At 49.9% G+C, this 127,993-nt stretch overlaps 3 protein-coding genes across 10 annotated transcripts; 2 read left to right on the top strand and 1 right to left on the bottom strand.

Annotated features, from left to right (window-relative positions):
* The first annotated feature begins 16,261 nt into the window (after positions 1 to 16,261).
* MORC2 (MORC family CW-type zinc finger 2) lies at positions 16,262 to 77,715 on the top strand. 7 transcript variants are annotated; one of them, XM_054844568.1, is made up of 26 exons: positions 16,262 to 16,470; positions 22,656 to 22,709; positions 24,213 to 24,247; positions 25,766 to 25,834; positions 35,053 to 35,143; positions 40,057 to 40,165; positions 41,446 to 41,605; positions 41,682 to 41,793; positions 44,103 to 44,228; positions 50,173 to 50,252; positions 57,646 to 57,728; positions 58,614 to 58,699; positions 61,917 to 62,057; positions 62,599 to 62,753; positions 62,899 to 63,027; positions 64,823 to 64,928; positions 70,966 to 71,098; positions 71,452 to 71,526; positions 71,631 to 72,020; positions 72,429 to 72,572; positions 72,664 to 72,718; positions 73,519 to 73,660; positions 74,003 to 74,194; positions 74,290 to 74,383; positions 75,648 to 75,836; positions 76,762 to 77,715. In XM_054844568.1, the coding sequence occupies exons 1-26, from the start codon at positions 16,403 to 16,405 to the stop codon at positions 76,828 to 76,830; spliced, it is 3,087 nt and encodes a 1,028-aa protein (XP_054700543.1). In that variant the 5' UTR covers positions 16,262 to 16,402; the 3' UTR covers positions 76,831 to 77,715. The 7 variants fall into 7 exon arrangements, with proteins under 7 accessions (XP_054700543.1, XP_054700544.1, XP_054700549.1 ...); XM_054844569.1 differs by lacking the exon at positions 62,899 to 63,027; XM_054844574.1 differs by lacking the exons at positions 74,003 to 74,194; positions 74,290 to 74,383; positions 76,762 to 77,715 and having other exon boundaries at positions 75,648 to 75,784.
* Positions 77,716 to 85,623: 7,908 nt separating this feature from the next.
* On the bottom strand, positions 85,624 to 86,752 carry LOC129213804 (apelin receptor A-like). The gene has a single exon (XM_054844515.1). The coding sequence runs from the start codon at positions 86,724 to 86,726 to the stop codon at positions 85,659 to 85,661; it is 1,068 nt and encodes a 355-aa protein (XP_054700490.1). The 5' UTR covers positions 86,727 to 86,752; the 3' UTR covers positions 85,624 to 85,658.
* A 9,031-nt stretch (positions 86,753 to 95,783) lies between these two features.
* LOC129213995 (membrane-anchored junction protein-like) lies at positions 95,784 to 107,412 on the top strand. 2 transcript variants are annotated; one of them, XM_054844965.1, is made up of 10 exons: positions 95,784 to 95,884; positions 97,029 to 97,074; positions 98,065 to 98,140; positions 99,910 to 100,035; positions 101,362 to 101,393; positions 102,207 to 102,313; positions 103,002 to 103,059; positions 105,825 to 105,897; positions 106,315 to 106,459; positions 106,650 to 106,773. In XM_054844965.1, the coding sequence occupies exons 1-10, from the start codon at positions 95,784 to 95,786 to the stop codon at positions 106,771 to 106,773; spliced, it is 888 nt and encodes a 295-aa protein (XP_054700940.1). The 2 variants fall into 2 exon arrangements, 1 of the variants encoding a protein (XP_054700940.1); XR_008579595.1 differs by lacking the exons at positions 95,784 to 95,884; positions 97,029 to 97,074; positions 98,065 to 98,140; ... (3 more) ...; positions 103,002 to 103,059; positions 106,650 to 106,773 and adding an exon at positions 107,307 to 107,412 and having other exon boundaries at positions 105,717 to 105,897.
* Positions 107,413 to 127,993: the final 20,581 nt, after the last annotated feature.

The following is a 127,993-nucleotide window of genomic DNA, read 5'->3' as shown; positions in this document are numbered from 1 at the left end:
CTCAGGGAGCACAGGGGCTCCAACTCCAGGCCTGGCTCTGGGGAGAGCAGAGAGGGCTGCAGGCTGCTGCTCAGCGTGTTGGCACTGGGCAGGTGAGGGTGTGATCTCACCCGCTTGCAGGAATCACAGGGCTGCTGTCACGTGCTGGTGCCAGTGGGCAGCTTGCCCAGCGGATGGGATGAACCTGCACCAGGGAGCAGGGGCCTGGGTGGGCGCAGAGGGGCTGGTCCCTGGGGGCTCCCCCAGCCAGGGGACAAATGCAGCCAGGGAGGAAGGTTAGGGGTCCTTTGGGTTCCCTCTGTAGATGATAAATGCAATGTTAAATACCAGCAATGGAATTTTATTGTGCCATCATGTGTCTGGGACCGGTCTGGCCCAGGGGCTGGGGACAGCTGCCTGACTCAGGGGTGGGACAATGCTGGCCAGGGTAAGTTCCTGGCTGCAGCACCAGGCAAGGAGAATTCAGCCTCTTTCGAGCCTGTGGCCTTTCCCCTGGGCATGGCAGTGGAGAGTACAGGGGCAGGCATTACCCTGCTGTCCTGGCAGTGCCACCCTGGCAGCACAGACCCGCAGGGCTGCACAGGCTGCCCGAGCCCTGGCAGTTAGGAGAGGAGGGTCTCGGGACCCCTCTCTCCTCCTTCCTTCCCACTGCTTCAGCAGCATGAGGGAGCTTTCCAGGCCTCGTCCCTCCTCGGCTGGGAACGCCTAACACCTACAGACCTGTGTTGCTCCCACTCTCCCCACACCCAACACTTTTTGACCACTCCCAAGGTCACAAATTGGCTGGACCTGGCTGGCCCCATCTTCTCCCAGAGGAAGCTATGGAGGGGGAACCTACCACGCCAGGGGGATCCTTGGGCCAGGCACCCACCCCTGGCTGACAAAAGCAGCTGTATGTGCTCATGGAGGAAGGGGAGGAGGAGGATAGCTCTTGGCTTCAGTGCACCACGCTGTTTGCCCATGGCAAGCACACATGTAGCCTGACGCTGCCACACCTCTGTGTGCCAACACCAGGGCAGGTCCCACAGAGCACTGTGCTATTATAAACAGTGACATCATGTTGGCTGTGTTTCAGGGCTCTCAGACCCACTTCCCAAGGCACCCCATGGCAGAGGGTCCTGGCGGTGCCCAGCTCCTGGGCAGAGGAGAAGGTCCTCCAACTCCCTGGGGCTGTGGGAGCAGTAGGGCTCTCTGTGCCTCCTCCTCTCCCTGCTGGGATTGCACCCTCAGGTGTGAGGATGTGCCAAGATCTTCCCAGACAGCAGGTCCCTGGGCACCACGTAGCTTGGTTAGTGCTGAGACTGGCATGAAGAGAGGCCAAAGCAGCAAGACCTGGGGGTGGATGTAGGGCTGTCCTGGAGAGGTGGGAGGACCTGGGGGTGGGTGGACCCCACAGAGATGTGGCGGGACAAGGGATGGGTGAAGGACTGCCCCCCAGTTCTCCCCCTGGGGTGTGGATGGAGGCTGGGCAGGGCAGGGCAGGGTGGGTGGCCAGGGGGAACGCACAGGAGGATGTCCATGGAGCGGTGGGACAAGCAATGCAGAGGGAGGTGCACTGCAGCTCTGCTGTGGCCAGACCAGCCATAGGGACTATCCGCCTGCAAAGGACTAGTGAACTGGTGCCCTTTGCTTAGGACAGGGCACTCGTGCTTGAGCACACATCCCCATTTCTCAGGCGTGACTCATGTCCTGCTGGAAGCCAGGGCAGGATAAGGTGTGATGGATCCCTCACATCCTGCTGCTGGCACGGCACCGGGCAGCCTCCTGCCTGCCCCAGGGCTGCTGCATCACCTGGGATGGGAAGGAGCCATGTGATAAGGAAGATCCCACTGCTGGGGCACCACATTGCCCGAGGAGGAGCAATGCTGTTGTGGACAATGAGGACTCGGGTTGTCATGCCTGGCTGGCACGTATGGGAACCGGCGTACAGAACGCACACACCACTTCTCTATGAGCTAGAAGCAATTTGCCCCAAGTGTGGATTTCCAGGGCTGGATCTCTGTTGTGTCCCTCTACCTGCACACAAGGAAGAGAATGGGCAGGTTTGTCCATCTGTCTCTGGGCTCTGGTCTGCCTACTCATGCTGCCCAGAGAGGTGCAGGTGGCCTGGCCTAAGGCAGGTGGATGCAGTGTGCTGCAGAGTGAGGGCATGCTGAGCATTGGTGCACGTTTCACACTTCGCTCTCCCAGGGGCCACGCTGCAAACAAGAGCAATTGCTGGTAAGTGCCTGGGGGGGCTCAGCCTGCATGGCACATGCACTCGCATTCCTTGGTGGGAGCCTATTGCAGAGGGAGGATCCTGTGCCGCACACACATGTGCTGGGTCAGCCAGCATGCCCTCTCTGCCTGCACACTGCCCACCCTGGTCCAGCTCATGTGCTGCTGTGGGGGTGGCAGAGCTGGGGCACTGAGCTTCTGCCCTGCCACGGCCTTGGCTAGCAGGAGTTAAACCCCAGATGAGTGAATCCATTGCCTGGATTTTTCCCTCTGCTCACCTTTGGCCCTTGTCCTGCACTGAGTCCCCTGGGGATCCTGTGAAGCAAGCACAGCCTGTCCCGCTCCCTGCCCTGCCAAAGGAGCTAGCTAACAGCCCAGAAGGACCATGCAGGCCCCTCTGCCAGGGTCTGTCCTGCGGCACCCCATCCACCATGGCAGCCTGGACCTGCTACTGCTGCAGTGCCTCGGACACTGCCTGCTCCTCCCTGGGGACTTTCTGGCCATGAACCTAACTTGCCTATGCCCCCAGGAAGAAGAAGAGAGGAAAACACCATCAGCCCCCAGCCTGCAGGAGCCCAGCTGCCCAGGGATGGACCATGGCACTGCACAGCACCCTGCAGCGCAGGACGTGGCCACAGGCAGGACACCATGTCCACCAGAAGCAGAGTGAATTTGCAGGGAGAGGCTGGAGTGGAACTGGCATCTGCTCAGGACACAGCTCTTGAGGTTGCAGCCTACTCCCTGGCAGTGGGCCCAGGGGACTGGAGTGCTTGAGAATGGTCAGGGGTTTGGTGTCAGCATCTCCAGTGCCGACTGGGCTGTCACCTTGTGAGGAAGAGTGGGCACCTCCTCTCCCTGATGTACGTTGGCATTTCCAGATGGATCTGCCCATGGCAACACGCATGCCCAGGCGGAGCACGTGGTCCTGTCCTGGCTGCACAGCTGCCGCTGCTGGGTGCTGCAGAGGCACGCTGTGCCCTTGTTCCCTGCAGCACTGGTGTCTGAGCTTGCTGCAGAGCTGTGACCCTCCACAGCCAGCGCTGTTGGGCTGCAGAGCTTCCCCCCTCCAGCCTGCCCAGACCCCAAATGTCACTTGTCTGCCTTTCCTCCTTCCTCCAAGGGACTGTAACACCCAAAGTACGGGGGCACTAACCCACAGGGTCTCACCCTGCTGTCCTTCGCACCTAGAGCAGCTGTGGGAACCAGGGCCCAGGGAGACCATAGCTCCTGACCATCGCAAAAGCCCCACTTGGAGCTGGAGAGAAAGACCTTGGTGCTTTTGGACCAGAGGGAAGCTTCAGCTTGGCCTCAGCTCTGGGAGCCTGCAAGAGGCCCTGGCTGTGTGTGACGGGGAGGGAGGCTGCTTCAGTATTTCCACAGGCAGGACATTCCTAAGAGGTGACCCGGCCCTCCCCAGCACACAGACCCCTCCCCCACCCCCCGCCTTTCCAACTTCTTTGTCACACTGAGTGAACACAGCTATTTTTTCCCTTTTTGGGACACCTCTAGAGCCCATAAATCACAATACTGAGATCTACTGTGGCCAAGAAAGGAAGGGTTTGGAAAAAGGACAGGGGTTCAGGAAAGATGCCACTCCTGGTAACCTACCCCTAAAACCCAGGCTCCAGACACCCCCAAACATGCCAGCCCTTCCAGAAGACCTCACAGCAGCCACCTGTGTCTCTGAGTACCTTGCCTGTCAGTTAGGGGTTTTGGCCACCAGGATGCTGCAGGGGAACCAAGGAATCAGTTTTTCAGACTGTCCTAAAACCTGGTTTCATTCACAAGCTGCGTGTGGAGAACCGGATAACTCTTCTTGCAGGGATGGGTTTGGGGAAGGTCCTTAGGGTCACTGGGACTAGATGGGAGACACAAAAGTGGCACCACTGTGCCACAAGCAAGGCCAAACAGTCCTGGGCAGAGGTGGCCAAACCCCCTGGACTCCCCAAGTGCTCTGTGCAGCCTCGTGCCAAGGTAAACAGACCACTTGTCCCAGAGCAGCAAAACTGCCTGTGCAGACGAAGATGCAGCACCAAGCCCAGCGCTACCCCGGGGGGTCATGCACAGCCTGCTCTCACAGGCAGGCCACAGGCAGCCCCAGTGAGGGCCACAGCTTCCCCTCCAGGACTGGGGAGCTGGGGACAAACCTGCTCCTGTGAACAGCCCCAGAGGGGCTGCGGGCAGGTGCGAAGCTGAGGCAGGGCCCCTTGTGCCTCATCGCTCAGTGGCTGCTCTCTCGTGGGCCCCTGGCAATGTGGAAACAGTGTCACAGGCACCAGTGCCCCATTGCTCCAAGAAATCTGGAAGCTGTAACGCTACAGAAAACCTGTAAAAGACCGGTCCTGGTATCCGCTAATGAGCCAAATCACACAGTGACAAAGGGCTGCCGGATGTGCTGCACCCAGTGGGTCATGTCCTGCCACTCAGTGCAAGGCTTGGCTGTGTGTCACATCCCTGGGCTTCCCTCAGCCTGCCGGTCAGTGATGGCTGACCCATGCTCCAGGACTATCATGTCCTTATGGGCCAAGAGGATGAGCCTTGCTCTACTGCTCTCTGGTGACAGACCTGGTTGCTACAGTACCTGTCTCAGCCACAGGCCTTTCTGTCTCATTCACCATGTGACTACTTCAAGACCAGGCTCTTTTCTGATCATATTTTCTCCTTATATTCACTTGATTCTCCATTGGGACAGTCACAAGGAATTAAGAAAACTTGGCAAAATGTTTCTGAGTGTGCACATGCTCTTCAGGGCTGCTCCTCCCCAGGACCATCCTTCCCCTCTCCCACAGCTCGGTGCTGTGTCCTCTTGCACTACTTGAGTCTCATGGGCTCACTGTGAGGAGACGTTTCTTGGCAATGCTATACCTTCTGTGTGCAAAACATCAAATGTTTTCCTAGTTGTAATAAATCTTACTAGTTACTGTTCTTTCCCAATATTTTTACAGTTGTTCATAGACTTTTCTCTGATGCCTAGCTGGCTTGACTACTAACATCCTTCTTCTGTTCCCCTCCTTGCTTTGCACAAGCTCAAATATGAAAGCCGTAGGTTGGAGACCATCTGTGCAGGGAGCGATAGTCTTATGCCAAGGTTGGCTTCGTTTCTTCTTGTCTCGTCTAGACGGCTTATATAAGAAAGAACCAAACAGCTGCCTGGTCAGGAGTCTTCCCTGCCCAGCTGTGACTCTGCCAAGTCTTGCACTGGACTCTTAATCCTTGTCGGTATGTCTAGTCTGCTGCAGGCAGGCTGAGCTATGTCGCATTAAAATGCCCTGCTCACACACAAAAAGATTGCTAGCACACCATTCAGCATTTCATATGTGGTCTCAAATTCACTTTGGACATAGTAGATGAATTTATCCACTGCAAAGTCAGTATGAACAGGTCCTTATCCCACAGCAAATGCTCCCATCAGCACCCCATGTTGCTCTGCTGGCTCCGCGGCTCCCTGTGATGTGCTTTCCTACTCTTTCCTTTTCTGGAGGTCATTCTTGTAAGTCCCAACTTCAGTCGCTAAACTGGGGTCATCTGCAGCTCCAAGCCTGCGTGGAGGTCACAAACCAGTGCTGTATTCCTTGTAACTCAGTTACAGCTGACCATTGCACCCCAATCCAACAGGAGATCCTGCGCTTCTGTGATTGCCGAGCTCCTGCTCCAGTTACTCGAGCTGCAGACGAGCACCCAAGTTCTTCACTGCCACTACACCAGGTGCGGCTGCGCCCAGTTGCCAGTGCCCCCACGGCATCGCAGCCAGCTGTGTGCCCTCTGGCTGAGCCACTGACATGGACACAGGCTGCAGAGTGCATCCAGCAGCCCTGAGCCCAGTCATGCTGCGGGGTCTTGGACCCTGTCTTGGCCAGACCCCCAGGCCTTCTTGCTCTTGAGCTATTATTTTCTGTGTCTCAGGGGCTCCTCACTCTCTTTTGGAATAAAGGCTTTGCCCAGAAGGGTACCATTTCTTTGTCCTTTTTCATCATACCATGGGGAGGGAAGAGCAGCTGTCTCGTGTTCGTGGTGCTCTGTGGTCTCTCTGGCTTCCCACCTTTGCCACCATCACCTTCCAAAAATCCAGTACTGAGCGCCTTAGTGAGGGGAGAGACTGTTAACCTGTAACAAAGACTACAATAGACCTAGAAGCCTAGAATGGTTTGGGTTGGAAGGGTCCTCAAAGTCCATCTAGTTCCAACCCCCTGCCATGGGCAGGGACACCTGCCATTAGACCAGGTTGCCCAAAGCCCCATCCAACCTGGCCTTAAAATCTTCCATTCAAAGCAAAGGAGCGAGAAGGGTTTCTCTGGCACTGGGCAGAGGAGTAATGAACCTCACTGCAGGAATGCCAGTCTTCCCAGCATCAGATGCCTCACAGCACCCTCCACGGCCAATGGACTTTTCCTAGGTGTATTTCCAGTTGTGCTTGTAAAAGCCACTGGGGATTCTATGTTCATAGTTTTGAAGTCTACAGTTTGGTCTCTCTTGAGGACTTTTGCTATCTTGACATCCCCACAGACACCGCTTGAACATCAGCCCCGTTTCACAGCAAAACACACTGTATAACCCAGCTAGAAACATGTGACTGACAGCTATCGCATGCCAGTACACAACTTCTTCTCTATGCTCATTGGTATGATGGCACATGCAGAAATCTTACAGTAACCTTTCACAAAAACTCTGACATTGCTCACAAGTTGTGCCCACATTTGGAGGCCCCTCATGCTGTGTCTGGTCCCTCAGGGAAGCTGCTCTGCCAGCCACCCAAAATGCGCCTCATTCCTGTCCCCACTCCAGCGGCTGCGATGCAAGACACAGCAAACAGCTGTCACAAAGCGAAGCTTCTCCCGATCCAGAGTGTTTACCTTTCATTCTTACACACGTACATGCCTGTGCTATCCCGCAAATCAGCTGGTTACAAGCTTCTTTCTCTTCTCACAGTACCTGTTAAGAAGTTTCCTGGCCCCAAGTACACGTGGTAAAGGGAACTTAGCAGAATGATGAAGGATATGAACAACATTCACTGAGACCATACAATGGATCAAAGTCTCCAGATGATGTTACAAAAAACTCCTCACAATTCTTAAGATGCTCATGCTATGGACTTTCCTACCCAGCCCATGTAAATAAAGTGGGTACTCCCAGATTGGTCACTTAGGAGGCACCACAGAACAAATACTACCCTATACTTTGGGTCCTGCTGGAAGCAAAAAAAAGTAGGCAGCTAGTCCCACCAACTACCACATGTGATTAAAGACACCATGACTCCAGCTCCCCTTAACCACCACACACCCAGATGCATCTTTCTCCTTGTTTCAGGGAAGCACTTGCTCAAAAGATCACAGAATCACAGAACGGTTTGGGTTGGAAGGGACCTCACAGCCCATCCAGTCCCAACCCCCTGCCATGGGCACGGACACCCTCCACCAGACCAGGTTGCCCAAAGCCCCATCCAACCTGGCCTTCAACACTTCCAGGGAGCCAGGGGCAGCCACAGCTTCTCTGGGCAACCTCTGCCAGGGCCTCACCACTCTCACAGGGAAGGATTTCTGCCTCAGATCTCATCCCCATCTCCCCTCCTGCAGCTTCAGGCCATTCCCCCTTGTCCTGTCACTCCCTGCCCTCGTCAACAGTCCCCCTCCAGGTTTCCTGTAGCCCCTGTAGGGACTGGAACATGCTGTAAGGTCTCCCCAGAGCCTTCTCTTCTCCAGGCTGAACAATCCCAACTTTCTCAGCCTGTTTTCATAGCAGAGGTGCTCCAGCTCCTATTGGTTAATGGCACTCCTAAAAGCAAGCTGCCCTTCACTTGTCTGCATGCCTGGGAGCTGGTGCCAGCTTGTTCCAACAGCCACAGTCTGGCAACCTGACCTCAGCTCTGCCATGGGTTTGGGAGAGGGGAGAGCAGGGCCAGCCCCTTGTGTGCTCCGATGGGAGTCCTGCAAAGGTGGGGCCCTCAGCATCCTCAGTGCAGGCTTGCACCCCTCTCTGCCTGGTGGATCTCCAAACCATGAAACCAGCATACAACAGAGCCCTGTACACGGGGAGGACATTTCTTCACAGCAGGAACCACGCAGTGTGCCTGAAACCCTTCCAGCACTTCAAAACCGGTGACACCTTTGCCAAACCAGAGGGAAGGCAAGCCCCTCCACAGGCTGCTGAGCTTTGGAAAGCCTTGTGGAGGAGCTCGCAGGGGAAAGCCCCAAGCATGGCACAGAGTCCACACTGCCCGCTCCCCACCACTCTGTGGGCTCCTCGTGTTGTGAGCTCCGAGATCATGTGGCCTCTCTTGCAAGGCCACCTCGTTCCTGGCAAGTGCCCAGCCAGTGCAGGTGGGACAGGGAGGCTCTGCTTTTGCCCCCCAATAGTCCCATCCTCCTCCCATGTGCACTCTTGCAATATTCCTCATTCTCAGTGGAAAAGTCCATCAGATGAATAGCTATTTTTCAGGATTAACCAAAGATAAATTGTCTTTTCTCCCCCTTGCTAGGACAGTGGTTTGATTAAGGCCTTAGTCACATGTAAACAGATGGCAGAGCGGGGGGAAGCCCTTGTCATGCCCAGAGCTTGAACTGCATAACCAGCAAAGAATCAAATCTCCTGTGAGTGGGGGAAGGAAGTACTGTCTTAGAGCAAAATATTTAGATTCTGTGGAATATTGGCCAATTACAATATTTTTCCTCAAATAAAACATTTATAAGAACACCGAAATAAATATTTGAGAACACAATATACCAAAGCCCTGAGTCATTCCTGATGCAAGTCTTCCCTCATTTTTCAGGCAGCTTCCCCATGTAGGGTTTGGAGTGGGGATAGTTTCTGGTGGCACTGAGGTGTGCTGACAGGTCCAGTGGCACATGTCCCTGCTGCCTGGAAATTGCAGAGCGCCTCCTGGCAAGGGTTACCTCCCGGTCTGAGCCAAATGCCTGGGTGTGCTGCTGAGCCTGTGATGGGGTCTGCGAGGAGATGTACTGCCTTGAATTCAAAAAGACACTGCCAGCAGCAGCTTGGGGAAGGGATTGCAGGTGGGAGGAGGGGGCACTTCATTACATTCCTTACTCCAGTCCCTTTGTATGGAGGGCTCTGCAGATGGATGTGGACACAAATGTGATTCCTTAGGCGGCCTTTTCGGAGATCCAGATGAATTCAGATGCTACTTTGAGCCACAGTTACCATGGCCATAGTCAGGGAACTTGTTCAGTGGCACTGAGGGCCACATCCCATCCCCCGGGCTGCAGGCTGCAGAAGTGAGGCCAACCCACCCAATTGGCCACAGCAGATTTACTGTCCTGCTCCTGACTGCATCTGATCCGATGCCCGTCCTGGCCCTGAACAGCCCCAACCACATGCTTTGCCCTCTATTTTGCCCCCATTTTCCCCTGCCACATGAACAACCCCGGTTCTTTCCCCATCCCACCTGCTCAAGTTTTGCTTATTTTGCACCATTGTTCAGTAATTACAGCCTTGGTGAGTTATCTCAGTCAGGCAGCACTGCCCTTAGGCACTCTCCATCAGGGCAGGTCTGACACTACCTCTCACCCCTTTGTCTGGTTGTTTCTTGCTCTGTTTGCTTAGCCCGGGGTGAGGGCTGGCCCTCCTTTAGCCTCTACAGGCCTGGCAGTCACCCCTCCATTTGACCTCAGGCCAGAGCCAGCCATCTGCCTGCAACTTTGCACTACTGTCATTAGTGCTGGTATTTTTCTACGTTTCAACTGCTGCCACAGCTGTGGCACCATCTAAGCTGACTTTCAGCACAGGTTGGAGACAGTCTCTTCTCACTGGCTTTTGTGTACCCACTGTCCCCCATGCCTGTAGGAAACATGCCACTACCACACTCCTTGTGAGCCTACGGATACTTTGCTCTTCCTTGTCAGGTCAGGTTAGGTGGGGAAGGGGGAGAGAAATAGTTTGGGACAGGCACACAGGCAAAGCCACCTTTACAGAGCAAAGGTCTTAATCTTTTTAAAATATTTAGGTTCATGGGAGAAAAGAACATGTACTATCCAGATGATTAGCACAGGACACAGCCAGACCCCATGAAGAAGGGAAGCTCAGAATGTATTGAACAAGTATTGTGACATCTCCATACATACTCCAAATTGGAGGCTGATGCAGTTACAGGATTGCTGAGGACTGGTCAAACCATCATGTGAGATGATCCAACTGTGCTGATAAAACCTTTCCCGAGTTGCTTTCTCTTAATGAAAATAACCATGTCTGGATGAAAGATCTGAGTGACAGGAACAAGTTACTTCAGGGTGAAGTTGCTGAAAAAAATGCCATTGCCCCACAGTTTGTGGTTTTTTGGTTGTCTTTTTTTTTTTTTTTGCCTCCCAAGAACCTCCAGGCTTCCTGACAGTCCCTGCTCAGGCTACAAACAGTCTCTGGAGCTGTGTACTGACACAATGCTGACTGACAGCTTTTCACTATGGTCTCCTGCTATGGTACTTTTGTTTCTCACACTACCTCTTGCCTTCATGTTTGTTATTGTCAGATTGACCAGCTTCCTGCAAACCATCACATGCCAGAGAAGATGCTATGCATCTGTAAATTTCTCCACATTCTCTCCCACCAAGGCAGCCAAGCCTGTCTTCTTTGATGTCAACTTCACATAACGCAGCAGGGGAGACCAAGGTTCTGGTGTAGCTTGTACCTGTCTACATCTAAAGGTAGGGGAGATGAATCCCTTTGGAGATGACAAAAGACGTTTAACACTTGGTAGCGTTCACAGCACACACTAGAGGAGCAGTTATCTATTCTCAGTCATCACTGAGAGATGTTTTAACGGGAAGAACCTATAGAGCCTCGTTCCCTCTCTAGCAGTCCCCAAGGGTGTTCTGTACCAGATGTGGCCATGCAGCTGTTCATCTCTTCATTTATATCACAGCTCAATCTACTCGGATGCCACTTCTAAGAGGCACCCACACATGAGATGTCCATAAACTTTTCACAAGATGATGTTGTCGGTTGCTTGCAAGTTTGGGAAACTGGAATGACTTGAGCTGCCCATGTTAGGCACATCCGTCAGGCTGGTGTAAAAAGACACTCTGAACTGAACAAAAACCCATAGGTAACATAGTCCACTCATTTCAAATAATGAGACAGGGAAAACTGTTTACTCATGAAAAAAAAAATCTGCTAATTAGTCATCTTGTTAAGAAGCCTGCACACCTTCTCACACTGGTAGAGGCTGCTAAAAATATCACGCAGTCACAGCTTAGGAAGAAGGAAGCCTCCAGGCTTGGGTCTTTTTCAGCATCCCTGTGGAAAACCATCCAACCTACGCCAAACTGTAAATCTCTCACAAATGATCGGTTCATGCCATTTGTAACTCTTCCAAGTTTGTCAGCTAAATTCTTTTAAGACGCCACCATCAATCCTCTTCTACTAGCTTCTCGTGGGCTCTTCTGGACATCATTCTCACAAAGACACAGAGTATTTTCTGTCTTAGGCATGAGATGGTGAAGTAATGCTGTACTGACATTTTACATTTTTTTCATGTCTGTTAATTCCATTCTTTGCTTAGTTTGTTAATCAAAACTGGACTCAGGACAGAGGAAGCCTGACTGGTAGTGGAGGATCCTCACCATCCACCATTCTGCTGACAATTTCCCGGTTCTCACTTCAAGATGCCTCCCTGCTCTCATCTATTCCCACCCTTTCCATTCTCCTGCAAACTCATTTACAAAGCCACATCTGACAGCCAGTGTCTCACTGAGAATGGTACTGAGATTGAAATAATGAATTTATATCCATGCTGTGACTTTCCATGAAGAGAGGTCTCACTTCATGACTTCCTCGCATTTAGTCAGTAAATTGCTCTGCTACTTGACACGAATGATGGAGAGGCTGGACAGATGTGACTATGAACACAAGAAACAGGTCTACCCCAGGTCACATAAGGCAGAACTCCTTACTAGGAAAAGCTATGGGGAAAACACTTCCTTTTCCTAAATTCTTGACTTCATGGATTGTATTCTTGTATTGAGTCGACCCTGAGATTCAACTCATGCCCAAAGCAGAATGTTTTGATGAATAATGCAGCTCTTCTCTGTGAGTGAGACAGGTATGCTCCATTTAAAGAAAAATACCTTATGCTGTTTTGAAGGAGTAGTGTATTCCATGGCAGGAAGTTTCCATTCTGTGCAGGGAGATAATCAGAGCAAATCACACAGCAGAGCCAGCATGTGCCACAACACGAAGGAATGAACCAAAAAGCTGTGAGCCAACATGATGATTTCACAGCCCATTAAGGGAAGGTACTTTGAAATTCCTTCTATAAATTCAGGGCAATGGAAAACAGATCCATACCACACAGGTTACTGGGGCCTGTAACTGCACCCAAACTTCTTAAGAGAAGTATCTTGAAACTGGTCAGTAAAAAAACCAGCATGGACCTAGAACTTCAGCAACTTCTGCCATAACGTATACAGAGGACCTTCTATCCAGAGACAGTGTTGCATGATATCTTTTCCATCCAGAAAAAAAGAAAGAAAAGGAAGGACCAGTGTGATGGGTGATGTTCTCAGATTTATTTTCCACTGCCTGCAGTGATTATTTCACTCTGAGAGTGAAAACCTCATTTATACAATGCAAAGGTTCAGATTTCTTTGTGTGCATAAACACAGAATAAAGCCACTAACGGTTAACTCAGGAAACCTCATAGGAATGAGGAAAAGACACTTTGCTACACTCATGGCACTTGTCTGGTACAGAACATAGTACTTAGCACGATGGTGACTCACCCATAAAGTACTGGCTTGGAAGTCTAGTTTCTTGAAAATTATGGGATACAAAGAATAATTATTGATTCAAGGCCCACACAGGTGTTAGAAGCAGTTATCTCCAATTTTCAGAACAAGGGCCACATAAATAAACTGTTCAACGACCTCAGGCTATGGCCCAGACTCCAGTGAAAAGAGGCTTAGTAAAATACTATGTCAGACTAAGGATCCAGCGAACACTGTTCAGGACTGCATGGGAACTCACTCCCCAACATAGAAACACAAAATTTGACCAGTGTAGAATCAAACGACTAGTTTTACAATGGGATATGGAGACTATTTCAGAGTAAGAAACTCAGAAACGGGTTAAAGAAGAGCAGTACGGTTTGCCTCAAGCTCCACATGTACAGGGCCGGACAAACCACCGATCCACAGGTCATTTATCAGTAAAGTTATGTGCACCAAACTGCTGCTTTCTACTGCAAGAAGAGCCCCTCAAGGGTGGGAGGGTATTGCCTGTGACACTTAAGAAGCCAGACTTGTTCTGCCTATTCATGTAAGATGGCTGCAGAGACCCTGGTGCTGAACAGCACCTCAGGGAAATGGTGCTGGTAGCAAATGGAAAAAAAAGGGAAGTTGCCTGTCATAATCAGTGTAACAGAAAGATCTAGAACTACTTAAAGTATGGAGAGAGAGTTTCCAAGATAAAACAGTTGTCCCAAAAGAGGATAAATGTGAATTTGCAGTGGGAAGACTTCCATCTCAAAAGCGATGAGGAACTCATCAGTTTGCAGCAGCAGCAGCAGCACACGGGCAAAAAGAGCGTATCATCTCTCCATCCACTGACAACAGGTTCCCACCAAAGAACAGCTCCACTGTGGCCAAGGTAGAGCTGTGATGTGATCCAAATGCTGTTTTGCAAAACGTAAATTCATTTCATTACTCCTTGGGATAATGTCTGGCAGCTCAGAGGGCCAGTGAGCAATGATACAATCCTTTCAAGACTTGGGCAAGAGAGACCGAAGAGCAGAAATCAGAAACACATCTGAAACCTACTTCAGAACAGCTACGGGAAGTGCAAGAATTAAATTTCCATTTCACTTTTGTCAGTGGAGTTCAACACCACCAAATGGTGGGATGGAAAAGAGTAATTTCGTGCCGGGAACTGGCCATATAAAGTAGGACTGCAATGTTCTGGTCTTCTGCCAGGGGCCAGGTGGAAAGGACTGGTACCCGTCCAGCCAGCCCTAGGAGCAGGTCAGATCCCACAGGAGCAGCAGGAAGGTATCTAACTGCTCTGTTCCAGAGCACTGCAGTGCTCTGTTGATGGTGTCAACCTCTCCAATGTCAGGAAAGGAACATCAGTTCTTCCCTGAAGGCAAGATGATGGGACAAAGTTCCTGTTCGGAAAAGAGGATACCCAGAGTACAAAAGAGGGCAAGGCTGACGAGATGCATGAGTTCAGGTTCATGTTCCTTAAGAACACGTAACCAGGTAGTTACTTTACCCTTACACTGATGGGATTTGTATTGCTTTTGAGCATCTGCTTCTGATACTGACTGCAATATGATGAAATAAAAGCTGAGCACAATAGATGATGCTACAATCTTAAAGACTCAAGTAGATATGTTATATTGTCATAAACTTGTCATAAACTTAATGACACCTAAACACAGTTGTTGCCAGCAATTTTCCTAATTCTTTCATGCAGCTTTGATGTTCTGTTGTGCCGAGCTTCTCAGAGACAAGGCCTAAAAGAGTCACTGCACACACATACGCAGTGACTTTCTGATGACTACACATGTACGCACAGAGCAACCCCCATCAGCAGGAATGACACGACTTGCTAGGTGGAAGGAATCTTTAGACCTGAATGGGTTGAACTGAGGATGAACAGAACTAAATGCTGTGCTGGGAAGTGAAGTTCTTAGGTCAAAGCTGCAGACTCGTCAGCTCTGCCTTGCATACCACTGGGGACCCATTTCACACAAACACGCAGACCAGAAGGTACTGCAAACAAAACGGGAGCCAAGCAACTCAAATATGAAGCTTGGATTTTAGCCATTCACCAATCACGATTAACAGATAATTAAATTTGTCACTGCATAGCTCAGATATACTACATCAGTTTCAGCATAGACTAAATTCCTTCAGAGTTTGGATCTTTAGTTCAGATTCCTATTATCCGAGACACAGGAGATGCAGCCATCCTGTTTTAAAGTCCATTTCAGAAGAATCTGGTATGTTTTTCCACTGGGCAACTGAAGTATTCAACAAAGTATTTCTGGCCTTCAGGATTCCTGGGTTCGGCCTGTGGTTTAGAGGGGGACAAGGTGTGCACAGGATACAAGGAAGACAGCTCCACTTTGCTCAATCCCTTCCGATTTCAAGACGAATCAAAGGCATAGGACTGAAGCAAGGATATTTATGGTTTTGTATACCCTCTCTATTAATATACTTTAGTAAGTATGAGCCGCTTCTCCTTAATGACTTCCCAGAGCCTTCACCGCCTGTATGCGCTGCCAGCGGCCGGGACCAGGCAGCCATTGGCGTCCACGCTCTCTTGCAGGCAGAGGCCGACAGTCTCCGGACGATTTCAGTGGCGGGGTCTCTCCATCCGGCCGCGTCCCTCCGGCGGAGCCGCTGCCACCGCGACTCCGGGAGACAGGGAGGTAACTTCTCCCGCTCTGCTCCAGCGCCCGAGATTTACCGTCAGCTGGGCCCACCGAGCCCCGCTCGCCGCAGCCGCCTCCCCCGAGAGGTGCCAGGCCGGGCGGAGCAGGGCCAGGCGCCAGTGCGCGCCGCCCCCCTCCCCCCCCCCGCCGGCCCCTGCGGCGGTCGGGCCCCACCGTTCCGGCGGGCTGGACGCTGCTCCCGCTACCGGGCGGCCTACCCGGCGCGGCCCGGCCCGGCGCGGCCCTGCGCTCCCTCCCGCCCGCCCTTGGGGAGGTGGCGGCAGCTGCGGCTGCCGCCATGGCGCCGAGCGCGCGGCCTCCAGCGGGGCGGAAGCGCAGGAAGGGGGGGGGTCTCGTGGGCGGTCGCGGGGCCTCCGCGCGCTGCGGCGTTGTTGGCGCAGTGCCTGCGCGCGCCGCACTCACCCGCTCCCACCCGCCTCTCGCCCGCCGAGCACGCCAGTCACGCGGCCGCAGAGAAGCCGCAGCAGCCCGCACCACGGCGCTCCTGTCACGTGCCGTGGCCCGCCCAATGGGCGGTGAGCGCTTCGGCCCCGCCCCGCCGGGCGGGGGCGGCTGCGGGCGGCGGTGGGGCGCGATCGCAATTGCAGCGGAGACAAAGGGGCCCTGGTGGGCGGGTGGGGTGCCTGGCGGTAGCGGCTGACGCCCACGTCCCGGGGAGGGGGGGGGGCTCCGCGCGTGGCGCCGGCCTCCCGGCGGGGCCAGTGACCGGTGGCGGACGGGGAGGCCTCGAGGCGCGCGGGGCCGCCGGCGCACGCGGAGCGCGGTCCGGGCCCGGCCGCCGCCATGGCCTTAGCCAATTACAGCAGCCTGAACCGGGCCCAGCTCACCTTCGAGTACCTGCACACGAACTCGTGAGTACCAGGCCGCGCAGCGGCGGGCCGCCGGGCAGGGCTGCGGCGGGGTGGTGCCGCGGCTGGCGGCCCCCTGTGTGCCCGCAGCAGAGGCCGCGCCGCACGCCCCACACCCCCCTTCCCCCCGCCCCCGGCCGGCGGTGCTGGGGGCGGCAGGTGAGTATGGGTGCGCCCGGCTGAGGCCGTGCCGGCATGGCGGGGCAGAGCTGCCCCCCCCCCCCCTCCGCCAACCCCAGCGCCACTGGCCTGCACGTCCTGGGTGCCTCGTGGGCTGCCCCCGGCGTCGGCCGCCAGGCGCACGCGGGCAGGGTGTTGCTGCACTGCGGGTGGGCCTGCGGTTTGTAGCGAATAATGGTGCGTGGAGAGGGCTGGCCTCCGTGGGGGTCCCGGGAGGAGGCAGGCACAGCCTTTAGGTCAGCCGTACTCTTACGGCCTGTTGTGGTTTGGCCCCGGCCGACAGCTGAGCACTGCGCTCACCCCTCCCCCCTCGGTGGGATGGGGAGGAGAATCGGAAGAAGGTAAAACTCGTGGGTTGGGATAAGGACAGATTACCGGGACAGCAAAGGAAGAGAGAAATAAAAACAACGATACTGATAAAAGAGTATATGATTTGTCATCGCCTGGAACCTGATGCCCAGCCTTTCCCTGAGCAGCTTCCCCTCTTCCACAGCTGGCTTTCCCCCTTATATACTGAGCATGTCGTCATATGGTATGGAATATCTCTTTGGCTAGTTTGGGCTAGCTGTCCTGTCTCTGTCCTCTCCCAGCTTCTTGTGAAGATTATCTTCTCTGAGCTAAAAACCAGGATACGGCCACACCTCTCTGGAGAAGCGTGTGTGCTGGCTGTCATCCTCCCACTGCATCTCGTTTCATTTGTACACAAATATTTTGTATGGGTATATTTCAAGCAGGAATATGACATTCTTCTTTTGATCAGCTTCTTGAAGCTGCTGTGGCTTTTGCATGTCACTGATGCAAAATAAAATCCGAGAAGAGATGAAGTTCTTTAATGTGTGTTACTTGTGAGTGCATGTCTAGAAAACGGGAAGCGCCGACAGGAAATGGTGTTTAGCAGGGTTAAGCACCCATCTGAGATCTGCCTATTACACATAAGCCTTGTAGTGCCACGTACAGAAGAGTTTAAAGAAAGAGCTTGTTCTGGCCAAACTGCCCTGGAAGAGCAATGTGAACCACATTTGGCATTTCTTCATTTTGGTCAGCTGATCACCGGCATAAGATTGTCTTCTAACATTTTGTGGAAGAGTTCATTCTTATGGTTACCATCAATAGAAGAAAAAATAAAGTGAAGGCTTATTTTCTTGCTTTTCCTTTTCAATGTGTGAAGGCAGGCTTAGAGTTGAAGGACCACAGTGGTCTGCAGCAATCTAAAGACTTCTGATGCACGGAAATACGGGCGACTTGATTTTGAAGTAGATCTGACTGGTTTTGTTGGTAATGCAAGATAACATCTGCAAGAGCAGCTAAGACAAGTCTCACTAACATCTTAAGGGTATTATGATCCATTTCTTTGGATCAGGAAAGTAATGGGTTTTACACAGGAAGAGAAAGTAACAGCCCTGTTGTCACCCTTGGGTCTGTGTTGCGTGGCTTATCTCGTGCATGGCTGGTAGCAGTTGCACATGGAGTGAACAGTCTGCTGCCTGAAGACAATGGACAATACTGAGTCACATTCCTGGTACTGTCGCCGATTTGTGAAATTCTCCTGTCCAGCTGCAGAAAACAAATGTTTTTATGGATTAGAAGGCCGTATGGCAGAGCTCTGTCAGCAGCTGGTGTTTGCCTGCAGAACACCAGACCTATGACCATCTTCATAAGATGATAATGTCTGTGCTGCAGAAAAGGCTGATGTGTTGTTGCTACCCTGAAGTATTAAGTATTAATGCTACTTCGTGTTGCTGCCATACTTTCTGTTCCGCTTATGCTACTGGTCTACTTGCAGTGTGCTACATGTCTGCAATACATAACTGCATTACAAAATTGTTAGGAGGAGCTGGTGTATGAATAAGCCAAAGCCAGGGCTTTTCATCCATCGTGAGTGAAGAGCCTTTTTGAGATTATGGGGATTAGTGCATAAGCCAGACGTTTTCCTAAGAACGGGAATGGTGACAATAGAAGTCATTTTTAAAAGAAAAGAAAAAACCCAAAACAACCAAAAAACCCAAACCACAAAACAAACCAAAAACCAACCTGAAAGCAACCTGTGACAAATAATACCTTCCTTACTCCCCCAAGAAAAAAAATGAGAAAAAAAAACAGGCCGAAACCAACCCAAGAACAGCATATGGCTCTTGATAATGGAGACTCTTGTCTTTTGGACTCTTCTCTCTTGCTGAGGAAAACTGTACCATCTCAGACAAATTTCATTTCAGTGCTACAGATGTTCTCATAGTAGTGGAGGTAGAAGTAACTGCAGTTAAAAATCAGCCATCTAGCTGTTGAAGTGGAGAAGGAAACCATGAGGTTTTTTTCTCTTTTTCTTTTTTTAAGACTTTCTTTAGGAAAAGTTTTAGTATGCCTAATGCAGATTACTTGATCTAAAGTGCTTTACAGAAGCCAGTTTGTTTGGTCCCTGAACCTGAGGACTTGCAGTAGATCTTTTCAATAGCTTCTTAATGTTTCCATGTCTGATGGCAAATTGCACAGCATGTACCTGAATCACTTCAGTTGCCATGGTTTTTTAATAAAAATACCACTGTGCTTTTCCAAGTTTTCCAAGTGCTTTTCCTGATGAAGAGTTGAGTGGGGTCAGACATTTTATTAGGGCCTATGGTGATAGGATGGGGGTAATAGTTTTAAACTAAAAGAGGACAGATTCAGACTAGATACAAGGAAGAACATTTTTTTACGCTGGGAATGATGAGGCACTGGCACAAGCTGCCCAGAGAGGTGGTAGATGCCCCATCCTTGGAAACGTTCAAGGTGAGGCCAGATGGGGCTCTGAGCAACCTGATCTAGTTGAAGATGTCCCAGCTTATTGCAGGGGGTTGGACTAGATGGCCTTTAAAGGTTCCTTCCAAGCCAAACCATCCTGTGATTCCACATGAAAGTTCTTTTAGATCCTAGAATGAAAATTACCTGTACATTGTTTTTATGACTTCCCAGAGCCACCTGCCTGCCTTCACATTGGTTTTCCTTAAAAATTAAATGCTGCTACTTTAAGATACTTCCAAAGCCATTCATTGAGGTGATCACAAAAACACATCTGACCCCAACCAACTTGTTTTTGCGTATTTTGAATATTTTTAATGCAAAACTGAAGGAGTTTGTTAAAAGTTGAACAGCTGAAATTGTCTTCTAGCAGTAGGTAGGGTTTAGCTTGTGATTGGACTTGAGGTTTTTTTCTACAACTGTCCTGTTGAATACAGCTGGAGTGGAAGAAGGTCACTCAAATAGACTTCAAAATAACTTGAGGAATACTAGTAATAACAGACCAACAGCATCTCCCCACCCCCAAATTTTCTCATTTCTTCTTGTGCGTGTTTTCTGTTCTGGCCTGAAACGGAGTGCAGTACTGAGGGTAGCTCTTCTTCCTGATGCAGATGTCAAACTTAATTTTTCCAGATGTGGCGTCCTTCAGAACAAAAATAGTCTTATGTCTTTCATTAGTAATTAGGTACTTGCCTGACTATGCAGAATCAGGAGTCCAGCTGGGTTCAAACAGGGGTGATATACTCTAAGAACTGATCACAAAATAAGCTTTTCTTCCTTTGGGATGTTACTCAAAACAGTTGTTTGTAGAGGTGTTTGAAATCGGTCATGTTCTACGGAGTCGTCTGACTTCACCTTTTGTAACCCAACTTTCAATAAATTGGCAGCATTAGACTTTCCTGTTCATTCCGTGTCAAGCCTGCACTCCTGTGTAGAGCTGTCTTGAATGAAAGTTGGAAGTTGTAGGAAAGTCAGAAGCAGTCTACTTCCACTAAGCTAAGTTGTTGCTGAGACTGCAGGTTTTGATAACGCTACTCCGCCTTCCATGTGTCATTTCATCAGTTCTATGATCAGTAATAGTTGTATTTCAAGTGCTCTGATGGAGGTTACTGTTGCTTCTGATGATGCCCATCTAGCTCATGCTCAAGTGTTTCCAGGTTATGTGGAAGCTCTGATAGACTCCATTTTGCCAGCAGCTTGCTTCAAGTTTTTTAAACTTACATTGCAAGTAAAATAATCCCATTTTTTGGGGGGAGGTGGGAGAAAATTGTCACCACTTGATAATGGTGGATGTTAAGTATTTCAGGCACTTCTGACTGTAAGGCAAGACCATGGCTTTTGTTAAAGCTGAGTTGATTGAATCAGGCCAAAGCACTTTAATTAGATATTGACAAGATAAGTCTAAGTGTTGAGATTAATATACTGAATAGAAGATATTTATAGTGTATATAAATTTTTGTTAGTGACAAATAGGTGGAGTGGATTTCACTTGCTTGTAGCAAGGTTTCACTTTGTGTCAGCACAAGAGGTTCCAGTTTTGGTAGATGTTCAAGTTGAGTATGGTGTCAGGCAACGTGGAAATCATGTTTCCTCTTGCCTCTCCTCTTATCATCTACAGCTATTTCTTCAGGTATTTTGTTCCCGTTTCTTTCTTTGGAAATCCCTATTTGTATCTTGTTTGCCTCTTTTCCTTACTTTTTAAATTGTAGAGTAAAAGCTTCACACAAAGCATAGTTACTAGTGCTAAAGCATCCATTTGCTTATGGGTTTTTCCTGACATGAGTTACTTCCAAATAAACTTCTGGGATGTTGATTTGTGGAGCTGAATAGGTGCTTGTAAACTTGAGGGAGCACTTGAAATCTGTGCATAAGAAATCCTGCTCAGAGGAAAGAATATCAGGTTTGAGCTTCTGTGGAGGCTTTCTGATTGGGAATATAGTCTTCCAAACACTGTTCCCTTCTGTCTCTTACCTCTGCGTGGACAAGCGGGAGCTTGCAGAGATGGATATCTCCATTCTCGTGGTTCTAGTGATAGCTTTGAAAGCTGATGTGTTTTACCTCTGATTGGAGCTGTGTTGATGGGTTAGGGCTCATGACATTGATGGATATGAAAGTTCATTTTGTGTTTATTAGCATCATGGACAGCTATATATTTTATGTATGGGAAGTACCTATGTATTTGTTCTTTAACAGCTGAAAATATGAATAGGTATCACTTTCTGTTTGGTCACCTGTTGGCCTTTTTGTGTAGTAGTGAAAGCAGATTGTATGTGAAGAGGTTTCATGCAAACTGAAACATGTAGATAAAGAGTTTGTGAGGACTAAGCCTCTTCATTGAGCATCCTAGAGGAGCAACGAATTCCAGCAACTCTTTCTCCAGATCTTGTAGCTGCTGTTAATATTTGAGTCAATGTGGCTCATCTACATTTGAAATAATTGTTAGATTTTGAAGATAGGTCACCAAGTTGGGCGTTCAGTGGAGATATTACACTAATGTTCACAGACAATGTATTGTAATGATTTTTATTAGCTCTTTAAGGTTTTCTCACCATGTATCTTCTTTCAAGGTTAAGGCACATAACTGATGGTTTTCAAACGGGTGCTGCTTATAAAAGGTGGCAGTTAAGAGGCTGGAAACTAAACATGGCTTTTGAGATTGTGCTTAAGTGGCCCCCGGCTAGACGATTTTAGCATTGAGTTTGGAAAGTAGTTTGGTACATTGGTGGCAGAAGATTGTCTTTCTCTGGATTAGGAGCAGTTGCAGCTGCTGGAAGTCTTCCAGGATCTGGAAACTTCTTCATGTCAGAAATAACTTCTGCAAAGTGAATGTGCATGGAGGAGACAGACCTTATGCATAATCCTGATCTGTATGTGTTTTACATATAGGCAGTGTTAGGTTACCATGAACAGACCTGGCAACATGGTGAATAATTAAGTATTCCTATGAACTGTTGACTGGTTCATATGCTGGTTCATTAGGTCAATAATTTTCTCTGTTTACCATGTGATGTTTTTAGACCTTGGTGAGCAGTAGTTTGTTGAATCAGATTCTCCATAGGGCAGCCTGTCTGCTGTGTGTCAGCGTCTAGTAGACAGTAAAATGCTCATTTCTAGTCTGCTGTCAGTGGTATTGTAGACTACGGTTGGATTTGTTTAAAATGTGGTTGAAATTCTTATTTAAAGGTCTCTCTTTTTAAGTGTCAGCGTAACCCTGCTGATTCTGTGTTTTGTTGCAGAACTACCCATGAGTTCTTGTTTGGTGCCCTTGCTGAACTTGTAGATAATGCCAGGTATGTACCTGAGACTGCCTAATTCCCAAGGTAAATTCAGTGAAGATTTAATTAGCCTGTCTATTTGTTGATCTCAAGCAATTTTCACATCTAGTAGACTTTACAAAAAATACAAAATAGAAGACTTTGCTGTAGTTTAGTGTGAATATTTCCCTTGGTCCTCTTATACTGCCATATCTACTCCCTAAAAAACCATAATATTATTCCTGAAAAGGTAAGTTTGAATGAACCATGGAACAACTCAGATTGGAGGGAAAATGGTTAGAAGACATAAGATAGATTTAAGGAAAAAATAAGTTTTTTTGTTTAAAGAAATTGGTAAAATAATAATTACTAGAGCTGGGACTCTACTTAGATAATCCTTGAGTCTTAGTATCAAACATGGTGGTAGGATGAAAATGAAATCAGAAGTGGGACGTTGAAAAACAGAGCAAGAACGGTTAGAGCAATTGTGACACTTGAGAGGAGACTTGGTACTTGGAAATTGCAGGGTTTAGGCCACATTTCTCATATTTGCATTCGGGAATCCAGGCTATAGCTGTGTTGCAAGCCTGGCATGCTTATCTCTGGAGCTTCACAAAATATTCTGATATGGCATTATGGATATATTTTGAGATAGTTTTCTATCAAGCGTGAATTGTCACGCAATGCAGTTCGTAATGTAAGGAGCTGAAACTGGAAGATTCTGTGTAGGAAAAATGCTGTGTAGGGCATCAGCCACGTGTCTCTGCGCACTGCTGCTGTTTTCACTTTTTCTACAACATAGTTAAATGTGGTGTCTTTGAAATTAATGTCTGGCTTTCTTTTCAACCTCTTGGTTCCTCCTCTGGCAAATTAGAAGTTGGCCTTCTGGGAGGAAGGTAGCTGTGCTTGACTGGAGATGCAGAAACAAGACGAAGTGGCTTTGGTGTTTGGGAAGTGGGGTTTTATTACAGCACTACAACAGCATTCTTCTGATCAGCAAACCAAGGGTCTACATGGAAGAAAATAGGTTTTGAGAAGAGGGCAGTAGTGCTGTATGTGCTGCTTTTTCAAATACAGTGGGATGCGTGGTGTATGAAGGGTTTACTTAAATGGTCTTGTAATGACACAGTTTCCTATGACAACCTTGAATGTATTTGGACGGAGTTTTATTAAACTTTTTATAGGCAGCTTGACAGAAGAAATATAGGTATTTGTTTCATGCAGGAGGGAGCACAGAAGCATGTGCTTATTTAATTCCCAACCCTCCACCCTTAATATGACTTTTGTTAAATAGCCGGTGACATTCCGAGTAACTAGGTTTAGTCATGTGGCAGCAGTGTCTTGTGCTAGAGTTTGGGTTCAAGTAGGCAAAAAGTAGAACAATGTGTCTTTTAACTTGTCTGTTAGCGCTGACTGTGGGGCCTTTGTGGACTTTGATCTGTGCAGCCAGTTCATTCTGGAAATTATTGTATGTGCATGAGTTCTAGCTTCATTTCTATTTGATATTTGAATACTGATTGTGATTTTATTGCTTTGTAGAGATGCAGATGCCACAAGAATAGACATTTATACTGGTAAGTCATTCCTGCTGCTTCCTTGCACGTCAGCAGTTAAGTCAGTTCTTAACTTGGATTTAGGCTGCAAAATGTGTGTTGGACCTGGTAGAATAAAAGTGAGGGTGTTTATGCCCATTACTGTGTTCAGTTTTGGGCCCCTCCCTACCAGAAGGACATTGAGGTGCTGGAGCGTGTCCAGAGAAGGTTAATGAAGTGGGGAATGGTCGGGAGCACAAGTCTGATGAGGAGTGGCTGAGGGAACTGGGGGTGTTTAGCCTGGAGAAAAGGAGGCTGAGGGGAGACCCTATCATTCTCTACAACTACCTGAAAGGAGGTTGTAGCCAGGTGGGGGTCGGTCTCCCAAGTAACAAGCGATAGGACAAGAGGAAATGGCCTCAAGTTGTGCCAGAGGAGGTTTAGATTGGATGTTAGGAAAAGTTTCTTCACTGAAAGGGTTGTCAATCACTGGAACAGGCTGCCCAGGGAAGTGGTGGAGTCACCATCCCTGGAAGGATTTAAAAGATGTGTGGATGTGGTGCTTAGGACATGGTTTAGTGGTTGGACTTGGCAGTGCTGGGTTAACAGTTGATCTTGATGATCTTAGGGATCTTTGCCAACCTAAATAGTTCTGTGATTCTGCTGTTTGTCCTGTGCCCCAGTGCCTGTTGTCTTTCAAAAAGAACAAATAACTTGGGCAAGCACTTAGATCAGCCTTCAGCTGAGGTCAGGTAAAGTGAGTGTTTACTTATATGAGATGCTTAAGAAGCCAGCTTTTACACTGTGCTCTTGCAGTTGTTTAACCCCAGCCAGTAACTGAGCACCACGCAGCCACTCACTTCCCAACAGTGGGATGGGGAGGAGAATGGAAGAAAAAAACAAACTCGTGGGTTGAGATAAAGACTGTTTAATAGGATAACAAAGGAAGAGAATAACCAACAACAATAATAATAATAATATAATAATATATATAGACAAGTGATGCACAAATCCAGTTGCTCACCACCTGCAAAAACAACCCAATGCCCACTCTGTTTCTGAGCAGCCATCCCACCTCCCAGCTGCTCCTCAGTTCTATCTGGAGCATGATGTTCTGTGGCAGGGAACATCCCTTTGCCAGCCTGGGTCAGATGTCCTGGCTGTGCTCTCCAGCTTCTTGTGCACCTGGCAGGGCCTGAGAAGCTGAGACGTCCTTGACTTAGTGTAGGCACTGCAACCATCCAGCAACAACTAAAACCATCAGTGTTACCAACATTATTCTCATACTAAATGCAAAACACAGCACGATACCAGCTACTAGACAGAAAATTAACTCTATCCCATCCAAAACCTGGACAGTAGCATATCTTTACATACAGTTATAAGTGCAAAAGAAGTTCTTAGTCGTTCTGTAACAAAAATCTGGTGTTTCTTCTAACAGCTTAGCCGTATTGGGGTTGTGAAAGTCCAGTTTATTGTGTTACTTCTGTCGTGAACAGTGATTCCATTTTATGGAACTTCTTTTGCTTTTGGGAGTACTGAATAACTCTTCTCTTGTAGAACGACAGGAAGACCTACGAGGTGGATTCATGCTGTGTTTTTTGGATGATGGAATGGGAATGGATTCAAGTAAGTGACAGGAAGTTATGCCTGCATTTTCAAGCTGAGATTTTATTACATGGCTTAAGCTGAATTAACAGCTTGGTTCTGTTGAAAGGGGCATGTTCCATGCCTGGATACATGTACCTGCCTGTGCACTGGCTCTTTCGCACTGTATCTTACATCAAACTGTTCACCTCTTCAGTTGCAGAAAACTAATCTGGCCAAAAGAAAATTGTTTTGCTGCATTATAGAGTTGAGTCAGCCTGGCCTGTGGTTTTTCAGCACACCGAAGTTGGCCTTGGGGCTGGAGGGAGAGTAGTGTAGCCAGAAAAGGAAATAAGCACAAGCTTTGATGGCCATAACCCTTTTCCCCATTAGAGGCTGCCAAGCAGGTAGTGTATCTCAGCTCTAATAAGAAAGCGTGCCATGGCAGAAACTGAAAGCTTAGCTTTGAAAGCATTTTGCCATTGTTTCATCATTGGCATTGCGATTGAGATCAATACTTGACAATATAAAATCTTAGGAGTATGAGAAGAATGTAGCGGTTCTGCTGTGTCATAAGAATTGATGTAAATATGTGCTGTATCTAGCCTGAGAAAAGCCTTGCTTTGCTTTAGCACTGTCGAATCGCACCACCTTCTTTATGTCTTGAAGATGGTAAATCCTCCTGTGAGGAGCTTTCTACTGGGCAGAAACGGGCTAAATTGGAAGGTTTTGGAGAAGGTGTAGGAGATGGGTCAATAAGCATTGACTAACATTTTTGTTATGATCCCGCAGTGCTTTAAGATCCTCTTGTGATATGAGGCATTTAGTTCTGTTTATTAATGCTTACGAAAATACATTAAAGTCTCTGATACACAGATTTGTGACCTGCATGAAGGAATTCAGTTTGAACTCTAGATACCTTCTGTGTATTCTCTGTAATACAATTAAGGACGCTAAACGGGTCTTCTGAGAGTGCTCTTTGGTCACCAATGGAATTGAAGGCAGCAATTGAGCCCCATCCATAATACAAGTTCAGAGACTTAACTGTGGCCTTCTCACAAGCCTTTGGATCAGGGAGAAATACAACCTTTCCTGCGTGTGTTGAAAACTGCGTTTGTCTCTGGATCAAGAGTAGAAGGTGGAAAACGTCTGTTCTAATACCACAGAGTCTAACAGCAGCTTTTACACTGTTGTTGCTCCTGTATTGATGATTTTGTGACAAAGTGGGATTTAAGTATTGGCTAAGTATTCAGTTGCTTCTTTTGACTGATCTTTCTGCTATATCTTGAAGGATTTTGTCCTGACTTCGGTAGTCTGAGATACCCTGTAAAGAAGATTGCGAGATACTGTGGATTGTAGTGATATTTCACAGCCCTATACATCTTATACAGCAAATACCCTATAATTTATGTCCTTTGACTATCTTGATGCTTGCATCAAAGTGTGGTTCATTCTGTGTCTGAAAGAAAATCTTTTGTTAAAGTTTTATTTTAAATAGACTGTGAAGATATCTTTGGCCCTTTCCAGGCTTTTCAGAATGTAAAATTGGTATGCAACTTTGTTTAGTGCTTTCAAAAAAGCCTTTCTTAATTTTCAGTAGTCTGAGACATATTCTTTTGATGCAGAGTCTAGCCCTAGTGATCACATCTTCATGGCTTCAACGCTGGGTGGTAGTTATAAGTTTGTTATGCATTTGAAAGTCACTTGACCAAGGGCAGCCAGGTAGAAACTCTATTCGCTGCACTGTTTGCCTGTCAACATAGACAAAAGTGGCTGGGGAGAGTCTGTTATTGTAACTCTCTACATGGGCCCCTCGCTGTTTCTTTCCCTGGCTTATAGGGATCTGAGTTTAATTTCTGATGATGCAGGAACTACTACTTTTAAAGGCATCTTGAAGATCTCTGAAAGCTGATTTTTAGGAGGTGTCAGCAGGAGACCTTTTATTGGACTTTTCTCCCTTCTCTTCTCATTTTGAAAATAGCGTCAACGTCCATACATTGAAAGGACAGCTTAGAAGGCTGGATGAGGCATCATCTCAGGGGATGAGTAAATGAACCCAGGTGTATCTGGGCACTTCCACACAGAGGGAAGAGCTGAACTGCTTAAGTGAACTGTTCCATTAACACGTTCTCTCTGTCACTCTGTCCTGTTGCTGTTCAGTCTCATTGGTGGTGTTCTGTTGGACACTGCTAGATTTGTCTGGCAAGCTGTGGAAACAGAGAAGAGTATAGCAAAGTGGTAGGCCCAATTTGAGTGCTCTGTCTGATAGCTCCTGATTGTCAAGCCAGATGGCAGCTCCTCAACTAAAATTAGTGGAAGGTGTAAGTGATTAGCATTTCTAAAAACTAGTTGTGTTTGGCAAGTGACTCCTACTGCAGTTGCATTCAGAACTTGCTGCCTTGGCTCTCTTAATGATCACACTGGATTGCGTGGTCTGAAGATCAAAAGCACGTTGAGCACGTTTGTACTCAAGCTGCAGACATCTCTGTTGAGTCATAAGTTATCAAAAGATCTGAGGATTCAGTGGTGCCACAATACAGATCTTTTCTAAAAAAGCATTGTGTCCCACAGGGAGATACTAGGACGATAGTACTGCTCCAGAAGTTTGGCTTTTTTATAAGGGACTAAATAGGGATATTTTTTTATAAGGGACTAATTACAAACCCAAACAATAGATCTCATGCAGCACATCTTAGATCAGGATTTCCCATGTTGTCAGTGGCATCACCGCAGAGGATACTTAGGCTTGAGAATTTTACCTACTGCTTGGGCTCTGAAGGCGCTGCATGAATTTTAACATCTTTGTCAGTGACATGGACAGTGGGATCGAGTGCACCCTCAGCAAGTTTGCTCACGACACCAAGCTGTGTGGTGCGATCAACTTGCTGGAAGGAAGGGATGCCATCCAGAGGGACCTTGACAGGCTGGAGAGGTGGGTCTGTGCAAACTGCATGAAGTTCAACAAGGCTAAGTGCAAGGTCCTGCATGTGGGTCAGGGCAATCCCAAGCACTACAGGCTGGGTGGAGAATGGATTGAGAGCAGCCCTGAGGAGAACGACTTGAGGATGTTGGAGGATGAGAAGCTCAACATGAGCCAGCAATGTGTGCTCACAGAAAAGCCCAGAAATCCAACTGTGTCCTGGGCTGCATCCCCAGCAGCGTGACCAGCAGGACGAGGGAGGGGATTCTGCCCCTCTACTCCACTCTGGTGAGACCCCCCTGCAGTACTGCATCCAGCTCGGGGGTCCCCAGGACAAGAAGGACATGGAGCTGTTGGAGTGAGTCCAGAGGAGGCCACGGAGATGATCCCAGGGCTGGAGCACCTGTGCTATGGAGACAGGCTGAGAGAGTTGGGGTTGTTCAGCCTGCAGAAGAGAAGGCTCCGGGGAGCCCTTAGAGCCCCTTCCAGTCCCTACAGGGGCTACAGGAAAGCTGGAGAGGGACTGTTGACAAGGGGGAATGGCCTTACGCTTAAGAGGGTAGATTTAGATGAGATATTGGGAAGAAATAGGGAAGAAAGGGTGGTGAGGCCCTGGCAGAGGTTGCCCAGAGAAGCTGTGGCTGCCCCTGGCTCCCTGGCAGTGTTGAAGGCCAGGTTGGATGGGGCTTTGGGCAACCTGGTCTCGTGGAGGGTGTCCCTGCCAATGGCAGGGGGTGGAACTAGATGGGCTTTGAGGTCCCTTCCAACCCAAACCATTCTATGATTCCATGATGAATTTAATGAATCAAAATGTAGGTTGATTCAGTGAATCAACCTGTAGGTTGAAAAAGTATAACACCTAATTTAGGAAGTGATCTGTAATTGTATTCTTAAAGGATTGAAGAAAATAAGTCTTTAACTTGCATTTTAGAATCATAGAACAGCCCAGGTTGGAAGGGACCTCAAAATTCATCTGGTCCAACCTTTTGTGGGAAGGGGAGCCTAGATGAGATGATTTAGCACACTGTCCTGTCACATCTTGAAAAACCCCAGTGATGGGGACTCCACTGCATCCCTGGGAGGTTGTTCCAGCAATTGGTTATGAAACGTCTCCCAGTGCAACTTGTACTCATTGCCCCTCGTCTTTTCCATGTGGCTCCTTGTGAAGAGGGAGCCTTCATACTTTTTGTAGCTGCCCTTTAAGTACTGGAATACTGCGATGAGATTCCTCCTCAGCCCTCTCTTCTCTAGGAAGAAGAGACCTAGCACCTTCAGTCTTTTCTCATAGGGCAGGTTCTCCAGCTCTTTGATCATCTTCTTTGGACCCTGTCCAGTCTGTCTGCATCTTTCTGGAATTGAGGAGACCAGAACTGGACACAGGTGCAGCCTGACAGGCGCTGAGCAGGGTGGGATGAACGCATCTCTATGCCCCTGTGGATGCAGCCCAGGATCCTGTTTGCCTTCATTGCTGCAGCGGTGCACTGCTGACTCATGTTCAGCTTGTTGTCCACCAGGACCTCCAGGTCCCTTTCAGCACAGCTGCTCCCCAGCCTGTACTGGACCCTTTGGTAATTTCATCCCAGGTGCAGGACCTTGCCCTTCCCTTGAAGTCATACAGTTCTTGCTTGCCCACTCTACCAGCCTATCCGGGTCTCTGTCTGAGGTGACTCTCTCTTCTGATGTGTTGAGCTCACCACCATCAGCAAACCTGGTGAGGCGCTTTCGATCCCGGCATTACGAAGATGTTGAACAGCATGGGGCACAGCATTGATCCCTGGGGTACCCCACTTGCGTCAGGCTGTCAGCCGGTGTAAAAACCATTGGCAATCACCCTTTGAGCGTGGCCTGTGAGCCAGTTTCCTACCCATCTTGCAGACCACCCATCCAGTCTGTCTTGCCAGTGTGTCCAGCAGAATGCTGTGGGAAAGTGTCCAATGCTTTGCTGAAGCCCAGCTAAACATCACTGCTCTCCCCATGTGGACAGAAAGTGCTGCCTTGTTGGACGTCGTGGTTTAGGCCCAGCCGGTAGCTGGGTGCCACACGGCCGCTTACTCACCCCTCCCCCAGCGGGACGGGGAGGAGAAATATAACAAAAGGCTTGGGTCGAGATAAGGACAGGGAGAGATCACTCACTAATTGTTGTCATGAGCAAAACAGACTGAACGTAGAGAGGAGATTCATCTAATTTATTACCAAGCAAAACAGAGTAGAGCAATGAGAAAATACAATCAAATCTTAAAACACCTCCCCCCACCCCTCCCATCTTCCCAGGCTCAACTTCGCTCCCGGCTTCAACCTCCTCCCCCCTCAGCGGCACAAGGGGGCAGGGAATGGGGGTTGCGGTCAGTTCATCACACGTTGTTTCTGCCGCTTCTTCATCCTCAGGGGGAGGACTCCTCTCAACATTCCCCTGCTCCAGCATGGAGTCCCTCTCACGGGAGAGAGTCCTTCACGAACTGCTCCAGCGTGGTCTCTCCCATGGGGTGCAGACCTTCAGGAGCGAACTGCTCCAGCGTGGTCTCTCCCATGGGGTGCAGACCTTCAGGAGCAAACTGCTCCAGCATGGGTCCCCCACGAGGTCACAAGTCCTGCCAGCAAACCTGCCCTGGCGTGGGCTCTCCTCTTCACGGGTCCACCACTCCGGCCAGGAACTTGCTCCAATGTGGGCTTCCCATGGGCCACAGCCTCCTTCAGGTGCCTCCACCTGCTCCAGTGTGGGGTCTTCCACGGGCTGCAGGTGGAATCTCTACACCCCCTCATCCTTCCTCCATGGGCTGCAGGGGACAGCCTGCCTCACCATGGTCTTCGCCATGGGCTGCAGGGGACAGCCTGCCTCACCATGGTCTTCGCCACGGGCTGCAGGGGGATCTCTGCTCCAGTGTCTGGAGCACCTCCTCCCCCTCCTTCCTCACTGACCTTGGTGTCTGCAGAGTTTCTTACATCTTCTCACTCCTCTCTCTGGCTGCAAAAGCTCTTTTTTCAACTCTTTTGTTTTCCTTAAATATGTTATCACAGAGGCGCTGATTGGCTTGGCCTTGGCCAGGGGCGGGTCCGTCTTGGAGCCGGCTGGCATTGGCTCTATCAGACGCAGGGGAAGCTTCTAGCAGCTTCTCACAGAAGCCACCCCTGTAGCCCCCCCCTGCTACCAAAACCTTGCCACACAAAACCCAACATATTGTAGAAGGTGACCAGGTCAGTCATATGTGACTTGCCTTCGGTAAATCCATGCTGGCTTATCCCAGTCATCTGCTTCATTTGGCTTGTAATAGTTTTTAAGAGGAGTCATTCCATTTCTTTCCCAAGGATTGAAGTAAATATATCAGTTCTTGCTCCTTTAAACTATATTTTTGAAGTTTGGAAGCTCCAAAGTGCTTTTGTTTTACTGGATGCAGTTAACTAAGTACTAATGCATTGGTTATTTTATTAGATCTTGTATTTTTAAAATACTGTTTATCCAAGGCTCACAACAGTGAGGAATAATGTTTAAATGTAACTGGAATTCTAGCACTTATTTTAAAGTGTGTATACATGTGTTTGTGTGTAGGCAGTGACACTCGGGATCACTCTCAGGGGAGTGACCTATGAATTTCTCAGGAAAGATATCTCTTTAACCTTGTAGCACATTGACGTTTCATCTCAAGTTAACAGATTTTTGAAATAAATCACAGGAATGTGTATCAAACTGATTTGTCAGTTACTAGCTGTGTTCAGTCATTTCCCTCAGGTGCATGGCTGTCAGTGTTTGTTACAGTGGTGAAAGACCTCAGAGCTTCTCCTCTGTTCCTCTGTCCCAGGGAAAGCTTGACTGGAAGTAATCTTGGTTTGGGCTGATTTCCCTCAGGTACTAAGTCAGATACTTTGGCTGTGGGATATTTTTTGAGGATGCTGTCCAGTCCACTTCAAGTACTCTACCTAATGCAAATACAGCAGATGAGTTTATGCAGAACGCAAGAAGGGTAATTTTCTGTGCTCAGATCAGGACCTTCTTTAGTGTATTCTCAACTGGAGAATTTGGAAATATGAGAGGACTCTCCTCAAAGGGTGAGGCCAGGTCTGACTTCAGTGGCTGCTTTCTGACCTGTAGCGGGGAAGCGGGGAGGTATGGCTGGTGACCTGTTAGCGGGGGAGCAGGCAACTGCCTGCAGGGATGTTGGTGGTGTGCTGTAACAGCCTGTCTGTCATCCAGAAGGGTGTTTTGTTGCTGTCCTGGAGGACCAGCAGTCAGGAACTAAACAGCTCCGTTCCTCAGTTCTTCATCCCAGGCATCTGATGTTTCTTATTAGGAAACTTTTTATCTGTGCCCTTGATTCCTTTTCTTGGGCTCAGAAGATCAATTTGCCATCTTGAGCAAATTCCTTTGGATTGTTTTTTCTCTTGTCTGTTTGGCAAGATCACATCACCCCCCTTTTTGTTGCCAGGGAGTGAGTTTGGTTTGTTGTTGTTTTTTTTTTAAATCCAGTAACTCTGAGACACGACAAAATGAAGACAGTGTGACTAAAATAGCCTTAAGTGAAACTCCCTCCAGAGACTTAACTCAAAAATGCTGGGACAAAAATCATTTGTACCTTAATTCTTGGGAGGAGGTAAGGATTAAATTTCTGCCAAAGACAGCAAGCCTGGAGCAGAGAGATGCTCCCTCGCAGTCCCCTTTGCTCGGCATCATCTTTGCCCCTCTGCCCAGAAAGAAAAATCTTTATAGGCTGGTTTTGGACATCCAGCATTGAGTGATAAACCATATGGTCACCTTTTCTGAGAGAGGAAATGCTTCAGACAATTACTCTCTTCCCTTTTTAGGCTTCTCAAAGTTTTCTTTAAAATAGTTGTTGATACAACTTTTTGTATGGCAAAAGGGTTCCAGTAGCTTTCTCTTCTTAGAATATCCCCTGTCCTCTTTTCTGACTAGGCTTTAAAACTAACACAGTAATAGTAATAATAGTAATAATAATCATATCATCATCAATGTCCTTACCCACACCTCCAAATACGAGATAATCTAAAATTTTTTTGTTTGGCTAGAAAATACTATAGTAGACTGAAGGAAAGGAAGAGGTACTCTCATCCAGTCAAAAGTTGGTTTTGAAATAGTTGCAGACCTCCGTTATGAACATACTGAATTGAGGCAACGTGATGCTTGCACAGTTGTTCTCCTGTATTTTTGCCTTGTAGTTTGTGGCTTTAAACCTGAATGTCACTTCAGTGGAAAATGGCATTCTGACACCCAGCTTGGTGATTTTGTGTTAGACCAATGGTATTAGTACTAAACCTCTTACTGTACAAACTCACTGTCAGTACTGGTGGACTTGGGTAAGTCTCCTGTGTGCTTAAATCCAGCTTGTCCACAGGCTCAGCCTCTGCATAGCTGGCTGGTGGGGTGAGATGTCCTGTGCTCCCTCACAGCTTGTATACACATTTGAGGGCTGTAATTGTTGTTAGCCTTCCTGTTAAGGCACTTCATGTTCCTTGTCTCTGGAATTGCATTTCATTTCTCCCAGTAAACTCTATGGTGAAATGATTGCTATCTCTTCGAGGAAGGGAGAGGAATTGTTTTGCCCTATGGATGATGTTAAAATGCTTTATCCCTTGAACAATAGAAAGACTTGAACTAAAAATGACAAACCCTCTCAGCTGCGAAGCCATCACATCCTTTCATTTTGTCTGTGCTAATAAAATACTCTGTTAATTGCTGTGGTACTTGCTAGTACTGCCTTTTCACCCACAGCTGTCCTGCTGTCAGTACTCCAGCAATCTGCTGCAAAAAATAGCTTTTGTCTTACTAGTGCATTAATTAATCATGAGTGTTCAGTTCAACACTGTGAAGAAAAAGTAATGTTTATCCTAAATTCAAGACCTTTTTTATAGTACTGACTTATGCTCTAATGCCAGTGGTTTTGAGTCTGTGGTGTCAGCAGTACCCACAGTACAGCAGAGCTGCAGTGTCCCAGGGTATGTTTTGGTTTGTGAGCGTGTCGATAACCTTGGTGGACACAACAGATCATCTTCTGGACATTCTTTTGTGTAAAAAAAAAAAAAAAAAAAAAAAGAAAACAAATGTCTTTGTGCAGTTCAGATGGGGCACTGGGCTAGCTTGAAACTTAAAATTATTTTTGTCAGCATAATGGCATCTGTACAAAGCTTTTGATAATGTAAATGCCATCAAGCAATGTATATCGTACAGGGCTGTATGGTCGAGCTTCAGGATGAGTCTTTGGCTTGGGCTTCTGGACTCTTCCATGCTATAGTCTTTCCATGTTAGTTAGTGGTGAATAAGTTTATTTAAGATGTGAGTGTGTGTGTCTGTATATTAAAATAAACATTTTTTGTTCCTTGTCTCTTGTTCTAGATGAAGCTGCCAGTGTTATTCAATTTGGTAAATCAGCCAAGCGATCACCTGAGTCAACTCAAATTGGGCAGTATGGGAACGGCTTGAAATCGTAGGTATAACAAAAGCCAACCTCCTGAGATTATGGAGGTTAGAGTTGAGATAGTAAATGTGTTTTTGCTTGGGGGTGTACATCTTTTTCCAGGGAAAAAAAAAAAAGCAGATGAAATCTAAATAAAGATACTGTGGTTGGGTAAACAGCTCAATAAACATCTGCTGTGGTTCTTCAGTGGACAAGAAGCCTGTCCAAAGCTGATGAGAGTGTTTTGCCTCTACATTTGCATGGTGCAGAGGGTGCAGATCAGAGCTGGGGAAAAAATGATAGAGCAGGAAACAAAACCTTAATACTTCTGTGGCAGACAGATCGTAAAATTGGAACAAAAAAGTGCTGCAGCCTCTCACTAGGAAAGTTGTCTGGTGCAGGTCAGGTGGACTTACAACTTTTTTTCTTAAATCAAACAAATGCATGGAGAAGGGGAATTATGGAAAGAATGAGAGGAGGAGTTGGGATCAGTGGCAGAGGAACAGAGGTGGGCAGGAAATCTTAATGGTTGGAGGGGATTTGCTAGGAAAGAGAAGTGTTTGCTGTGGTGAACTGGTGTCTTTGGGAAAGTTAGAGGGCTTTTATGGCTTACTCTGATCAGCTGTTCAGCTTTATGCTGTTCCATGTGGCTTGATTATTTATACGCATCCTACTGGGGAAATCTGTAGGACTCTAAATCTCTGAAAATATGTATATTTTAATATAAATATTTATATTAATATATTGATAAAATTTTATATATTAAAAATATAAAAATATTTATATTTTAATATAAATAAATAGAGGATGTAAGGGATCTTGAGATAACTGTTGATCCAGCTGCAGTGCAGGACAGATCCCAGATCCTGCCTGTGCACTTCAGGTCAGATCTCTGTCCTGTTCTTAACCTTGACCAAGAGACATACTATGTTATGGCTGAGAAATGCAGTCTGAAGCCTAAACATGAGAAAGGTGAGCTTTGATATCGTATTAAGCCAATCTACAAAGAACTGAACTGAGAGAACACTAATCCTTCTTTTGAGGTAATGTTAATTTTCCTGTTCAGACTTTTTGGATGAGCTGGATAATAGGGTAAAAGAGAAGGCACTGTTGGGCACAGGAGAGTGGGGAGGGAGGTGGGATGGTGCCTTTTTGTGACAGCTAGCTATGAAGTTGCATTAGCTGAAGTGTCAGTGAGTCTTTTGAGTTAGATATTAGGAAATAAATTATCTGTCTTCCAGAAACTTGTCTGCTGCTATTCATTCTGCATACAGTGAAATGAAGTGTGCGTACACTTTCTCACTTACATTTCTGCTCATATATTTGAAGGTTATTGTCATACCATACCTTAGTCATCTTTTTTAGATTTTGGGGAAAAAAAAATAAAAAAATTTTTTTGAACTTTCTGCATAGTGTAAGCCTGGAAGACCATGCTGTACTAATGCATCTTTTAATTGTGAGTAGTGTTAAATGTTTTGAAATGTTATGAAAACGTCCAGATTGAGATGTCTTTTGAAAGGAATGAGATGTTGCTGCTTTCTTCTGCCTTACCTGGTTTTGGCATCTCATAATTGAATGTAATGGCAATCACAGAATCCCAGACTGGTAGGGCTTGGAAGGGACCTCTGGAGATCATCTAGTCCAATCCCAGCAGGATCACCTAGATCACCTCGAGCATGTTGCCAGGATCGTGTCCAAGTGGGTTTTGAATCTCTCCAGAGAAGGAGACTCCACAACCTCTCTGGGCAGCCTGTCCCAGTGCTCAGTCACCCTCAGAGTAAAGAAGTTTTTCCTCGTATTGAGATGGAACTTACTGTGTTCCAGTTTGTGCCTGTTGCCCCTTGTCCTGTCACTGGGCACCTCTGAGAAGAATCTAGCCCCATCGTCTAGACACCCACCCTTTAGATATTTATAAGCGTTGATGAGATCCCCTCTTGGTCTTCTCTTCTCCAGGCTAAACAGACCCAGCTCTCTCAGCCTTTCCTCATACAAGAGATGTTCAAGTCTCCTAATCAACTTTGTAGTCCTCTGCTGGACTCTCTCCAGTAGTTCCCTCTCTGTCTTGAACTCGGGAGCCCAGAACTGGACACAGAACTCTGGATGTGGCCTCACCAGGGCAGAGTAGAGGGGGAGGAGAACCTCCCTTGACCTGCTGGCCACGCTCTTCTCAATGCACCCCAGGACACCATTGGCCTTTGTGGCCATGCGGGCACACTGCTGGTCATGGAGAGTTTGTTGTCCACCAGGACTCCCATGTCCTTCTCCACAGCACTGCTTCCCACCAGGTCAACCCCAACCTGTACTGGTGCCTGGGGTTATTCCTCCCTGAGTGCAGGACCCTGCACTTGCCCTTGTTGAATTTCATTTGGTTCCTCTTTGTCCAATTCTCTAGCCTGTCCAGATCTCGCTTAATGGGAGCACAGCTTTCTGGTGTGTTGGCCACTCCTCCCAGTCATTGATGAATATGTTAAATAAGACTGGACCCAACACTGACCCTTGCGGCACACCGCTAGCTACAGGCCTCCAACTAGGCTCTGTGCTGCTTATCACAACCCTCTGGGCCCTGCCATTCAGCCAGTTCTCAAACCACTTCACTGTCTGCTCATGCAACCCACGCTTCCTAAGCTTGCTTATGAGGATATTATGAAAGACGGTGTCAAAAGCCTTGCTGAACTCAATGTAGACAACATCCACTCTTCTCCCTTCATCCACTCAGCCAGTCATGCCAACACAGAAAGTTATCACGTTTGTCAGGCAGGATTTCCCCTTGGTGAATCCATGTTGACCACTCCTGATAACCTTCTTTTCCTCCACCCCAGAATGAGGTGTTCCATCACCTTTCCAGGGATGGAGGTGAGGCTGACTCACCTGTAGTTCCCTGGGTCCTCCTTCTTTCCCTTTTTGAAGACCAGAGTGACATTGGCTTTCCTCCAGTCCTCAGGCACCTCTCCTGTTTTCCATGACCTTTCAAAGATGATTGAGAGCAGCCTAGCAATAACATCTGCTAGCTGCCTGAGCACTCATGGGTGCATCCCATCAGGGCCCATGGATTGGTGGATGTTGAATTTGCCTAGATGTTCTCTAACCCGATCCTCCTTGACCAAGGGAAGGTCTTCCTTTTGCAAGACTTTCTCTCCTACCTCCAGGGTCTGGGATTCCTGAGGGCTGGCCTTAGCAGTAAAGACTGAGGCAAAGAAGGCATTCAGTAACTCTGCCTTTTCTGTATCCTCTGTCACCAGGGCACCCACCTCATTCAGCAGCGGGCCCACATTTTTCCTAGTCTTCCTTTTTCTGCTGATGTATTTGAAAAAGCCCTTCTTGTTGTCCTTGACATGGCTTGCCAGTTTTAATTCCAAGTGGGCCTTAGCCTGCCTTCTTGCATGCCTGTGTTCTATGACTACATGTCTATATTCCTCCCAAGTGGCCAGTCCCTTTTTGCACATTCTGTAAAGTTCTTTCTTCCCTTTAAGTTTTTCCAGGAGCTCCTTGCTCATCCATGCAGGTCTCCTTCCTCCTTTGCTTGATGTCCTGCTCTTTAGGATGCATCGATCTTGAGCTAGGAGGAAGTGGTGCTTGAATATTGACCAGCCCTCTCGGGCCCCCTTACTTTCCAGAGCCCTAACCCATGGGATTCTCCCAAGCAGGTCTTTGAAGAGGCCAAAGTGAGCTCTCCTGAAGTCCAGGGTTGTAATCCTATTGATTGCCCTGCTCCTTCCATGCAGGATCCTGAACTCCACCATCTTGTAGTCACTGCAGCCAACACTGCCTGCAGCCTTCACATCCCCAACCAATCCTTCTTTGTTTGTTAGTACAAGGTCCAGCAGCACCCCTCTCCTCGCAGGGCTCCTCCACCACCTGTGTTGTCATCAGTGCTCTGCTGGAACCTCTTGGACTGTGTGTGCCTGGCTGTGTTGCCTTTCCAGAAAATATCAGGGTGGTTGAAGTCCACAGTGAGGACCAGGGCCTGTGATTGTGAGGCTACTTCCAGCTGTCTGTAGAAGGCCTCATCAACTTCCTCTTGCTGATCAGGTGGCCTGTAGTAAACACTCACAACAGTGTCACCTGTATTAGCCTGCCCCTTAATCCTTACCCATTAGCTCTTGACTCATTCTTCATCTGCCCCTGTGCGGAGCTCAGTACATTCCAGTTGCTCATAAAGAGCAACTCCACCACCTTGCTGGCCTGTCTTTCCTAAAAAGTACATAGTCATCCATGACATTCTAGTCATGCGAGCTATCCCACCATGTCTCTGTGGTTGCAATGAGATCATGGCCCTGCAACCGCACACAAATCTCTAGTTCTTCCCCATGCTGTGTGCATTGGTGTACAGGCATTTCAGAGAGGTAATCAAGCGTGCAGGTTTCCCTGGAGGGTTGCAAGAGGGTCCACCATAGCCATACTCACCCTTGAGGTGGTTGGCTTTCTGGTTCTCACCTTGGGAGGCAGTTACGGGACATTTGTTGCTGCTATGGCTGGCCTGGCTTATTCCCCTGTTGGATGCGATGGCATGAGCATTGCCACTTTGGACCCCACCCCCCAAGTCCTTCAGTTTAAATCCCTCTTCACCAAGTTGGCCAGCCTGCTGCCAGAACGTCCCGTTGTCATATAAGCCAAAACTCTTGTGATGGCACCAGCCACGTAGCCAGGAGTTGATATGCGTTATACCTCTATTTCTGGCTGCCCCCTTTCCTCCCAGAGGTAGAATGGAGGAAAAGATAACTTGGGCACCAATGTTTTTCACTTTCGCCCCCAGGGCTTTGTAGTCCTCCTTGACTTCTAGTTGAACCCCCAGGTTCCGGCTCGCAGTGTCATTCATGCCCACGTGAAAGAGTAGCAGTAGAGCACAAGTCTGTGCTCTTGAAGAATTAAAATCAGTAATGGGGTCTGCTTTCTAGAAAGTGTTGTGCATCAGATGTAACATGCAGACTGAAATCTGTCTCCAGGGGTTCCATGCGGATTGGGAAGGACTTTATCCTGTTCACAAAGAAAGACAATACCATGACTTGCCTCCTCTTGTCACGGACGTTCCATGAGGAAGAAGGCATCGATGAGGTTTGCATGTACTTTGTTGTAATGAACTGATATGGTGAATGCTGTCTCATCTGAACTTTCCCAGCTCTCCCAGGAGAAGAGTCTGTGTCAGTGTTGCTACCACTCTGGTTGGATCCATGTATGGTTTTCCCTTGGTGATACACTTGTTTGGGTTCTGCAAAGTCATCACAGATTTTTTCCTTTTGGTTTTAATTCTGTTTCAGAGGTCTGTCTAAACTACAGCAAGTTCGAAGGGCTCGTTTCAATCACTTAAAGTTGCTTATGCTGAGATCAGGACATGCCCAGACTTCTTGCATTTTCCTTTTCCCACAAAATTTGAGTTGGAGTTGCATTTAAAATTATTGCTCTGATTTGATTTTCTGTAGAGACCTAAGGTGTGATTGAAGTTGCTACCCAGGGGTCACAAACTCCAGATATGTCTCTTCTTTCGGATTTTTTTTTTTTTTTAAATAAAAAAATCAGTGTGGTTCTACCATTGAAAACTTGTGTATCTTAATAGATAATTCAGGCATTGTTGTTCTGTATCCAGACTCTTAACAGGGAAGTATTTTTCTGCTCAAGCACAAGTATTTTCCAGGCAAGGCGGATAATGAAAAGTTTTAAATTTCCACTGGGATAGTATCTAAGAAAGCATTCTCCATTGTGATAGTAGAGCTAGTGGCCAGCTGATGGCTGAAGCAGGTTGGGAACAGTGGTGTAGTTCCCACAGTGGCTCTGGAGCCAGAAATTTTGGCTTGACCTCAATTCTAAAGTGATGATGGGATTCGCTGTCCTTGATAGGCAGCTGCAGTCTGTAATTCTATATGTGTTTTTGTTCTAAACAACAGAAAATACCAATAACCGTGCTAGAATCCTGTAAAAATAATAAAGAGTAAGATAAGGATAAATATGAGTGAAGGATATTTGAGTTCAAGGGAGAAGTTAAGCACAGAGGTTGACATTTTTAAAGCAACAGAGTTTGGGTGGTTTTTTTAGTGTTATGAAAGTTGTTACAAGAGGAGGAGAAAAAAAAGCCATTGAGTGTGTGAGTAGCCAGTACCGTATCGGTTACTTGGGAATGGTTCATTCTAAGACTAGATTTTGTAGGAAGGCAACTCAGAGGCTGGCAAAGAGGGGTCCTCGAGCATTTGACAGATGTACAAACCACTGAAAAGTTAGGAGGGACTCTTGCAGTGACTTGGAGGGCTGTTGGAAGGGGTAAGTCACTCAGCCATGATCTGCAGACGGGGCTGACTGGAGTGGGTGAGCCTGAGTTGCTCTTGGTATGATGCAATTTGCAGGTCATCGTTCCCCTGCCCACCTGGAATGCATGGAGCCGGGAGCCTGTGACTGACAACATGGAGAAGTTTGCAATTGAGACGGAGCTAATTTACAAGTATTCCCCTTTCAAATCAGAACAGGAAGTGATGGAGCAATTTAATAAGATCCATGGTGAGAAAGGTACGTATGGATGGTGCTGGTCATGGGCATTTGTGGTTTGGCTGGGATTCACCTGATCAACTTGTTACTTTCTCAGGCACCCTGGTGATCATCTTTAACCTCAAACTAATGGATAATGGAGAGCCAGAGCTGGATGTGACTTCTGACCCTCGAGACATTCAGATGGCAGAAACACCCCCAGAGGGAACGTAAGTGTGACGAGTGTTACAAGCCCTTGGGCTCCTCTCAAATTATGTGTAGGGTTTGGCTATATGCTGCGTGCATGTGTTTTTGAAAAGCTTCTCTTTCTGTGGCAAATAGGAGAATTTAGAAGGTCTTTAGTTGGTTCTTTAGCAGCCTGGAGTTCATGTATGTGTCATGGTTTAACCTGGCAGGCAGCTAAAACAACCACACAGCCGTTTGCTCACTGCCCCCTGCAGTGGGACGCGGGAGAGAATCAAAAAGAAAAAGGTAAAACTTGTGGGTTGGGATAAAGACAGTTTAATAGGACAGAAAAGGAAGAGAATAACAACAACTACAACAATAATAATATAATACAAAACAAGTGATGCACAGCACAATTGCTCACCACCTGGAACTGATGCTCAGCTAGTTCCTGAGCTGTGCCCCTCCTGGCCCACCCCCCAGTTATATAGGGAGCGTGACGTCCTATGGTATGGAATATCCCTTTGGCCAGTTGGGGTCAGCTGTCCTGGCCATGTCCCCTCCCAGCTTCTTGGGCACCACCAGCCTTCTCATTGGCAGGGCCACGTGAGAAGCTGAAAAGTCCTTGACTGCTTGGCAACAACTAAAACATCAGTGTGTTACGTACATTATCCTCATCCTAAATCCCAAACACAGCACTACTCCAGCTGCTAGTAAGAAAGTTAACTATCTCAGCCAAAACCAGGACAGTGTATAAATGGCATGCAGGCATTATGGTTGTGTGTTTGGTGTGCATGCCTGCATTGCTGTGTCTCAGTTTAGTCAAAGCAGCAAACTCAATGCCCTTCTTTAGGCACCTTAAAACAAAGGAGCCTTAAGCTGTAGGTTTAATTTTCTACACTCGTCAAAGATGTTTTTGTCAGAATGACAGCTGGTCATGAGTCTGTGCTGCTCTCAAACTGATGTTCAGTTTTGTGATTAAATGAACCCTGACAAAATGCAAGGTGCTGCGCAGGTCAGCCTCCATGAGCAGATGGTATGGTTGGGTGCAAGTGAGGTGTATCAGCAGGTCTTTCTGGGAGAGGGGCAGCTCCTGGACTTGCTGCAGAGGAGGATGAAGGATGTGCTCAGAGGGCAGCTGGAGGAGCAAAGGGCCCTGTTCAGGGAGAGCTGAGTGTTTGCTTAGCTTATTGGGGAGGGATTCTGACGTGAGCCTTCTGGAAGCTTTGTTCACTTGTAGCCTGAAAAGGAAAAACTGAGCTGAGCTGAGCCAAATGCTTGGTTGAATGTGAGAGCTCCATGGGCACGCCTAGCAAGCTTTACCTTTTTTATGAGATTACATGCTTCTTCCCTGAAGTGCTTGAATTTCCCATAGAAATACAGTTTCAAACACTGTAAACCTAGGTATTTCTGTATCTATTAGCTTGATGTTATTGAGTACACAGGTGCAGCAAACTCCTTGGGTACGTCCAGGGATCTAATATGCTTCTCAGTTTCTTTAATGCCTGCTGGTGAGCTTTCATGATTACCACTGAATCACTGGAAGGAGCTTCTTTCTTCTGACCTTGTGACAGCATTTCTGTGTGTGGTCAGTGCCGTTTCTCAGTCAGAGCATACTCCTGACTAACCAAAGGGTAAGAGAATGCTCTGGCGAGCGGGGCACGCGCTTAGTTTTAGATGGTCCAGTTTATTATCCATCTGTATTCAAAACATCCTTTTCAAGCTACAGCAATATGTACATCAGTGTTTTGTAACAGTATTTAAAATGTACAGCTCAATAGAAAATCTCTGTAGAAGACATAGGTAGAAAAATGTAAAAAAAAGCCTCACTTAATGTAGCTGCATGGTAATTAAAATAGAAAGGCCTTTTCTTTTACCTAGTTTTCTTGCTGAAGGTTGTCTCTGGCTTTTTTTGAAGTAGATGGCTATGAGCTGAGACTGTAACAGTTACAGGTGGGTGAGGTGTGAATCCTGCCACAGGTGCTTAAAATACATCAGGCATAGTGCAGAAGTGGGGAGGTGCTTCTGTTGGTCACTTGGCTCCTGTGTAGCAGTTTCTTGGGCAATTAGAGTCTTGTTCATTTATTTGGATAGAGGAGGAGGCTCTGTGACATGCCTCTTCTTAATTGGAGGGGAACAAAGGGGGAAAAATGAAGGAAAGAGAAAGCGGTATGCGGACTGAAAGAGACTTCAAGATGAGCACTCTGACTAAAGAAACACTGGTTACTCAGAAGGTGGATTGATGGAGTCATCTTTGGGCTACATGGCCCAGACTGGGAGAACGTCTGCTGGTAGTCCTACAAGGAAATGCTAAGCAAACCGCTCAGTCTCTGTAAGCATCCCTCTCTTGCAGAAAGCCTGAGCGCCGCTCCTTCCGTGCCTATGCTGCTGTGCTTTATATCGACCCCAGAATGAGGATCTTCATAAATGGACACAAAGTACGAACCAAGCGGCTTTCCTGCTGCCTGTACAAGCCAAGGTGAGTGTTGGACCCAAAGTCTGCAGATGTGTGGGACCTTTTGGAGTTTCCTTATAGAAAAGGTTTAGCATTTTCCTCTCTGGGTGTATCCTGCATAATTTCATGTTAAAGCCACAGAAACAGATCGTAAGAGAATGGGATGTCATAGTGACATCATGGAAAAAGAGGTAGATAGCGGAAAATCTAATGCCTTTGAAAATCACATGAGTAATTTGTGCAATTTGGCTCCCTGTCAGAGCAAACAAATGAAGATACTGATTGTTCAAAATGCCATATCCATACAAAACTGTTGGGTAACTGGTTTTGTTTTTTTTAAGTAGGACAAGGAAATTAGAATTATTACTGAAAAGAAACTAGACTGAGCACTTTGAAATAGTTGCTTTGAAAATTAACTTTCATATGTAGCTGATCTAGGTATGAATAGAAATTGGGAAATACCTTTCCCTATCTTTCATTTAAATTCCCTTAAACAAAAAATTTGGAAGTGAGCTGAGGTGTGCTGCCAGTTGGCTTAACAGGGACTGGAAAAGTTTGTAAGGATGGAAGGGGAAAGGAAAACATGTATTTAAGTCTACTTGAGGCAATAATGTTCTTCTGTCCCTGAGAGCACACAGGCTGCATTCTGGATACCTTAACATGATTTGTCTTACTAAAATTGTAGTAATTTTATAGAGTATTGTTGTAGTTTAACCCCAGCCAGCAACTGAGCCCCACGCAGCCGCTCACTTGCTCCCCCCCCAGTGGGATGAGGGAGAGAATCGGAAGGGTAAAAGTGAGAAGACTTGCGGGTTGAGATAAAAACAGTTTAATACGTAAAGCAAAAGCCACGCACGCAAGCAAAGCAAAACAAGGAATTGATTCACCACTTCCCGTTGGCAGGCAGGTGTTTAATCTCCAGGAAAGCAGGGCTCCATCATGCCTAACGGTGATGTGGGAAGACAAACGCCATCACTTCAAATGTCCCCCCTCTTCCTTCCTCTTCCCCCAGCCCCTTACATGCTGAGCATGATGTCCTCTGGTCTGGAGTATCCCTTTGGTCACCTGGGGTCAGCCGTCCCAGCCCCGTCCCCTCCCAACCCCTTGTGCACCCCCAGCCTACTTGCTGGTGGGGGGTGTGAGGAGCAGAGAAGGCCTCGAGGCTGTGTCAGCACTGCTGAGCAGGAACAAAAAAATCCTTGTATTATCAAAGCTGTTTTCAACCCAAATCTGAACCATAGCCCCGTACTAGCTACTATGAAGAACATTAACTCTATCCCAGCCAAAACCAGCACAAGTATTTGTGGATTGTTTTAATACAACATTTCACATTGCAGTCGTGTTTCAATAGTATGGGCCCACTGTCAACCCATCAGGTACTTTTACTAACCACAGTCTGATGTCACACCACTGATTGCTGCCCTAAGAGCCTGGCCAGTTTTCAACTTGCAGCAGGTCTGTCAAGCTCATACCTCCTCAGCTTCTTAAATGAAAATGTGGGAAACAGTATCAGAAGCTTGACCAAAGTCAAGGGAGGTTACATACTCTGCTCTCTCCTTGTTGACCAAGCCAGTCGTTTCATTGTAGAAGGTACGTGCAGCTTGACTTGCCACTGTAAATCCTGATTTGCTGGGTAGAGAATCTCTGAATTTCTCACTGTGTTTTGCCTACATGTGAGTGCCATGTGCTGCTTCCTGTTGTGCTGCAGTTCAACAAAAGTACTATGGAAAGAAAGCAGAGGAGGAGGGCACAGGTTTTTATCTCATCAGAGACTTGCAAGTTTCTTGCAAGACTCAGAGACAGGATGCCATTGCTGTGGGATGGTGCTAGCATTGTCATGATAATATAACATGGACCAGGTCATCCCAGATGTTCCTCTGCTTCAGTGTATTCCCTTTTTCAGGTGGTCAGTAGTCAATGCCTGGGGAGGGATATGAGAATTTTGTCATATACCATAGGACTATTTTCTGTTGAGGAGAGGCTGTTTTTAGACAATTTAGACAGCAGGTCTTCTAGGTCCCTATCACCAATTCTGTATCTGCTTTTCATTGTTTTTGGGGAATAGTTGCAGCTGTTTAAGGGGAAGTTCAAGTTGTAACTGCTCAGCAATGGCAATTCGTGACCAAGGAATGATGTGACATGGAGAGCAAGAAAGCCCAGCCGCAGAATGGGTTACACTGGTGGATGAGATAAGACATGCTGCAGTATTTTCTCATAACAGTGATGTAATGCCACATGCTCAGGGACCAGTTGTGGTAAATGGAGCTGGTGCTGGGGGATGAACCCAGCGCTGGGCTAAGGTGCCCCATGCTGATACTCACAGGATCGGTGCTGGTGCAGGTGTATCTAACAAATCAGCTTGTGCTGCATCTCTGCAGACTCCTCGTAGATCTGCTTGTGATGGTAGGTCAATAAAATATTCCCAACACTGTAAAAATATTTACATTTAAAATCCCCACTCCTTCAGTAGAGAAATAAACTCTGTGCAAACAAGGTTTTCCTGTAGAGTACAGTGTAGATCTTCTTGGACTTGGGGCTACTTATCATAGCCTTACCATGTCTTTCTGGAGAGCATCCAGACTGCTTCCTTCTGGTCTCACACTCCTGACACCAGTTTTGGGCTCCAGAAGCTGCATGGCAATCGGGATGGGCCGTCGAAACCTTCACCATGTATTCTGAGAGCCAGCACATTCCTTGGGGTAGGTGCCCACGCTGTGCCCTGGACGGGTTGTGGAAACTCGATGTTTTACCTTCAGATACCTGGTGGCTCTTTCCTGAGGGAAAACCAGTAAATCAGTCCATTCTGAGAGTGGAGTTACTCTGCTTTTACAGCTATAGGTGATTTTTTTTTTTTCTTTTGTCTCCCTGAACCTGCTGAAAAAGGGTTGCTTATGCTCTGGATTTTCCCTTCAGAGTTGGAGCCAGAGCTCACACATCCCCAGTTAGCTACATGGCTTTGAGTGCTCTGCAGGTTAATACTACTCCCCTGCACTTGCACCGAGACTCTAATTTGTATGGGGACGCTGGGGTGAAGTGTACCACCATTAAGGTGTTCCATTAGAGGACAGTTGATGCAGCAGCGATGTTCACCTCTTTAGCTGGTTTTTGCAGAGCCTCAGTAGCCTAGGCCAGGTAGCTGTTGAACTTTCCTGGTCCAGCAAAGGGATGGGTAACAGGCAGTGAAACCTCTCCTGTCTGACAGCCCAAGCAGATGGTGTGCTGCATGTGGTACCTACTTAAGGGCTCTTTGCTAGTCTTGGGGGAAGTGTCATGATTCCTGAGCTTAAACAGGTATTAATTTTATTCATATCTTCCTGATAAAGGCCAGTGAACTGCTGTAAGGGACTGCCATCCATCTGTCAGTATGGAGATACCTCTGTCCATCCATATTGTTGGTTTTATAAGAAAGTCTGTTATAAACCAGCCTGGCATGCAAAGGGCAGGGCATTACCTGATTGTGAGCTGACAAATGAGTCCTGATTGTGGTCTTTTTACATACTTCTTGGCGAACTTTGGGCCAGGTGTCTTTCTGTTTGAAGTGATGCTTTCATGTCTTATGTTGGACATTGGTAGGTACAGTCATCGGCTTGTCTCTCTGCCCTCTGGTCTGCTTTCAAGATCTGCTCAGGAGGATTGCCTTCAGGAGGTGGTGGCTCCCCTTCTGCAGTAGGGCTGTAAGTTAGATTGCTTTCATTTCTGAAGGAAAAGCTTGTACAGTGACTTATCTGCAGCTAATGTGTCGGTGTTAGAGAACAAAGAATGGAAATCCATCATGGGCTTCAGGGTATTTAAGTGCCTTTACTGAAAATTGAGGTTTTGCAGCCGTTGCACTGTTCTTCATCAGCTCGTCTCCTGAGCTGAGTACTTGTTTTCCTTTTGTCATCTGCCCTTTCTGGAAGCCGTGTCTCTGTGGGTAGAGGCTTCTCCATACCTTTCTGGAGCCTGGAACGTCCCAGCGGCAGGGACAGGCCGGTTTTGTGCAGATCCTTCACCAGTGTTTGCAGGTGTGATACCACAATACCAGCCTCCCTGGGGATGGCTTGTGTCTCCTGAAGGATTGCTTCCACCTGTTCCCTCCTGCAGTAACTGAGCTGCTTTAGCAGCGTGGGCTGTGCAGATAGAAGTAGCCAGGCCATGTGCAAGGGTGTCTCTTCACAAGGTCACTCCAAGGCAGTGGTAATGAACGTCTTGAAGCTGGGAGAGTGTGTTTTACTATTGCATCCTGCAGACTTCTCGTCTGTCTGATCTGTTTCCATACGTCTTTGCTAGATATGCTGTTCCAGACCACTTGAATAGGAACTTTCCTGGATGTGGCTGAAGTCGTTTGATGTTGGAAAGGAAGTGAAACAGGAGAGCGGGCATGGTGACGGCTCATGGTGCCTATCTGGGACACCCTGCAATTGCTCACAGTGCACCCTGTTGCAAAGTGGGTGCTGTCCATAAGGTCCCCTTCAGGTACTGCCTGCCTCATGAGCTGGGCATGTTGAGATCAATCAGCTTCACCCTGCTTCTCCTTTTTTTTTTTTCTCCTCATGAAAGTCAGGTGGGATGTGGATGAGGTAATTTAATTACGCCTACATGTTGAAAGCAGTCTGGTTTTCAGAATGTGTTCTCTCTCTTGGCCCCAGGTAGCTTTAAACGCCCTTAAATAGATTGGAAGAGGTGGTGCCACCGAAAACCTGAGTCTGCATCTCCTAACATGGTTATTGGGTGATTTCTGGAAGAGTTAGCACCTGCCTGCTTTTTCCTCAGTGAGGAGATCCTTATGAATAGCAAAAAATGAGTTTATTAAATGCAGAAATATATTTAAGTGGACTGTGCTTGTGGTGTGAATTTTCCAGGTTTGGGAACAAGGGATTTGTGTTGGTGAGACTATTTCTGACATCAGTATTGACATCCATGTGTGCTCGCCCACAGAAACATACCTAAACAAAATTTTTCATCTGTGCAAGGTGATTTCTCATGGATCCTGATAGATTATCTGCCATTTGGGGGGTTCTTGTCTCTCATTGGGATCTAAATGTGTTTCCTCCTACATTAATAAATTGGTCGTTCAAGACTTATGTCCTTATGTGTTTCCCCCTCTCTGTAAAAGCAGCATTTCTAGTGGCTTTTGCTTTGACTAGATGCTGGAGAGGTTTCTTTTTTCATAAAAAGTTATTTGGGATAGGATTTTCCTCTTGATACATCCAAAACCTTCTGTCTTAAGGCGGTTTGAGTTTCTGCAGGCTCTGATCAGCCTTCTTGGTGTCATCTTTTCCCCAGTTACATGCCTCTGCACAGAGGTGATGCATACTCACGAGCTTCTGCCTCTTAAACACGCCTGCCTCTCTCACTCTGCAGTAGTCAGTCAGATTGTGATCTGCATTTGGCATGTTACGATATAGGGAAGGTGAAACAAGCCACTGCAACTCAAGCACAATTTACAAGGTTGTGAGTCAGATGTGTAGCATACAGAAATGTCCTGAAACTTTAGAGCTGAAACTTGAAGCTGCGTTCAGAGAGTTGCTCTGCCACTTAGAGGCTTTGAGCTAGTCCTGCATGGAGATGGGCACTGTCAGACTGCACCTGTGGAGAGCTGTTTGCAGGAGAAAGGAAGGGTTATTTATCTATAATGGGAGGTTTTTGAGAAGCTTTCCATATATATTCACTCCTTTCTGCTTCTGAAGAAGTTATTCCTCTAAACCTTGGCATTTCCTCCAAGACAGTGGTTATATTTCATCCCCACTGGCTAATGCAGAAGGGATGTTGTGGTTGCAGCCACTACTAAAGCACCTCTGACTTAAAATTTTTGCCTAACTGTATCCAAAAATGCCCAGTTCCTGATATGTAAACCTCCTTCTCCATTTATTGAACCTATTGAGAAGGGTAGAGTAGCATGTGGAGACCTTATTCTCTCATACAGTGATGAAATCTTGGTTTGACCTTACTGTTGAGTTTGCTGATTAATAAGTTTTGATCATCACAGGATGTACAAATATACTTCAAACCGTTTCAAGACCCGTGCAGAGCAAGAGGTGAAGAAAGCAGAGCACATGGCGAGGATAGGTGAGTGTTGGGGGTATGCATGCATCCTGATTTTGCTGTAGCGAAGGAAAGGACTGAAAGAGGCTTCCTTGCTGGATATGACCTGAAATTGCTTGCTTCTGTGATCATTGTGGTTGCTCAGGAAATCAGTTATTACAGTGACTACAGATGACCCAGACTTACTTCCATGCAAAGGAAGGAATGTACATTGTTCCTTAAGAGCACTTCCTCTGGGGAATACATGTACAGAATAACCCTTGGAGTCCCAGCTTGGAGTCTGCCCTTGTCCATCTGAAGCCCAGCTAAGCCCTGTTACCTGGCAGTTCAGCTCTCACCTTTTGCATATGGTCCCCTTCTGCTCCTTCCCTGTTGAGGCAGTTGTTCAAAAAACCAGGTTTTTATTCTGTTGCTTGACGTAAAGTGACCGATCTGGGTGTACAAGGGAGTCCTGGCTTGTTTCTTGGGGGTTTTTTCCCCCTTCAAGACATACCTGTTGTCCATCTAGTCTTCCCTTCCTATTAAGTACTGTAGTCCTCAGGAGAAAGCCAGTTTGACATTATTGGATATTCAGCATATAAAAATTACATAAGCATATAAATATAGCATATAACTTCATTAAATTTGCACAAATTTAACATACTAAGCAATCTCCCTAACCCCTGATGGGGAAATGCCATAGTGAAGGAGGAATCTTGGAAGTTGTAAGACATTTTGACCTATATTTTCTGATAGGTTTCATAAATCAGTCAGAGGCATGTGTCCTCTCTCCCTCTGTAAGAGCTGCTCTAGGCACGTGCCACGTGTGTGTGCAGGTCAGATATGCAGGTGACAGTGCCACGTTCCACCTGTGCAGAGTCATTAAGGGCAGTGTGATTTTTGACCTTGCCCAAAGCAAAGCAGCAAAATGAAATTGTGTGAATTGTTATGTTCCCTATTCATCCTTTGTGAAGTACAACCTAACAAGATAGATGTGAAACTATGAAGTTTAAGCAGATTTTATTCTGTGCCTCGATCCTCATAGATTAATTTATTTTTTAGATGGAATCCTATAGCCAAAGCAGGTGTTCAGCACACACTTGGATTGCCTTCAGGAAGGCGCAAATAGCATGGTTTAGAGAGGCTTCTTTCTTGCAGCAACCCTTGAGGCCTTCATGATGTTTAAAATGTGAGCTTTAGTGTCTTGACACTGAAGAATACTGCCATTCAGTGTCCCAGTGCTAAGAACAGATACCATTGGCATGGAAATGTAAACTCATTTTCATCATCAAAGTTAGCCTGCTGCCGCTGGTGGTGAAGTGTGTGCTGACCAAAGGGCTTTGAACATGGTGGTGAAAACACACAGCAGACCTCAGACTGTTTTCCGCAAGGTTTGATCACATGAAGCCTCCAGGACTAAACATTCTTGTAGCATTAACCTCAGCTTCAACTGCACAGATCTCCTCTCTTTTCTTCTAGGAAAATGAATTTAATCTGTAACAACCAAGTTCTCTTATTCTGCTGCTGATAGAAAAGATGAATTTCTCATCATCTCTAGCATAGGTTTTCTCTTGAGGATTGCGGTGGGTTGACGCTGGTGGACACCAGGTACCCCCTAAAGCCAGTCTATCACTGCCCTCCTCAACTGGAAGGGGGAGAAAAAATAGAACAAAAGGCTCGTGGGTCAAGAGAAGGACATGGAGAGATCACTCACCAATTACCATCACAGGCAAAACAGACTCAACTTAGAAAAAATTAATCCAATTTATTACCACAAAAACAGAGTAGAGCAATGAGAAATAAACCCAAATCTTAAAACACTTCCCCCCACCCTTCCCTTCTTCCCAGGCTCAACTTCACTCCCATTTCTCTCCCTCCTCCCCCAGCGGCAAAGGGGGACGGGGAATGGGGGTTGTGGTCAGTTCATCACACGGTGTCTCTGCTGCTCCTTCCTCCTCAGGGGGAGGACTCCTCACACTCTGCCCCTGCTACAGCGTGGGTTCCCTCCCACGGGAGACAGTCCTTCACCAACTTCTCCAATGTGAGTCCTTCCCACGGGCTGCGTTTCTTCACGAGCTGCTCCAGCGTGGGTCCCCCACGGGGTCACAAGCCCTGCCAGCAAACCTGCTCTGGTGTGGGGTCCTCTCTCCATGGGGTCACAGGTCCTGCCAGGAGCTTGCTCCAGTGCGGGCTTCCCATGGGGTCACAGCCTCCTTCAGATGCCTCCACCTGCTCTGGCATGGGGTCCTCCACAGGCTGCAGGTGGAAGCTCTGCTCCCCATCATCCTCCACAGGCTGCAGGGGGACAGCCTGCCTCACCATGGTCTCTTCTCCAGGGGCTGCAGGGGAATCTCTGCTCTAGCACCTGGAGCACCTCCTCCCCTCCTTCTGCACTGACCTTGGTGTCTGCAGAGTTTCTCACATCTTCTGACTCCTCTCTCTGGGTGCAAAAGCTGCTGCTAGGTTTTTTTTCTTCCTTCTTAACTCTGTTATCCCACAGGCGCTGCCACCGTTGCTGATGGGCTCAGCCTTGGCCAGCAGCAGGTCCATCTTGGAGCTGGCTGGCACTGGCTCTGTCAGACATGGGGGAAGCTTCTACCAACTTCTCACAGCAGCCACCCCTGTAGCCCCCCCACTGCCAAAACCTTGCCACACAAACCCAAACCAAGGATGCACACAGCTCCTAGGAGGGATCTTCACCAGGGAATGATTTGCAGTTTTCTCTTTCAAAACTAGAGGTGCGTTGTGAGAAATAGTGGGTCTCAGCTGAGCTAACCGCAGTTCCAGTGTGCTGTGGCTGCCTGCCAGGAATGTACTGGAACCCATCATACTGTACAACTCTACTGAGGGATTGATGAGTCTCTGGAAGTAGCTTATGAGCTTGTTGAACCAAAATTTATGATTACTGAAAAATAGCTATAGGGGAAAAAAAAGGAAAAAAAAAAGATGTATGGGCAGCTATGACTATTGGTGACATAGCTTTGGTATATCCAAGAACAGCTGCGGCTCAGGAGTGAAGACATACATACATTTAAGATGAGGAAAAGCCACTTTCATTCCCTGGGAACTGACTTCCTGCCTCAGGTGATAAGCAGGAGCATCCAGATCCCTAAGTGAGCGGATAGACCCAGGAAAAAAGTACCATTCCTGGGCAAGGTAGCTATGAAAGACCACCAGCTGCTCTCTGTGTATTTCTGAACCAAGACTGAATACTGCACCAAGGCGTCTCAGTATCGCCATTGCCTAGTTTCAAGAAACCCTCTTACGAAGTCTGAAGAGCAAACAAACAGAAAAGGTGAGGAGTCACGTGGGTGTCCCATACTGAAAGTCATTAACAGCTGTGTTCTGCACTGGATACGAGTCCAGGGTATTTTAGTGTGTCCAGTGACTTGCTTGGCAGTCCCATGCCGTGCCTGTTGTCCTGTGGGAGGACATGGATTCTAGCTGCTGTATGCTTATCAGCCCACTTAGGGCATGCATTTTTGCCCATTAGGGCCTCAATCCTCTGACTCATGGGATCGTTCCGTGTCAGCCATGCCTTCTCAGTTGTCATTGCATTAGTGGAGCAGGTTTGACCTGTGCCCTTACGGGTCACTGCTGTGGTCTTCCCTCTAGACACAGTTGCATTTAGCCCACCAGTTTTTGCCATACAAGCTTTGATTTAAATGGACCAAGTGTTTTAAGCTGTCTCCAAACTCCTGCGTTTTCATGTTTAGCCAAGCTGTGTCTTGATGATGAAGCTGGTCGCACAGTGCAGCTCTGCTGTGACTTGCTTGGTAAGCTGCTGTGAACCTTGGAGTATGCGTCTGTGGGAATTAGTGGAACAAAACTCAAATGTAACACTGCATAGTAAGGAAAGGTGATTTTTATTGTAATGGTCTAAGTTGACTGTGCCCGTTTGCATTGCCGTACGTGCACACACCAAAAATGTGCATTTCTGCAAGTAATACTGACCATGGCATGGAGGACGGTTGGATACTGGTTATCAAACACTGGCTACAGCATCTGGATTCCTTCTGGCTGGCAACTGAGTGTGGCTTTTTGGAGAGGTGCTTGGTAATCTCTAGGAGCCAATTGTTATCCTGTCATCTTCTTGCCTACCTCATCCTCTGTAAATCTTAGGCAAGGTTGCTCCTCCACTGTTGCATTTCCTTGTTTTGGGTGTCTCACAACGGCAGTTTGTCTCCCTGTTGGGACAGCAGGGAGTGAGATGGCTCATAGGGTGTGCTGCAACGGCGCTGCTGCCCTCCTGCTACGGAGATGCAGGCCTGCTGCTCACCTTGGTGTAAGCCACGCCATCCCTCAGTGCATACCAGCTGTATTTCCAAATCGTATCTGTGCCTGTCAGCGTGCACCACTCTTTAAGAATCATAGCATCATTTTGGTTGGAAAAGTACTTGAAGATCATCAAGACCAACCATTAACCCAGCACTGCCAAGTCTAACCACTAAACCATGTCCTAAGCACATCTGCACGTCTTTTAAATCCTTCCAGGGATGGTGACTCCACCACTTCCCTGGGCAGCCTGTTCCAGTGATTGACAACCCTTTCAGTGAGCAAACTTTTCCTAACATCCAATCTAAACCTCCTCTGGCACAACTTGAGGCCATTTCCTCTTGTCCTATCGCTTGTTACTTGGGAGACCGACCCCCACCTGGCTACAACCTCCTTTCAGGTAGTTGTAGAGAGTGATAGGGTCTCCCCTCAGCCTCCTTTTCTCCAGGCTAAACACCCCCAGTTCCCTCAGCCGCTCCCATCAGACTTGTGCTCCAGTCCCTTCACCACTTCGTTGCCCTTCTCTGGACACGCTCCAGCACCTCAATGTCCTTCTGGTAGTGAGGGGCCCAAAACTGAACACAGAACTCAAGATGTGGCCTCACCAGTGCTGAGTACAGGGGGACGATCACTGCCCTGGTCCTGCTGGCCACACTGTTTCTGATACAAGCCAGGGTGCTGTTGGCCTTCTTGGCCACCTGGGCACACTGCTCGCTCATGTTCAGCCTGCTGTTGACCAATACCCCCAGGTCCTTTTCTGCCCAGCAGTTTCCAGCCACTCTTCCCCAGTCCTGTAGCGTTGTATGAGGTTGTTGTGACCCAGGTGCAGGACCCAGCACCAAGCCTTGTTGAACCTCATACAGTTGGCCTCGACCCATCAATCCAGCCTGTCCAGATCCCTCTGCAGAGCCTTCCTACCCTCCAGCAGATCAACGCTCCCGCCCAGCTTGGTGTGATCTGCGAACTGACTGAGGTTGCACTCAATCCCCTCGTCCAGATCATTGATACAGATATTAAAGAGAACTGGCCCCAATACTGAGCCCTGGGGAACACCACTTGTGACTGGCTGCCAACTGGATTTAACTCCATTCACCACAAGTCTTTGGGCCTGGCCATCCAGCCAGTTTTTTACCCAGCAAAGCATATGACCGTCCAAGCCATGAGCAGCCAGTTTCTCCAGGAGAATGATGTGGGAAACAGTGTCAAAGGCTTTACTGAAGTCCAGGTAGACACATCCACAGCCTTTCGCTTATCCACTAAGTAGGTTACCTTGTCATAGAAGGAGATCAGGTTGGTCAAGCAGGACCTGCCTTTCATGAATCCATGCTGACTGGGCCTGATTGCTTTGTTGTCCTGTATGTGCCACGTGATGGCACTCAAGATGATCTGCTCCACAACCTTCCCTGGCATGAGGTCAGACTGACAGGTGTGTAGTTCCCCAGATCATCCTTCCGGCCCTCGCAGATGGGCATCACATTGGCCAACCTCCAGTCAACTGGGACTTGTGCTTTTAACCTGTGATTTATCATTTTTTCTAGTTATCTTGCATGTAAACATTTCCATTCATACTTTATTTGCACCAGTTTATTTCTGTTAGAAATCTCTACAGTTGATGAAGGCTGCGGTGTCACTGCATCCTCTTTCAGAAATTTCCATGCTCGGAAGCGAGCACAGGGAACATTGTGGCAAGGTTGGTGCTGCATCCACAGCACACATGCCTGAGTCAGGTGCTTGCAGGTGGCAGCTGCAGCTCCAACTTTCCCTGCCCAAGCAGGGCATTACTTGCCAGTCCATGTTTACCTCTGTGGACCTCGTGGCCTGTGTGATGGAGGAAGATTGGTCACTCAACTAGTTCGTAGAATCACAGAATGGTTTGGGTTGGAAGGGACCTCAAAGCCCATCTAGTTCCAACGCCTTGCCATGGGCAGGGACACCCTCCACCAGACCAGGTTGCCCAAAGCCCCATCCAACCTGGCCTTGAACACTTCCAGGGGTCCAGGGGCAGCCACAGCTTCTCTGGGCAACCTGTGCCAGGGCCTCAGCACCCTCACAGGGAAGGATTTCTGCCTCACATCCCATCTCCATCTCTCCTCCTTCAGCTTCAGGCCATTCCCTTTGTCCTGTCACTCCCTGCCCTCGTCAACAGTCCCTCTCCAGGTTTTCTGTAGCCCCTGTAGGGACTGGAACATGCTGTAAGGTCTCCCCAGAGCCTTCTCTTCTCCAGGCTGAACAACCCCAACTCTCTCAGCCTGTTTTCATAGCAGAGGTGCTCCAGCCCTCGCATCATCTCTGTGGCCTCTTCTGGACTCGCTCCAATAGCTCCATGTCCTTCTTGTACAGCTCTGAGCAGAACAGGCTTCTGACCTGAAGGGAATGGGAGAGGGTTGTAGCCAATGTGCTTTTGGATGGAGAGCATGCAGATGCAAGGTACATGGCGCCAATTTACCAAAGCAACTTGTGTCTGAATTTTAGGAAGGGATCTCCTCACTGAAAATGAAATTTATTGAATGAATCTTAAACAATATGAGGGTGATGGGTACCTATTGCCAGGCAGTCTTATTGGTAGTCTGGGAGAGAAGCAAAAAAGTGGAATTTCTTTTAAGTAGTAAACTTTGTGTGTGCAAAGATAGATGTAGTGGTCAGTTTTCAGAACACTGTATCCTGTTTTGTGTGTGGCACAGATTTGTCTTTTTCCAGGCAAAATTTATCAATTATCGAAGATAAAAGCATTTCTGAGTAGTCCTTTCCCTTCATCTCTGCAATTACCTCTTTGTAACCCCTTTTCAAGCCTGAACTCAGTCTTTGTTTTGTGAGAGCCTTTCTCTGCCTTCACGCTTCTGGGCAGAGCAGTCAAGGCCACTTGCATCCTTACTCTTTCCAGTTCCTTGCTAACTTGCTCATGGATCCTTACTTTAAACATGCTTTTGCAGAGTTTAGCCCTGCTGTTATGCCGGTGTTGACTGTGTCCTCTGAGCATGTTTAAGATGACATGTCAGTGGTGCTCTCCCATATGTAAGGTTTTATTTTGTACCTTTTTGTGTTACCTTTTGCCCTTGTACATGTCAATCCAGCAAAGGCTCTCTGAAAATCGGTCTCCTCAGGTGAATGTCTTATGATACTCTGTACTGAATAGTTGACATCATCCTTTTCCCTTGTGTTTCAGCGGAGGAGAAGGCTCGTGAGGCGGAGAGTAAAGCCCGTGCACTTGAGCTGCGCCTGGGAGGGGATCTCACACGGGAGTCCAGGGTGAGCCTTGTGCTTTGGCAGCACATCACGTCTTAGGCGCTGAGGGACAGTTCCGAGCGCTGGCTTTGGGGCACTGCTGGAGCATTGCTGGCTTTGGGGCAGCACTGGCTGGTTCAGCACCCAGTGGTAGCACCCACTGTTCAGTTAAGCAGGTGCTGACTTGAGTCAGCGTTGAGTTGCCGGCAGTGTTCAGGCAGCTCTCTGGTCTCATCACCACTGGATGTGCTTCAACATCTACATGTGGTTTCCCGCCCAAGCGGGAAGCGTGCTGATGTTCTCTCCAATATATCCTGAGTGGGAAGGCAACCCCCAGCCCCCAGGCACTTTATTTGGTGTCAACCTCTGCAGAAGAGGCCAGGGGAACAGGCGGTATTTGAACAGAAGTAAAATTGGGTGGTTTTCGGCTGTTTCTCCTCCCTGCCTGTGCAGCTGGCTCTTAAGCATTTGGGCAGGGGCTTTTGGAGAGGGGCTGTGGCTCTTGATGGGGACAAGGCTGAGACCCAGCCCACCGCTGGGTGTGAGGAGAGCTGGCGGGGATGCCAGGTGGGTCAGCAAGTGACACCAGCTTAAAATCGCTGTACTTCCTATTGGCATCCAATGCAAACAACAGTACCCACGTACCCTGGCTCTTTCCCTGTGCCTCATTGCCCTCTGGTTTCAGTTACCTCAGATGTTTAGTTACATTTAGACATTTTCTTCCAAGCAACTCTGTAGCTGCTTAAACAACCCAGCAGCAAGTGCTGCCTGATCATCACCCTCAACCGTTTGTGAATTCTTTACATTTAAAATGTTTCTGAGATCTTCTTGAAAGGTGAAAGATCATAGAAGTGAGTTAATTTCATGAATTTCATAGCAGCAGTTTTACTGTGCGATTCCTGTTTGCAGGTGACACTACGTCAAGTCCAAAACTCTGCAATAACTATGCGCCGGGAGGCTGATGTCAAGAAAAGGATCAAGGATGCAAAGCAGCGGTGAGTGCAAGGTGGTTCAAAGCTCTGATTTTCCCAGGCTGTTCACTCCATGTGCTCAGATGTGGAGGGAGCAGTTCAGCTCAAAGCTTAAATATCTGCAGACATCCTGTATGCCCTGGCTGTAGAACCCGAGGGGACTGAGTTTGCTGCTCTGGTTGCTTCTGCTATTCCCCTCTTACTCGCCGACAGACATCTTTGGATTTGGCTTGTTTTCTGTAAATGTTTACCTGGTTTTCACGTCAGCTTTTTTGACTCTCTTGCTTTAGATCTGCAGGTAAGATTCAGGGAGGCAACCAAACGTTAGCAAGTTACAGTAAAGTGGCTTTTAGAGTTGTAGAGATGTTTTCTAAAAACTTGCTGAGTTCTGTTACAGTCAGTACTGTGAAATCCCAAAACGTTGTTCTAATTTAGCTCTGGTTGCAATTAACTTCACTATCGATGTACTCACAGGAATATTTCACTCTCTTGCAAATTTGTCATATGCATTTCACAAATGAAGACGTAACCAGAAACAAATGCTCTTAAAACTTAATGCTGAGTCTGAGAAAGTTAGGGATTTGTATATACCAAGTCTCCATTCCCACCTGGTTGTTTTGCATGCTAGTTTACATGGCTGCTTAAGTCAGAACTATCCCAGGCTTGTTGCCAGAGATGGATCTAATGCATCTTAAGATGCTAAAAATAAATAAATGCAGCTTTAATTTAAAAGTGCTAGAGCTATGATCTGAATAATGCAGAAACTCTTGGGAGAAGCTGTTTTCTTCAGCTTCCAGGTACTTTTCCATATACAGCTTTTCTTTCAATTCTTGGTTTTGATGACATTAGTGCGCAAAGTAAAATTTTGTGAATGGCCTTCTGGCCTTCCTGTCAATGGGAAAAATACTTTTTCCTTTTAAACAGATGAACAGCAGACAAAGAACTTGGACAATACAAATTTGTTTGGAAATAGCTTTTCTGTGCCCTTTATTGACCAGTTGGAAATGAAAGATTCCAAGTTTTCTTCAGCAGTTCTTTCTGTTTATATCTAAGAAGGTTTGTAGGGCACAAAATGTAAACCAGCTGGTTTGAAAGAATACCCCAATTGTAGATATGTCAAAAGATTATCTCTAGTCAGGTTTCAAATATGTGGTGATGAGGAAACTAGATGTATGTGACAGCTAACCAACAGCAGAGGAAAAGGCCTGTCTAGATTTCGGTACGGACTCGGCCACGTGTGCTGCTGGGCAAGAGCTGCCGGCTGCTCAGCCAGCTCTGACTTCCCTGCGTTCATCACTGGTGATCAGACAGTTCAGAGGGTCAGGCTTTTCCAAAATTGTGTACTTTATCCAGAAAACAAGAAATTCCTGGAAAATGTGTATAATAGGAAACCTTCTGTACGAAACAATTTCTGTAGCCTCTCAGAAAACTCCTGAGTTACAGAGAATATCGTAGGACAGTTTGCTGCTGTTTATATGGTGCTGAGTGCATCAATGAAAGAACTGCTTTCTGGTTTCCAAAGCCTATTTAAGGTCAGGTTATAAATCCAGCGGATAGGACAGATACTAAAGTTCTAGTAATAAAATCCTGGGCTTTTGGCCCACCACTTTTCCATGGTTAGGATGATAATCTGACTTCCTGTCCTCTCTGATAAAAATGAAGAGATGCCCTTCCTATTGTGTAGGTGAGTGCACGTTGTTACTTGAAATTTAAGGCTCTACATCCTTTTCCAGAAGTGAGAAAAAGAAATTTAATCCCTGAGATGGGTGTTTCATCACACCTACTTAATGCTCTCAAATCATGGTTGTCCACCTGGATGAGCTGAGACCAAAGGGGTGACATTCCAGCCCAGCTTCTATGTTGGCAGTGTTCAGAACACCTCTTGGCAAAAGGTTTAGGTTTAAAATTACTGAAAGCTACTGTTCCAGGTGTTTTCCTAGTAACTTATTTTAGAGTTGTCGTTTCAAAGGAAGGTGTGTTACAGGATACTTATACATCTGTGCAGGGAGGAGGATGGCTTTAAACAGAAAATTAACATGAAATGAATCTATTTCAGGGATTTATTTTGAAGTGTATGACTCTTAAGACATCTTAAGATGCATCTTATATCTGCAGATTATTGTGCAGTGCTCATGCATGCACAGCTCAGGTTCTTTTAATATCTGATATTAGCAGACAGTCAACAGATCATTTTAAAGTATTTCACTGTCTTCAGCTAATCACTTAAGTCAAACTTCTAATTGGGATAAAGCGAATAAGTGCTAAGAATTTGATGTGGGGGGAAAAATCAGGGAGGTAAAAAATGAAAAGGGTGGGTAGGACAGTGGTATAATCTATGCCTTGCAATAGTTAAAAGTTTGAACCTCGCATTTGATGCTATGTTCAGCCTGAAACTGAGGTTCCTCATTATGAAAAATCCTCAGCATGGATTTCATGGAAGCTGTGGAACCTACTTAGTCTGGTAAAGAGCAATAGTTCTGTTTGTGAGACACAAGGATTTTGTTTGATTTAAATGCAAAGAGATCTCTTGAGGCTTTCTGCATTGCAGAAGATACAATTCGTGATAATCAAAGATTCTGATTCAGTAATCCGTATGTGCTCACAAACATACTTGAGGCCAACTTTTGTTAAAGTCACCTGCTGCATAGATAAAGTAGAAATCATGCAAATTGCTATCCTGTCATTTCCAGAAAAAAATCTCTGCTTGGGCTTTGTGTTCTATCTTCAGCTTTCGAACTTGTAATTATGAGAACTTTCCCAGAATCTGAATATCAAGACTGTAGTTTTGTATCAAAAGCTTAATTTCCATGCTTTATCTAGCATAGATAGCTACATTGGGAAAATACAAACCAAAACAGCATTGGAGAGGACCAGTCTGTATCTAACAGTACTTTCATAAAACTAGTTAACTGTAATTTTTTTGAACAAGCAGATCTGAAATAAAAGCCAGAATCCATTTCTGAAGGAGAAACATATCCAAATGAATAATTAAATTATCTGAATAGATACTGTCCAGCCAAAATTGGTGTCTGTATTGCAAAGTTTTTCAGTTTTTTCTATGTTTAATCATAATGCACATTCAACAAATGCTTTACGTTTTTTAGAAATAGCAGACTACAGGGCAGGTGTTAGTAAACCTGTAATGCTCAAAGGTGCTGAATTTCCATACCCTCTGTCTAATGACAGCAAATAATTTGTTTTATTTTTAACATCTCTGAAGCTCTATTTCTTTCTCTTACAGGGCACTGAAGGAACCCAAAGAACTGAATTTTATCTTTGGTGTCAATATTGAGCAGCGTGACTTGGATGGCATGTTCATTTATAACTGCAGTCGACTGATAAAGATGTATGAGAAGGTGGGCCCGCAGCTGGAGGGTGGCATGTGAGTTCCTGGAGATTTTTCAGAAATCTTTTTGCTTAAGCCTGGCATGTTCCTACATATAACTTAGGCTGTGCAATAACCTTGGTCTGCATTAATCATTCTTCACGAGCATGAGGTTTACTCGTTTTGTGAGCATTTAGTTTGGATTATGAAAAATGAATTTTATTTTAATATTGCTAAATATTTCCCTGGTTGCTTGATAGAGAGTTCTCTACACAGGTTTTGGTCACATCTGTAGCAGTATGAGGCTTTTGTGCTCAATGCTGGCATCTGGCATTGATGAATACTGGTAGCAATACTGCTTCATTCTAGGGACAGGGAGAATAGATCTTGATAGCAAATACAAATACTTGAGCCCACCTTACTTTTTGCATGCCAGCTCGAGTCTGATTTAGAAAGCTGATAAATTAAAACCAGAACTGCTGCAGGAATGGGTGGGTGGGTGAGTGCGTGCGTGTATGTATCCCGTTATTTTCAATATTGTTTCTTTGAATGACCTGGTAGTTTAATGATGTTCGTGACTGTGTGTCGCCTCTTACAGGGCATGCGGTGGAGTGGTAGGCGTGGTGGATGTGCCCTATTTAGTTCTGGAGCCAACCCATAATAAACAAGACTTCGCTGATGCCAAAGAGTATCGACACTTGCTGAAGGCCATGGGAGAGCATTTGGCTCAGTATTGGAAGGATGTTGCTATAGGTAATGATGCTTCACAATTACCAGGGGCTGGAAGGGGAAACTTTAGTGGCCAGAAGGCAGCTAAGGGAGGAGGACAGAGAGTTGTGCAGGTGGTGATTTTTGTGGTAATGGCTCCATACTGAGCAAGGGCTTGTTTGTTCTCCAGCCCAGAGAGGTATCAGCAAGTTCTGGGATGAATTTGGTTATTTGTCAGCAAACTGGAACCAGCCTCCATCTAGTGAACTGCGCTACAAACGCCGGAGAGCCATGGAGATCCCTACCACGATTCAGTGCGGTGCGTCCAACCAGGCTGCAATTAGGAGGCTGCTCCTCCCTGGGGAAGGGGGGAGGAGGGACTGTGTCCAGTGTTGGGCTCCTGAGTTCAAGACAGAGAGGGAACTACTGGAGAGAGTCCAGCGGAAGATGATGAGGGGACTGGAGCATCTTTCGTATGAGGAAAGGCTGAGAGAGCTGGGTCTGTTTAGCCTGGAGAAGAGAAGACCAAGAGGGGATCTCATCAACGCTTATAAATATCTAAAGGGTGGGTGTCTAGACGATGGGGCTAGATTCTTCTCAGAGGTGCCCGGTGACAGGACAAGGGGCAACAGGCACAAACTGGAACACAGCAAGTTCCATCTCAATATGAGGAAAAACTTCTTTACTCTGAGGGTGACCGAGCACTGGGACAGGCTGCCCAGAGAGGTTGTGGAGTCTCCTTCTCTGGAGAGATTCAAAACCCACCTGGACGCGATCCTGTGCAACGTGCTCGAGGTGATCCTGCTTTAGCAGGGGATTGGACTAGATGATCTCCAGAGGTCCCTTCCAAACCCGACCAGTCTGGGTTTCTGTCATTCTGTGACTCCAGGCTGCAGTTGGGGAGCAGCTAAATGGGTAGAAGATCTGAGATGAGCTTCTCTATCATTATCCCCTTCTAGGACTTGTCTCCTTCTGTGAGTTTCCTTTGTCTGCACTTGGTGGTACACTTAGACACCTTGGCGTAAGGTTCATTTCCTGCACAGTTTACTGTGATGTTCTTCAGGTGCCCTTACAGAACGGGGCAGGTGTGAACTGGAACTGGCCAAAGCCACCCATCCCAACTTCCCCATAGGCAATGGAAAGTGGCCAAGTAACTTGCCTTCTGATGCGCTGGTCTGCTAATTGGTACTAAGTGTGAGCCCAAAAGGGAACAGTTTACAGTCGATTTTCAAATTTAATGCAAGTTCTCTTCTGTGCACCTCTGAACAGCTCTGGCTAAGCCCTTACTGGGTAAGGGAGATCTCAACCACTTTGTCTCTTAGTAGAGGGACACCAAACTCCCTCGACCGCATTTTCCCCACAGGACGTGGGGATGAGGATGTAGCAAGGAATGTGAGGCCAGTATTGTGGAATTACTTTGTTAGGCTCTCCTGCCTTGATGGTTTTATCAGTCCTTTCCAAGTTCCTCCCAAAGAGGAGGGGCTTTCCTGTCATTCTTCTTGTCCTCCACTATTGACATCCTTCCAGAGCCTGATGTAAGAACGTTTGCATTTTCTTGGCAAAACTTGATTTTTGTAAGCTATTGGTTTCCTGGTAGGCCAGCAGTGCTCTGGAAGCCAAATCTGTCTTCCTGGTTCATCTAAAATTTATTAAATTATTATAATTTTTTTTTTTAGTGGATAAATCAGACAGCCTGACTTCTGAGATGACCGATGATTTCAGGACTGGCTGTTCAGTTTGGTTTGTACGTGCTGTCGTTGCAGCAGTGAGTGTGAGGTCCTCTAGTATCAATTGGTGACAGGCTTCATCAGATTTTTCTTAGGGAAGTCTTGTACAAGATTTGAGGTCTTCCTCCAAGCATTTTGTGAGCATGCAGGCAGGAATTGACTCAGTGTACCCTATTTTGTAAGTTTGAAGCAAGAATTGACTCAGTATATCCTGTGGCTGTCTCTCTTTTTTTTTTTTTTTTTTGGCCACTAGTCTTACTATGGTTGGATATACTTTGGAAATTGGTGTGGTCCTTGGGCGTTAAATGGGCTTGAGAAGTCCTATGGAAAAAACTATATTGTGGTTCACGCTCTATATTTCTGACTTGCAAAGTGTTTGTCTAACAGATGTATGTCTGAAGTGGCGGACTCTCCCATTCCAGCTGAGTTCAGTGGAGAAGAATTACCCCGATAGCTGGGTATGCTCTATGAACCCTGATCCTGAACAAGACAGGTAAGAATCAGTTAATATAAAGACTTTTCTGCAGCGTGCCTTATCTGCACATTTGGGTTTTTTCTGGTCATCTGTTCTTTGAGAACAATTGGAGGGATAGGCAGTAATTCTATACCTTTAAGCTGTGCTCACAGTCTGTGAAAAAGTAGTGATGACATATGTATGATGACGTATACCCACCAGTATTATACACTGGTGGGTATTTGTGCAATATACAAATAGCAGAGTGCACCCTCAGCAAGTTTGCAGATGACCACAGACTGGGAGGAGTGGCTGATACACCAGAGGGTCGTACATCCATCCAGAGGGGCCCAGACAGGCTGGAGAAATGGGCCAACAGGAACCTTTGTGAGAAGCACAAAGTCCTGCCCCTGGGGAGAAACAACCCCAGGCACCAGGACATGCTGTTCAGCCTGGAGCCGAGAGGCTCGGGGAGCATTTTATCACTGTGTGCAAATACCTGCAGGGAGAGTGCAGAGAGGACGGAGCCCGGCTCTTCTCAGCGGTGCCCAGGGGCAGGACCAGCGGCAGTGGGCTCCAGCTGGAACACGGGAGGTTCTCTCTGCGCCTCAGGAAACGCGTTTTCCCTGCGAGGGCGACCGAGCCCTGGCACAGGTTGCCCAGGGAGGATTTGGAGTCTCCCACCTCGGAGACACTCGGATGCCGTCTGGACGTGGTCCTGGGCAGCTGGCTGTAGGTGGCCCTGCTCGAGGAGGGGCTTGGACCCGATGGACCCCAGAGGTCCCTTCCAACCTTCCTGTGATTCTGTGACCGGGGGGGGATGTGCATGTGTGCAGGCGTTTGTGTGCAGCTGCGTGTGCGGTTTGTGGGCGCGCGTGCAGGGGTGCGCGCTGTTTTGTGCCTGCGTAGCCGTGCGCGTGTTCGGTTTTGTGTGCGTGCAGTCGGGGTGCGCGGTATGTTTGTGTGCGCATGCGGCTGGGTGTACGCGTAGAGCTTTGTGTGCGTGCACACACTGTTGCACGTGTGACTGAGCGCTGGTGTATGTGTGTTTCTGTGCACTGCCGCGTACGCTGATGTGTCTGGGCGTATGCACGCTGTGCGCAGTTGTGCGTGTGGGTAGCTGTGCGCAGCTCTGCCTGCCTGTTCGTGGCTCTGCCTGCCTGTGCGTGCGTGTGCAGCTGCATCTGTGCACTGGTGTGCAGACAGCATATAGCTGTGTGTGGGGGTGGGTTCTGTGTGTGCAGCTGTGCCTGTGTGCACGCAGTTGTATGCACAGGAGGGTGTGTGAGTGTGCACAGCTGTGTGTGCGTGTAGCTGTGTGCCATTGTGTGCACACACAACAGACAGCTGTGCACGCACACCCCCTGTCCTGCATGTCACTGTCTGTGCGCGTGTGTTGGTGTTTGCAGTGTGAGTGTGTGTGGTGATTTCAGTGTGCTCGTGGTGTTTACGGTGTGTGTGTGCTCACGGCACGTGTGCTCGTGATGTGCGAGTGCACAGGGCTGTGTGTGGGAGTGCACGGTGTGTGCCTGTTGGTGGTGGTGGGGTGCCTGCTTGAGGAGGGGCTTGGACCTGATGACCTCCAGAGGCCCCTCCAACCTCAACCAGTGATTTGGTGAAATTAAGTTCCTTTATGGTTTTTCTGCACTGCCACTGGAAATATGACTGTAACCTTAGTTTATGCATGTTGATTTTAGTGTAGGTAGCACAGACAGCAACTGAATAGTCATAAGCACAGGCTGGGAGCGATATGTGTTGAATGGAATCTTTGCAATTGTCTTTATTGCTACTATAGCTCCATTAGACATGCAAACCGCAGCAACACCTCTGAGTTGCAGTGACCCAAGAATGACATTTTGCACACTTTAGGGAGCAACACATCGATTCATTTACCAGTGGTGTGTTTCACGGTTCTAAAATTTAGGTCAAATCTAGTCATTTATTGGAATGAGGAAAATGGTTGCTCTAGGCTGCTGCTTCTCTGTGGAGAGAGACACTGCTGGAAGCTGCTGCTTGTCTTTGTTGTATAACGAGGGAAGCTGCTCAGCTGTAATTCAGGTGCCTTGGCTTAAAGATAAAGGGAATGAATCCAGGTGGTAACTTTTAATTGGACAAAAAATTTTAACATCTGTGGCTGAAAAGGCTACAAAAAGTGTTGATGTTGATATTTGGAAAGTATTGATTTTCTGGCTTCTTCCTTCTGGCACCTATCATTGGAAGAATACTGATGCTAACTTCCCTGTTGCTCCGTGTATTTGTGCCCTGGTGCCGAACTCCAAAGAGTGTGGTTGTGCTGAGGACATCCTCCAACTCGACTGCTGGGCCAGGGCTGAATCCGGAAGCCCGAGAAGCGGCTGCCACACCTCCACCCCCCAGGGGGAAGCAGTAGCGAGGCTGGGAATGTGTTGCTGGTAGGCACAGACCTGAACACAAATAGACCACGCATGTCTGCGTCCGGCCACGCAGATCAATGCAGGGGAACACGTGCAGCACTCACACAAACCGTACCAGCAGCCTCATCCTTTTCCCTCTGGGCTGATCAGGATGAAGGACCACTGGTGGAAATAGTCACGTCCGTACCTGGCCCCTGGATCCCGTCCCTCTGGTTACTTGCACTGGGATAGATGAGCCCCGAGGCCTGCAGCCCCAGGGGTTGGGGGGTACACACCTCCCCACATGAACACAGATAGCACAGACACGCCACAGACCTCCCAGTGTCTCACCTTGGGCATGCTCTCCATCCCATAGCAGATCCGGATCCTTGCTCTTCCGAGGTGCCTCCTGCCTAGAGGCACTCACAGCTCTGCCTACACCCCCATACCCATCTCCAGCAGTCGGGCAGGACTCCCCGGTCCCTCCAGTAGTCAGGTCCCATGGGCTCTCCCTTAGACACCCCCTCCCCTTGCTCCCAGGCCACCTCCTCACTGGCTCGTCTGGCCTGACATTTGCTGCGAATCACACGTTCACGTGCATGCCTGCAGTCGCAGCAGCTGGTGGGACCCAGGCACACAGGCCCGTGCGACCGGTGGTCCCACTCCAGCTGCTGGCACTCAGACCCCCATACACAGATGTGCACGCAGAATAGAGCCCCTTGCCCAGGAAAATAATTAGAAATGGAGTTTTTTACAAAGACAAGTGTACTGAACAGCCAACTGTTTGTGTACAACTGGTCCTTCTTAGCCTTTTATTTCTCTGGTTTTTGTTCCTCCACAAATCATGTCAATCCCCTCCTTTACGTGCCTTTGCTTCCTCCCATCGGTCCAAAGACCCTTCAGAGAGCTGCTCCCATTGACTGGACACTGGGGCTGAGGCTGCCCTGAGACAGCCCTGGCAGGAGCTCAGACGGGGTATCTGTTCCTCTAAGTACTGAATTTGCATTCCCTGAGCTGCCTTTGGGTGTCTGGGCTTGTGGAAATGGGCCTTGAATGGGCCGTGGTGGCTCTGGGGTGACCTGGGAGTAGCCAGGGAAGGGTGTTACTCAGGTCCCCCCACTCTCCTTTTTCTTTGTGTTCTTTTGTGTATGTGCAGACAAGCTTTTTGATCATGTAACCGAACAGGAACTTGATTTACTAATGAAAGAATTTAAATTTTGTATTTGCAATACCTTGAAAATTCAGAGGGGTTTGGCTGCATTTTATGTGAGGTTGGAGCAAGTTAGAGCACCTCCACGGTGTGCACGCGCATGGTGTCATCCCACATCCCCCTCGCAGGGAGGTGGGAAAGGGCAGGTGAGGTGCTCTGGACAGGTGATCCAAACTTCTGGTCATTTCAGCCTCTTTGAAAGGGATCTCGGGAGTCTTACTCTGGGAGGATAAATAGCTCTAGAATATTTTTTGATTGAGTAGGCTCACACGCACTTTCCAACAGTGAGTGCAGTTGTGTCCTTTTACACAAGGCAGAAGGTTTTCTACAGAAGTTGCACTAGCACTTCTCTGGCCTGGTTGGTGCCAGTAGAAAGCAAGGCTTCCTTGCAATCACTGCCCTTCTGAACTTCCCGTACTGCCTGATGTTTCTTGCTGTGTCCTTGTGCCATGGATTTGGACCCCTTCACCTGTGTCATGACCATGTGCCCCAGCTGCTGTGTTCCAGGTGTTTGTACTGTCTGAGGGAGGACTGAGGATTTGGTAAGCATTGCTGTTGCCACCATGGGTGAGGGGCCTCAAGCTTGTGTGCCGTGAGGGTCTGCGCGGAATCTCATACAGCCAAGTTGAAGATGAAGCGCTGTCAGAGTTGATGTTCAGACTCTCTCCTGGCATCAGAAGACTACGTGATGGTTTTGGCTGCCTCGGCATTGTCTGCCTGCATTGTGTCCACTCTTGGCACCAAGCTGTTCCCTGCCCTTTTGATTTGTCCACCTATGCCTCGGTTTCTGCTGGTGGCACATTGTCCCGGATCATGGGAGCTGAATGCCCTTCTCCATGTCTGTCATGTAAAGCAGTCACCCCTTCCAATGTTGGTCTGTGTTGGGGTCAGCGCTAAGTGGCACCATTGCTCACTTTGTCACAGAGAAGGCAGTGTGTCTATCACACTTAAGTGTCAGGCTCACCCTCCTCCCTTTTCCTACTTAAAATCCACTTGGGTCCTGAAAGGCATTTAACGTGGTTCTAACACCAGCTGAAGGTGACTCTCTGGATGAAAGGTCCTTGAGCATCACCGATGTCTTGGTGCTGAGTTGCAGAGTATTCTGACTACAAAGATAATTCCTTTTTTCTGACTTGCTGCAGTGATGAAATCTGTGGTTTTGAATGTCATGAGTATTCTTACTTTTTTCCTGTTGGCAGAACAAATGTGTGCTTTCATACTTTCTGGTGCTTTAAGATACAACTTAACAATGTTTTCAGCCCCAGTCCATCAACGGCATTGGAGATGGCATTTCTCTGCTGGGAAACTTACATGTGGTGCCACTTGTTCAGCTTTACCTTTGAGAATTTGAGCAGCTTGTCATTGCATGTCAGGCAGTCATTTTCTAGTGATGACAGATACTTTCTTAGCCAAGGAAGTGATTGCTTTTATGAAAAACTCCCCTGCAGTGCTTCAGCTGAGAAGATGCTGATGGAGAAAATGTTGCTTGTGCTCATTTCCACTCACAAGCTGATCACAGTATGTATCTCACAGAGTAGGGGATATCCCATCACTTGGCAGGTTCAGGATCAGAGATCTTGATAAAATCATCTCTCATCAGCCTCTTGGAGTTCTGTGTGATCCATAATGAGAGCAGGGTCCACCTTTATCTGCAAGACTCACACTTGCAGGAAGTTTTTAACAGCTCAGCTCCAAGGCACCGTAGGAGTCAGCTGGGTCACTTGCCTTGTGCAAGAGTTGTCTTGGTACTGCTGCTTTCCCGTCTCACATCATCCCTGCATGACTTTGCCCTGAAGGGGTTGACCCTGGTGTGTCTGTCCATGACTCAGTTCCGTGACAGGAGATGAGCCTGGGAACCCCTCAGTCCCCTCTCCTTTCTCTGTCAACGCTCCTGATGGCCAGTTGCTGAGCCAGAAGTTCGAAGGTGATGCCAGTCCACTTTCATGTATTTCCTACCTGTGTTTTCCTCCTCTCTCAAGGGCTGTTCCAGGATTCTGCATCTGAGAAGCAGAATCTTCGTGGCCTTGGGCGGCAAGGCAAAGCGCATCTTCTGTTGGAAAGCTTGTGTAAACAACGTCTTAGTCACAGGTTACTGGTAATAAGCTTTCCTTTCTAAATGGAAAGGAAGTCTGTAAAGAAGAATTGATAGGAAGACATAAGCTGATAGGAAGGAAAATTGCTGCAAAAGCCCCAAGTACAGAAACAGTATAGAAAACCAGTTGCAGCTGTTCCTATGCTTTGTTTAGCTCTTGGGCTCTGAATTGGTAGTTTCCAGTGTAAATGGCTTGGTTTTTAACAACTGTGCTTTTGATCCTTAAATCATATATGTGATTTCCAAGAAGAAAACCACTGGTTTTGAGATTGTGGCTACCGTGGTAAGGAAAGTGATTTTACTGCTGTGTTTGGGATGGGATATGGGGACAGCGCTGTGTGTGTGAGACAGTGCAGGTTCTGCTGTTGTTGCTGAGGTTGTCTTGCGTTCCCTTCCTGCTAGATGTGAAGCTGCAGAGCAGAAGCAGAAGGTACCACTGGGAACTCTGAAAAAAGACTTGAAATCACAGGAGGAAAAGCAGAAACAACTGACAGAGAAAATCCGCCAGCAGCAGGAAAAGCTGGAAGCTCTGCAGGTGAATCTGGAGGTCTCCAGCTAAGCACAGCAGGTTTGAGGGACCTCCTAGTGGAAATGGCTGATGCTGAGTCTTGTCTGTCTCAGCCTTTAATGCCACCTGTGCTCCTTCATGGGATAGGGGTTGTTTTAATAACAGAAAACAAGCATCTCAGCTTGCATTTAATTTTCTGCTAGGAAAATGGGAAGGGCTGCTGGTGTTTGGATGGAAGGGAAGCCTCTTGAAGGACCCAGAACACACCTTCTTATAATTGTTGATTTTAAACCGGAAAACTCTTTGCTGGGCTGGGTTCAGGCAGGCCCTGACAGCTTTTAAAGATGGCCTTTCTGATTTTTATTTTTATTTTTATTTAGAAAACCACTCCAATTCGATCTCAAGCTGACTTAAAGAAACTGCCTCTGGAAGTGACCACACGCCCTGCAGGGGAGGTAAATACCGCTGTGGGCTTTGTACTCTTCTGTGCTTTCCTTAGCTGCTCTGAAAAGCAGTGCCCGACTCTTCCATCCTTTCTCTGTACTCTCATTTGTTTCAGAACACCCAGTCACAGACCCGACCTCAGCGCCCACGATCTCCTCCTTTACCTGATGTAATCAAGAACGCTCCCAGCAGACCACCACCACCTACGCCTCTTCCCAAGTCCATCAGTCAGCTCAAAAAGAGCTCTTCAGCTTGGCCAAATATCAGCACTCCCAAACTGGCAAGCATGCTCTCCAAGGAGGAGGCCAGCACTTCCAGGACACACCAGCACACTGTGACAACTGGAAAGTCAAACAGCACTTTAAAAACTCTTGCCAAACCAGGTACAACAACGAAACCACCCTCTGCTGTCGGGCAGAACCCCAAAAGCTCACGTGAAACACCCAGTCCAAAAGCTGCCAAGGTGCCAGCACTGAAGAAATCTGCCACTGTCAAATGCCCACAGGTGAGACTCAATGGGATGAAAACTGTCAGCTCCTTACATACTATTCTGCATAGCCTGTCTTGCTCTGTCACATGGGATTTGCACTGTAGTCCCTGCACAGGACAAGATAACTTTTACTTTAGTCTTGGGTTACAGTGCCATTCTACACTCCTCGTGAAGACTTGTTTCATCTCTTTCCTGTTAGACCAGACTGTTTCCCCAGAAAAAAAAAAAAGAATGTGGAGTGGTGGGGTGAGTGTTTGCATGATCATGTAGCACCTGCTAAAACCTTCTGAAAAAGCTAATTAACTATCAAATTAAATACTGGATGCTGAGCTTTTTGTATCTTTTTTTTTTTAACTTGGCTGAAAGAAGGTTTTAGTTTATAGCATGCTGGAATTACAGCTAGAGCATGTTTGCTTCCTACAGGCCTCCACCACTCGGAAGAGGACCTTGAACACAACTGAGGACGGGTCTGAGGAGGAGGGAGAGCACAAAAAGGAGAAAACAAAACGGGGCAAATTTGTGCCAGTGAAAGAGGAGAAGAAGGATTCCAGTGAGGTGGTGGTAGAGGTTAGAGTGCACTGGTTTTCCCAGCAGAAGGTATTTGTGAAGTGCTTATAATCTTGTTGGGAGGTGTAATCTGAGCTCTCTCTGCTTACAGCTCACAGACAGTGCTGGGGAAGAAGAGCTGGCAGAACTGAAGAAAGCTCAGAAAGGTGAGAAATGAACCCTTGAGCTGCCTCTGTGTCTAACACAGTGGAAAAAAGACTGTTGCAGAACTAGACTCACTGGTTAAATGTGTGATTTCATCAGTGAGTTTTTTCAAATAAGACTGAGTGTAAATTTGGGTCCCAAACCCCAAGATAACTCTAACTCGCATGAAACATTTTGGCTAGGAACCCCTTGATTAGGCAAGAGGCAATTGTGGCATGGGAAGATCTGTAATCTGAGGGCTGCATCACGTTAATGGGTGTGATGCTTCGCTGCATGGTGTAGACCGATGTGCTCACCCTTCCTAACTGAATGGATCGTGGAGCTATGTTAGCTGGGAAATGCAGAGGACTGTATCTAGACCTGCTGCGCTGCTGTGAGAGAAATGGGGCCAAGAGACCCCCAGGAGAGATGTTCGCCAGGATGATGTTGCACCTTCTGCCAGAGCAGGGCATTTCTTCAGCTTGCTCCCAAGGAGCTGTCTGGAAAGTGACCCACTAGGAACACATGGCAAATTGTCCTTGTGACCAGCACAAGCCTGGAAAGCCTATGTCAAACAGCCTGGAGTATGGGAGAGACCTTCTGTCTGCAAATGCCATATAATTTCCTTGCATCTTAATGTTTCTGAGTAGGAGTTGAACTGTGTGATAGTAGTGTTTTTATGGTTTACATACCATTTGAAGGAGATGTCACAGGCTTAGGTTTGCTCCCCGCTGAGGGTGCCTGTTTTCTCTAGACCTCATGGAGAATGTGCTCTCCAGCATCTGAATGTTTGCAAACATCTTTACTGTTGTCCTCCTTGCAGACAAAGGGCTGCATGTGGAAGTGCGTGTGAACAAGGAGTGGTTCACAGGCCGTGTCACAGCTGTGGAAATGGGCAAGCATGCAGTACGCTGGAAGGTGAAGTTTGATTATGTTCCTACAGACACCACACCAAGGGATCGCTGGTAATTATCTCTAGCTACCGGATTTTGGAGGCTTGTTCTGCTTTCAGGAGCAAGACCCCATTTTACTTCCATAGATGCTGAAGACAAATACGTTGCTGTCATGTCAGGGAGCGTGTGTGTGCTCAGGACTGCCCAGCTGCTTTGTAAGGAGTGAGCGTGACAGACTCCATGCAGTCTGCCCATCACTTTGATGTGATGTTCCTGTGGAAGCAGCTGTGGTGTAATCTAGAGGTCTCAGAGTGACAGCTGGATACAGGTTCTGATGAAGCTGTTAACCAGTGTTTCAGGTACGGGAAATGTGGAAAAAGCTATCTGACTTTCCCTTAATATTTCTTTTTTCAGGGTAGAGAAGGGCAGTGAGGATGTAAGGTTGATGAAGCCTCCCTCTCCCGAGTACCAGGCTCCAGATAGGCAGCAGGAAGAGGAGGTTGTTGTGGCCGAACCTTCTACCTCAGACTGTGTCAGAATTGAGCCAGACACCACTGGTCCCAGCAGCAGCCAAGAAACAGTAGACTTACTAGTCCAGATCCTTCGGTGGGTTCACTGCAGTTCTTGTGAGCTGCTGCAGTCTGACTGCTTTAGTCTTTTAAACTCCCAATTCTGGCTTTCTGTTTTTCTTTCCTGCGTAGAAATTGTTTGCGGTACTTCTTACCTCCAAATTTTCCTGTCTCCAAGAAGGAGCTGAGTTCCATGAGCTCGGAAGGGTTGTTGGCGTTTCCCTTGGTGAGTTCAGTATTTCTAGAAAAGTAAGTTTGGGGTTTTTCCCCACACACATTCCATTCTTATGGCAAGTGTGCATCTTGTTGATACAAGATCTCACTCTTTAAAAGGTTATTTGGATCCTTAGCAGACTAATGTAGCCGAGAAAAAACATGAGAACCTCTGAAACATACCTTAGGTCTTTTGACAGTTGTCATCTGAGGATTTTTTTAATTGCCATACGTCTGTGTGGGAAAGCTGTTGGCTGCTACTATCCTAACTTCTTGTCCATTGCTGTTGAGCTTTTAAAAAAGAGAGGCCAGGTTAGAGGTTTGTAGAAATAGGATGTAGGCATACCTGTTTGTTTTGCCCTCAGCCATGTAAATCTAAGTTATGTGGAGGCAATCTTAAAAATGGGAGAGGACACAGAAGCCAACCCCCCTCACGCTTCTCCAGGTGAGCAGGCTGGCCACCTGTGAGTCAGCTGTACATCTTAAGGCTTTTGGTGTGGCCTCCATTGATTTCAGCAAGGAACAGATGGGGCTGAGTCTGCCTCAGTATCTGCGTGCTGGTATTGGAAGGTCCAGTGCAGGCTGAAATGCGGAGAAACAGTACTGGCTTCTCTGACATACCACAAAGGGAGACCTTTTCAGAAGGCATCTGTAAGTGACAGAAGCCACCTACAGATGACCAGATGACAAAAGCCACTGCTTATTTGGTAGTCTTCAAAGTGCCGTACTCCCTCGCTCACAATGTATATATTGGCAGTCTCTCTTGTCTCTTCCTCTTTTCTCTCTGTTAATTCAGGCATCTGCTTGAGTTACTGGTTCTGCTGCTTCCGCAGGACATGTTGGTCTTGTCTGGAGGTTTCTGCAAGTGTGGATGTTCCTACCTCGCAGTGATAAGCTGTGTTGTCTGAGCGGTGTATGATAACGAAATTGACTGCATACAGAGCCTGTCAGATCTTTCTACAGCATAACTGTGGTTTTAGGCTTTTTAAAACATGCTGCATCCTTAATCTGAATTCAGGCAGGTTTTGTTGCAGTTCTGATCTTTGAGGAAGGTGAAAACCCGTGTGATTTTTGTGTTGCCTGCAGTAGGCAAATCAGAAATGTAAATGTGAGCGCGGTAACGACTGTGGGCTGGGCGTGAAGGGGCGCAGTGTTAGGCTGGTGGTATTTGGTCACAGGGTGCTGGTAGCTGGACTTTTCCACAAGGTATGAGTGCTGGGCTTTTTTGACACTCTGTGCTTCTTAACATGTCATCTGTTGTGTTTTGTCTTCTGCAGAAAGAATATTTCAAACAGTATGAGGTAGGTCTGCAGAACCTGTGCAATTCGTATCAGACACGTGCCGACGCCCGGGCCAAAGCCTGTGAAGAAAACCTCCGCAACTCAGAGAGAAAGCTGAAGGAAACGGAGGAGAAACTGCAGAAGCTGAGGACTAACATCGTGGCCCTTCTGCAGAAAGTGCAGGAGGTGGGTGAGGAAGGGGCACGAAACCAGAGCTGCCCCAGGAGTAGCAACCTTCCCCAGGCCTCTCCAGGCACTTTAGAAGTTTTAGTCCAGCATTTCACTGGGCTTCAGCTCTTTCTCAGTTGGGTGCAACTTGGGCTTACACTGTCAGAAGCAGCTGAGTGTGCAGCTGCTGTTGCTGCCCTCCTTTTGAGATCCAGGCCTTGGGGTCCCAATGAGTGTTAATTTTCACAGATGGATTTTTCATGGCATGGACATAGTGCACAGCTTCTGTTTGTTTTCTGCTTTCTGCTATGAAATGGGCTGCAGGAGAAATTCTCTGGGTACAGGCAGTGTCCTGCAGAGAATTTCTGCCCCGTTGTTAGGCAGAAAGGTGATGCTAGATTCTGAACCCCATATACAGAAATGCAAACCTGTAAACAAATAATATTAAAAAATGTTATGGTGAAAGCTATTTATTAATTATACTATTAAATATTAAATTGAAATAGCAAATATATATTTAAATAAGAGCTTTAAATAAATAAACTTTAAATTAAAAAAATACTTTAAATAAAATTAAGACCACCCAATGGAAAAGATACTGAAAGCAGATGGAAGCAGTTGCTCCCTATTAGGAAAATGTGTGTTAAAGCTGAAAAAAAAATACTAACTTGACTCTGATCAGCACAACAAATCTGTTGCTTGAGTGCATTGTTTGAGCATCAAGTGCTGACTGGTATCCAGGCATTGTCCATCAGGCTCTGACAAGGGAAGCTGGTGGTGCTTTCACAGCAGATGTCAGCAGCTGGAGAGTGCTGGAAGTCGGAGCATAAAGGCTGACCAGGACAGACGTTGCAGAGGATGCTGTGCTGCTCCGTCTTGTCCATTCTTGCATTGTTCTTCAAGATTCACTTTTCATTGGTATTTCTTGTGCCTTTGGTTTCAGGACATTGATATTAATACAGATGATGAACTGGATGCGTATATCGAGGACTTGATCACGAAAGGAGATTGAGCAGCCCCAGTACAAGTCGTAGAGATGTGCCGAGGAGCTGGTTGCTGCGATGGGAGATGTGGATTCCTGCAGTGGGGGACTATGGCTGCTGTTGAGAGAGAGGGTTTTTAGACAGTACTTGTGTTGGTGTACAACTTGTTCTTGTGACTTTACATGAAAAAGACATTTGTGCTGTTGGCAGGAAGATTTTTAACACTGTAGTTCTCCAAATCTCTTCCTTTTGTTTATAAATATTTATTTTTAAAAGAAATAGGAACTGTGCCTGATACGATGGGAGGGTTGCTGTGTGGTTTTAGTGAGGTAAAAATGTGAGTACCCTTTTTGCATCTGGGGTGAATTCATAAGCTAAACCTGGAAGACCAGAACATCCTGCCTAGCAGGTTGTCTCAAGTAAGAACCTGGCAGCAACTTACTTAAAAATAAGCCTTGAGTTTCGGAAGAGGAGGTCAGGACTTAGACTTCAGAGATACTGAACTTGGGCTAGAGAAAGCCAAGTCAAGAATTTGAACTACACAGAGGAGATCAAACCACAGTCCCTGTGTGAGCGTGAGTGGAGGACATGAAATCTTGGTGGTTCTGAAGGGGTTGGGAGTAGGGGATTGGCACTTGCCAGTGCAGTGAGGTTCCCGAATATGAGGTCTCTGTAAGCAGGTGGAATTGTCACCATGCTAACAGTCAGAGGCTGAGGATCCTTTTAGAAGAGAACGGCCTCCTAGGCTGCTCGCAGCAGGTTGTGATCATCAGAGGGAGAAAGCTGGAGTTATGATTCTTTTCTAGCAGTCACCTTACTGCACACTTCTGCTGCTGTTTCTTTGAGACATAATTGCAACAGCAGAAGAACTCCTCAACCAGCTGAAAATAAACTGACCCTCTGTTCTGTTGTCACTCCCTCAGGTTTGCATTGCTTTGATCAACTTGCTCTTGCAGGTAATTTTATTAGAGTGCTGGAATCCGGACCCTGTGGAGCCCTGCGTTGCTGAGTCCCATCTGGCCCTGGGTCAGCAGCAAGGACAATGCCTTTCCTTGTCCTCCCAGCTGGAGGCTGCACTACAGCTCCTAGCAGACCACTGGTGATCACAGCCAAGATGATTTGGTTTGAGTTCACTGGCTAGCCAGCTTCTCAGGTCTCCTAGGACAAGATGTCCATGAACTCAGTGCTCAGAAAACTGAAATGCCCTATGGCCTGGTGGTTTGAAGAAACACAGCGCGACCAAGAGGTGCCCACCTTCAGGAACATGAAGTGAAATTGGGGTTCTTTTGACAGCTGAATGTGTAATAGATGTTTTGCAAAAAAATTTCTAAATTAAACATCTGTTGCACAGCAAATCTTAAGCACTAATGGTTTGTAGTCCTGGAGAACTCCCAAGTTCTACATACCTGCTTATTACCTGAATTCCAGGTCCTTGTAACAGCACACAGTGAGACTGACTGCTTTCATTCAGGGTCTGGGCCCAGACATTCTAGTATAAATGAAGGTAAAGGAGCATCCCCCCACTCTGTACACCTTCCTGGACAAAGGGGCAGTGTTCCTTTGAAGCAGGAGCAAGCTCCACCAGTCGTCTTGATTTCCTTACATGTATTAGAGGTTTTGTTAATGGCGATGGCACACTGGTGCTTCAGATGAAAGTGATGCTTCTGTAGAAGCTGAGTTTTATATTAAGGTGAAAGAAGAAATCTTCATCCTTTCCAGGTGGCCAGCAGAAATTTTCAAGGGCCAGATTTCATGAAAGTACAGTTTAGAGATGCTGCTGCTTGCAAGCTATAATTTGTAACACCTGGAGTATACCAATGTGGGACAAATAGCTCTTACACATTTCTTGAGCTTCCTGACTCAGTTTGATCCCCTAGTCCTGCTCTCCTTTTAGGAAGGTGTTACTCAGGTTTTTTCCTCTATTCTCTGGAAACTTCTCATTTCCGGTTTTAACTTTTTTTTCATGGCATTTCATTCTTTTGATCTTGTACCAAGTATTTTTGTTTGAGCTACATTTCTTCCCTGGAGTTACTTTCATCAGTACAATTGATGCATCCTCTCTAAACTTCCATTCTGCTAGGAAAAGCAAGCCAAGAACTTTTAAGTGCCTGTTGTGGTTTTACCCCAGCCGGCAGCTGAGCACCATGCAGCCGCTCGCTCACCCCCAACGGGATGGGGGAGAGAATTGGAAGAGTGAAAGTGAGAAAACTCATGGGTTGAGATAAAGACAGTTTAATGAGTAAAGCAACAGCCGCGTGCACAAGCAAAGCAAAGCAAGGAACTCACTCCCCACTTCCCATCGGCAGGCAGGTGTTCAGCCATTCCCAGGAGAAGCAGGGCTCCGTCACTCATAGCGGTGACTTGGGAAGACAAACGCCATCACTCCGAATGCTGCTGCCCTTTCCCCCCGCCCTTCCTCTTCCCTCAGCCCCTTATAAAGAGAGCATGATGTCATATGGTATGGAATAGCCCTTTGGTCAGTTGGGGTCAGCTGTCCTGGCTGTGTCCCCTCCCAACTTCTTGTGCACCCCAAGCCATCCCGCCTTGACTGTGTAAGCACTGCTCAACAACAACAACAACAACAACAGGTCCATCTAACAAAAACATCTCTGTATTACCAACACTGTTTCCAGCACAAATCCCAAACATTGCCCCATACTAGCTACTGTGAAGAAAATTAACTCCATTTCAGCTGAAACCAGGACAGTGACAATAAAACAAGTTTTTCATTCTCAAAACCTTCCTGGTAGTCCTCTACAGCTCCCTCAATTTGATTTTATTTTTGTAACCTTGCTAAGTAGACCTATGTATAACATTAGGTGTTAGTAATGCCTTTTAAAAACATAGAAACAAAACGACCTCTGGAGGTCATCTCACTCACCTGCTCCAAGCAAGGTGTACTCAGAAGCTGTATTGCATTGTTCAGGGTCGTTTCCAGTTGAGCTCTTAAAATCTTGGAGGTGGAGGTTGCACCACTTCTGTGCATTGCACACCTCTCCAGTGAGTGTGTCCTTCCCTTGTATCTAACAAGGGTGTCCCTGTTGCAGCTTTGGAGGCTGTTACAGCTGCCTATTGAAAATCTCTCACCTGCTGCAGTTGTGGCAGTTAGACCTTCGTTCTGATGCGTCGTCTGTGCTCAGTTCCCTCAGTCTTCGCCACTTCCAGCTGTTTCTTACAGCAGAAATACTAAGAAGTACGTGAGTTGCGTTTTGTACAACATCCCCTCTCTTTATAAGACCACCTTAAGTCACTTCTTCATGCCCATCATTACAGTCATCCATTTTGGAAATTCCTCCCACAGCTGACACCCAGATACTCTGTAGCATACATAGTTCTATTGGTAAGGTTGCTAATTTATGTGTTTCATAATGAGGCAGGAAAACAACTCTTAACATGAACTTTTGGGTCTCGTGATGATTATTGTTCCAGGCCAACTTTGCCTCAGCCTCTTGTCTGCTGTAGCGCATGGCCTTGGGGGCTTTTGTCAGCAGGACCATGATTATCCTTGCTGCTTCCCTCACTGAAGTGTCAGCCTTACCTGGAACCCGAGGTCTCTGTCGGGTCTGCCACCTCGTCCGAATTCACCCAGTTTCTCTTGCAGAGTATGGAACAAGAGCTCACAGCAACTGTCTCTCTCCCAGTGTGAGGGGCACGGTCCTGCCCGCACATCTTTGAAGGGGCGTGTGTTGCCGCTGTTCCTTCAGTGGAGGCTTGAAACTCCACATCACCACAATCAGATGTGGGGTTTGATTTTATGGCTACAGGATCAACATGTCGTTATTTTTGCAAGTCATTCCTGCAGCCTATAGCGAGGACCAACTGGGCTTTGTAATGCCGCTTGTTTTCAGCTGCCTTACAGGGCTCCTCTGTCTCCTCTTCTGCCGCTGCCTTACCCGAAAGGCGCAGCAAATTTCTCTGCCAGTAATCTTTCTGGTCTCCAGGCCCCAGGGTATCTTGATCTGTTCAGGAGAGTACGAGTTACCTTGAAATCCCTCTTAGCAGCATCTGAATTTGTTCGTGGTCTCAGAGTCGTGGTCATATGCAACCTAACTTGATGAGTGCCTACCGTGTGGGATGAGACCAGCGGGCAACTCTTGGATGATATCAGCAAAGCTGCAGCTGCACTGTGCACAGCAGGAGCAGTGGAGACCCTTGTCTAAGTCTGCAGCAGAGGAAGGGTCCAAGAAAGCTCTCCAGAACACCTTGGGAGGTCTGGAGGACTCGGGGGACCTGCCACATTAGTGGAATAAGAGTCCCAGTTCATGGGGACCTCTGGGAGCCCAAGCCGCATGTCGAGGGGTCCCTGCCCTGTGGTTTCAGTCTGTGCAGAAACCAGGTGCTTTGGGCCACTCCAGCTCTCAAATGCTCCCTCTTCGCCCTGGGCTGCAGTCCATTGAACAGAACAAATTGTGAATTCACCATCCCCTCATCCTGCTGGGAGCTCCCCACCACAGGGTGCCACCTCTGGCTGCCCCAGAAGAGGGCAGAGGATAGCTCTGGGTATATTGAGGCCCTTCTAAGGCTGCTGTTGTTACTTGAACACACAGAGCAAAGAATCTGAGCAGAGAGGGACATGTAGAGTTGTGTAAGTACAGCAGGAGCGTGGTGCTGCAGAGCCCATCACTCTCATTGGGAAGGAGGAGCCTGACTCCCAGTGTCATGGGCAGCTGGGACTGGAAGATAAAAACCCCAGAAGCCTTGGCTCAGCCTGGAAGAAGGGAGGTTGTGTGCCGTTCCAAAGTGTTTGCATGGTACACCAAGCCCACAGCCCTTGTTTTCCCTGTCTCCTCTTTCTGTGAAGCTGTGGCTGCCCGCAGCACGCAGCGATGGTGCTGTGCTGCTGTGTGCAGGCCTGCCATGCCTGGGGCTGGGTGGCCAGATGAGCCTGTACTGTGTGCGCAGGTGATGGGGTGGGCTCTGGTCTGGCTGGGCTCTGCAAACAGCTGCTGAGAAGCTGCAGCGAGAAGCCAGGCTGGGGCCAGTGCCACCACGCTTGCTCCTGCTGCCTGCATCCCTGTCTGATCTGAGAGTACGTGGCTTTGGTTTTGCTCACCAAGGCGTGGGCAGCTGTAGTGCTGCAGGTCTGGTGGCCTTGTGCCCTCCTCACCCAGTGTGGCTCTGGCACCAGGGCCATTCCCCTTCTGCCTCTCCTGGGCCACACTTGGCCAGGCTGAGGTGGAGCTGCCGGCTCAGCTGCCAGGCGCGGGCTGCATGGTGGGACCCCTCCAGTGAGGGTACTGCCACCAGCTCATCAAGTGTCTCTTTGTCTGTGCAGAAGCTGCCAGCGCCTGGGAACACAGGACACGTGTGGAGGCACCAGCCCCTGGTGCTGCTCTGTCTCCAAGGAAACATCCCCCAGCAGGAGAGACATCCCTGGCCCCTGCCAGGGCACCCTCACCCTGCCTTTGTTGGCTCTGCGGCATTTCTTTGGGAGACAAGGGGATAGTCTTCCTTTTCCTGCCAGCCACCAGCTCCTGCTGCAGCTGCCTGGAAGCAGCTCCCCTCGCCCTGAAAGGGTCAGCTGGCATCTCCCCGGAGGAGTGAAGGCAGGCACTCAGCACCAGAGCCAGCCCTGGGCCAAGGAGCAGCAGCACGTGCACAGTGGGGCCCTTGTCAGAGTGCTGGGAGCCGCTGGCAGCTCCTTGTCCTGGGCCCTGCAGGCAGCTGGGCATCCTCTGCCCAGCACAGCTGCCCCAGGCCGGGAGGGAGGAGCTGCTGGAGCACAGTGGCGATGCTGGTGCTGCTTTGTGCTGGGTGCAGCACCGTGGGTGCAGGTGCTGGCTCTGGGCCAATGAGACTCCCACATGCCCTTGTTTCCCTCTCTTGCCTCTGCTTCTCCTGAGCCACCCCCAGCTCTGTCTGCCTGGCACAAACCACTGCCCCAACGTACAGAGCTGGGGGATGGCTGGAGCAGGCTGGGTTGTTTGGTTTTTAAATCCTCTTCCACCCTGCAGCACCCAAGTGTGACCACAGGAGGTTTCTCACAACCCCCTTGCCCCTACTGTCAGCCCTGCTCCTTCCTGGAGTGCCATGGCACAGGCATTTCCCCTCTGGAAATGGGGAGGCTGCAGTGGAATGGAGAGGATGTGACTGAATGGTGCTGGGGGGAACCCTGTTCCTACTCGTGCAGTCACCCTGAGGCTCCCCAGGTGCCTTGGAGCCCAGCTCCCAACTGCTCCTCCCAGATCCTGCTCTTGCCTTGCTGTCCTTTGGCTTAGGTGGGGCCATGGTCTCAGCATTGTCTGCTCCTGGCAGCCCTCTGCTCCTCAGAGCTGCTCACTTGCCTTCAGGCACTGCGGTAGCTGGAGAGGAGAGCTGCTCTGCCCCACGGCATGGGCAGGACCAGCCTCTCACCTCCCAGTTCCCCCCAGTTCCAGTGTGCTGTAGGTCCAGCCATTTCCCAGAGCACCTGAGCTTTGAGAGCTGGTTTTGAAGCTGGATGCAGCACCCACAGATAGGCATGGATACTCTGGATGCATCTTCCAAGTGCAAAGCAGTGGATGCACACGGAGCAGAAACCCTAGAAGGATGCAGAGCTGTCTGCTCCTCCTCTGTGCAGGGCATTGCACCCTGGAGCAGGGATTGCACCCCAGAGCAGGGAAGGCATATGCCCTGGCTGATGTGGTTACTCCTTGCATGGCCCCAGCCTGTCCCCATGCTCACCCCACGCCTGACCAGCCGATGCTCAGGGTCTGCATGGCCACCGGCCTGAAGGACTGATGGGTCTCACATGGCTTCACCCAGGACAGGGGTTGTGATGGCTGTGGGAGCACAGTGGGGGCTGACCCTGGGCATCGCTCCAACCTTTCGCCAGGGGAAGCCCCAGAGGGTGGCGAGGGTGATGGCAGAGCCCACTCTGTCCCTGGAACGCAGGATGAGGCCCTGTAGCCCACAGGGCTGGTGTGGGGCAGGTGCCTCAGGGCTGGGGTTGGAGGACAGCAAGTGCATCTTGTGCTGGGGTGGGACACAGAGACTGTGACTTCCAAGGAAGGTCTGGGGACGGAGTGGGTGACCAGCATGGACACAAGCACTTGGGGCCACCCCAAGGGCAGCAAGGCCGTGAACTCTTCCCTTTTTCCTGGCCTTCCCTCCAGGGAAAGTGGTGCCCGTGATGGGAGAGCTCCTTACCTGCCAGCCCCATTGTCACCATCTCCTCTCTAGTGTGCTTCTGCGGAGGAAGGGGGCTGTGGTGGGTGCCTTGCTCCTCCTGGGATCCCCCCACACACCCTCAGCTCTTCCTCAAGGGCTCTCCTTACTGGGACTCATGTTCCCTTTGCGCAGTCTGGAGCCAAGTCCGTGGCTGCCCTGCAGAATTTGGGGGGGGGGGGGTGTTTAACATGCCATTGGTTAGGTAGAGCTGCCCAACTAAGCGGAAGGGGAAGGAGGAGCAACAGGAGGCTATGGAGTGTGAGCCTGCCCCAGTTTGGTGCTGGTGCCCTAGGCTGGCATGGGCATGGAGAGACGGCAGCTTTCCCCAGGGGTTCCTCAGGAGAGCAGCAGCAGGGACTGCTACAGGGAAGGACTCTTCACTAGGTCCCTGGGGGGAACAGTGCTTACAGCCCATGTTATGCTGCCCTGATGGCCTGTCCAGACATCCCATGACCAGGGGGCCTGAGGACCTCCTACCTACGTCTGTGTTGCCTGATGCTCCCCTGTCCCTCCATGTACACGGCTCCGAGAGGGGACAGCCTGCCACGCTATGCAGCTGTGCAGGTCTCACTTTGGTCTTGGCTCGGCAGGCTGCACCCGCAGAGGTATGTGTAGCTGCCGAGACAAGACAGCAAAAACCCAGCAAGATTTGCAGAGCCAGTGGAGGAGGAAAGCACATCCACCCGCATGTGCAGGACTGCCAAGAGGGGCATCCGCTCAGCTCAGACCCAGCTTTCTCTAGTGCAACTTCTCTGGTGGGGCAGCATCCCAGCCCTGTCCCAGCTTCCACAGCAGCTGCGCCCTCTGAGCAGCTCAGCCCTTGGAGATGGCCATTAGACTCCACGAAAGGGCTGTCCATGGTGTTCCAAAAATCAGATGCCATCACAGCCCAAAGTAAGACAGACTCATGCTGACAGCAGTGCGGGACGGGTAACTCTTCTACCCAATGCAATGCTCCAATGACTCTGTGCTGCCTGCCTGGTGTCAGCTCAGCACGCAGGCACCCAGGTATCACCCTGAGATATGGAAAGGGGTTTCCTAGAGGACACCTCCAGCATCAGGTTGTGCCTGGGGAAAGGCTGGCTCACCTGAGCTCAAGGAAAACGCACCAAGCTCCCAGCATGCTGTGTCCAGCAGACTGCAGGGTCCCTCTGGGGCAGCCATGCCCGGAGGTTGGCAGCATGCCCGTGTCCTCACGCAGCTTGTCTTGGACAACCCTCGAGGAGCTCCTGTCCGTGAGGAGAGGAGCTGAGCAGCCTCCAGACACGGCCGTACATAGGTTGGATGGGCCCCGAAGGCAAGCAGGGTGAGAGCGGATGCCCGGAAAGCTGACAGCGGTCGTGCCAGAGCCCCCCCCCGCCGCCGCAGCAGGGAGCCGCCGGTGGAGGGGAGGCCCGTCCCCAAGCGGCAGTGAGGGAGGGACGGGCCTCGGGCTGGCGAACCGGCGGGATCTCCGCGGGGAGCAGCGCTCGGCCCTGGCGCCGCACGGAAGGCCCGGGGCAGCCCCGGCGCTTTGGCTAGGGGCCGGGGCAGGGAAGGGGTGGGGAGGCCGCGGGGGCTGGGCCCCGTCCCCCCGGTCTCTCCCGTCCCCTGCCGGCGGGGTGCCGGTTGGGGGGGGGGGGGGGGGGCCGAGCGGAGCCGGAGGAAGAAGGCAGTGGGCGCCGGCGGCGGAAAGGGCGTTTATTGGGGCGCGGCGGGGCCGCGGGCACTACAGCTTGGTGCCGGCCGAGGGCAGCTCGGAGCGCTGCGTGGGGCCGCTGAGCGTGGAGGAGGCGGCGGCGGGCGGGCGGCGCGGCCCCAGCAGCAGGCGGCAGCGGGCGCGGAAGCGGCCGTCGAGGAAGGCGTAGAGCAGCGGGTTGAGGCAGCTGTTGAGGTAGGCCAGGCAGGTGGCGTAGGGGTGCAGGCGGGCGATGAGCCCAAGCAGCGCGCAGGGCAGCTCCAGCAGCCCGGCGGCCGCCAGCGCGAAGAGGCTCTTGAGCAGGTGGAAGGGCAGCCAGCAGCCGGCAAAGACGGCCACCAGCGCCGCGATCAGCCGCAGCAGCCGCCGCCGCGCCGCCGCCTCGGCGCGCCGCGGACGGAGGTGGCGGCGGACGGCGGCGCCCACGCAGCAGTAGCAGACGGCCATCAGCAGCAGCGGGGCGGCGAAGCCCAGCGCCGTGGCGCCCAGGCTGAGCGCCGCCGCCCGCCCCGCGCCGCCCGCCGCCAGCTCGCACAGCGTCCGGTTGCGCGGCCCCCGCCGCGCCTCCCGCAGCAGCAGCGCCGGCAGCGCCGCCGCCGCCGCCGCCGCCCAGAGCGCGGCCAGCGGGCCCAGCCCGGCGGGGCGGCGGCGGAGGGCGGCGCGGGGCGGCGGGGCGGCGCGGGCAGCGGCGCGGCAGCGCTCGGCGCTGAGGCCGCCCAGGCAGAAGGCGGAGGCGAACATGCTGAGCAGCACCAGGAAGCTGCTGAGCTTGCAGAGCGCCGCTCCGAAGGGCCAGTGAAAGCGCAGCGCCGTGTACGCGGCCCAGAGCGGCAGCGTGGCCACGAAGGCCAGGTCGGCCAGCGCCAGGTTCCCGATGTAGGCGTCGGCGGAGCGGCGCCGCGCCCGCGGGCCCCGCCACACCGTCAGCAGCACCAGCCCGTTGCCCGACAGCCCCAGGGCGAAGACCAGCAGGTAGAGCAGCGGCAGCAGCGAGAAGGACGCCTCCCAGTCCGCCTGCCACTCGCACACCTCCCCCGTCGCGTTGCCCGCCGCCGTCTCCTCCCCGTAGTAGTACTCGTCCGCCTCCACGTACTCCATCGCGACCACCGCCCCCCGCCCCGCCGCGCCCCTATAAGGGACCGTCGGTCCCCCCGCCCCAGGGCGGCCCCGGGGTCGTCGCTCCGCCCCGGCGCAACTTGCCCTCCCGTCGGGTGCTGCCCGGCAGCCCCCCGCCCCGCTCGCCCACCGCCCCCGCCCCCGCAGGCGGCTCGGCGGGCTGCCGGAGTCCCGCGCAGCATGTGTGGGGAGCGGAGCGGCGGCAGGAGCGGTTCGCTGCCCGCAGAGTGCCGAGGGCGACGGGCGAGGAGCGACGGCTGGCTGGCGCGGGGGGATTTTGGTATAAACTTCACGATGCCTCTTGCAGTGCTCCCCGAAGGGGTGCGGTGCCCACGCACCCCACATCCACATCCTTGCAGCCTTTAAAGATGAGCGCGTGCCCGGCGCGGTGCAGGAGCTGAGGACTGGAGCGGAGTGCCCGGCAGGATGCAGGTTGACCAGGCGTGGTTCAAGAAAGCAAAGGGTGCAAAAGCCTCCCGGTGAGCATGGCAGGGAAGCTGAGCAGCGCTTAGCGTGGGGAGCCTGTGAGATCCCTCCTCCAGGCATGTCGGCACTCAGTCCTTGCACCAGGTGTTGGTGTTGGCTCCTTGGTGTTGCTGTGCTGGAGCACAGGCTTGGCTCTGTGGGACTTGGAGGTCTGGTAGAAGGAGTTGAAGCAAGCCTCAGAGTATCCTGGCTTTGTGAAGCACCGTCCCCCACCTCCAGCACCTCATGCCTTCCTCCAGCGGCTCCCTCCAGCACCAAGCCTGCTCTCTCGCCTCCCAGTTCACGCACAGCGGAATGGAGGAAAGGTGGCGGGGTGTCCCTCCCACTGCTTTCTGCAGAGACCTGCACGTTTACTGCGTTTTCTCAAAGGCAGAAGCAAGTTTGTTCTGTCCTGGCCAGTGTTTTATAAGAGCTGTCAAATCCCTGTTCCCATGGGACCTGGTGATAAGGAGAAGGTGGCCACCTCCTGCAAAACAATCTCTATGTGCCAAGCATAGGAGGAGAGTAAGCCTACGCTCACTGCGTGAGCAGTGGAAGGAGCTCTTAGCACTGCTTGGTTCAGGCAAGAGGGAAGGAGAGGCTGATGCTGTGGCTGGGAGCATGGACTTCCTTTTGAAATTGCAGCTGGGTTAGCTGGATGTGCTGGGCCACCCCCTAGTTCACAGCATTCAGTGGCAGCAAGGCCCCTTGGCAAGTGTTTGCACATTCCCCAGTGAGTCTGCACCCTTTGCACACACTAAGCATCCCCACTCTCCCCTTCCCCAGCCACACAGGGGAACAGGCAGGATTGTCGGCAGCCCTGGAGCCAGCAGCATCTGCAAGGTCTCCGGAAGCAAGTTCTCTCTCCGTTGGGCTGGTTTCCTACAGATCACAGTCTCTGTATTTCAGAGAATTTTTCTTTTTTTTTCTTTTCCGTCTCTCAGACACATCATAAAAACATCCTTGTTTGAGGAGAGCCTTGTAGAAAACACTTCCCGTGTTGGTCCCGATGTGGCGGGTGGCCAGCTGCAGAGCTGCTACGAGCAGGGAGGGAGTGCTGGGCTGCGGTGGGCTGCTTGCTTCCAGCTTCCCTCTGGGAGGGGAGTGATTCCTGTCCCACAGTGGGAAGTGGGCAAACTGAACCCTGGACCATGGTCAGTAAGTACCTGGGAGGCAGACCTCCCTGGGCAACAGGGACATTTCTGGGTCTTCCTCATCCTTTGTACTGTGTGCCTGACACTGCAGAGCCTTTCTTCAGCCTCATCTGCCATGCTGTGTGAAGCTCAGGGTCATGGGGCTGGAGGGCAAGCAGGAAGGGTGCCCCACACCTGCTGCAGCTTGTGAGTCGGCAGTGGTGTCTTGTGCTGGGACTCTGTGGGTGGTGAGGACATGCCAGTGCCACTGAGGACATCCTGGGGCTGTGCTGCAGACGCACACAGGAAGGCTCCCTGAGTCCTCATGGCTGCAGGGTGATGAGGTAGCCCCTAGGAGAAGATGGAGATGTCTTTAGTCAGCTGTAACAGGTGCAGGGGAGGTAGTGCTCTGAGGAGGTGAAGAGTTTCACACCACCCCAGCCCCACTGTCCAGGGTGGGGTTGTGTTGTTTCTAGGGCCTAGCCACTGTCCCCAACTCAGCCCGGGTGCAGGTGAGGTCCCCAGATGGGTCTTGAGGCACCCATAGAGCCAGGCTTGGGCAGGGAAGCTTGTTTTGCCTGCAGGCGGGGGGGCCCTGCTCTCCTGCTGCTAGGTTAATGGTTGAACTTGGTAGTCTTAAAGGTCTTTTCCAACCAAAACGATTCTATGGTTCTATGATTCTATGGGAGCTGTTTTCCCATTAGCTCTGTTGCAAGCAAGTGCCCTGCCCTGATGAGCTGCCGGGGCTCTGGGCTGGGCCCTCCGTGTCCCCTTGCACTGGTTGTGGCAGAGCTGAAAGCAACACCTTGACTGGGGGTGGCTTTCTCCTGCTCAAAGAATGATGGGCGATTCCCAAGAGCCACCATCTCTGCTAGGTGACCCACGCAATGGATGGGTGGCATCACCTGCTTGCTCCCATGGCCATGTGTCATCATCTTGGGAGGCCTGAGATTGCACTTGGGGGAACAGAGCCATGCCATGGGGCTGCCCCATGCCGTGGCTGTGTGAGTCCCCACAGGATGAAGGCTATGAGGCTTCTGGGGAGGATCAAGGCTGTGCCGCTGGCCCCAGTGGGCTCCACCAGCCAGAGCACCCTTGCACCTTTCCCCTAGGTGAGCACCCAGCTGATGTCTCCTCAGCAGGATTGCTGCACAGGTGGCAGTTCAGTGGGTTTCAGTGCAAACTCCCAGCTGGAGAGAAGAGACTCCAAGTTCATCTAACACAAGAAATCAACTTGTCCCTGAACCTGTTCCATGGGTTGGTCCCCCTCCTCGCACCAATGCCACCTCTCTGTGATAGTACCCCAGAATGGCCGGGGACTTGGGGGGGGAGGGTCTAGTCTCACTAGTTCAGTTGGTGATTGAAGAAGCTTTGTATGTCTAGTGCCAGGTTTTACTAGAAAAGAAACTAGAACAATTTCCTCTTTCAGACTCAGAATAATGAAGTGAATGGGGATCGCAGCAAATCTCCCTGTGCCTGTGCTGTGCAGGGGTGGGAGATTCCTCTCATCATCCTGCTTGTGCACTTTCTGTGGGTGCAGCCTCTCCAGAGGGATCTAGAACCAGGCAGGGAAATGTTATACTGCCAGCAGTCCCTGCTACCGTCTTGAGGCTGTTCATTCTGTGCACTGATGGCATTTCAATACAAGCATGTAGCTAATGCTTTCTCACCTATTTGTTACTAATCTTTTCCTAGTTAGGGGAAACACTATGACCTGGACAGGCTGGAGAACGGGGCCCATGTGAACCTCATGAGGTTCAACAAGGCCAAGGGCAAGGTCCTGCATATGGGACAAGACACTGACCAGTAGTATCAATACAGACTGGGCGATGGATAGATTGAGAGCAGCCCAGCAGAGAAGGACTTGGGGATACTGGTGGGTGAAAAATTGGATATGAGCCGGCAATGTGCGCTGGCAGCCCAGAAAACCAACCGTGTCCTGGGCTGCATCCCCAGCAGCGTGACCAGCAGGATGAGGGAGGGGATTCTGCCCCTCTACTCCACTCTGGTGAGACCCCCCTGCAGTACTGCATCCAGCTTGGGGGTCCCCAGGACAAGAAGGACATGGAGCTGTTGGAGCAAGTCCAGAGGAGGCCACGGAGATGATCCCAGGGCTGGAGCACCTGTGCTATGGAGACAGGCTGAGAGAGTTGGGGTTGTTCAGCCTGCAGAAGAGAAGGCTCTGGGGAGACGTTATTGTGGCCTTTTAATACTTAAAGAGGACTTCTAAGAAAGATGCAGAGAGACTTTGTGATGGTTTGTAGTGACAGAACAAGAGGCAACAGCTTTAAACTGAGAGTAGATGTAGACTGGACATAAGGAAGAAATGTTTTACAATGAGGGGGGTGAGGCCCTGGCACAGGTTGCCCAGACAAGCTGTGGATGCCCCATCCCTGGAAGTGTTCAGGGCCAGGTTGGATGGGGCTTTGGACAACCTGGGCTAGTGGAGGGTGTCCCTGCTCATGGCAGGGGGTGGGACTAGGTGATCTGCAAAGGTCCTCTTCAGTGCATACCATCCTGTGAGTCTGTGATTCAATAGGTTCACATTTGGATCTTTTCAGTTTACAAAAGAAATTGTTAAGGAAGGGCCAGTGCACAGTGGAAGTCTTAAAATCACTGTCAGGTGGGGAAATTGCAGTGGCAACTTCCTCCAAAAGAGAAGAAGTTTCTCAGGCAGCTTCCTTGGAGGAGTCTGGGGCTGCTACCTGGGGTCTTAGGTCCCTAAACCAGAGGTGAAAAGTCTCTGGGAGATGCCTGGGAGGAGTCTTGGGTGGATCCCAGAGGAGAGAGTTTCCTCCAAAAGAGGCCCAACATCTCAGGCAACTACCTGGGAGGAGTCCTTGCGGGGTCCTGGTGCTTCCAGGGGAGGGAGGGAAGGAGGGAAGGAAAGGGCTGGGCAGTGCTGGTGTCCCCTGGAACCATGGCAGCCCCAGGGGGGCAGGGAGGTAAGTCTTGCTCACATGCTCAAGGAACAACCGATCACCAGTTCTGAGATCAGGCAGGAGGGTTTTTTTTTTCCCCATGGGCAGATGGTCCCCAAGGGTTTTTTGGCTTCCTCTGCAGCATTGAGCATAGCCCCTTGCCAGGCCATTTCTGGCCTGCAGTTCCCTGCCGTTGCAGGACCAGGAGTCCAGCTGTCCCCTCCATCCCATCGCTTCTCTTCCCATTGCCAGGTTGGCAGAGGAACCTCAAGGACTCCCATGCATTCGGTGACCTGGGGGTCTTCTGCTCTGTGCCAAACTTGGCCTGCTTGGAAAGGCTGCAGATATGATGCTCCATCAGGGATGAGCCACCACTTGCCGCCTGGACCTGCATGCAATGAAAGCGGAGCATTGGTCTCCTCTGCCAGAGCTGCTGGTTGTGTCTCGTTTGTTCTGGTCACAGCTCGTGAGCATCTCCCCTGGCCGGGCCTGGTCCTGTGCTTGGCCCAGCGCTGGCCTGCACACCCTGCCTGCTGTGGGGGGGGATCTGGCAGCCTCTGCCCTGCGGCAGCCTGGGTTTCCCTGGGCCTGTCCCTGCGGGCAGCAATGGGACAGGAGCCTGTTGCCAGAGCCCGGCCCCTCTCTGGATCCTCCCCTCCCAGCGGGCAGCCCGGTGCCCGGTGCCCGGCCAGACCCTGTCCCCAGCAGCAGCAGGCGGGGCAGGGCTGTGCCCAGGGGCTCCGGAGGGGCTGCGGGGAGGGAGGGAGCACCTCTGTGCCCCCCGGCCTGGCCAGCATCCAGCCCTTTCCTCCAGGGAGCGGCAGGGTCTGCCAGGGTCGTGCTGACGGCCAGCTCGGAGCGTCGGTTCAGTGCTGACGGCTGCAGGAGGAGCTGCTCTCTGGAAGAGCGCTCCAGCCTGGCCCCCCGCACCCAGTCCCAGGGGCACCGCCTACTCGGCCTGGGGATGCCCGAGGGCTGCGCCTCTGCCTGCTCCCGCGGGGACCCGCTCATGCACCGCTTGGCCAGGCGTCTCTGCCCCTTGGGCCCTGCTGGTATCTCCACAGCCTCCCAGGGAGCAGGTCACGCCCCCTGTAAGCAGCCCTGGCTCCTGCCCGCAGCCCGGTCCCTGCCCGCTGCCATCGGGAGCCCCCCGGCCCCCTCCACGCCCAGACCTGCTCCGCCGGGCCTGCCGCTGCACGGCCTGGGTCAGGCACGCAGGGGCTCGCAGCCGAGCCCAGCCGAGCCTAGTTGAGACGAGCCGGGAGGAGCCGAGCCGAGTCTAGCCGAGCCCTACCCAGCCCAGCCGAGCCGAGCCCAGTGGAGCTCAGCCGAATCGAGCCGAAACGAGCCTAGCGCAGCGTAGCCTAGCAGAGCCGAGCCCAGCCGAGCCGAGCCAGCCCAGCCCAGCCCAGCCCAGTCGAGCTCAGCCGAATCGAGCCCAACCGAGCCCAACCGAGCCGAGCCGAGCCGGTCGGGGCGCAGCGGCACGGGCGGGCAGCGCTGCCTGCGGGCGCGGTGCGGCTCCAGCAGCCGCAGGTGATGGTGGGCAGGAACCGGCCCCTCGGCACCGCGCACTGGGCGCTGCAGCTCCTCGTCCCGCTCCGCTCCGGCGGGGGAGCGCGGGCTCGGAGACCTCCTGCCCACGGCGAGGGTAGGCGGGCAGATGGAGAGGGACGCTGGCAGGGCCCGGGGAGCGGGGGGCTGGGGAGCGCCCCGGGGGTCCCTGTGTCTCCGGCAGCGATTGCCCTGATGAGGAGGACGGCGGTGCGGAGGGACGGAGCCGATTCTCGTGATGCCGGCGCTCTCTAGAGGCATGAAGTGCCAGCCGGGCCTGACGCACGGCAGACTGCGCCTTGTGCTCGGCACTGCTGGCCGGCCCGTCCCTGCCGCCGGGCTCGTTAGCCAGCCGCGTCTGGGCTAGCCCCGCTCTCGGGACGGTCCATCCCACTCGTGAAGCGTTGCCTGGGGTTGCCCTGGGAGTGGACCAACTCCGGCGCGTTTTCCTGCCGCTGCCGCTGCCGCTGCCGCCCGTGGGATGTGGGCGGCGGTTTCCGTGCCGGGTCTCCGCCGGTCTCTGCCCGCAGGACGTGACCCCGTGGGCTCCGTTTGTGCAGGCCTGGCCCCGCACGCTGGGGATGGAAGGCAGCGCGGTCCTGCTGCAGCTGCCGCGGGGACAAAGCCACGGGGGGGAAGGGGTGGGCTGGGGGGAGGGTGGGTGCCGCGGGAGGCCAGCGGGGCTGGGTGGGCTCTGGGCAGCGCCGCCCGGGGCTGTCCCTGGCGGGGGTCCGCCCGGCCCGGCCCCCGGGAGGTTTGGGGATGCCGGTGCCCGCTTTCCCAGGGGGGAGCGGAGGAGCTGGCAGAGGGAGCTGGACAGGAGCGTGAGGAGGGGCAGCTGCCAGGCTTTGTGCTCCCTGGGGCACTCGGGGCTCCCGAGGGGCGGGGCCGGGCCGGGCTGGGCTTCCCCCCTCCCCCGTTGTTGTCACGATTTGCGCTCTGACGTCATGTTGCACTTCGGGGTACATAGGGAGCCCCAGACTGGACACGGTGCTGCAGATGGGGGCTCACCAGGGTGGAGGCTCCACGTCAGCTTTGTCGGTCTCCCAACTCTGCTTACACTCTACTGCTGTTTTGGATAATAAAATGCAAACTGGTATTCCAGAAGCTTAAGATCTTCTCATTCCCTGTAGGTTGGCAGGAACACCAACCTCTTTTTCTTTTGCTTTCTTTTTTTTTTGTTTCCAGGAAGGATGTTTGGGATCCATAGACATTTCCCGAGAGGCAGGAGGAGTCCAGGCGCTCCCTGGAAGCGGCAAAGCGGTGCAAGCGCTCGTCTGAGCCGGGTTCCCCAGGCTGGGCTGCCGTCAGAAGGCAGTGAGCACTGTCTGCCTGATGGCTCAACAAGGAGGAGCTCCTTCTTTTCATGGAAAGGTTGTCCTTTACAGAGCAAAGGGACGTTCTGACTGTCCTACCCCAAGGAGGCAGATCCGTGTCTGCTTTCCGCTGGGAGTTTAGGTGTTTAAGTAGTTCACGAGAAGGCTCTTCTTTTATACCAAAACCTGTTTTGGCGGCTGGCACAAGAGAACTGATTTGGACGTTGTTTTCCCCACAAGCATCGCTGCGTGAGGCTTGCATGGGATAAAAAGTGGCTTTTTTTGATCCTTGCTCAGCTAGGTCATGACCATTGGGGCGTTTCAGTTGTGTCTGTTTCAGAAGTAAAACGTGGCTGCCAGGAAGGCTCAAGACAGCTCTCTAAGAGGGTGTTTTCTCTCAAAGTGCCCAGTCGAGACTAACGCTGCTGCTGCTGCTGCTGCTGCTGCTGCGTTTCTGTGCCCCTCCAGGAACCACACTCTGCGTGTAGCGGAGGAATGAAAAAAATCTCTGTGAATCTTTGCACGAGAGGTGCCGAAACCAAGAAAAGGCAGGCGTGACATCATTGCACTTTGGGAGAGAAAGGGATGAGCGAGCAGGGCCACTGCCAAGGGACTGTCCTTAGGCACCGGAGTTAACGCTGACCGCTTTGAAAGCAATGGCAAGACCTGCCACAAGGTAAAGGCCAACAGCTCTGGTGCTTTGGGCTCACACTGGAACCCAAAGCGCTCCAAGCCCCAAAATGCAGCTGCCTCCGAAGGGCTCGGCTGGAGTCGGCTCCGCTCGGTTCCGCTCGGCTCGGCTGGGCTCGGCTGGGCTCCGCCCGCAGCCCCGGCCCGGCCCCGCCTGAGGCAAGGGCTGGCGGCGGGGCCGGTGGCTGTGGCGGGGGCTGCTCCCCTTCCGTGGAGCGGTGGGCTGCCCGGTGGTGGCCAGCGCCGGGGCTGCCCGGGGGCCTGGCAGGCCGGCAGCGGGGCTGAGGAGGCGGCGGCGGCGGCATCTCCCCTCTGGGCAGGCCGCGGCGCTGGGCCGGCGGGGCGCGGCGGGTGCCGGCCTTCCCCCCGCAGGCCCGGCCAGCCTCGGCCCCTCCTTCCCTCCCGGCCCCGGGGCTGCGGGGGCAGCAGGGCACTGCCTCCCGCTGGTGGCTGTCCGGCGGAGGCCGGCGGGCAGCGGGGCGGCGTGCGGCTGTGGAGAGAAACGAGTTTCTCCTGGCCGGGCCCGCAGGGGCTGCAGGGGCCCGCAGCAGCCGGGGGTGTCCCTCCCAGCCTGGGGTCGGTCACGGGCTGCGACACCGTCCTGCCCGGGCTTTGCTGCCAGCCCCCGGGGCAAGAGGCCGGTGGAGCTTCAGGGGTGGTGGTGGTGACATTTGCAGAGCAGCGCAGCTGGAGGCGGGGTAGCCATCAGCTGTCCATCAGTCTGTCCCCGAGTCCTGCTCCAGGATCCCCGGCTTGAGTGGAACGGGCGCTTGAACCGGCGATTTTCTGGCTTGTGGGGGATACTGGTAGGAAGTGGGTTCTCTCGGCAAACGTCCTCAAGAGGAAAAAGGGCAGGTAATCTTCTCTTCTTGTCCGACAGAATGAGATCTGGTGAAGGCGCTTTGTGATTTCCCTTTGACTCTCCTGCTTCCCGGGGCTGGCGTTCTGCGAGAAAGAAAGATGTCGCTGAAACCATTTACCTATCCGTTGCCTGAAACAAGGTTTCTTCATGCAGGCAGGCTGGTGTACAAATTGAAAATCCGGTATGGCAACTTCAACAGGTAAGCATGATGTTAGAGCTGAAAAGCCAACCTGCAGTTTGATGACCACCTGTAGCAGTGAGTTAAGACGAGACCCTCAATTCCCATCTTGGGGGTTCCTCATTTCCTGCCTTCTTTCACTGACCGCTGAAGCGGTCACTTCAGAGTTGCTATGGCACTTGCACGGGCTGAGCATCAGCCTGAGAGAGTCACTGGAGCTGTAAAAAACGCTCGTGTTTCACCGCCACGTGTGGATTTCCCGCTTCAGTGGAAAAAGAGGCTGCTTTTACGGACAGTATTTTGAAGTTTGGTGAGTGTTTAACCGCGAAGCTCTAGAGCCTTTGTAGTGGTTTAACCCCAGCTGGCAACTGAGCCCCGTGCGCCGCTCACTCACTCACTGCCCCACAGAGGGATGAGGGAGAGAATCGGGAGGGTGAAAGTAAGAAAACTCGTGGGTCGAGACAAAGGCGGTTGAATAAGTAAAGCAAAAGTCATGTGCGCAAGCTCCACTGTATTTACTTATGTCCAAGTAACGGTGATGCGATTGGTTTACTTTTTAATGGGTTTGGGTTTTCTTTAAGACCTTCTCTCTCCCCATGCGTTTTATTGTTGGCCGATACCTAGCAGCAAGCAACTTGTGAGAAGCTGGCTTACAAAAGATGTAGTTAATATTTGGGAACAGAGTTTGGTGCAGGCAGTACACAACTCCCAGCATCACAGGGCCGAGCTCCAATGCTGTGAAGGCCCGTTCCTCTGCAGGTTTGCAGCGTGGAGGGGATTAAGAGACGTGTCCTGCCAGTTCCCTCTTTTAGTCCCTTGAGTAGAACGGCATCGCCATAGGCTGGAAGACAGAGGTGCTGGTTTGAGGGCACCTTGTCAAAACTCCAATCCTAAAGGTCACTGCAGATCGACTGAAAAGATCTGATCTCCCATCCGTTGTATCCTCAGGCACACAAAATGCCAATGGGCAGAAAAGTCACGAGAAACGGTCCTTGTGGAATGATGGACGTTTTTTACGAACAAGGAGTTGGGAATTCATCTGTCTGCCAAGTATTTTGTCTGTGCAATGGGAATGCTGTTTTGTTGTTGTTGAAACTCTTACAATGAATGTAGCTCCACTGCTTTCTGATTGGGGTGGGACTAACTCTCTCTGTTGGTTTCACAGCGCTCCTGATCTCAACGGCACTGAAAGTGCTGTCAAGGAGTTAGAGGTAGGAGATGAAGCAGGTCCGTGACCTTAGCTGAACGTTAAGCCGAGCAAATCTTTTGTTCGTTGTGGGACCGAGGATGTTTTGTCAAATGCAGCATTTCGAGTGAGAGTAACGGGGAACTTCTCTGGAGAGTAGGAGGGTGAAAAAATGACCTAAACGAACAATGTCATCAGCAGGCAGCATTAGCGCAGACGAGTAATGCTTTTCTTGGAAAGATTTTAATGAAGCTGCTGACTGTTAAAAGTGGACAAATGAAAACTCCTATTTGTTGAGCTAGTGGCACCCCGCTCCTTTTTGATTCCTGCTCAGATTCATTCTGCCTGCTTAAAAATGCTCCTGTTACTTAATTTTAAAAAATCTTCAGAGTACAGTGATAGCATTATAAATATTCTTGAAGAAAACATGCTGATTTTAATTGATTTGGAAAACTATCAGTTAATTTTTTTTTTCCTTTTTCACTTTTGGAAATATTGAAAGGTGTTATTAGAGAAAGTTTCCCATTTGCAAAGCAGGAGTTTGTTGGGGCTGAATTACAGTTCCTTTGTAATGGAATTGGGTTGATCTTCAGAAAAAGGGGAATATGTGTATTTTGGAACCAGGTGTTTTGCTGGCAAAAAGGAGACTTCCGAAATGTAAAACGTGTTAAATTTAAAAGCAGACCTCCACTCTCCATAGCAATGCTTCTGTGTTAGTTCAAGATTAAGATACTCATTCACTTCAATTTCTATGAGTCTGTTAGTGCAGCGCACTCTCAGGTGATGGGAGGGAGCAGGGCAAAGGAGGGGAGGAGGAAAAGCAAAATAGCTAGAACTGCTCTTCCATCATTCATGCAAACTGCAAAGTAGTTCTAAATTTTCCCCAAGCCTTGAAACTGTACTCGACAGTGGAATCGTGCCTGTGTTGTTAACATCCTTCCTTCCTTCCTTCCTTCCTTCCTTCCTTCCTTCCTTCCTTCCTTCCTTCCTTCCTTTCTTTTTTTGGCCTCTCCAGGAAGCAATTCGAGTAATCCTTGGGAATCTTGGCGATTTGCACCCATTTTCTACCGAGCACTTCACTATCTTTCCGTGTATCCTTTCTTTCCTGCTGGTCAAAGAAAAGAGTCAATGACTTGTGTCTGTTGGGCATTGCTTGATTTGACATTCGTGTCTAGTAGTGTGCAGATCTTTAGCTGGAGTACGACTCCGTTGAGCTTTGGAGTGTTACATTTGCTGAAGATCCTCCTCGGTTGTTGCCTTTGCCAGAGGACAGATGTGAAAAGAGTGTTTTGCAGTGTTTTCAGCTGAACAGCTGTGCGTTCCAAATCTGAGTTAGCCAGAGGAAATGAACGTGCATACATAAAGTCAGGGGAAGCCCACCTAATGCGATTGTGAGCAAAGCTAGTGCATTGCTTCCGAAGGTGAATAAAACGTAAAACGCTCCTGACAGGCTCAGCAGCGTTGGCCTGCTAGTAGAGAAGACCGCAGGAGTTTTCTTGTAAGGTACATTAGGATGAAATATTGTAGTTGCTGTAGTGTGAAGGGTTCAAAAGAAGTTACTCTCCTGAGTGAGTCTCTTGTTGAAGAGAAGAGCAAGTTAGTTAGCACTTTTCAGTGCTGAGGTGTGTCTCAAATTTGAGTTGGATCAGGCCCTTTGGCATCAGCTCCTGTGGTTCTGGGTGCCCAGGAGTAATGAACACTCAGGGGTTTCCACCTCCAAGGCATTCCCTTGCAGTCTTAGCAGACGGCACCATTGCCACCCGTCGTAATAGCAGGCAAGAACAAGGTCATCCTCTTTCTCTGTCCGAAGCTGGCATGTGTGATAGCAACTTCTTCCTGCTACTGCCAGGAAGAGAGAGTCGCCGAGAGCATTGTCAGGCAGGAAGCACCCAAAGAAACGAAGCCTCGTTGTTGGTTTGCTTCACTAAAGCTCAGCCGGTTTTGCCTGCGTGCTTGAGGAGTGCTTGGTTCACAACTGCGTGTCTCTAGGACGTGGAAGTCCATCCACATGCTCAGCCGGTGCTGGGCCCTGATGAGAACGGCAAGCTCAGAGGCCTGGCGTGGTGAGTTGTTCTGCAATCTGTGTGTTGGGCTCCTCACTGTAGCATAACTCGTAGGTAGTCACCAGCGGTGGAAGCCCTTGAAGCTAAACTCAAACGAGCAATTTCATCCCTTAAAGGAACTGATGGTGTCAGTGTTCCATCCAGGCAAACCTTGGGCTCCATCTCCCATTCTCAGGATGTTTGTTTCTGCTAGCAAATGGGCTGAAAGTGTTCATTTTACCTGTTTCTTCCTGAGATCAGAGGCACATAAGGAGACCGCTGTCTAGCATCACCCATTCTTGCGTGCATGAGCTCCTCGGTGCGAGCACTGCACCCACAGGAAGGAATGTCTGTGACTGTGGCGGTTGTCGTGTCAATTATCTTTTTTCCTCCCATTTTGAACTGTGAAGTAAATGTGATGCTGCTGCTCCTCTGACTCCTAGTCCTTTTCAATCTTTCAAGTAACTTGTAAAAGCAGTACTTTTGAGCTAGGAAAGCCGAAGAGGTTTTATTCATGGGGTTGGAAGAGCCTGGCCTGTTGTTTCTTGCGGGAGAATGTCAGGACTGAAGCCAAACGCAGTTAAGGAAACACAACGCTATTAATGCAAGCGACTGATGGGAGAGCATCACCTGGATGAGTGTTTCTTGTGGTGGTTACAAGTGGTTTTTCACAAAGTTCCTACCGACCGATTGTATTTGCTGCCTTGTCCCCGTGTGCCATGTGCTATGATTTCTGAAGCTTTACAAGAGACACTGTCAGGACTCCTGCTCCTTTGAAATGTTAATGCTGTGTTCTTAAGTCTTATCATCCTTCTCAGATTTGAGTAAATGGGAGAGAGTATCGAAGATGAGATTCAAACACGAGAACGTCCGTCTTGTGCCTTATCCCTACGTTTGCACTATGTATCTAGAACTCAACTCCTTTCAGCAAAACGTATCTTGTGGTAAGTCCCTCGGGTTATTTTTGGATCATTTCTGGAAACACCTATCATCTATGTCTTGCTTTTCCCTTTCCCTTCACCTACTGTGTCTTTGAATGAGAGGGAGCAAAACTGCGTGCAGTACGGCTGTACCATGGATTTGAAATGGAGCAGAAGAGCGTGTTCTCTTTTGTCCTGTATTGCTTTTCTAAAATTTCCTGAATCTCTCTTTGGCTTTTTCAGCCACTGCTGGCCCTTCCGCTAGTACTTTTATGAAGCAATGCCCAGTGGCTCCCACGCTTCGTTCTTTAATGTCACAGCCAGCATATGGCACGCGTGTTTTTCTTCCTGGTGCTGACTACGTTTGTTGACATTGAACTTGACACTCTTTGTTTCTGCTTTCCTAAAGAAAGAATGCGTTTGTTTTCCTAAGTAATGGTAGTAGTAATGGTAATAATGTCTTTTGTATCATTAGCAAATGTTGTCACCTCACTGGTGTCTCGTTTTCCAGGTTTTCGATGAATTCCATGAACAGCCTCAGGCCCCAGCTGAGACCTCTGTGGGACGCTACATTTAACCTCCTCTGTTGTGAAAACTGAGGGTTTATTCTTACTCTTTCCTGTTCTGGTTATTGGTCCCTGGGAAAAGCTGCTGGTTTTTCTTACGACTGTCTAGGAGATATCCTGGTCTCCTTTCTAAAATGGACCGGTAGTCCTTTCCTAGTCTCACCCGTTTGCTTGCATGCAGCATTCCCTATCAAACACACCATGTTTGGAAGTAAAAACTTCTAAACATGAAGAATTCACTCACTTCCCTGTACACCTTGCTCCAGTATTTAATTGCTCTTCGCAGATAGTTGTACAACATTTCTGTTCTACAGTTATGCACAGCGTAACGTGCTGTTACTTTCAGGCACTGATGTTTCTGTCGGCAGGGATTTTTGTTGAGGAAAATATGTATGGATGCCATGCATCAGAGGTGAGCTGGCCAATATTCTCTGGAGGCTGTGCTCCAGGTGTCCTTGCATTTTCCATCTGGTGCCCAAAACACAGAGTGACGCCAACAGTTCTCCGGTTCCTTCTTCTCTTCTGAAGACTCCTTTGACTTCTTCAAGAAAAGCAGTTGTCCCCATCCCATCAACATGTGGTATTCACAGCCAGGAATTCTAGTTCTGAAAGAGCCGTATTTGCAGTTTTTCCATGTCACCGTATCACATGCAAGCCCAGCAGTGTTTCTGAGTAGTTTACCTTGTTCTCAGGCAGTGAGGCGCAATGCAGAAACGTACTGTGAAGTTGGTTAAAGGAAGTCCAGTCTAAATATTCACCAAATGGTGTACTACCTCTGTTACAGGTAAAGAAGCAACCAAGGGCAGCGATGAGCTGGTGAGTTGTGTGGTTTTGTTTTGGTTTGGTTTTTGAGTTGTATTCAAAACAGTCTGGAGGAGCAGAATATCTACGTAGGCAATGCTATAGTCCTCCTATTTGCGGGTGTCAGTCAGGCAGCGCAAGGTGGCACTGGATTCTCACCTGGAACCATCCCCGTTGAGAGAAACCTTCCTGTTGATTCCATCGGCCTTTGAATGAAGTCCTGCCTCAGGACCCGAGGGCCCTGCTGGCTTCCGTTAAATGTGTTTCCTACACGTCTGGGCCGAGCTGTCCAATGGTGTCTTCACTGGGAGAGTCTGTGTGAGCTCAACATTGCTGAATGATTAAGTGGTTTCCTAGGTGCTGTATGTGTCGTAAACAACAAAGTTAAGCCTCTTTGGAAAGTGTTTGTTTAATGAGAGCTCAGGTTAGGTTTGTTTTCAATAGAGGTAAGTGCCTGGAGGTGGAGTGAATTGGTGGTGAACGCGTCCTGTCCAAATTGGCCAAAAGAAAATCCCACTCTCTCTGCTAGCCTGACATTCCTGCTAATTACCTTCCTAGGCCCTCCTCTGAGAGTGGAGCAATAGGATGTCCTGGCAAGCGGTATTCTTGTTGAAAACTGTTGAGCATAATTCTCTGGACGGCCTCTCAGTGCTCATCTTCTGTTTGAATAAGGGCGGTAACCTTTTCTTCCTGAATCATTTTTTGGTTTTCGTTGTATAAACATGAGCAATTTTGTGAAATATGAATGCCTCTTAACTCTGAGTGTTGTTCTGAAATAGAAAAGTCAAAAGCAAGTGTGGTCAGTGCCAAGTTTGCAATGTTTTGAAGGTCAAGAGAAGAAATGAAGTGTCAGAAGGTACTGCAGTGGGAGAAGCGGTGAAGAGGAGAAGAGCAGAGGTCGGAGCAGAGACCTCATGTCCACAGCCAGGACTACGCAATAGTCTTCCAGGGCACGTATGAATATTTTTGATGTCTCTTGTACCTTCCTCATCTTTCATTCCTGTGTAGTCCTTTGCCCCGTTTGTCTTCTTCCTTCTCTTCCATAGGTGACAGAATCTAAGCAGCATTGCCCTTCTTGGGAGAACAGTTGTCATATGCTTTCAGGTTCTGCCACTAACTAGAGGTCTTCCTGCTTATCTCCTTTGTGTTAACATCATCTGTGTGTGAAGCCAGGGTTGTTTTTCCCCACGTGCTCCGCTTTGTACCTCTCTGTACAGAGTTTCCTCTGCCATTTTATTGCTCCATGACTGAGTCTTGTAAGATCTTTCTGTGGTTCTTTGCTACTTGCCCTTCTCTTTGTGCCAGTAACCTTGTAGGATTTGCAAGCTTTCTCACCTCGCTGCTCATCCCCCTTTCCACGTCATGTAGCGTTTTCTTTCTCTTTTAACTGCTTGTGGGTTTGACTAGAGAAGCAGAAAGCCTGGTACTGGAAGGAGTGCATATTTTCATTTTTTAGGTGAGACTTTGAAACGTGAGTACAAATATAGATTAAGGGTATCTATCTTGTTGGCTAGAGGTACTAAAATCCTGATTTCTAATGACATACTTGGAGTAGCCATTTACAAGATTGCTTCTTTTTTGTGACTTTTTGTAAACTCAGTTCTTACTTATTTGACTTCTTTTTAGAACTGGAGCCGAGTGTGTTCGCCATACGAGTAAAGCAAAGCATGGATTGGAAACGGTAAGCTACAGAATGTTCAGAAAGAGACAACAACATCTGTTTAGTCCTAGATTCTTCAAGTGGCAAGCATAAAAATGCCGTCAGGTACTGTTTTTTTCCCTTTTCACCCACATTGCAACATTTGTGATCGCTGCTCATCCAGCTTAGCCAAGGGATGAGTTTTACCAGGAGATGACAGGAGCTTTTGTGACTGTCAAGCTCCGAACTCTGGGGGTGAGCTTAGCCTCTCAGAGATGAACCTGAAGGACGCCCTGCCTTGTCATCAGGACTCCAGTCCTCTTTTACCTCAGATGCCCCAATGTCCCAGTGCATTTCATCCCGTTTCTGGATACTGAGACCCATCCTAAATTCCATCCAAATCCCTGCCATGCTATCCCCTTCCTGGCCTTCTTCCCTCTCCAAGTCTTTGGAGAGAGTATTTTCTGGGGAGGCAAACTCATTGCTCTTGGGATTGTCCACCAAGAAGGTTGTCTCCCAAGAACAGCTGCTTCTCCTGCTGTTCCTTGGGAGGTGAACACTTGCATCAGAGACCTGGATTTCCGCGTGTTTCTGCATGATGACGTGCTGCCCCCATTTCGGGAGCCTTTTGGACCTCTCCACAACTGGCTAAGCCTTGATGCCAATGTCGTCTGTGGGCTTGCTTGAGATCTCAGCAGGCCAGGGCGTACTGCCTGCTGGCTCCTGGCTTCCAAGGGCCAGTCCCAGCAGAATTGCGCTGCAGGGATTCATGGCATATACAGTGGCCTGCGATTTCACCTGCTACTAGTTGCATGGTCACCTTCAGCCTGCGCAGATAAACTCCTGTATCGGAACAGCCCTCGCCTTGTTGTGAGCCCAAAACTTTCATTCAGTAGAGGGTTTTCGACAGGCTTGTTGGATTTTCATGATAGGAAGGGGACCACCTCGTAACTCCTCGGGAGCATTCAGTACAGAAGAACTTCTCTAAAACGAGCGGGCTCATTTGTCTCTAAAACCTGTGTCACTTGTTTTTCCCCTCAGCTTCCCTGCGCAGGGTTAGCGACGGGTCTCTCTACACGCGCCCCTTCTGGCTTCTTTCCTCAGGTGCTCCAAACGCTCTGTTGGTGGGATCAGGGTCGTCCTCTGAAAGGTGCTTTTGTATTCCCCGCTCTGCTATTATTACTGTCCGCAGAATGCCTCCGCTCCTTGTAGAGTGGCTGAATTTCCCAAACATGAGAGTCCTTGAAAGCTGGAGCTCCAGGTGAGCATGTTGGAGCCTGAGAAACAAGGTGGTAGGTGGCAGACATCAGTGTAACCTCATACTGCGTTAAAAAATGTGGGAGGACATGTCCTGAGCTCTTTCCAGGTAACCTGGAACTATGATGAATGAATCATCAACTCGGTAAGTACCAGTTCAGGTGAGAAGAACCTTCTCCCAAAGAGATGCTTCTACCTAAAATTTGCACTAGTTGAGGCACCGTTACAGGGAGAGGGATGTCCAGACACAAACGGTTGTGTTTATGAAAGCAGAGCAGATGTCACGAGCACTGCATGAAATCATGGGCAGATGACCTTTCCCTTACGTGCCTTTTTTTAGGCGCTCAGAGCCAGGTGCTTCGTGACATGCTTTCCCTTTGCTTTGCTTTCCATTTGGTTTCTTTTGGTGTTCAGGATGAGAAGAAAGATTAGGTTTAGGAAAAAACACATCAGTCACTGCTGTACTTTCTCAGGATTCTTCTGATCGTTCCTCCAGCGCTCTCGTTCAGTTTATCAGCAGTGTATGACTTTGGATCCAAATCCGCTGGGTGTTTTCGAGTGCATCTCAGAAAGGGAAGGGTCTCGTGAAACATGAAGGGAATCTGTCTACTTAGTACACGTAGGATTGACTGTACAACATTGGCACTCGGTTCGGGAGGAGGAGGATGGAAGTGCCGCAGGCACATGGCTGTTAAAGAGATAGTGTTTTCAGCTCTTGTCCTTGTAGGCCTGCGATTTTGACAGCAGACTGTCTGGTCAGGATGACTGGAGTCAAGCCTGCACATCTTTCCTCTTCCCAAGCGCACCAGTAGAAGTCAAAGAAAGAAAGGAAGGAGGAGAACTGAGAGATGCTCAGCCTGTCACAGCAGATACTTTTCCTAACTTAGTGCTGTGAGACTAAACTGCAAAGATCTCAGGCCATCTCAAGTTTGGAATTTGCATGAACCTGAGCTTAGTGCAAGGGAAACACCACCCGGGAGTGGAACTGTTCTTCTGTTCTCTTCTCTCTGTGACCCAGTTGTTTTCCTCTCTCTTAAAGCAGCTTTCATGCTGATTTTGTTGTTTGTGGTCCTTTGTGTTGCTGATAGCCTTCCTAATGGGTATTCCTGGCTCACCTCTTGCTGCTTCTGGCACTTTTCACTTTTCTCCCTTCCCTGTTACTCTGTTTCCTATGACTATGTCTCAGCAGGGCTCATGTCTCAGGGCCTGTATTGTCCAGCGGCTGTTATTTCCCACAGCAGCTCAGCTTGTGGTTTTTTTAAATCGCTGTCTATGCCATAGCTGCTGTTATTCTCTCACCATCTGATAGGTTAAAGTCTACTCAATGAATTACAGCTTTACGTTAGGCCTGTGAATGTCCCGAGGAGGGAGGGGTAGAAATACAGTGGTGAAGAAAGTCCTCGTGGTAGCAGAAAGAAAAAAATCCAATCACAGAACAAGAGAGTAAAGCTTGCCTTTCAGTTCGTACAGCAAGCAAGCAAACACACATAAATCTGCTGTGCAATAGAATTGTACGTTGTGTAACAGCTCTTGGTTGCTCTTCCTTTCAGAATTCCTCCAAAGAAAATGAGTGTGAGTTTAGTCCGGCATCCCTTACTGTGGGCTGTAACCAAGGCAGTTTCTGTAAGTAAGAAATTCCTGGATTGTTCCATTCAAATTGGTTGCATTGAGCGCAAAGCTGCACGGAGTACATTGGTATCAGTTTTCCTTTAAAAACCGAGTTTGGTATTTTCCCGCCCGTGAGATTGGGAATTGGAACCACCGTAAAGCGGTAGGTCACCGATGATTTTGGCTGAGACTGTCTTCCCGCATAGGGAATTGCCCTCTCACAGAGCTAGGCTAGGTAGCTCTTTCAGAGCTGGACTGTGAGATGGGAGCCTACCTCCAAATCAGTCTGCACTGTGGTTGCTTTGAAACCTCCCCAGCATCCCGCCAGCCAGAGTCTGGACCCACCTCTGAGTTTTGGGGTCTGCCGTTGGGTTTGCCGGGAGTGTGGAGAGAGCGAGCTTGTGTTTTTGTTCTTGCTGCTGTTTCTTACAGGGGGACCTGTGGAACCTAACCTTGAACAAAGAACAGCAGCTGGTCGGGCTGAGGGTGCAATGCAGCTACTGCAGCAAAGGGACCAAATGATACCCAAAGGAAACGTGGAGCCAGAAGGAAGAGGTCTCTCAAAGTTCTGGAGAAGGTACTAATACCACAGCTCTGAGCAGATGCAGTCCTGGCTACGTCCGAGACTGTGTCAGAGCCTGTGCCTGATTCTGGCAGTTCAGGTGATTCTCTGCTGTCTTGAAGAACGGACACCTCTCTTCTGTGGTTAAACCAAAGTCTTCCGAGGCAAAGGAACATTCAGGGATGTCCTTTTGTCCTGTGGTGAGGTGCAACATTCCTCAGAAATGTTGGTCTTCTGAGCTGTCTTTGGGAAAAAAGCTGCTCACGGGAGGGGGGTTACTGACCTCAGCTGGGGAGTGCCACCTCCACCTCGATTTTCTAAAGGACTGAGACACTCCCCCTTCTAACAGGGCCTTCCCAGGACAGACCTTCAGTCCCGTTAAGGTCAGCATGGCTTTTGTTTGGTGGCTTCACAACTGTGCGTGGCCTTTGTCACTTTGACTCCCAAAGGCGCCACTTTCAACCGAAATGAAAGCATCCGTGCAAACAGTTGCTGGGCACTGCTGACTAAGCGAGCGCTCTAAAGCTGTCAAAGCTGTATCCTGCAGAAGTGGTCTGGTCACTGCACAGCACGAGTTGAATGCCGGCAGTAACTGTTTGTTTGATGGGCGGGTTGGTTTTGGAAGGAATAAAGCTCCTTGTTACTCCTAACGTATGCCAGTCCCTTTAACTATCGAGACTAGACCGTTAGGGCACAAGTTAGTTCTTCTTTGTTTCCTCTCTTTTGTCAGCCTGCCTCTGCCTTATTTTGTGCTGGGGTTGTGTCTTTCTGGTGGGCAGAAATTACCTTGTTATTACAATTCTCAGAGAAGTATTTTAAATATAACGCGCTCTTGTTGTTGTCCTTGTTGTTGTTTCCACAGCATCATCTTTTCGCCACTACAGCATCTTTTTGGTGGAAAGAACTGACCTGGAAGTACTGATTGTTGTGGGAAGGTAAACTCATAGCGTGAGTGTCGGGTGGTGGTGGTGTTTCTTTTGTAATTCTGCTTTTCACATCGCTCATCTCAGCTATTAAATGCTTTAACTGCGGTTCTGCTTTGTTGACATTTTCAAATTAACGTCCTGAAGGTGTTGGGTTAGAATGCCTTTTTCTTCACCACCTAGAGTTTTTTGGAAAAAGAGCAACAAGCTTTAAGATGTTGATCCTCGAGTGTCATAAATCGGGCATTTGACATTTAACATTCAGTGTATGAGATTCTAATAAAAGAAGCATCAACTTGGAACTGCGTGTTATTTTAGTCAGTGTTACCCCGGCAGAAAACACTCTTTCCCTCCAAGAAGTAGAGGTTTCTAGATTTAGATGGACTCCTGTACTATGCTTCACAGCATTCAAAAGGTCAACATTGGTGAAAATAGTTTGGATTAGATTTTTAGCCCTACACCACAACTTATGTATAATTATTTATGCCTTTGATACGTGGCGGGATGAGGCTGGGAGTTAAGAGTTCAGACGTGCCTAGGGCACGCTCAGCAGCTTTTTGCCATCCCGCTAGTGCCTTTGCAACAAACCATCATTCCTCGGCCATCCCCCGAGCCGAGCCGCCGCAAGCACGTACATGCACAGTGCTAGTCTAAGCCACGACACCGAGCGGTCATTACGTTCCCATCGGCAACAGGCGGCCATTTAACTGCGTCTCAGGGGTAACTTGTCAGGCAGAATGAGACGGTGCTCCATGTGAGTCAGAGAATGCAGCACATGGTCTGTTTGGCTTCTTCTCACCCTGGCCCAGGGATTGTCCACCCGACGTACCAATGGATTCATCCCTGGACTCCCATCAGCAGTGAAACAATGCTTTCCCTCCAAGAAGGAATGGAGTTGAGAAACTAGTTCCATTGATCCCATTCACCTTAGTCCTGTCCCACAAACACAGGTAAAGGTGAGCGCAGCGGGATTCAATCCCTTCTGCTGGGGGACTGTGCAAGGAGATGGGCAGCGGTGAGGACTGGGAAACGGATGAAGACAAAGGGAGGACCCCAAAGTTTTCTCCATCCTTCCCACGCGCGTTAGCCTCAGGGAAGGACGAGCGGTGCCGCAGCGATGCGCGGTCCTTCCCCGCATCCAGCCATGCCTTTCCCTACAGCCCCGAGCCCTGCCGGCGCTGACAGCGCCACTAATTTCCCTGTGCGACGGGTCAGCCAATCTCATCATTTGGGTATTTAATTGCCGCTCGGGATGGCAGCTGACGGCGTGCGACACCCGGGCTGGGGTTGGCCCCTACCGATGCCATGGATGCTCCCGGTCTGCTGTCAGCACTTACCTGTCAGCACAGACGGATAAGGAGCCACAGGAGGTTCTCTCTGCGCCTCAGGAAACGCTTTTTCCCTGCGAGGGCGACCGAGCCCTGGCACAGGTTGCCCAGGGAGGATTTGGAGTCTCCCACCTCGGAGACACTCGGATGCCGTCTGGACGTGGTCCTGGGCAGCTGGCTGTAGGTGGCCCTGCTCGAGGAGGGGCTTGGACCCGATGGACCCTAGAGGTCCCTTCCAACCTCAGCCATGGTGTGCTTCTCTATTTCCCGAGGGAGTTGCCTTCCCTTGTTAAGCCATCTGTGTCTTGATCCACGAGTTTTCTCTTGCTTTTGCCCTGCCGATTCCCCCATCCCGCTGAGGGGGGCAGTGAGCAGCTGGGTGGGGGCTCACCTGCCAGCCAGGGCCAACCCGCCCCCCAAGGGGGCTGCAGCCTGCAGAGGAGCCAGGAGGGAGCAGAGACAAAGCATGAGACACCGCTGTGCAGGGACCCTGACCCCTGTGCCCCTTGTTGCCTGGCTGATGGGACCGAGTGTGACCTGCAGCAGTAACAAGTGGGAGGAGAGGAGTCTGGGGTGAAGCTGGGCCTGGGACAGGGGAGGAAAGGAGGAAAACTGCTCTACTTGAGAGGAGCGTGATTCCCATCTGCCTCTGCTGGGGAATCAGACGCTGTCCCATGTGGAGGAGCACCCACCGTCATCCCTGAGGCCGAGCATCTTCTGGACAGCCTGGCGCTGGTTCTTTTTCCGCTCAAGCACCAAGGACTAAGCTGTTCCTTGCGCGATCTTCCCTCTCACCGACCCCTACCAGAGCAGAAGACAACACAGCCTGGTAACGTCCCGTGAGGGCTTCAGCTCTGTCCAGAGCCTTTCCTGGAAACTCACCTGCAGGCAGGGTCAGGAGGAATTGCCACCTGGGCTTACCAAAAGCTGTGCCGCGTATCAAAAAAGTCAAAATTCAATGTTTTCATCTGACTGTAAACTGTACCCGTGAACCAGACTGACACCGATGGACGTGCGATTGGGAGACACGGACAGAGGGATGATTATAGACCTGAATTACTGGCAAGAATCAGCAGAGGAGATCTGCCCAAGAATTAGGCAGACAAATGTAAGGTAGGACAGAGAGCAGAAAAAGAAAAAACGATTGATGCATTGTTAGCAGAAAGACAGCCAGGCAGCCGGCCATATGATGGTGTCAGCGGTGAGGTCAGCGGGGAAGGAATACTTGGGGAGCTGAAGCTACCGCATGCACACAAAGACATTTTGATTTCTCAATCTGGAAAATGCCATTAGAGAATTATGGGTGATACTTGCAAGATGTGCATCCATTTTGGAGAATCATTTTAGGTGATAAAGAAAATGGTTTCATTCAATCTAAACAACAAGATTTTTTATTTTCACAGGGACAGGCATTCCTGTAACTTTTAGAAAGCATCTTGCTCTTTCAACAAGTAGCCTTCGAAAAGGAAAAGGAAAGGTGCTTCAAAAAGAACAGGCAGAAACAAGCAAGCCAGGCTGTTTCTTGGGGGAGCTCTTCCCTCTCCCTTGGCATCCCGTAAACGCTGGAAAGAGCCAGACACTTCCAGAGGTACCTGGGCTCACGGCACTGATGCAGCATTGCTGGCACTGGTGACTATGACCCTTGATGCTCCAAGCTGCTGAAGTCGGCGTGATCAGGCCAGAGAGCTCGTTGGTGCGAGAAGTCGGAAGTGGAAAAGGCTGCTGTTTTTCCTCTTCACGCAGGACATTTTTGTGCTACTTACCCACCCCCCAGCAGGGGCAATCTCCTCTGCCCCGATGCCGCTTGTCCTGCTTCGGGCTTTGCCGGTCATTCGTGGGCATTCAGTGGGGTGTCCTGCCTCTCTGCGGTCCCTTGTGCCGGTTTTGTTCATTATCGTGCAACTTCTGGCACTCGAATACCTCCTGCATGCAGGCAGCTCTACATGGCTCTGCCTGCCGCTGTAGCGGCCCCGTTGCTCACACACGTGTGTAAAATGCTTCCCTGTAGCCTATGCAGTACCTGAGAACACCCTCAGAGAGCGCGTGTGCAGGCAGACAAGCTCTCTCCTTGCAGGAGAAGACCAGGCACTGCCCAGGGCAGGTGCTCTCAGCTGGCTCTTACCAGCCAGAGGAGTGGGAGAGTTCCAGACCTGAGCCGTAGGCAGAGGCTGACCGTGAGTTACCTGCTCAGACGCAGGACGGTGCGGTGGGTCTGTCTGAGGGGATGCTTAACCCTCCTCTGCACTCAAACCCGAGGAGGGAAATGTGGTCAGGAACGGCGGGGGGGAGGGACGGAAGGCCCTGAAAATGGGAAAAGAAAGAAATGCCGGAGAAACCCGGGGAATGAGAAATACATTGTCCAGGGGAGAAGAGAAAGAGGAGGGAAGACGCTTTGCTTCCCCCCTTCCCCGGTCAGCAGCAGTGTCGGGGGGGGGTGTGTGGGCTGTCTCCCTGCACGGCCCCGTGGCTCTCCCTCAGAATGGCTGGCGGCTCTTCTCTGCGGACACTACTGGGACCCTGGATGGGTGTCCTGCTGCTGTGGGGATGAGCAATCATCTCCACAGGACTGCTGCAGCAGGCTCTGTCCCGGGAAGGGTGATGGAAGTGGGGGTCAGGCTGGCTGCGGGCTGACGGTCAGATCCCATTTTTTGGCCCAGAGGTATTTATCCACCCGAAGACATTCTTCCACCTCGCAGTTCTCCCCGGCTTTACCACTGGCACCGCTGTGACCTCTCTGGCGTGGTGGCTGGAATGCTGTTTGGGGTTTTAAGGCAGCAGTCTGCGGGGGTGTGGAAAACTGAAAGAGAACTGAGAGTTGTAATATGGAGTCAGAGAGTCATAGAATCCTAGAATGGTTTGGGTGGGAAGGGACCTCAAAGCCTATCCGGTCCCACCCCTGCCACGGGCAGGGACACCCTCCACTAGCCCAGGCTGCCCAAAGCCCCATCCAGCCTGGCCTTGACCACTGCCAGGGAGCCAGGGGCAGCCACAGCTTCTCTGGGCAACCTGGGCCAGGGCCTCAGCACCCTCACAGGGAAGGATTTCTGCCTCACATCTCATCTCCATCTCCCCTCTTTTCGTTTGAAGCCATCCTTCCTGAGCAGTCCTTCTTGTGCTCCCTACCGAGAGGCACCTTTATTGCCAGCGGTAGAAAGAGGTTTTAACTAGCACGCGCTTCTGCTGCCTGCGCTCCGGTACCCGCGCGCAAACTGGAAGAGAAGAAAAAGTGAGCAAATCCATTTCGGTAACCGTACGGCACTTTATTAGCGAGCAGTTTGTATGAACTGGTGGTACCATCTATAGACTTGGTGCTATTTGGTGGTGTTGATCGTTGCTAATTATTTGTAGGAGCTTGAGCTCGAGATACAGGTATCGCTATGTGCACATCTGCTCTTTGAATCCCGGGCACGCTTGCTCGTGGTGCTTTTGTGGCCCCGGTGGCAATCCGCAATAGAGCGGAGAGGTTCAGCGGAGGAAGCCCCCATGCCCGCGTGTCCCACCCCAGGGGATACGAGGGACCCCTCCCCCCCCCGCCCCGGTCGCGGTCTCGCCCCCGGCCCCCGCCAGCCGGGGAGCCCTTTGGGTCTGGCCCCCGGCCGCGGAGGACAGCGGGAGGGCGCTGGGTTTCTTCTGCCTGGGGAAGGGGTGGCCGAGGGGGACGCGATGCCGTCCCCCAGCGCCTGGGGGGTGCGACCCCCCCCGCTCCGGGGCAGCTCCCCAGGGCTCGGTGCGTGACGCCACTGCCACCCGCTGTGAGGGCAGCACTGCCCCGGGGCAGCCAAAGGGGGTCCTGCCGTGCCCCCCCGCCAGGCTGCCCCGCCAAAGCGGGGGTCGCAGCCAGGACAGAGCCGGCCCCAGCCCAGCCCTGGGGCTCTCCCGATGCGCACCCTGCCAGGACAGCGAGGACCCGATCCCAACGCACCCGAGCCTCACGGACCCGAGCCGGCCCGAGCTGACCCGATCCCAACGGACCCGACCCCAACGGACTAGCAGTCCGTCCCGAGGCGAGCTGCCCGGAGCCGGCTGGCAGCGCAGCCGCAGGTCTCGGCGCACACGGGGGGTCTGCTGAGGCCGGGAAACGCCGGGGCAGCGGAGACACCCGCCGGGAGCCGGCAGCTCTCGCGAGAGCCGCCGCCGAGGCCTGGGCGTTGCCAGGGCAACGGCGGGAGGTTTGAACGCGCTGTCACGGAAACGAGCGGCCCGTCCCGAGGGGAGCTGCCCGGAGCCGGCCCGGCCCGCAGCGGAGCGGCAGGTCTCGGCGCACAGGGCCGCGGCCACCCCCACGCCTGTAAAGAGCAGCCTGGGGAGCGCCGCGGGCAGAGCGGGCAACCAGAGCCTGGGGCGGCGGTTGGTGTGGAAGGGCGTCGTGGCCCTACCAGCTCCTGAGGTGAGTTCAGTTGGTGGCCACGGCCCTTTCGGAAGGAGCTGGGCTGTGGTGTTGGTGGCCACAGCCCTCTCAGAAGGAGCAGGGCTCGGTGTTGGTGGTTGTGGCCCTGTCAGAGGGAGCTGGGCTACGGCGTCGGTGGCCGTGGTCGTCTCGGAAGGGGCTGGGCTGCGACGTTGATGGCCATGGCACTCTTGGAAGGAGCTGGGCTCAGTGTTAGTGGTTGTGACCCTGTCAGAAGGGGCCGGGTTGCGGTGTTGGTGGCCGTGGCCTTCTCGGAAGGGGCTGGGCTGTGGTATCCACCCAGCAGAAAGCCATGCCCTCTGCCCTCACCAGAGTGGATGTGGCAACCCCGACAGAGGTCCCAGGAGAACGTGCAGCCCCATGGGCCTCAGGCTGCAGGGCATGCCAGCCCTGTCCCTGGAATGGATGGCAATAGTGAGAAGAGCTGTATGAGGTGTGACCAAGTGTCGCGTGAAAGGGTACAAGTCTGATGTGTGGCTGAGGGAGGCCCTCCCGTTGAGTCACGAGGTTCAGAAAGGACCCCCTTGCTTTCTGAACTCCTTCTCAGAGAGGAGCCTAGGTGCGGCTAGGTCCAGTCTTAGTCCCAGACTTGGTCAACGGTTTATGTCTAAAGGATTATGTGTGTAGCCACATATCAGAGTCAACGTTTGCCTGTCAGAGCCCCACTAAGGACTTTCACCGAAACAGTTTTGCAAAGTTGAATAGAAAAAATAGGTAATTTATTGAGGCGACAGATATAAAAGTTCGGAATTGCCGTTGATAAATGCACTTACTGCAACAATTTTGAGCTCAAGTTAATAGTTCAGCGCTTTTGTTAATGATAGTTTTCCCGAGGTAACATCCGACATAATCGGAGGCGCAAGTCTTACCAAAGAGGCGTCCCTGCTTGGGGAGGGGAGAGGTCCAGGCCCGTCGACCTGTCCGGATAGTTGGAGTTCTCGTCCTCAGAAAAGAGGATTCTAAATGCCAGATTTATACTTTTGGCGAGGTGGGACTAAGTCAGGTATTGTGTGCCGATTGGCCCTTAACAAGGCGTGTTGTGCAGTTGATCGGGGCTGGGGGGGGAAGTGGCGGAGAACAAAGGCGTTCAGTACAGAGGAGCGGTGGTCTGTTTAGTTTTACCAAAGCAACCTCAAACTGTGAAGGCTCCCTCTCACCCCAGGCGTCACTTAGTTGATTGAGGAGTAGACCCGTCAGGCCCTGCAGCTTGTTAAGATGAACAAATTGCTCATCTCCTGCCCCTGTTCAGGTCCGGTGCTTATCGGTGCAAGATAAGCAAGTTGCTCAATCCCTGCTGTCCCCCAAGCTGGACTCCCCCAGGGCCCCTTCTGTTAGGTCATAATGGCCCTGTATTTGGCACCAACAAGCCTGGACTAGTCCGGCATCCCACACCAAGTGGATTATCTGCTCAGCTTGTGTCAGAGCTACAGGAGGAAGCAGAAAGATCAAGAAGCCTCAGGGAGTGTGAGATAGAGAGAGGCTGGTGGAACCATGCTCTGCCCAGCCGGGGACAGAAGCAGGAATAGACACCAGAAAAAGACCAAGATCAAAGGAGTCTTGTATCCTCCCTAAAATACAGGTGAAAATATTCTGGGATGTGCCTGTGAGGAGTCTTGGGTGAATCCCAGAGTAGAGATTTTCTTCCAAAGCAGGAAAATCATCTCGGGTGGTTTCCTTGGAGGAGTTTGGGGCTGCTACCTGGGATCTCAGGCCTCTAAAGGAGAGGCAAAAAGACACTGGGATGTGCCTGGGAGAAGACTTGGGTGAATCCCAGAGTAGAGTGTATCAGTCAAATTAGGAAAAACATCTCAGGCAGCTTCCTTGGAGGAGTCTGGGGCTGCTACCTGGGATCTCAGGCCTCTAAAGGAGAGGTGAAAATATTCTGGGATGTGCCTGGAGAAGTCTCGGGTGAATCCCAGAATTTAGTGCAGCCATGAAATGAAGAAAAACCTCTCAGGCAGCTTCCTTGGAGGAGTCTGGGGCTGCTACCTGGGATCTGATGTCTCTACAGAAGAGGCCAAAAGACACTGGGATGTGCCTGGGAGGAGTCTTGGGTGAATCCCAGAGTCGAGATTTTCTTCCAAAGCAGGAAAATTATCTCCGGTAGCTTCCTTGTTGGAGTCTGGGGCTGCTACCTGGAATCTGATGTCTCTACAAAGGAGATGATAAGACCCTGAGAGGTTCCCAGGATGAATCTCTGGTGAATCCCACAATACACTGTAGTTGGCAAAGGCGGAAAATCATCTCCGGTAGATTCCTTAAGGAGTCTGGGTCTGCCACGTGGGATCTCAGGTACGTAATGTAGAGGTGAAAACAATCTGGGAGGTTCCTGGGAGAAGTCTCAGGTGAATCCCAGAGTAGAGTCTATCCGTCAAATTACGAAAAATATATCAGGTAGCTTCCTTGGAGGAGTCTGAGGCAGCTACCTGGGGTCTGAAGTGTCTACAGAAGAGGTCAGAATATTCTGGGAGGTGCCTGTGAGGAGTCTCGGGTGAATCCCAGAGTAGAGATTTTCTTCCAAAGCAGGAAAATCATCTCGGGTGGTTTCCTTGGAGGAGTCTGGGGCTGCTACCTGGGATCCCAGGCCTCTAAAGGAGAGGGGAAAAGACTCTGGGATGTGCCTGGGAGAAGACTTGGGTGAATCCCAGAGTAGAGTGTATCAGTCCAATTAGGAAAAACATCTCAGGTGGTTTCCTTGGAGGAGTCTGGGGCTGCTACCTGGGATCTCAGGTCTCTACAGAAGAGGCAAAAAGACTCTGGGATGTGCCTGGGAGATGTCTCGGGTGAATCCCAGAGTAGAGTGTATCGGTCAAATTAGGAAAACATCTTGGGCAGCCTCCTTGGAGGAGTCTGGGGCTGCTACCTGGGATCTCAGGTCTCTACAGAAGAGGCAAAAAGACACTGGGATGTGCCTGGGAGGAGTCTTGGGTGAATCCCAGAGTAGAGATTTTCTTCCAAAGCAGGAAAATTTCCTCCGGTGCTTCTTGGAGGAGTCGGGGGCTGCTACCTGGGATCTGAGGTCTCTACAGAAGAGGTGAAAATAGTCTGGGATGTGCCCGGGAGGATTCTTGGGTGAATCCCAGAGTCGAGATTTTCTTCCAAAGCAGGAAATTTATCTCCGGTAGCTTCCTTGGAGTAGTCTGGGGCTGCTACCTGGGATCCCAGGCCTCTAAAGGAGAGGCAAAAAGACACTGGGATGTGCCTGGGAGGATTCTTGGGTGAATCCCAGAGTCGAGATTTTCTTCCAAAGCAGGAAAATTTCCTCCGGTGCTTCCTTGGAGGAGTCTGGGGCTGCTACCTGGGATCTGAGGTCTCTACAGAAGAGGGAAAAAAGACTCTGGGATGTGCCTGGGAGGAGTCTTGGGTGAATCCCAGAGTAGAGTGTATCGGTCAAAGTAGGAAAAACATCTCAGGCAGCTTCCTTGGAGGAGTCTGGGGCTGCTACCTGGGATCTGATTTCTCCACAGAAGAGGTGAAAATACTCTGGGAGGTGCCTGGCAGGAGTCTCGGGTGAATCCCAGAGTAGAGATTTTCCTTCAAAGCAGAAAAAGCAACTCGGGTGGTTTCCTTAGAGTAGACTGGGGCTGCTACCTGGGATCCCAGGCCTCTAAAGGAGAGGGGAAAAGATTCTGGGATGTGCCTGGGAGGAGTCTTGGGTGAATCCCAGAATAAAGTGCAGCCATGAAATTAGGAAAAACCTCTCAGGCAGCTTCCTTGGAGGAGTCTGGGGCTGCTACCTGGGATCCCAGGTCTCTAACGGAGAGGGGAAAATACTCTGGGATGTGCCTGGGAGGAGTCTTGGGTGAATCCCAGAATAAAGTGCAGACATGAAATTAGGAAAAACATCTCAGGTGGTTTCCTTGGAGTAGTCTGGGGCTGCTACCTGGGATCTGCTGTCTCAGCAGAAGAGGTGAAAATACTCTGGGATGTGCCTGGGAGGAGTCTTGGGTGAATCCCAGAGTCGAGATTTTCTTCCAAAGCAGGAAAATTGTCAACGGAAGCTTCGTTGGACGAGTCTGGGGCTCCTACCTGGGATCCCAGAACTCTAAAGGAGAGGGGAAAAGATTCTGGGATGTTCCTGGGAGGAGTCTCGGGTGAATCCCAGAGTAGAGTGTATCGGTCCAATTAGGAAAAACATCTCAGGCAGCTTCCATGGAGGAGTCTGGGGCTGCTACCTGGGATCTGCTGTCTCTACAGAAGAGGCAAAAAGACTCTGGGATGTGCCTGGGAGGAGTCTTGGGTGAATCCCAGAATAAAGTGCAGCCATGAAATTAGGAAAAACATCTCAGGCAGCTTCCTTGGAGGAGTCTGGGGCTGCTACCTGGGATCTCAGGTCTCTACAGAAGAGGTAAAAAGACACTGGGATGTGCCTGGGAGATGTCTCGGGTGAATCCCAGATTATAGTGTACGCATGAAATTAGGGAAAACATCTCAGGCTGCTTCCTTGGAGGAGTCTGGGGCTGCTACCTGGGATCTGCTGTCTCTACAGAAGAGGCAAAAAGACTCTGGGATGTGCCTGGGAGGAGTTTTGGGTGAATCCCAGAGTAGAGTGTATCGGTCAAATTAGGAAAAACATCTCAGGCAGTTACCTTGGAGAATTCTGGGGCTGCTACCTGGGATCTGATTTCTCCACAGAAGAGGTGAAAATACTCTGGGATGTGCCTGGGAGGAGTCTTGGGTGAATCCCAGAGTAGAGTGTATCGGTCAAATTAGGAAAAACATCTCAGGCAGCTTCCTTGGAGGAGTCTGGGGCTGCTACCTGGGATGTGCTGTCTCTACAGAAGAGGCAAAAAGACTCTGGATTGTGCCTGGGAGGAGTCTCGGGTGAATCCCAGAATATAGTGTACGCATGAAATTAGGGAAAACATCTCAGGCTGCTTCCTTGGAGGAGTCTGGGGCTGCTACCTGGGATCTGCTGTCTCTACAGAAGAGGCAAAAAGACTCTGGATTGTGCCTGGGAGGAGTCTTGGGTGAATCCCAGAGTAGAGTGTATCGGACAAATTAGGAAAAACATCTCAGGCAGCTTCCTTGGAGGAGTCTGGGGCTGCTACCTGGGATCTGCTGTCTCTACAGAAGAGGCAAAAAGACACTGGGATGTGCCTGGGAGGAGTCTTGGGTGAATCCCAGAGTCGAGATTTTCTTCCAAAGCAGGAAAATTGTCTCCGGAAGCTTCCTTGGAGGAGTCTGGGGCTGCTACCTGGGATCTGAGGTCTCTACAGAAGAGGTGAAAATACTCTGGGAGGTGCCTGGGAGGAGTCTTGGGTGAATCCCAGAGTAGAGATTTTCCTTCAAAGCAGGAAAAGCGTCTCGGGTGGTTTCCTTGGAGTAGTCTGGGGCTGCTACCTGGGATCCAAGGCCTCTAAAGGAGAGGGGAAAAGATTCTGGGGTGTGCCTGGGAGGAGTCTTGGGTGAATCACAGAATACAGTGCAGCCATGAAATTAGGAAAAACATCTCAGGCAGTTACCTTGGAGAAGTCTGGGGCTGCTACCGGGGGTCTCAGGTCTCTACAGAAGAGGTGAAAATACTCTGGGAGGTTCCTGGGAGGAATCTTGGGCGAATCCCGGAGAAGAGTTTATCGGTCAAATTAGGAAAAACATCTCAGGCAGCTTCCTTGGAGGAGTCTGGGGCTGCTACCTGGGATCTCAGGTCTCTACAGAAGAGGAAAAAAAAGACACTGGGAGGTGCCTGGGAGGAGTCTTGGGTGAATCCCAGAGTCGAGATTTTCTTCCAAAGCAGGAAAATTATCTCCGGCAGCTTCCTTGGAGGAGTCTGGGGCTGCTACCTGGGATCTGAGGTCTCTACAGAAGAGTTGATAATAGTCTGGGATATGCCCGGGAGGAGTCTTGGGTGAATCCCAGAATAAAGTACAGCCATGAAATTAGGAAAAACATCTCAGGCAGCTTCCTTGGAGGAGTCTGGGGCTGCTACCTGGGATCTGAGGTCTCTACAGAAGAGGTGAAAATACTCTGGGAGGTGCCTGGGAGGAGTCTCAGGTGAATCCCAGAGTAGAGATTTTCCTTCAAAGCAGGGAAAGCGTCTCGGGTGGTTTCCTTGGAGTAGTCTGGGGCTGCTACCTGGGATCCCAGGCCTCTAAAGGAGAGGGGAAAAGATTATGGGGTGTGCCTGGGAGGAGTCTTGGGTGAATCCCAGAATACAGTGCAGCCATGAAATTAGGAAAAACATCTCAGGCAGCTTCCTTGGAGGAGTCTGGGGCTGCTACCTGGGATCTGATCTCTCTACAGAAGAGGCAAAATACTCCTGGATGTGCCTGGGAGGAGTCTTGGGTGAATCCCAGAGTCGAGATTTTCTTCCAAAGCAGGAAAATTGTCTCCGGAAGCTTTCTTGGAGGATTCTGGGGCTGCTCCCTGGGATCTGAGGTCTCTACAGAAGAGGTGAAAATACTCTGGGAGGTGCCTGGGAGGAGTCTCAGGTGAATCCCAGAGTAGAGATTTTCCTTCAAAGTAGGAAAAGCGTCTCGGGTGGTTTCCTTGGAGTAGTCTGGGGCTGCTACCTGGGATCCCAGGCCTCTAAAGGAGAGGGGAAAAGATTCTGGGATGTGCCTGGGAGATGTCTCGGGTGAATCCCAGAATATAGTTTACGCATGAAATTAGGGAAAACATCTCAGGATACTTCCTTGGAGGAGTCTGGGGCTGCTACCTGGGATCTGAGGTCTCTACAGAAGAGGCAAAAAGACTCTGGGATGTGCCTGGCAGGAGTCTTGGGTGAATCCCAGAGTCGAGATTTTGTTCCAAAGCAGGAAAATTGTCTCCGGAAGCTTCCTTGGAGGAGTCTGGGGCTGCTACCTGGGATCTGAGGTCTCTACAGAAGAGTTGATTATAGTCTGGGATATGCCCGGGAGGAATCTTGGGTGAATCCCAGAATAAAGTGCAGCCATGAAATTAGGAAAAACATCTCAGGCAGCTTCCTTGGAGGAGTCTGGGGCTGCTACCTGGGATCTCAGGTCTCTACAGAAGAGGTGAAAATACTCTGGGAGGTGCCTGGGAGGAGTCTCAGGTGAATCCCAGAGTACAGATTTTCCTTCAAAGCAGGAAAAGCGTCTCGGGTGGTGTCCTTGGAGGAGTCTGGGGCTGCTACCTGGGATCCCAGGCCTCTAAAGGAGAGGGGAAAATACTCTGGGATGTGCCTGGGAGGAGTCTTGGGTGAATCCCAGAATAAAGTGCAGCCATGAAATTAGGAAAAACATCTCAGGCAGCTTCCTTGGAGGAGTCTGGGGCTGCTACCTGGGATCTCAGGTCTCTACAGAAGAGGCAAAAAGACTCTGGGATGTGCCTGGCAGGAGTCTTGGGTGAATCCCAGAGTCGAGATTTTCTTCCAAAGCAGGAAAATTGTCTCCGGAAGCTTCCTTGGAGGAGTCTGGGGCTGCTACCTGGGATCTGAGGTCTCTACAGAAGAGTTGATAATAGTCTGGGATATGCCCGGGAGGAGTCTTGGGTGAATCCCAGAACACAGTGCGGCCATGAATTTAGGAAAAACATCTCAGGCAGCTTCCTTGGAGGAGTCTGGGGCTGCTACCTGGGATCTGATTTCTGCTTAGAAGAGGTGAAAATACTGTGGGAGGTGCATGGGAGGAGTCTTGGGTGAATCCCAGAGTAGAGATTTTCCTTTAAAGCAGGAAAAGCGTCTCGGGTGGTTTCCTTGGAGGAGTCTGGGGCTGCTACCTGCGATCTCAGGTCTCTACAGAAGAGGCAAAAAGACTCTGGGATGTGCCTGGGAGGAGTCTTGGGTGAATCCCAGAGCCGAGATTTTCTTCCAAAGCAGGAAAATTGTCTCCGGAAGCTTCCTTGGAGGAGTCTGGGTCTGCTACCTGGTGTCTGAGGTCTCTGCAGAAGAGGTGAAAATACTCCGGGATGTGCTTGGGAGGAGTCTTGGGTGAATCCTAGAGTAGAGATTTTCCTTCAAAGCAGGAAAAGCGTCTCGGGTGGTTTCCTTGGAGTAGTCTGGGGCTGCTACCTGGGATCCCAGGCCTCTAAAGGAGAGGGGAAAAGATTCTGGGGTGTGCCTGGGAGGAGTCTTGGGTGAATCCCAGAATAAAGTGCGGCCATGAAATTAGGAAAAACATCTCAGGCAGCTTCCTTGGAGGAGTCTGGGGCTGCTACCTGGGATCTCAGGTCTCTACAGAAGAGGTGAAAATACTCTGGGAGGTGCCTGGGAGGAGTCTTGGGTTAATCCCAGAGTAGAGTGTATCGGTCAAATTAGGAAAAACATCTCGGGCAGCTTCCTTGGAGGAGTCTGGGGCTGCTACCTGGGACCTCAGGTCTCTAAAGGAGAGGGGAAAATACTCTGGGATATGCCCGGGAGGAGTCTTGGGTGAATCCCAGAATAAAGTGCAGCCATGAAATTAGGAAAAACATCTCAGGCAGCTTCCTATGAGGAGTCTGGGGCTGCTACCTGGGATCTGATTTCTCCTCAGAAGAGGTGAAAATACTCTGGGATGTGCCTGGGAGGAGTCTTGGGTGAATCCCGGAGAAGAGTGTATCGGTCAAATTAGGAAAAACATCTCAGGCAGCTTCCTTGGAGGAGTCTGGGGCTGCTACCTGGGGTCTCAGGCCTCTCAAGGAGAGGGAAAAAGATTCTGGGATGTGCCTGGGAGATGTCTCGGGTGAATCCCAGAATATAGTGTACGCATGAAATTGGGGAAAACATCTGAGGCAGCTTCCTTGGAGGACTCTGGGGCTGCTACCTGGGATCTGAGGTCTCTACAGAAGAGGCAAAAAGACTCGGGGATGTGCCTGGGAGGAGTCTTGGGTGAATCCCAGAGTAGAGTGTATCAGTCAAATTAGGAAAAACATCTCGGGCATCTTCCTTGGAGGAGTCTGGGGCTGCTACCTGGGATCTGATTTCTCCACAGAAGAGGTGAAAATACTCTGGGAGGTGCCTGGCAGGAGTCTCGGGTGAATCCCAGAGTAGAGATTTTCCCTCAAATTAGGAAGAACATCTGAGGCAGCTTCCTTGGAGGAGTCTGGGGCTGCTGCCTGGGATCTGATTTCTCCACAGAAGAGGTGAAAATACTCTGGGATGTGCCTGGGAGGAGTCTTGGGTGAATCCCAGAATATATTTTATGCTTGAAATTAGGAAAAACATCTCAGGCAGCTTCCTTGGAGGAGTCTGGGGCTGCTACCTGGTGTCTGAGGTCTCTGCAGAAGAGGTGAAAATACTCCGGGATGTGCTTGGGAGGAGTCTTGGGTGAATCCCAGAGTAGAGATTTTCTTCCAAAGCAGGAAAATTGTCTCCGGTAGCTTCCTTGGTGGAGTCTGGGGCTGCTACCAGGGATCTCAGGCCTCTAAAGGAGAGGGGAAAAATTCTGGGGTTTGCCTGGAGGAGTCTTGGGTGAATCCCAGAATACAATGCGGCCATGAAATTAGGAAAAACATCTCAGGCAGCTTCCTTGGAGGAGTCTGGGGCAGCTTCCTTGGAGGAGTCTGGGGCTGCTACCTGGGATCTGATGTCTCTACAGAAGAGGCAAAAAGACTCTGGGATGTGCCTGGGAGGAGTCTTGGGTGAATCCCCGAGTAGAGTGTATCAGTCAAATTAGGAAAAACATCTCGGGCAGCTTCCTTGGAGTAGTCTGGGGCTGCTACCTGGGATCTGATTTCTCCACAGAAGAGGTGAAAATACTCTGGGATGTGCCTGGGAGGAGTCTTGGGTGAATCCCAGAATAAAGTGCAGCCATGAAATTAGGAAAAACATCTCAGGCAGCTTCCTTGGAGGAGTCTGGGGCTGCTACCTTTGATCCCAGGCCTCTAAAGGAGAGGGGAAAAGATTCTGGGATGTGCCTGGGAGGAGTCTTGGGTGAATCCCAGAATAAAGTGCGGCCATGAAATTAGTAAAAACATCTTGGGCAGCTTCCTTGGAGGAGTCTGGGGCTGCTACCTGGGATCTGATGTCTCTACAGAAGAGGTGAAAATACTCTGGGATGTGCCTGGGAGGAGTCTTGGGTGAATCCCAGAGTAGAGTGTATCGGTCAAATTAGGAAAAACATCTCAGGCAGCTTCCTTGGAGTAGTCTGGGGCTGCTACCTGGGATCTGATGTCTCCACAGAAGAGGTGAAAATACTCTGGGATGTGCCTGGGAGGAGTCTTGGGTGAATCCCAGAATATATTTTATGCTTGAAATTAGGAAAAACATCTCAGGCAGCTTCCTTGGAGGAGTCTGGGGCTGCTACCTGGGATCTGATTTCTCTACAGAAGAGTTGATAATAGTCTGGGAGGTGCCTGGGAGGAGTCTTGGGTGAATCCCACAATAAAGTGCAGCCATGAAATTAGGAAAAACATCTGAGGCAGCTTCCTTGGAGTAGTCTGGGGCTGCTACCTTGGATCCCAGGCCTCTAAAGGAGAGGGGAAAAGATTCTGGGATGTGCCTGGGAGGAGTCTTGGGTGAATCCCAGAATAATGTGCGGCCATGAAATTAGGAAAAACATCTGAGGCAGCTTCCTTGGAGGAGTCTGGGGCTGCTACCTGGGATCTGATTTCTCCACAGAAGAGGTGAAAATACTCTGGGATGTGCCTGGGAGGAGTCTTGGGTGAATCCCAGAATAAAGTGCAGCCATGAAATTAGGAAAAACATCTCAGGCAGCTTCCTTGGAGGAGTCTGGGGCTGCTACCTTGGATCCCAGGCCTCTAAAGGAGAGGGGAAAATACTCTGGGATGTGCCTGGGAGGAGTCTTGGGTGAATCCCAGAATAAAGTGGAGCCATGAAATTAGGAAAAACATCTCAGGCAGCTTCCTTGGAGGAATCTGGGGCTGCTACCTGGGATCCCAGGCCTCTAAAGGATAGGGGAAAATACTCTGGGATGTGCCTGGGAGGAGTCTTGGGTGAATCCCAGAATAAAGTGCGTCCATGAAATTAGGAAAAACATCTCAGGCAGCTTCCTTGGAGGAATCTGGGGCTGCTACCTGGGATCTGATTTCTCCACAGAAGAGTTGATAATAGTCTGGGATGTGCCTGGGAGGAGTCTTGGGTGAATCCCAGAATAAAGTGCAGCCATGAAATTAGGAAAAACATCTCAGGCAGCTTCCTTGGAGGAGTCTGGGGCTGCTACCTGGGATCTGATGTCTCTACAGAAGAGGCAAAAAGACTCTGGGATGTGCCTGGGAGGAGTCTTGGGTGAATCCCAGAATAAAGTGCAGCCATGAAATTAGGAAAAACATCTCAGGCAGCTTCCTTGGAGTAGTCTGGGGCTGCTACCTGGGATCCCAGGCCTCTAAAGGAGAGGGGAAAAGATTCTGGGATGTGCCTGGGAGGAGTCTTGGGTGAATCCCAGAATAAAGTGCAGCCATGAAATTAGGAAAAACATCTCAGGCAGCTTCCTTGGAGGAGTCTGGGGCTGCTACCTGGGATCTGATTTCTCCACAGAAGAGGTGAAAATACTCTGGGATGTGCCTGGGAGGAGTCTTGGGTGAATCCCAGAATAAAGTGTGGCCATGAAATTAGGAAAAACATCTGAGGCAGCTTCCTTGGAGGAGTCTGGGGCTGCTACCTGGGATCTGATGTCTCTACAGAAGAGGCAAAAAGACTCTGGGATGTGCCTGGGAGGAGTCTTGGGTGAATCCCCAAGTAGAGTGTATCAGTCAAATTAGGAAAAACATCTCGGGCAGCTTCCTTGGAGGAGTCTGGGGCTGCTACCTGGGATCTGATTTCTCCACAGAAGAGGTGAAAATACTCTGGGATGTGCCTGGGAGGAGTCTTGGGTGAATCCCAGAATAAAGTGCAGCCATGAAATTAGGAAAAACATCTCAGGCAGCTTCCTTGGAGTAGTCTGGGGCTGCTACCTTGGATCCCAGGCCTCTAAAGGAGAGGGGAAAAGATTCTGGGATGTGCCTGGGAGGAGTCTTGGGTGAATCCCAGAATAAAGTGCGGCCATGAAATTAGGAAAAACATCTCAGGCAGCTTCCTTGGAGGAATCTGGGGCTGCTACCTGGGATCCCAGGCCTCTAAAGGAGAGGGGAAAAGATTCTGGGATGTGCCCGGGAGGAGTCTTGGGTGAATCCCAGAATAAAGTGCGTCCATGAAATTAGGAAAAACATCTCAGGCAGCTTCCTTGGAGGAGTCTGGGGCTGCTACCTGGGATCTGATGTCTCTACAGAAGAGGCAAAAAGACTCTGGGATGTGCCTGGGAGGAGTCTTGGGTGAATCCCCGAGTAGAGTGTATCAGTCAAATTAGGAAAAACATCTCGGGCAGCTTCCTTGGAGGAGTCTGGGGCTGCTACCTGGGATCTGATTTCTCCACAGAAGAGGTGAAAATATTCTGGGATGTGCCTGGGAGGAGTCTTGGGTGAATCCCAGAATAAAGTGCAGCCATGAAATTAGGAAAAACATCTCAGGCAGCTTCCTTGGAGGAGTCTGGGGCTGCTACCTGGGATCCCAGGCCTCTAAAGGAGAGGGGAAAATACTCTGGGATGTGCCTGGGAGGAGTCTTGGGTGAATCCCAGAATAAAGTGCAGCCATGAAATTAGGAAAAACATCTGAGGCAGCTTCCTTGGAGGAGTCTGGGGCTGCTACCTGGGATCTGATGTCTCTACAGAAGAGGCAAAAAGACTCTGGGATGTGCCTGGGAGGAGTCTTGGGTGAATCCCAGAGTAGAGTGTATCAGTCAAATTAGGAAAAACATCTCAGGTGGTTTTCTTGGAGTAGTCTGGGGCTGCTACCTGGGATCTGATTTCTCCACAGAAGAGGTGAAAATACTCTGGGATGTGCCTGGCAGGAGTCTCGGGTGAATCCCAGAATATATTTTATGCTTGAAATTAGGAAAAACATCTCAGGCAGCTTCCTTGGAGGAGTCTGGGGCTGCTACCTGGGATCTGAGGCCTCTACAGAAGAGGTGAAAATACTGTGGGAGGTGCCTGGCAGGAGTCTCGGGTGAATCCCAGAATAAAGTGCGTCCATGAAATTAGGAAAAACATCTGAGGCAGCGTCCTTGGAGGAGTCTGGGGCTGCTACCTGGTGTCTGAGGTCTCTGCAGAAGAGGTGAAAATACTCCGGGATGTGCTTGGGAGGAGTCTTGGGTGAATCCCAGAGTAGAGATTTTCTTCCAAAGCAGGAAAATTGTCTCCGGTAGCTTCCTTGGAGGAGTCTGGGGCTGCTACCTGGGATCCCAGGCCTCTAAAGGAGAGGGGAAAAGATTCTGGGGTTTGCCTGGAGGAGTCTTGGGTGAATCCCAGAATACAGTGCAGCCATGAAATTAGGAAAAACATCTCAGGCAGCTTCCTTGGAGGAGTCTGGGGCTGCTACCTGGGATCTGAGGTCTCTACAGAAGAGTTGATAATAGTCTGGGATGTGCCCGGGAGGAGTCTTGGGTGAATCCCAGAATAAAGTGCGGCCATGAAATTAGGAAAAACATCTCAGGCAGCTTCCTTGGAGGAGTCTGGGGCTGCTACCTGGGATCTGATTTCTCCACAGAAGAGGTGAAAATACTCTGGGATGTGCCTGGGAGGAGTCTTGGGTGAATCCCAGAATAAAGTGCAGCCATGAAATTAGGAAAAACATCTCAGGCAGCTTCCTTGGAGGAATCTGGGGCTGCTACCTGGGATCCCAGGCCTCTAAAGCAGAGGTGAAAATACTCTGGGATGTGCCTGGGAGGAGTCTTGGGTGAATCCCAGAATAAAGTGCAGCCATGAAATTAGGAAAAACATCTCAGGCAGCTTCCTTGGAGGAGTCTGGGGCTGCTACCTGGGATCCCAGGCCTATAAAGGAGAGGGGAAAATACTCTGGGATGTGCCTGGGAGGAGTCTTGGGTGAATCCCAGAATAAAGTGCAGCCATGAAATTAGGAAAAACATCTCAGGCAGCTTCCTTGGAGGAGTCTGGGGCTGCTACCTGGGATCTGATTTCTCCACAGAAGAGGTGAAAATACTCTGGGATGTGCCTGGGAGGAGTCTTGGGTGAATCCCAGAATAAAGTGCAGCCATGAAATTAGGAAAAACATCTCAGGCAGCTTCCTTGGAGGAGTCTGGGGCTGCTACCTTGGATCCCAGGCCTCTAAAGGAGAGGGGAAAAGATTCTGGGATGTGCCCGGGAGGAGTCTTGGGTGAATCCCAGAATAAAGTGCGGCCATGAAATTAGGAAAAACATCTCAGGCAGCTTCCTTGGAGGAGTCTGGGGCTGCTACCTGGGATCTGATTTCTCCACAGAAGAGGTGAAAATACTCTGGGATGTGCCTGGGAGGAGTCTTGGGTGAATCCCAGAATATATTTTATGCTTGAAATTAGGAAAAACATCTCAGGCAGCTTCCTTGGAGGAGTCTGGGGCTGCTACCTGGGATCTGAGGCCTCTACAGAAGAGGTGAAAATACTGTGGGAGGTGCCTGGCAGGAGTCTCGGGTGAATCCCAGAATAAAGTGCGTCCATGAAATTAGGAAAAACATCTCAGGCAGCTTCCTTGGAGGAGTCTGGGGCTGCTATCTGGTGTCTGAGGTCTCTGCAGAAGAGGTGAAAATACTCCGGGATGTGCTTGGGAGGAGTCTTGGGTGAATCCCAGAGTAGAGATTTTCTTCCAAAGCAGGAAAATTGTCTCCGGTAGCTTCCTTGGAGGAGTCTGAGGCTGCTACCTGGGATCCCAGGCCTCTAAAGGAGAGGGGAAAAGATTCTGGGATTTGCCTGGAGGAGTCTTGGGTGAATCCCGGAATACAGTGCGGCCATGAAATTAGGAAAAACATCTCAGGCAGTTACCTTGGAGGAGTCTGGGGCTGCTACCTGGGATCTGAGGTCTCTACAGAAGAGTTGATAATAGTCTGGGATGTGCCCGGGAGGAGTCTTGGGTGAATCCCAGAATACAGTGTACGCATGAAATTAGGAAAAACATCTCAGGCAGCTTCCTTGGAGGAGTCTGGGGCTGCTACCTGGGATCTGATTTCTCCACAGAAGAGGTGAAAATA

Source organism: Grus americana, chromosome 16 (assembly GCF_028858705.1).
Source record: "Grus americana isolate bGruAme1 chromosome 16, bGruAme1.mat, whole genome shotgun sequence".
Lineage (NCBI taxonomy): Eukaryota > Metazoa > Chordata > Aves > Gruiformes > Gruidae > Grus > Grus americana.
Note: the sequence above shows the minus strand (reverse complement) of the source record. Positions and strands in the feature narration are given on the sequence as shown.

What these genes read in the sequence shown, in the direction of transcription:
- LOC129213804 (XM_054844515.1), bottom strand. Translation starts at nt 86,726, where the DNA reads ATGGAGTACGTGGAGGCGGACGAGTACTACTACGGGGAGGAGACGGCG.
- LOC129213995 (XM_054844965.1), top strand. Translation starts at nt 95,784, where the DNA reads ATGTCGCTGAAACCATTTACCTATCCGTTGCCTGAAACAAGGTTTCTT. An exon ending in GCACTTCACTATCTTTCCGT is followed by an intron (nt 98,141 to 99,909) that starts GTATCCTTTCTT and finishes CATCCTTCTCAG; the next exon opens with ATTTGAGTAAATGGGAGAGA. An exon ending in TCAGCAAAACGTATCTTGTG is followed by an intron (nt 100,036 to 101,361) that starts GTAAGTCCCTCG and finishes CCTCTGTTACAG; the next exon opens with GTAAAGAAGCAACCAAGGGC.
- MORC2 (XM_054844568.1), top strand. Translation starts at nt 16,403, where the DNA reads ATGGCCTTAGCCAATTACAGCAGCCTGAACCGGGCCCAGCTCACCTTC. An exon ending in TAAGATCCATGGTGAGAAAG is followed by an intron (nt 41,606 to 41,681) that starts GTACGTATGGAT and finishes TTACTTTCTCAG; the next exon opens with GCACCCTGGTGATCATCTTT. An exon ending in GAAACACCCCCAGAGGGAAC is followed by an intron (nt 41,794 to 44,102) that starts GTAAGTGTGACG and finishes CCTCTCTTGCAG; the next exon opens with AAAGCCTGAGCGCCGCTCCT.